Source organism: Myotis myotis, unplaced genomic scaffold, assembly GCF_014108235.1.
Source record: "Myotis myotis isolate mMyoMyo1 unplaced genomic scaffold, mMyoMyo1.p scaffold_m19_p_18, whole genome shotgun sequence".
Classification (NCBI taxonomy): domain Eukaryota; kingdom Metazoa; phylum Chordata; class Mammalia; order Chiroptera; family Vespertilionidae; genus Myotis; species Myotis myotis.
In genome coordinates, this window is record NW_023416322.1 from 9,726,238 (window position 1) to 9,867,884 (window position 141,647).

The 141,647-nt window shown below is 48.7% G+C and overlaps 3 protein-coding genes across 21 annotated transcripts; 2 read left to right on the top strand and 1 right to left on the bottom strand.

Annotated features, from left to right (window-relative positions):
* Nucleotides 1-431: 431 nt before the first annotated feature.
* EIF2D (eukaryotic translation initiation factor 2D) lies at nt 432-39,207 on the bottom strand. 11 transcript variants are annotated; one of them, XM_036342613.1, is made up of 17 exons: nt 39,103-39,195; nt 38,737-38,834; nt 36,746-36,909; nt 17,867-18,057; nt 16,524-16,607; nt 15,927-16,017; nt 13,179-13,286; nt 11,302-11,558; nt 10,729-10,846; nt 8,535-8,580; nt 8,010-8,113; nt 7,739-7,888; nt 7,289-7,378; nt 6,132-6,227; nt 4,815-4,935; nt 2,596-2,770; nt 1,089-1,269 (listed from the first exon to the last, which is right to left on the bottom strand). In XM_036342613.1, exons 3-17 carry the CDS (start codon nt 36,799-36,801, stop codon nt 1,199-1,201), a joined length of 1,758 nt encoding a protein of 585 aa, XP_036198506.1. In that variant the 5' UTR covers nt 36,802-36,909; nt 38,737-38,834; nt 39,103-39,195; the 3' UTR covers nt 1,089-1,198. The 11 variants fall into 11 exon arrangements, with proteins under 11 accessions (XP_036198505.1, XP_036198506.1, XP_036198507.1 ...); XM_036342614.1 differs by lacking the exon at nt 39,103-39,195 and adding an exon at nt 38,921-39,075; XM_036342612.1 differs by lacking the exons at nt 36,746-36,909; nt 38,737-38,834; nt 39,103-39,195 and adding exons at nt 432-1,036; nt 19,213-19,436 and having other exon boundaries at nt 1,160-1,269.
* Nucleotides 39,208-39,333: 126 nt separating this feature from the next.
* Nucleotides 39,334-49,060, top strand: DYRK3 (dual specificity tyrosine phosphorylation regulated kinase 3). Of its 9 annotated transcripts, none has more exons than XM_036342602.1 (4): nt 39,428-39,562; nt 40,653-40,813; nt 41,570-41,681; nt 47,250-49,060. In XM_036342602.1, the coding sequence occupies exons 2-4, from the start codon at nt 40,803-40,805 to the stop codon at nt 48,819-48,821; spliced, it is 1,695 nt and encodes a 564-aa protein (XP_036198495.1). In that variant the 5' UTR covers nt 39,428-39,562; nt 40,653-40,802; the 3' UTR covers nt 48,822-49,060. The 9 variants fall into 9 exon arrangements, with proteins under 9 accessions (XP_036198494.1, XP_036198495.1, XP_036198497.1 ...); XM_036342603.1 differs by lacking the exon at nt 39,428-39,562 and adding an exon at nt 39,863-40,043; XM_036342601.1 differs by lacking the exon at nt 40,653-40,813 and having other exon boundaries at nt 39,334-39,562.
* A 35,282-nt stretch (nt 49,061-84,342) lies between these two features.
* MAPKAPK2 (MAPK activated protein kinase 2) lies at nt 84,343-127,450 on the top strand. Its single transcript, XM_036342540.1, has 10 exons — nt 84,343-84,943; nt 122,304-122,443; nt 122,568-122,632; nt 122,843-122,922; nt 123,369-123,495; nt 124,093-124,168; nt 124,558-124,682; nt 124,868-124,953; nt 125,071-125,151; nt 125,880-127,450. Exons 1-10 carry the CDS (start codon nt 84,668-84,670, stop codon nt 126,021-126,023), a joined length of 1,200 nt encoding a protein of 399 aa, XP_036198433.1. The 5' UTR covers nt 84,343-84,667; the 3' UTR covers nt 126,024-127,450.
* The last annotated feature ends 14,197 nt before the right edge of the window (nt 127,451-141,647 follow it).

A 141,647-nucleotide genomic window follows, 5' to 3' on the forward strand; every position in this document is an offset into this window, starting at 1 on the left:
GTTTGCCCTTTTTTAACTATTTTTATTGATTTCAGAGAAGGGAAAAGGAGAGAGAAACATCAAGGATGAGAGAGAATCATTGATCAGCTGCCTCCAGCACGTCCCACACTTTGAATCAAGCCTGCAGCCCAGGCATGTGCCCTGACCGAATCAAACCATGGCCTCCTGGTTCATAGGTCGACACTTAACCACTGAGGAACACCAGCTGGGCATCTGTTTCTTTTAAAAAGTGAGATGAGAAAGAAAAAAAGAAGTTGAAGTATAACTTTTTTGATGATACCACCTAAAGAACCCTAAAGGGATTCAGCTCAGCCCTTTCTCCCTCCAATTTTACAGGAGAGTTTTGGCCACAGACGTGACTTCCGTGAACTGAGCAGGGACCAAAGCAATGGTTCTGGACCTCCTCGCAGCATTAAGTGTTCCACTGGGAATGCGACAAACGCCTGGTAACCTCTCTTGGGAGAATGATCAAACAAAACCTGGTGCACTGTTTCAGGGAGCTCATGGCCCCTCTGAAAACCAGCTACATTAGCAGGAGCCCCAGTTAGGAAGTTCAGAAAGCATTTGCCTGATAAGCCTTCACGGGAAGGAAGCTACCTCAGTTTACCACTGCTAGTGGCAGTGCACTAACGAACGCTGGGAAGAATCACTAGACAGAAACCCACGTCCTGATGTGCTTTTATCGTTTCCTGTTTATTGAGTTTAAATTTTGCTGTAATTCAGGGCCAGTCCTTGCCTTTTTTGTCATCAACCCAGGCAAAACAGCTGGGTTCTGCTTTCTGTATGAGTAACCCTTAGAGATGGGAAGGATTATTTTGGCCTGGGAGGCTAATTAGATAGTAGGAATAGATGAGCAAGAGGCTGTGGGTTATCTGTCAGAGGGACTTCAAACTAACAGGAGGGCCTCACCTGCCTGCACTCTGGTGGGCCGCCTGGGCTTGAGAACCAGGGAGGAACCCAAACCTGAACGGAAAGGCACGCCAGCCTCTTCTGTTGGGTAAAACGGCTCCTGGCTTGAAAATTTAGTATATTTTAGCTGAGTGGAGGAAACAAGAGGGAAATCAGATTTAGATTAGAATAAAAATTTATTCTGGTAAAGAATTATATATATTTTATTTGCAAAAGCTGAAAACGCTCCTATGAGTGAGCAGCCCAGAACCTGGATTCCACGGGATCGACCACATGAAGCAAGAGTCTGTCACTTCTTCTTGCCAGGCTTGGGGGCCTTTTCGAGGCCTTGGATGTGTTTCCGAGGAAGCTGATATTCTTCTATAATCCAAAACACAGGAACTCGTCAGTGGGGCACAACTCCCCCTCCCACAGCCCCTACTCTGTCTCACAAGGTCCCTCCTTGGCCCCAACCCGCACAGCCCTCTCGTCACTTGGGTGCTCATTCTGTTGACAAGCCTCTGTTCAAACCATTTCCACCATGGATCTGCTCTTCTAGACTGCTGAGGCTCAGCTCCTACAGAAGCCTTCTGGGATGAAGTGTTTTTCCTAGATGTGGAGGTACGTGTGAATTTCAGTAATTTTCACATTGATAGCTACTTGCTAGTTGTACTTCAGGCATTTAGAACCGTCTCATGAGAGAATGTGTCTGTTTTCCTCTGTATTTGTCTCAGCAAATCATACAGGGTTCTTCACTTGAAAAGGCTCAATTATAAAAGTTAACTGCTGATTACTGCCTTATCATAAAATAAATTTGCTTATTGAGCATTTACTATGTGCCAGGCCCTGAGCATGATTAAAGGATGAAAAGGGCAAGGTCTCTGACTTAAGATGCTCAGCAGGAAGTTCAGACATTAGAAAAAATTAGCCAAGTTGCAGACACTAACCAGTACTATAAATACAGTTGAAAGTGCTACATTAGCAATTTTTCAAACTCTAATTTTAGGAAACAGAAAAAAATGGGACACGCTCTGAGACAGGCTTCTCGTGACCCCTAAGCTGGCCACTGAGCCTTTAGGGTCAGGCGGAGTTGGCTGTGGGAGGCACACCAGGAGGCCAGCGGCTGAGGCCTGGGAGGGCCTTGTTTCTGAGCACACTAAAGAGGCAAAAATAACTTTAGAGGAGAGTGATGTAAGCACATTTGTTTTAGAAAGCTGACTCAGGCAGAAATGCAGAAGACGGCTTGAATTGAGGCCAGACTGGAGGCTATGTGACCCAGAGTTGGTCGACAGAACTTGGCTCTACAGCAAGCATGTCAAACTCGCGTGAGTTTGACATGCTTGCTCTACAGTCGGACAAAGCAAAGTTCAGAGCCCAGCTACAGCAGCCAATAGCTGACTATCTCAGGGCAAGGCACTGAGCCGCTCAGAACCTGTTTCCTCATCTGCAAAACAGAACCAGTTCTGCAGCTTCATTCCGATCAAGAGAGGTCATACCTGCAAAAAGCCCCGCTAGTGCCTAGCAGTTGGGGTGCCCAACAATGCTTATAAAAAGGGAAGGAACATTGAATTTGGGGCCAAAGAGTCTAGTTCAAACATTAGCTCCACCTCTTGCTGGCTGGTAAAAACCCTATGGCCATCTACAGAGGATGGGAAGATTTTCGCCAAGAGAGATCAGTGTCTCTGCTTCTTCAGAGGAGATGCTCACCAAGCAACAGCCGGCCGAGGTGGTGGACCTGGTTTCCCTGGATCTGAACCTGTAGGCTGTCCTTGGCCCCAGGGGCAGGAGCGACAGTGGTGCTAGCCTGGCATCGCTGCTGCAGGGTGGCAGCCACTGTGCATGGGTCCAGACCGTAGGCCTCCAAATTCCGGACCACAGTCACCTAGGGAGAGGACAAAGACTGATGATGTGTTCAGACATGTGCCCTTCCTCCAGAGGGCCTGCTAGCAGCCTCATGGCCCACTGTGTTCACCATCCCTGCAACCATGGTGTCTTTTCATCCAAATATTTTATTTTTGTACTTCTAAGTTGAGTCTTTCTAGCTCATCTAATATATGTGTTATATATTTAGTGGGATAAATATTTTCTACCCCACATACACTGAGTGGCCAGATTATTATGACCACCCCATCAGTACTTTGTTGGGCCACCTTTTGCCTTCAATACTGCGGCGATTCTTCTTGACATTGACTCCACGAGATGTTGAAAGGTGATGCGAGGAATCTGACACCATGCCTGATGAATAGCACTGTCCAGTTCTGTGAGATTTGATGGTTGTGGAACCAGCTGCCTGATGGCTCTTTTAACTTCGTCCCACAAATGCTCAATTGGATTGAGATCTGGGATTGTGGGGGCCACCTAAGCAAGGTAAAATCTCCCTCATGTTCCTGAAACCACTCCTGCACAATCTGAGCACCATGGCATGGCGCATTGTCTTGTTGGAAGAAGCCATCTCCATTGGGATACGCCATCAACATGATAGGATGAACGTGATCAGCAACGATACGTAGGTATGTTGTGCTATTCAGACGTTTATAATGGTCTGGCCCTCTAGCAACTTCAGCCTGAAATTATAGCTAATTTGCCTACAAACGTCAGATGGTCATAATAATCTGGCCACTCAGTGTATATAATATAGTATACTTTTTTAAAAAGTGTCTTTATTATGGAGAATTTTAAGCAGAAAGAAAAGCAGAACAGTATGATGAGCTCCCACATACCCATCACCAGTTTCAATAGTTATCAAATCATAACCAACCTGATTCATGTCCCCATCCACTCCCCACTCTTTTATTGCTTTAAAGCAGCGGTTCTCAACCTGTGGGTCGCGACCCCTTTGGTGGTCGAACAACCCTTTCACAGGGGTCGCCTAAGACCATCCTGCATATCAGATATTTACATGACGATTCATAACAGTAGCAACATTACAGTTATGAAGTAGCAATGAAAATAATTTTATGGTTGGGTCACAACATGAGGAACTGTATTTAAAGGGCCAGAAGGTTGAGAACCACTGCTCTAAAGCAAACCCTCCCAGATATCAGATCACTTCATACACAAACATTTCAGTGTGTACCTCCAAAACATAAGGGCTTTTTTTTTAAATCGTAAAAAAAACAAATCAAGGGAGAGACCATACACACACTGCTCAGTACAAAGTCTGGCACATAAATTGTATGCTCAAGAAACTGGCTAATGCCTAATTATTAAGGCTATTATTATTGGTTCTCAGTTACTGAATGCTTATAGGCCAAGTACTATTCTAAGTGCTTCCCCCGTGTATATTCCTTCGCTGATCCTCATGGTGCCTGCTCAGGTAGGTATTATTCCCATCTTTTTACATAAGGAAACTTAGGCAAAAAGACATTAAATAACTTGTTCAAGGTCAAGCAACGGCCACGTTTGAACCCAGGTCTCTAATCCTGAAGCCCACGCTCATAACCCTGCACAACTAGAAGGTTATTTATTTTGAACCCAAGTCTGTCTTCTTGGGACTCCCGCCCAGCCATCCTGCTGTCTTCTCGAGGCACACAGAACGTGCACACCTTTTCCCCAGGACAGCTTCCCAAGGCTCTGTGTGGCCAAACTAAACACAGTCTGTTCCTTAGCAATTCTTTACAAGTTACCTTCACTGAGCAAGGCCCACGAGATAACGGAATGAATAAGACCTGAAAGCCTTTAAGACAAAAAAATCTTATTTACCTTTGGAACCAGGCTCTGGCCAGTTTCCTGGCACAAATCCTAGAGGGCAGTGAGTGAGGGGTCAGCTCTGCCCGTGTTCTATGCGGCCCAGCCCAGTCCCACACATGGGTGTCTCATCAATCACCTCTGAGGTGTTTGAGGCCAATCTCATTAGATAGAGAGGCCAGAGCTTAGCTGGAACATTAAATCACCGTTTTCAAATACTGTGTCTTTTTAAAAATTACCTTTTTATTGGAAGCTCTCTGTGCTAGGGTGATGTCAATGGGGCAGATTTTGCCTTTCTTCACAATGGGCTCTTGTCCGGGAAAGGTCACTTGATAGGCAGGCTGCAGCTTTTCCAAACACCTGAAACGGGCGGCAGTGAGCTGTGGGCTGACAGAGCCAACAGGAACCGTCCCTCGCTCCCCACCACCAGCCGGCAGCGGTTTGCCCTTGGCTGCACGTGAGAATCACTCCAATCACCTCGGGAGCTGCTCCCCGACCACTGAAATCAGAAACTAACCAAGTGTATCTGTATTTTAAAACTCCCCAGGTGCGACCGAAGTTGAGACCCACTGCATACTCGGGGAAGGGAACTTCAGCGACGTGAGCCCCGCCCACTGGCCTGGCCTTCAGAGAGTCTGCCCAGGCTTCTTTATGGATTTCTACCTGTCTGAACACTCTACCTTACCCCGGCTGGTGAAGTGTCACATCTCTGACATGTTGCAATAATGCACATGTTACAGAATGCCTTTACCACAAGGAATTTCTCCTTTAAGCCAGATTTTCTCTTTGCTATGACATACATGGGTTTTGACAAACTTCTATCAAGGGTCAGACAGTACATATTTGAGGCTTTAAGGGCCATGTGGTCGCTGTTGCAACCACTCAACTCTGCCACTGTGGCACTACAGCAGCCCTCGGACAACACATAAATCGGTGGGTGTGGCTGAGCGCCAATAAAGCCTTGTTTGCAGAACCAGGCAGCAGGCCAGATCTGCCCACAGCCGTGAGTCTGCAAACTCCTGACATAAGTTATTTTCAGTTTTGATTCTGTGAAAAGAAAGAGTATTAAGACAGTTCCTTCTTCACCTTCTTTTGCTTCTAAATCTTTCTGGAGTGCTTATTTTTAAAGTGTTGTTTTTCTTTCTCCCTCTCAAGTTCTCCTCTATTGTGCTGGCTCATGTCGTCCCAAAGACCATTCTCATGAGAATTACCCAAGCCTGTGTTTATTTAGACTGACGGGGTATGAATTATGGAAAGAAAGTCAGAAACGAAGACAGTGACAATTCTAAAGTTCAATGTGCTAGGTCCGTGGTTGGCAAACTGCGGCTCGCGAGCCACATGCGGCTCTTTGGCCCCTTGAGTGTGGCTCTTCCTAAGCCTTAGGAATACCCTAATTAAGTTAATAAACTATATAGGTAGGTACATCGTTAAGTTTAAAAAATTTGGCTCTCAAAAGAAATTTCTATCGTTGTACTGTTGATATTTGGCTCTGTTGATTAATGAGTTTGCCGACCACTGTGCTAGGTACTAGGGAGAGGGGTGGTCTTCCCCATTACCTGGTCAGGAGACTGTCCCATGGAAGCTTCATGACTGTGTGCTGTTCACTTTTCTCTAAGATGCAGTCACACAGGATGGGATCCAAGTGCACAAGACTAAAGGGAAAGAAGAGGCTATTAATAGAGAAGTCCTAGCCTCGCCCCTTCTCAGGGGCCCAGCTCAGAATTCACCTCTTATCATAACACCCGTTTTAGCCAGGATTACTAGAATCAAAATGGGACCACACTCCATGAAACAATGCACCCCGCAAGTATGCGTTCCCAGAACAAGGGAGAAGCGGGCTGTGGGGGGAAAGTGGGATGGGGAAAACTGAAGACCAGGAGTCTTGGCTCAGTTCTGCTACTAGCTAGCTATGAGTAGGCCGGTACAACCTTTTGATCATATGGATGTCTTTTAAAAGTAAAAATAAGCCCGGCTGGTGTGGCTCAGGGGTTGAGTATTGACCTATGAAACAGGAGGTCACGGTTCGATTCCTCGTCAGGACACAAGCCTGGGGTCTGGGGAGTGCAGGAGGCAGCTGATCACTGATGTTTCTCTCCCTCTCCCTTCCGCTCAAATCAATAAAAATTAAAAATAAATATTATGGAATGCTTTTCACTTAGTAGTTTTTCTGTATCCACTTACCACGAAAACAGAAGCCCTAACTGGTTTGGCTCAGTAAATAGAGCATCAACCTGTGGACTGAAGGGTCCCGGGTTCGATTCCAGTCAAGGGCACATACCTGGGTTGTAGGCTCGATCCCAGGTGGGGGGCATGCGGAAGGCAGCCGATCAATGATACTCCCATCACTGATGTTTTTCTCTCTCTCTCTCCCTTCCTCTCTGAAATCAATAAAAATATATTTTTAAAAAAGACCAAAAAGCTATGATAATTCTTTAAAGTTTACATTTTATCACTCACAGTAAGCACCTGCATTTGAAAATCAGTAGTAGGTAGGTATGAGATCATACTTCCCAGTCTACAGCCAATGTTGACATCAAATATGGAACCCAACACCCTAGGCCTAGACAATAACCAGGTGTCCACAGCCCATGGTTGAGAACCCTGGTCTTGATTATTTCTATATGGCCCTCCATCCCGACATCCTCCACAAATTGTCTGAGTCCGCTAAAGACGAACACTAACAACACAGACAGCCTCCTCCCGATCCACTCACTTTTTGTTGTCCGCATCAACCAGGTCGTTTTTCTTGGCGTAGTTAATGATGATCATCCGGACCTCACCGCCCTCGAGAATGCTCCCCTTCCTGGGTAAGAAGTGGGGGGTTAATTCATGGTGTGCCAGGAGACAGCCTGCAAACACCAGGACTCACTCCCTGCTCAGCAGCGTGCTTTCCCAGCTTTTCAACCTCTTTTCTTCCCTCGTCCTGACCGAGGTAGTAAGTAGGGCCATGTAAGGAGTGATTACAGGTAGAAAAGGGAGAGACCTACTCTCATTCATTTAGTCCAGAGACACTTTCTGGGAAGGAAGCTTGAGCTGGACCTGGGGGAAAGGGAGGACAGGGCAGGGGAGGTGTTGCCAGTCACAGAAGATTACTACTCAGGCGGAGAGGACTTCAGGCCAGAACACCAAGCAGGCAGAGAAGGGCTGCTCTCCAAAAACTCACTTGTGGCCAGACTCCTGGAAGAGCAGGCTCATGCTGGCTGGGACACAGTAGAGGGGTTTTATATCTGGAGGGTGATAGGGCTGTTCCCTGCTACCCTCCTGGATAGTCTGGGAGGTCGGGGAGGGCTCAGGTATGACGAAAGATGTGATCCTAAAACCCAGCAGAAGGAAAGAAAAAACACATTTTATACTAGTGTGTCTCCAAGTCCCAGTCCATGGCCCCGGTGCCCCAGGGCCAGCTGAGCTACGGTGAGCAGGCCCCCTGCACTCACCTGGGGTGTTTCCAGTCCACAGCCACAATGCTCTCCACCCCTTTGCTCAGCTCCTTGACCTGTATAATCTGCTCCTGCTGCATTTGCTGCAGGAACTTAGAGAGCTAAGGGAGAGAGGGCCAGTGGGAGGGGACTTTGTCACTTCTGCACACACTGAGCACCTAGGATGTGCCAGACACCGAGCTAGGCAGGTCCTGGGGAAGAACACGGGACAGTCCCTGCTCTCATCAAATTAGGAACTGGGAGGCCCCCACCCAGAGGCTCAGGGGGTGAGAAGCTGCTACAGACTAAATGGTGAAGCCTTTCCGAACTCTGACCAGATATCCAAGGGTGAGGAGGAGAGAAGGGAGTAGGTCCACCCACTGCCTCAGCCCAGGGAGTTTTCTCCCCGCCCCCACCTTATATCTGGAATTAAAAATTTAATTCCAGCCTCAGCCCTGGACAACGGGCTTCCCCTGCCCACCCAGCTCATGCCATGTGTGCCCCAACACAACTCTGTGGGTGTGCAGAGAAGGGCCTGCTTACTTTTTTGTAGCTCGACTTCTTTATGTCCAGTTGCCGTCCTTCAGGGCTGATGGCAGATGGAAAAGGCAAGTTAAGCTAACAGAGCCAGAGCGGTGGGACCTGCCTGCGCTGAGGGAGGCCTTTTCCTGAGCCCTCCCCCCCATGTTCAGGAAGAGGCTGCAGTGCCAGAGCTCTGCCCGGTGGCCTCGCAGTGGGACACGCTCCAGGCTACTCTAGATCTTTACTGTCCGACAGACCCCTCCCTGAAGATGGAATGTTCACTATTATTCTACAAGTGTGGCGATTAAGCACTTGAAATGTGACTAATGCAGCCATGGGCAAACTACGGCGGCACGTTTGAAATGAATAAAACTAAAAAAAAAAAAAAGACCGTACCCTTTTATGGAATGATGTTTACTTTGAATTTATATTAGTTCACACAAACACTCCATCTATGCTTTTGTTCCGGCCCTCCGGTCCAGTTTAAGAACCCATTGTGGCCCTCGAGTCAAAAAGTTTGCCCACCCCTGGACTAATGTGTCTGAAGAACTAAATTTTAAACTCTTCATTTTAATTAATTTAAACTTTAATAGCCACTGTACTGGATAGAGCTTTAGATTCCTCTGAAACTAGACAACTTTCTGAGGCCTCAGAAGTTCCACCTCAAGGTGAGCCTTTCCAACACTGAGCTTGTGGTGGTAAGTGGGCCTAGAGCAGGACTCCGCAAACTAGATCCTGCAGGCCACGCCCACCCATCTGCTGGCTCCACGGCCTTGGCCTTTGTGCCACAGCCCAGAGTGGAATGGTTGCAACAGAGACTGCACGGCCTGAAAGCCTGGAATGTTTATCTGTTTCTACAGAAATGTTTGCCGATTCCTGCCCTAGGGCTACTAGTTCACAGGGGCGGCCCCTAATGAACACTCCCCCAGAGCTTCCATCTTCTCTTCACATGCGCCACACACCAGCACTGCGATCCCAGGGAGCCCTTCCAGAAACCACCAGGTTAGGAAGCTCTATCTGGAGCACATTCCAGGGTCCCTCAGTTACCTGCCACCAGCAAAGTCAGGGCCAATGACCAAATGCCTGCCACACACTCCAGACCCCACTCTTGTCTAGGAAAGCCTTTACAAAAAAGAGGTCAGTCTCAGGGTCAAACTCAATAAGCAAACCTGCTGACATGTTGTTTGTTAAGTGCTTACTAAATGTCAGGCTATTTCATCTTTTTTTTTAAGATTTTATTTTTACTAATTTTTATTTATTTATTTATTTTTTTTATATTTTATTGATTTTTTACAGGGAGGAAGGGAGAGAGATAGAAACATCGATGAGAGAGAAACATCGATCAGCTGCCTTCTGCACATCTCCCACTGGGGATGTGCCCGCAACCCAGGTACATGCCCTTGACCGGAATCGAACCTGGGACCCTTCAGTCCCCAGGCTGACTGACGCTCTATCCACTGAGCCAAACCGGTTTCGGCTTTACTAATTTTTAGAGAGAGAGAAAGGGAGAGAGAGAAGCATCGATGTGAGAGGGGAACATCCATCAGTTGCCTCCAGCACACCCCCTACTAGGGATCAAGCCCACAAACTGGGCATGCCCTAACTGAGAATCGAACCAGCAACCTTTCGGTGCACAGGATGATGTCCAACCAACTGAGCCACACCAGTCAGGGCAGGCTGTGCTCGAAACGAGGGCTCAGAGAAGCCCAGAGCCGAGTTCAAGCTCTCCTGCTCCCACTCCCTGTGGAGCTGCCATTTGAGCTCAGATGGCTCTGTCTTCAAAGCTCAGGTCCTGTCCCCAAGTGATACTCCCTCTCCAGGTGGCTGGTGGTTGGAGGAGGGGTGGGGATCACACTGATTCTTCCTCCCGATACAACCTAACCCAGCCCACCCGCTTCTCAGGAGGGTGAGGGGTTCCAGAAGAAGCCTCCTGACAGAGGCCGCTCGGGACTCCTCCTGGACAGGACGTGCTGCCAGGAGCAGCACAGAGCGCAGTGCCCTGACATCCTTGTTCATTTCCTCAGCATCCTTTCGCTGGCTAAAATTTAAGTTTTAAAACTTAGGACCTACTTTATTTACCAGATCAACCCTGTACTCCACTCTTCCCATCATGTGTCCTTCAACCAATGCCCCATCAGCCCTGTCCTGTCCCACCACCAAGGAATCAGGCAGAGACTGTGCCTGGCCACCGCCCACCCACACATGCCTTCCGTACCAGCAGGAGAACACGTGGCTCCCGAGGAAAGTGCTAGTGAGTAGAGGGAGGTCGGTCTTTTTGATTCGGCACTTCAAAGCATGCAGGAAGCATTGCTGTAGCAGTTCATCCATTTGCTCTGCAAGGAGAAGACAGAACCTTATCCTTCCTGGGGGATCCAGACGCCTGGCACTCCCCGCCCAGCTCCACAGTACCCCACTTTACCCACGGAATCCATCCCCAGGTTCCGAAGCTCCCAGACTCGCTGGAGCACAGAGCCTTTGAAGAGGGCTGAGCCCAGAGAAGGGGTTAAGCACAAAGTCCACCCAGCCAGGAGCCAACGCTTCTGACGGACAGAAACCTTACAGGGCTCTGAGGCCGGCAACAGTCCAAATGCCAGGGCAGACTGGCCCCAGGGAAGCCTGACTTGTGCGGGGAAGACTCCAGGCGAGATGTCAAAAAGCTGTTGCGCCGCCTCAACAGCAATAAGGACGTGCCCTCCCCTCCCAGAGGTCCAGTGTCCCTCTAGTCAGGGGAGTGGAGCGCTTCAGGCTCCTAAACTGAGAGGATGGCCTCCCACTCCCAGCGTTATACCTTGAAGGGTCTTGCTGTCTGCGGGGTTTGGGTTCAGGCCCCTGACGCCAGGGTCTTCTGAGGCTTCTGGTAGGGTCTTCTCTCCACACATCTGCTGATCTTCCCCATTCTCCTCCTCCTTCCCCTCCAGGGTAAGGCGCTTCATGTCATCCTGCAGGGCGGGGCCTGCCTGGACAGACCCCTTCTCTTCACTGACATCTGGGGGATCCAGGGTCAGTGGGGCAATGAAAGGTGGAGAGGACTTGTCTCCAGATCGCCTGGAAAAAACTCATGTCAGAAACACCAAGCCCAGCACTTTCCAACCTGGGTCAGGGGTCAGCCAGAGAGAGTAAGAGCTACAGGCTGGGGTGGGGTGTCCAGGAGAGGACAGAGAACCTGGAGTCTCTTATCAAATCTATTTCCAGTTCTGTGATCAGAAATGTCACATGCCTCAGTTTCCTCATCTCTGAAATGGGGAGAATAATTCTTGACTCCTCTCTATCTCAAAGGAATAATAATATTATTAACAGACATCTGGGGACAGAAAAAAACTAAAGAAAAAATAATTAAAGAGAACCCCCAAAAGTATTCTATTCATATGAGTTAAAAATAAAACTATTTTGAATTAAAGAACAAAATTAAGATTGCAATGCATCTGTAGGACTGGTTTGGTGAAATACAAAGACCCAAGGCTCCCAGGATATAACAAAGTACAAACACCTGCAACGCTCAAGGACTGCAAAGCCACCTGCTCTGTGTTAAAGCAGAATGCAATCGAGCTTGCAGAGCAGAGATTAAAAAGGGGCTATGCCACTAAGCCTTCCCCTCCCAGAGGTCCAATGTCGCTCTAGTCAGGGGAGAGGAGCCTTAGGAAAAGAGAAAAATGAGTGATGCCAAACAGCAGAGCACAGAAAAGTAGAAGCGCCAAGCTTGTTCTTACCCAAAATTATGTAAATCAAACTACGTTTTAACTAACAGCTGCAGCAAGGCTTATTGGTGACTAGTAAGGCCAGAGTGTATGGTTAGGATTCTCTGATCAGGTCGATATCAGAAGTATTTTTAAAAGGGGGGAGGGAGCGGGGGCTGAGGAGCTGCTGATAAAACAACTTAGCATGACACTGACTGCAAGGTGCAGCCAGAACACCAGTGAGCAGCTCGCAAATGTCTGCGAAACGGCTGATGAGGCTGTACCCCAGCAAAGCAGGGCTCAGTGAATATTCGTAAAATGAGCAACTCTAAGGGAGGGGCAAGAAAGCAAAGATGAATCTATACCAGCAGGCCACAACACTTGGCCAAAAGACCAGGCATAATGCTTTTGAGAAAAGCACTATTTACTGTTTTGGTAAAGTGACAAAAAAAATAACCAGAAAATAGACTCGTACATGTCTCCACAAAGCAACTGTTACAATGAGAAAGCGTAACTTCCATCCTGGAGATTGGAATGTGGAACCTGAACAACATCATCATCATCATCACCTGGTGCCTAAAGATCTGCTCTGCTTAGATTTGGATTCAGAAGTGAGAATTTCTGAGCACTTGTCATAGGGCCAAAAGATGCCTAAATGTGCATGGCAGACAAGGCCAGATGGACCAGAGCTATAAAAATAAAGATTATAACTGCATTGAGGGGAGGAGCAGACAATCCCTAAGGCCTTATTCAAAGCCTAGGATTCTATAATCCACCTAGAAAATAGTCAGAGTCTAATTTCTTCTCCATACAGGCAAAAAAATATAAGTATACATATATTTCTCCACATTTAACGAAGAAATTAATATCTGGGGTCAGCAACTTGCCTAAGGATACGGCAGGGACCAAAACCCTCACTTCTGAATCCAGGCCCCATGCTCTCTCCACCCATGTAGCTACCTGTAAAACAGAAAAAAAACAGCAGACCCACCATAAGTGGTCCTCGTAGGTGTGGAGCACAGAGAAGCCCCTTCCCTTCAGGCCTGAAGTCAGCATCTCAGATGTGGACATGGCAGCCACTCCGATGGCCACAGGGGCCCTGAGAAGAAGAAGGCCAGAGACAAGGATCAGGGAGTGTCTTCCAGGAGAGCACAGCAGGACCCCTTCCCACACACGTGCTAAAAGCACCACAGTTGCAAATCTAAAGCACCCACTAGGATCACAGAAATCTCAATTTTCTTCAGATCGCCTAGAAATATGACTTTCAAAAATCCCTTGACCAAATAGTCCCCTTCTTTTAAGCAATTCCTCTGCTGATGTTGACACTTTTTGTTTTATTTCCATTATGAATTAAACCCAGGCAGGCCATTAAGCCCATGAGAGGATATTTAAAGTTCCCTTTCTTTAATTTCAAAAATATAAATTACTTCCCTACCTTAAAGAAAGCATAGCCATCCTATACCGAAGTCAGAAAAGAGGCCATTCATAAGCCATGGTTAGGTTGAAGGATATCATAAGGAAGGGAGAAGAGATAAATAGTGGCACCAACTAAAGAGGTTCCTTCTGAGTTGACTCTTTATAACGGGATTTGCTCTGTGTAACTATCTATCTAAGAACTGGGCGTGTCCAGAATGTCAAAAACCACCACATTTATAGCAACTACAAAAACTCCCAAGGCCCAAATGGGAAATCTCCGTCATCCCAGTGTTACGCACGCACTGCTCACACACGGCTTGTAAGGATCAGTGACCAGCTGGGGAGCTGTGGGGTAAGGTCACCTGGGCCCAAGCAAGAAGATTCAAGAGCGGGGTTCCCAACACCTGAACTTGAAGAAATGTTTGCTAACTTAGCAGCTCTACTTCCTGGGCCCACAGGTCAGTTATTGCTTCAGACACTTTGAATCTGGCTTCTTTCCCAGCTCCTAAAAGAGGGGTCTTTCCAGCCCCTGGGTCAGTAACTCAGGAACTTCAGTCTCAAACGTAACTTGTAGTTTTAACTTCTTTGTACCTTTAATCTGCCACAAACGACCCCCAAGCTTCATCCCATATGCATTCTAAAGGCCAAGCTGAGTAGGCCAAATCCTTATTTATGGAGTTTCCCCCTTTCTTCTATAGAATACCAGAGGGGAAAAACAATGACACTGCCCCTCTTTTCAACTGCAAGTTTTGCTACAGGTAAACAGGGAAGGAAGCATTTCTAGGTGCGTGGCTACAAAAGGTTCAAGGCAAATTGGAGAATATCAGTAGCAAAAACAAGACTTTGAAACACTGACCTGGTCCTTGTCAGAGAAGTGAGGAGTAAAATAATGAGATGTCATTTTTCACTCAAGATGACACAAAAGAAAGTGACCCGTCATATCCAGAGCTGGTGAGAATGTAGGGAAATCACACCCCTAGGTGGGAGTGAAAACTGATACAGCTTTTTTGGAGGGCGATGGTAGCTACTTTAGAAAAATACTGGCACTGGTATTCCTAGAGGCATCAGCAAGATACTGTTTTTGATAGAGACAAACTGGAGACACCAGAATGTCCATTAGGAGAGGACCTCTCCCATCATCACAGAGTAGGTAAGGGGAGTCAGCATATCTGGGCTTGCTTACACGGGAAATGCCCACACTATCTTAAGTGAAAACAATATAAATAAAGTACAATTCTGTCTGTTTGTATTTTTAAACATCATACCCTAAATCATACATTTTTATATGCACATGTATATATGCATTGAAGAAGGTTGGCAAAGATATGCATCAACATGATGATGGTTACTCCTAGGAGAAAAGGATTATGAGATACAGGGATTTTTGATTTTTTAGAATTGTTCTTATCATTACTTGCTATATTATTTTTAAAAAGAAGCAGGGTTGTGATGGCTGAACAATGCTGTAAGTATATTAAAGAGCACTGAATTGTACATTTGAAACAGGTTAATTTATAATATGTAAACTACATTTCAACAAAGCTATTGAAATAATTAAAAGATGATGATGATGGGGAAAAAGTATGGACTTCATGAAAGATAAGGAAAGACCAAGAAAATGTCACAGACAGGAAGCTAAGAAGACATGACAACGAAATGCACTGTGCTATTCTGATTGAATCCTTGAAGAGAAAAAAAGACATCAGTGGGAAAACTGGAATAAAGTTTGTAATTGTGTTAATGGTATTGTACCAATGTTAATTCCTTAGTTTTGATAACTATACTGTGGTTATATAAAATGTTATCGTTACAGGAAGCTGGGTATAGCAGAACCCTGTACTATCTTTGCAACTCTTCTGTAAATCTAAAATTATTTAGGAGTCCTAGCTGGTTTGGTTCAGTGGATAGTGTTGGCCTTGGAACTAAAGGGTCCAGGTTCGATTCCAGCCAAGGGCACATGCCCTAGTTGTGGGCTCGATCCCCCCAGTAGGGAGTATGCAGGAGGAAGCCAATCAATAATTCTCTCTCATCACTGATTTTTCTATCTCTCTCCCGTCCTCTCTGAAATAAAAAATATGTATTAAAATGTTTTAAAAATAAAATAAAATTATTTAGGAAAAAAAACAGAAGCATCAGTGGCAAATACACTGGCCCCAGATGTGTGGGTATCTCACATATCTCATTACCATTCACTGTCTTCTAGAAGAACCTGTTTTTTTTCTCTTAATCCTTTATCCATATGCTTTGAAAGTTGTCATTCCCCAACCCCCTCCCAAATTTTACCTAATTTTTTCCCCAAAGGCACAGCTGGCTGGCACAATACCTGTTTCCCACCAAGACAATGGCACAGAGGTCACCCTTCTGTACCTGAGGCAGACCAGCAGGGGGCACCACTATTCCCGGCAGCATCAAATCTGCAGCAAACAAAAGCATCACAATCTATGTTTTGCCTCCATCTAATTCCACGTTTTAACGTCATCATTTATTTATTCACTCAACAAACATTAATGTAATTATTAACTACATTATTCATAATGAAAATTAAAAATGGCAACCTGAATAGCAGACCTGTTCCCTTTGGGGGCCAGGGGCTAGTGGTCTTATCGAAGCACCAAGCTGAGGTTCCAGCTCCAGAGTCTATCTTATCCTAGTCTCCTAAGTTCAGCCTATTGACTTACAGTATAGCATATGGCAGTTCCAAAGGTACCTTCACATCACTTATCTTATTTAAACTTTACAAAAGGGTCAGAGGCCCAAAGGGCTCATGGAAGCAGCCAAGCGAGAGCCAAAATACACATGGTGGATAAAATCCATGTTTCAAACATATGCACGAATATAGGAAACAGGTACATTTCTTAAAATAGTTGCCCTTCCTAAGTAGGTTTCAGCCAAGAGCCAGAACATAGGAAAATCCTCTTACCTGCTCCCCCCACCAGTTTTTCGAGCACCAGAGGCCATGTTGTGAATGCTGGTAGAAGATCAGGATATGACCACAGGGTGTACACTGTCCAAAAACAGACCCAGAAAACACTGAACTGCCAAAGTCAATCCCCTGGGGAACTGGCAAAGTCAAACATTAAGGTTGGTTTAGTTAGGATACAGATAAAGCAAAAGCTATAGAGAAAGTTGCCAAAGAGATTTCATTCCTGAAGGAGGCAGAGACTTAAGAAACTGGATGTCACTTGAGATTTGGAGGCACCTATTGTTCCACCTGGACTGCAGCAGCAGCAAATGACCACAGTAGATAAAAGTGGGGACACAGACCCAACAGGATTCCATTTATTACCTCAGAAGCAAGTAATGTAAGAACAGGGCACCAGCTGAAGAAATGCTGAACTTCCCCATGTTTATTATTTTTATTCTGTTTCCATAGCGATTAGCCATTAAACCCTAGATCAGAAAGGGCCTGCAGTTGTACAGCAGCAAAGTGGGGTCGGGTAGGCGTGGCCTAAGGAGACTGCATTGCACTGTCTCAGCCAAGCTCCGAGGAAGAAAGCCTCAAGTGCCAAAGTAGGTGTCCGTAGCTATGGAGAACAAAAAAGGCCCTAGCTGGTTTGGCTTGTGGACTGATGGTCTCGGGTTTGATTCCAGTCAAGGGCACATGTCTGGGCTGTGGGCTCAATCCCCAGTAGGGGGCATGCAGGAGGCAGCCGATCAATGATTCTCACCATTGATGTTTCTCTCTCTCTCTCTCTCCCTCTCCCGTCCTCTCTGAAATCAATAAAAATATATTTAAAAAAAAAAAAAAAGAACAGAGTCTGAGAACTGTGACAACGAGAGAAGCACAGAATCCTGAGCCAGGCAGAGCCTAAGAAAGACTCCCAGTGAGGTATCTTCACGACTGATCACCAAGCCAGCCAGCATGCAGTTTGAATTAACCTAGCTTCTTTCCTACAATAGTATCTCTTCGGTACTTTACGAAAGTCCTGCTAGAGGTAGCTTTAAGAAACATTCATGCTCTGAGATTCACCTGTTTTCAAGACCTCTGCTCCATCCCTAAGTAACCTACTATACACTTTATCTCAGAATTTCCCTTGGCAACTACTCTTTTTCTGTGTTAACTCTTTTTTTTTTTCTCCCTCATATAGAAGTTTCTGCTCTTGAAAGACCCAATTCTAGGGATATTAGGTCCAAAAAAATCTTTAGGGATGGTACTGGGAGGTTTTCAACTTGTTTAAGAAAGACAGGTTACTGGAAGACATAAGGAGAAACAGATACTAGGCAAGGGCTATAATGATGGCCATCCCCATCCGACTGCCATACCTGTCGGGTACAGATTTTTCTCCAGCTCAAATAGGACGGGGTTACCACCACTCACGTACACAGTCACGGCATCCCCTCTGTGAGCATACAGCTTCACGATGCTGAGCTCTTCCTTCCCAGGCACCAACTCGGAGGCCTGGTCGGTCCCCAGGGCGGGGAAAGCAGCTGTCACATCAGCTCGAAGCTTTCTCCTGCAGAAAGCACACCAATGCTTGGGATGAACGCTGTCTGGGTGGACTTTAATAAATACTGAGGACGTACTATAAAATCACGAGGGCCGCCCTAACCGGTTTGGCTCAGTGGATAGCGCGTCGGCCTGCAGACTGAAGGGTCCCGGGTTCGATTCCAGTCAAGGGCATGTACCTTGGCTGCGGGCACATCCCCAGTGGGGGGTGTGCAGGAGGCAGCCAATTGATGTTTCTCTCTCATCGATGTTCCTAACTCTCTATCCCTCTCCCTTCCTCTCTGTAAAAAATCAATAAAATATATTTTTTAAAAAAAAATCACGAGGGCCAAGGAAAGACTGTAATTTATAATGCTGTATTCTCGCACACGCTTCCAAAACATCCTGGTCTGTTTCACACCAATGTCTCATCTATTTCCACATGTTCCTGGGCAAATCTTTCCGTTTTACAAAGAAAGAAAACAAAAAACAAAACAAGACCCAGTGAGCACCCCAAGTAAGCCTGAACTTGGACACTCAGCCCTGCCTCCTGACGCCCTGCCCAGCTCGGGGACCCACTCCCTGCTCGTATGCGCTGGGCGAACCTGCCAGCGTAGGATGAATCACTACACCAGGGCACCAAGAATAGCAACCACACAGCACTGGCTCCGGAAGCGCCAGCGTGCCATCTGCATCTGCGACACTGGACAGATCTGGTTCTTCCCATCCGCGCCGGGCGATCCTCCCCCTTCCCCTGCATCCGCCGCTCCGGCCAGAAGCACCGCCGCTCCGGCCAGAAGCACCGGGCACTTCTGCTTGTGCACCTGCAGCTCTCTGCGCCCGGGTCTCTAGCTCTTCGGAGGACAGGGACTCCGCACTCCTTCAGTTTTGCATCCTCCACACCATAGGCTGCATTTTATAAGCACTGACTGAATTATGTTTTCTTTTAAACTCACTAGAATATCCAAAAAGACAGCCTAGGTCCTAGGAGATATATGAGGCCCCCATCTTCACCGTCAAAATGTGTCTAACCCACACTTTGTCCCTGGAGTCCCTTTCCCGGGTGTACCCCGCGGCCTGAACCCGGGCCGGCTGACCCAACCCAAAGAGGGCTCTGGACCAAACCGGGCTGAGAAGTACTTGGGTGCCCTCATGGGCGGAGCGGGCCCCTTCTCCCCCTCACCTGTCCGATCCCTTGATGGCCGTGTTGGACCTGACCCGAAAGGCCTTGGCAAACATGTTTGCTGGAGTGGCCTGAGAAGTCGAGCACGGAAGCCAGAGGCTGTCAGGAAAACGAGAGCGCGGCGGCGTCTCCCCACCCCGCAGCCCTGGGCGCAGCCATGATGGAGCCTGGCCGGGAAAGGAGCCCAGCTGGGATATGGGCCCGGCTGGAAACCGCAGCCGCGCAGCTTCGCGGCCGCCCCTAGTGGCAGGGCCTGGGCGGGGCGGCGGGAAAGGCGGGGCGGACCCTGCACGCCCCTCCCCTCGCCACGCCCCTCCCCTCGCCACGCCCCTCCCCTCGGCCACGCCCCTCTGTGATTCTGCGCCTGCGCACACTCATACCGCATACCCGCCCCAACAGAGATTGCTATTCATCTCTTCATCGGCCTCGAAGTGTGCTGAGTAGGAGTCCTGCCAGCTCCCATTCCATTCAATTTAGTTCAATTCCACAAAATTAATTGAACTCTGGTATTTTATTAAACTTGCACGCCTCTTGAATGCTTTTCTTACGGGCTTTTGTTTACTGAATCTTTTCATTTTATTGCACACTAAAGGCCTCAGCTAGGATTTTCTCCAAGATTTTCTACTATGTTATGAGAAAATTTCTGTAAGTTATTATTATGGGGTGATAATAACAATAACAGGGAATCCACTCTTGTCCCAGACTTGCCCTTCATGTTACGAGAAAAAAAAAAACAACTACAAATGATTTTCAAATGTATTATTTTAAAGTATTTTGGGCTATTTGTAGTTTAACTTTTGGGTTCAGGCATTATTTGGGGAGTTTTGTTTCCAAAAAGTAATTATGTTACTTATGAGTTTTTAACTCATATTGCTTATTTTTAAAAATCTGTGAGACAGATTAGGATCAAATGATGGTTTGGCCCTTGCAGTTGTGATCATGGACCAATGGCTTATTCTTTCTGAAACTCTTGACTTCTCTGACATGTGGATGCCATAGCCACCTAGAACTTCCATGAGAAACAACTGAGTTAACATGTAAGATGTTGCACAGGGCTTTGCAAGTTAACAATAAATAGTTAATATTAGTTGAAAAAATCAGTCTCAGACAGAGGTGAGGGTTTGGGTTTCCCTGAGGGACAGCTGGGGGAGGGGGGGGGGGAGGCGGGGGGAGGTGTCTCTGGAGTCAAGGATTTAAACACCTGGGGTCTTGGCCCTACTAAATTAAATTTTTTATGTGAAAACTTCAGCACAGAATGTCCATCCACCAAGAAAAAAAAATCCTAATTGCTTTATTAGCTGACATAGTTGCACAAAGGAGAATTCCACATTGACTGCCCAAAGATTAGGCCCTGCACAGTGTCTGCCCACCACCATTCTTGGAAGGGCCCCTAATACAGCAGAGGGGCCAGACCCAGCTCAGGCTCCCCCTGCACTCTCACCCACCAGGCTCTTATTCTGAAGCACTGCAGCCAAAAGACAAAGTCAGAGGAGTCCAGAGGAGGGTAGCACTACAGAGCCCTGCCCCTTGTACCCTCACCTGGCCACACCGGTGGTGGGGGGTGGCGGGGAGAAGGCTCCCTCCAGCTCTGAGTAAGCTGCCTGACCCCACAAAAGCTTTCAAGTCTTCCAGCTAAGGCCCCAGCTATCAGGTGCCGGGAGCCGGTCCATCCTTGCTGTTTCAAGGGACCTGGCATATATGGCATACTGTTCTTAATATGTTTGCTCACCTTCTTGGTACTATGTGTTTTAACCAAGGTCACCTCTCTGAGAAAGGTTGTTTCCCCATGTAGGGATTTTCCCCTGAAGTTAGGGAGGGAATAAAACCCCTTAACTAAGTGCCAGGTGGGTAATCAATCACTTTAACTACGAACTATCATGCTTAAGCTACATAATCTTTACTCCCTAGAATGGAGATAAGAAACGCCCTAACCTTTGGAATAGAGATTGATAAGATTGGAATCAACTGGTATAAATACAGATGTAACAAGACAACAGGACACAGAACCTAGACAGAACCTAGAGACAGAACCTAGAGACAGAACATGGCGAAAGATCCTGGACAGAAACTGGCTACTGAACCTGGCTGGAGAACCTGGACAGAACCTGGCTGGAGAACCTAGCAAGAGAACATGGACACAGAACCTGGCTGGAGATCCTAACCAGAACTTCGCTGGAGATCCTGACCAGAACTTGGCTAGAGATCCTGGCTAGGCTGCTGATCAACTGAACGCTGTCTCCGTGTCATTCCTTCTTCGTAGACTCCGTCCACACCTTTGGGGACCCCTGGACCTGCTGGGGTTGGACCCCAGCAATCAGGGAACAGACACTAGCCATTTCACTATGCCTTGTCTGAGTACCTGATCCATAGAAACCATAAGATAGTAAGTAATTATTGTTGTTTTAAGCTGTGGAGCTTGGGGATGGTTTGTTATGCAGCAATGGAAACTAATAAAGAAACCCAAGCATTTCTCTGTCTCAGTGCATCCTGAAATAGCCAATTTGTTCATGTCACTGTGATGGAATCATAGCTATATGCAGTCCAACTCTTCTCCCAGAAAATTATCCACCACTAGCTATTTTGCTTACCATGCAAAAATTGGAATTTTGTTTAAACCTTTTATTATTTTTCAATTACAGTTGACATTCAATATTATATTAGTTTCAGGTGTAGAGCATAATGATTAGATGTTTATATAACTTATGAAGTGATCCCCTAATTAGTCTACTACGCACCTGGCACCATACACAGGTATTACACTATTATCCTATCCTATCTAATAAAAGAGAAACATGGTAATTGGCATATGACCGCTACCCTTCCCATTGGCTAATCAGCAAGATATGCAAATTAACTGCCAGCCAAGATGGCGGCCGGCAGCCAGGCAGCTTGAAACTAACATGAGGCTTGCTTGCTTGCTTCAGTGACGGAGGACTCCAACATTCCCCTCCTGCCGCTGCAGGCCTTTGAGCTGCAACTCTAAGCAACTATGTAACAAATATAGAAGCTAAGCAAAACCCCAGAAACCTGCTTTAGTCCACCGGGCTTCAGCCAGCAGGATCGCAACATTGTAAGCAAAGGCCAGAAACCTACTTTCAGCAGCGGAGACCTAAGAGCTGGAGCCAAGCCTCAAAGCTAAAGCTGGCCCAGAATAAAAAAAAAGAAAAAAGAAAAAAAGGAGCGGTTGGGAGCTTCAGTCACCTCCAGCCTGAAAACAGCCCTCAGCACCTCACCCAGACTGGCCAGGCACCCCAGTGGGGACTCCCACCCTGAAGGGTGTGTGACCAGCTGCAAACAGCCATCATCCCCTCACCCAGGCTGGCCAGGCACCCCAGTGGGGACCCCCACCCTGATCCAGGACACCCTTCAGGGCAAACCAGCCAGCACCCACCCATACACCAGGCTGGCGGGGGCTGGGGCCAAGGCAAGAGGTGGGATCGCTTCGCCCACCAAAAAGAGACACTGGGGCCCACTCCGTGTGTGATCGGCCGGCCGGCAGGCGGGGGCTGAGGACAAGGCAAGCGGTAGGGTAGCGATCGCTTCGCCTGCCTACCAGAGACACGGGGCCCATTCCTGTGTGCGACCCGGGGGTGGGCGGGGGATGGGCGGCGGCATTGCTTGCCTTAGCATGAGCCCCGCCCGCCCACTGGGAGCCATCCAGCCCAGGGCCAGGAAGGCAGGAGGCGACCCTGGAGCTCTGGAGCCACCTGGCTCTCCCAGCTGTCCGCGCTTCATGAATCCCTGCGAGAGGGCACAAGCCGGGCTGAGGGAGCCCCCCCCACACCAGTGCACGAATTCTGTGCACTGGGCCTCTAGTTGACTATACTACCTATTCTGTATTTTACATCCAACAAAAATTAAAAATTGAAAAGCCTAAGATGTTTGACTATTGCAAAGTTGGAGAGGTCTAGGGAAGGGAAGAGCTATAATCAGAAAAACCCTGTGCCAGGAAATCTGTGACTCTTTTATAAATGGGGAGATGCTACTGAACCCATAATATAAAAGGGGGACACATTAGGTAAAGGTCTTGCTCTTGCAAAACCAAACCTCAAGGCTGACTCTCAGAAGAAGGCAGAGTGTCACCATGTCCAACTCAGCACTGCCTGGTCTTCCTGGCTGGGGTGGGGCCAGCAAAGACCAGGGCACCCCATGTAAGAACAGAGGCACCCACGTCCTAGCCTTCCTGCCACACACCCAGGGAGATCCGAGCTACACACTGTTGAGGAGGGTGAAGACTTTCTTTGTGAGTAAGATGTTCTCTTGTCCTTTCTCTCTTCTTAGGACTGGCCAAACTAAATATTCTTCTAGGTTTTTTAATCTCCTTTCTTCTTCACAGCCTCCCCAACTCACACTTCCAAAAGCTAATAAATCTGGAGGATCCCAGATGAGGCCAGTAGGAGCCCTCAGACACTAGCAATTAGGCAGAAAAAGATCACATAGCTGCTCAGAAGTAAAACCTCCACATCTCAGAAAGTTATAGTTATTCTGGAAGGACTGATTTGAGGTAAAGATGTTCTCCACAGCCTGTGGCAGAAACCTGTCACTGGTGACTCTCAGAACCTAACGGACTCTGGGAAAACTCCACGAGTGACGGGATCCTTCACTTTTATAATACATTTATAATACATAAATGTATACATTTATAAACCTTCATAATGCATTTTCTTTAAGCAGCTATAATGGTTTTTTATTTCATTTTGTTTTTTAGCCATACCTGAGGATATGTTTCCATTGATGAGAGAGAGAGAGAAAGACATTGATCGATTGTCTCCCATACACACCCTGACCATGGATCAAACCTGCAACCTTTTGTTGTACGGGGATGACACTCCAACCAACTGAGCCACCGGGCCAGGGCTGTTGTGTGTGTGTTTCTTGATACTTGCAATACTTGTATAGTAGGTGATAGAGAACTGATTTCCTTGGCCCAGGTGCCATGAATAGAATAGGCTAGGTGGGTTTCCAAGGTCCAGTAGGACTTGGTCTCCGAGGTCTACTCTAGTGAATTCCAGACCTGGTGGGTGAAGAACAGCCACAACAGAAATATCAGTGGAGCCCCTAGAGAACCAAAATGGTGGTGTAGGTAAAAGCCTATACAGGCCATTTCCGACAATCACATCAAAATTACAACTAAAATGCAGAACCACCATCATTCAGAACCACCTGAAAGTTGGCTGAATGGAAGTCCTACAACTAGAGAAGTAAAGAAGAAAGCACATTGAGACTGGTAGGAGGGGCAGAGGTGCAGAACTGGATGGTCCATCACCCACGTGTGCCATTTCTTTTTAATTGAGAGGGAGATTGTCTCTGCAGAGGCTGCCTGTGAGGAGCAAGGGGGTCTCAGCACCACACCAGCCCCCCAGCCCAGGCTTTCAGAGCTGGGAAGAGAAGTCCCTGCAACTACGGGCTATAAAAACCAGCCTAGGAGATTAAAAATGGCAGCAGAGTAACTGGATGCTCCCAGGAACAAACTGGAATTACAACTAAAATACAGAAAAGCTTCCTAAATAATCAACAGAAGACTCGAAGTAGAGAACCCTGATTCCCAAGGACCAAAAGTGGAGACTGCACAGAGACTAGTAGGAGGGGTGGGGGCTGCCGGGTGCCCACAGATAGCAACTGAAGTTCCAGAGAGATATCTCAGCTGTGGTGGGATGGGGGGGGGGGGAAGTTTCCACTGAGAACTCTGGGATTGAATCCCCAAGCTGCCTGCGCCCCCCCCCACCCCCGCACCCCCAGCAGAAAACACCAGAACTGAGAAGGGTACCACATAACATCTGGCTGTGAAAAGCAGGGGTTGCTGTCTGCCAGGGAGTGATGGCTGAAAACTCAGGCACCCTCTTAAAGGGCCAATGCACAAAATTCCCTGTGGAACCACCCAATTTATACTCCAGCAGAGGGAGGGCGGAGTGCACTGGAGCTTTGTGAGCAGAAGCCAGGATTGGGGACTCAGGGGTTAGAGCTCAGAAGGCAGACACCCCCAGTTTCCTGTGCTGAGTCATTCCCTCACACAGTGGAGGACATCTTTTCCACACAGACATTTGCCTTGCGTGGGGGGAAGACAGTTGACACACCGTATTGGAAAACACCTTGCCCTGAAGCCACTTGAGAGATTAAAAATAACAATTAGCCTCCAGGCAGAAGCAACTGCCCCGCCCTGTTGAAAAAAACCTCTGCCACATCTTTGAATGACTGCCTGGGGCAATTCAAGTCAGAATCCTATCAGTCTGTAGGCAGAGGCTTCTCTGGAGGCTTTGAGTCTTTGCCTGACCTAACTATTCAGAAAACAGTGTTTGACACTGTCCTGCACTAGATTGAGAGGTGTAGAGGATCTACCTAACACATAGTCACAAACCCAGACAGCCAAAATGAGGAGACAAAGAAACAAACCCTAAATGAAAGAAAAAAGAGAATTCTCCAGAAGAAGAGATAAGTGAAGCAAAGATAAGAAATTTATCTGAAAGAGTTCAGAGTAATGATGGTAAAGATGCTCAACAGCATGAAAAAAGATATAGTAACTATGAAAAAAGAACAGGCTGAGATAAAGAATGACATAACACAAATAGAGAACACAATGGAAGGAATACACAGCAGATCAGGAGAAGCTGAGGAACGAATCAGTGAATTAGAAGACAGAGTTAAAAATATCAATCAGAGAACCAAAAATAAAAACCAATTAAAAACAGGAGGACAGCTTATGGGAGCTGTGGGACAATATGAAACATACCAATATTAGAATAGCAGGTGTGCCAAAAGAGGCAGAAAGGGAAAAATGGATAGAGACGGTGTTTGAAGAAATAATGGCAGAAAACTTCCCTAACCTGGTAAAGGGAAAAGTCATACAAGTTCAGGAGGCAAAGAGAACCCCAAGCAAGAAGAATCCAAACAGTCCCATGCCCAGACACATCATAATTAAAATGCCAAAAATTATATGTAATACTCTTTGTAATACTTTAAGCAATAAATAATTTTAAAAAATAAATAAATAAATAAAATGCCAAAAATTAAAGACAAAGAGAGAATCTTAAATGCAGCAAGATAAAAGCAAACTGTTACCTACAAAGGAGTTCCCATAAGGTTGATACCTGATTTCTCATCAGAAACTCTACAGGCCAGAAGGGAATGGCATGAAGTAATGAAGGTAATGGAAAGCAAGGATCTAAGACCAAGATCACTATATCCAGCAAGGCTATCATTCAAAATAGATGGTCAAATAAAGAGCTTCCCAGACAAAAAAAGGATAAAGGGGTACATCACAATCAAGCCAGCATTAGAAGAAATGTTAAAAGGGATTGCTGTAATGAGAGGAAGAAACAGAGAGAAACCTAGGCACACAGAATTAAAATGGCAATAAATAAGGCCCTATCAATAATAACCCTAAATGTAAATGGATTAAATGCTCCAATCAAAAGGCATAGGGTAGCTAAATGGATACAAAAATGACCCAACTATATACTGTCTACAAGAGACCCACATCAAAACAAAAGACACACACAGGAAGAGAATGAAGGGATGGAAAATAATTTTCCATACAAATAGGAAAAAATAGCTGGAGTAGCAATACACATATCCAACAAAATAAACTTTAAAATGAAGACCATCACAAGACAACAAAGGTCACCACATAAGGGATCGATCCAACACAAGGCTATAACCCCAGTAAACATATATGCACCCAATATAGGAACATCTAAATATATATATAAAAAAAACCTCTAGAGCAGTGGTTCTCAACCTTCCTAATGCCGCGACCCTTTAATACAGTTCCTCATGTTGTGGTGACCCCCAACCATAAAATTATTTTCGTTGCTACTTCATAACTGTAATTTTGCTACTGTTATGAATCATAATGTAAATATCTGATATGCAGGATGTATTTTCATTGTTACAAATTGAACATAATTAAAGCATAGTGCTTAATCACAAAAACAATATGCAATTATATATGTGTTTTCCGATGGTCTTAGGCGACCCCTGTGAAAGGGTCGTTCGATCCCCAAAGGGGTCACGACCCACAGTTTGAGAACCGCTGCTCTAGAGGACTTTAACGGAGAGATGGACAACAATACAGCCATAGTAGGGGATAACACCCCACTGACTTCACTGGATAGATCTTCCAGACAAAAACTTAACAAGGAAACAGTGACTCTAAAGGACACAGTGGATCAGATGGATTTAATTGACATTAATAGAACATTTCACCCCAAAAGCAACAGAACATACATTCTTCTCAAGTGCACATGGATCATTTACAAAGATAGACCACATGTTAGGACACAAAACAAGTCTCTACAAGTTCAAGAAGATTGAAATCATATCAAGCATCTTCTCAGATCTCAGTGGAATGAAACTAGAAATCAACTACAATAAAAACACCCCAAAACATACAAACACATGGAGGCTAAATAGCATGTTATTAAACAATGAATGGGTTACCAATGAGATCAAGAAAGAAATAAAAAACTTCCTGGAAATAAATGAAAATGAACACACAACCCAACATCTCTAGGGACACATCAAAAGCATCCTGAGGGGGAAGTTCATAGCACTCCAGGCATGCCTCAAAATAACAAGAAAAATCAGCATTAAACTTTCTAACTCTAAAAATTAAAGAACTAGAAAGAGAACAATAAGAAAAGCCCAGAGTAAGTAGAAGGAAGGAAATAATAAAGATTAGAGCAGAAATAAATAGAGACTAAAAAAAAAAAACAAAAAAAAAACAAAAAAAAAAACACACACACAAAAAAATCAATGAAACCAAGAGCTGGTTCTTTGAAAGGATAAACAGAATTGATAAACCATTACCCAGACTCATCAAGAAAAAAAGAGATGACCCAAATAAATCAAATCAGAAACAAAAGTGGAGAAGTAACCACTGATATCACAGAAATACAAAGGATTGTAAGAAAATACTATGAACAACTATATGCCAACAAGCTGGACAATGTGGATGAAATGGGCAAATTCCTAGAAAAATAAAATCTCACAAGACTGAATCAGGAGGAATCAGAAAACCTGAATAGGCCAATAACAACTGATGAAATAGAAGCAGTAGTCAAGAAACTCCCGGCACACAAAAGCCCAAGTCCGGACGGCTTCACTGAGGAGTTTTACCAAACATTCAAAGGACTAACACCTATACTCCTCAAACTATTTCAGAAAATCCAAGAGGAAGTAACACTTCCAAACTCTTTTTATGAGGCCAGCATTATCCTAATTCCAAAACCAGATAAAGACACTACAAAGAAAGAGAATTGTAGGCCAATATCCCTGATGAACACAGATGCTAAAATCCTCAACAAAATATTAGCAAATCGCATCCAGCAGTATATTAAAAAGGTCATACACCATGACTAAGTGGGATTTATTCCAGGGATACAAGACTGGTACAATATTCACAAATCAATAAATGTGATGCATCACATAAACAAATGGAAAAACAAAAATCACTCATATCAAGCCCTTGTCGGTTTGGCCCAGTGGATGGAGCGTCGGCCTGCGAACTGAGGGGTCCCGGGTTCAATTCCGGTCAAGGGCATGTACCTTGGCTGTGGGCACATCCCCAGTTGGGGGTGTGCAGGAGGCAGCTGATCGATGTTTGTCTCTCATCAATGTTTCTAACTCTATCTCTCTCTCTTCCTCTCTGTAAAAAAATCAATAAAATATGTTTTAAAAAAAAATCACTCATATCAATAGATGCAGAAAAAGCATTAGACAAACTCCAACATCCATTTTTGATAAAAACCCTCAGCAAAGTGGGAATAGAGGGAGCATATCTCAACATGATAAAGGCCATATATGACAAACGTACAGCCAACATCATACTCAATGGGCAAAAATTAAACCATTTCTCCTAAGAACAGGAACAAGACAAGGATGTCCGCTTTCACCACTCTTATTCAACATAGTATTGGAAATCCTAGCCACAGCGATCAGACAAGAAGAAATAAAAGGCATCCAAATTGGAAAGGAGGAAGTAAAGCTCTCATTATTCACAGATGGCATGATATTATACATAGAAAACCTTAAAGACTCCACCAAAAAACTCCTAGATTTAATAAAGGAATTTGGCAATATAACAGGATACAAAATGAATACCTAGAAATTGATGGCATTTTTATTCACCAACTAGGGGCCCAGTGCACGAATTTGTGCACCTTGAAAGGAACTGTGGGCCGTGAGGCTGTGATGGGCACAGGGGCAGGTCTCAGCCCATCCTCCATACCCTGCCCAGCCCCTCCCACCGCAACCCGTGGTCCCCTGTCTGCCAGCAGCCCAGCTCCCGCCACCACCACTCCGACTTGCTGATAGCATAGAGAGATTGGGGCCAGTGCCAGCAGCGGGTGTGAGCAGGGCCGGTGCTGTCAGTGGGTGTGAGCAGAGGCTACTGCCCCGATTGCCCCTCAGGAGCAGGGGGAGGTCTAGAAGCCCTCAGGGGTGACTGGGACTGGCAGCCACTGCTCATACCTGCTGACAGCACCGAGCAATCGGGACCAGTGCCGGGCACTGGCAGCAGGTGCAAGAGGCGGCTCCAGCGCTGGCAATGGGTGCGAGTGGCGGCTCCACTGCCGGCAGCAGGTGAGAGCGGGGCCAGCACCAGCAGCAGGTGTGAGAGGCGCTGCCAGACCTGATCACCCCTCAGGAGCAGGGGAAGGTGGAGAAGCCCTGAGAGGCAATTGGGGCCAGCAGCTGCCGCTCACACCCCCTGATGGCACCAAGCGATCAGGGCTGGCGCTGGCAGCAGGTGCAAGCACTGGGGCAGGACCACAGTGTGTGGGAGCAAAGAATTTTCAGTAACCACCAGAGGCTCGCCCTGATGACATTGACCGGTGCCCCATCTTGATCTGGCGCCGCAGCTCACCTGCTCCACCATCCCGCCACGGCCAATGCCGGCCATGTTTCATGCTCTACTGCCTGCAGCTGACGCCCGCCATGTTCTGCATGTGCCCCCTGCTGGTCAGCGCACGTCATAGCGACTGGTTGTTTGGTTGTTCCACCATTTGGTCTATTTGCATATTAGGGTTTTATATAGAGAGATAATAAATTCTCAGAAAGAGAAACTAAAACAATCCCATTTATCATTGCAACAAAAAAATTAAGATACTTAGGAATAAACTTAACCAAGGAGGCAAAAGACCTGTACATGGAAAACTACAGGGGACTGAAAAAAGAGATAGAAGAAGATATAAACATGTGGAAGAATATACTGTGTTCATGGATTGGTAGAATCAGCATCATTAAAATGTCCCTACTACCCAAGGCAACCTACAAATTCAATGCAATCCCTATTAAAATACCAACGACATATTTCACAGAGCTAGAACAAACACTCCAAAAATTTATATGGAATCAAAAAAGACCCCAAATAGCTGCAGCAATTTTGAGAAAGAAAAACAAAGTTGGAAGGGAAATCAAGATGGCAGCATAGGTAAACACCGGAAATTGCTGCCTCTCACAACCACTTCAAAAATACAACTAAAAGACAAAACAGACATCATCCAGAACCACAGGAAGGCTGGCTGAGTGGAAAGTCTACAACTAAAAGGAAGGAGAAAAGCACACTGAGATTCAGAGGAGGTGCGGAAGTAAAGCGCAGAGGTACGGAGGCACACACAGAAAGGGCTGGCAACTGAGGACGTGGCGCATGTGGAAAGGAGTGGCAACTGAGGACACGGCGCACGTGGAAAGGGCTGGCAACTGAGGACACGGTTGTCTTTTTCAATCAGGAGGGCGTCTCAAGCTACCAACTGCTCTGAACTCCAGTTCCGGGTGAGTCTCTGGGGACCCAGACTCATACACTCATACGGGGAGAAACTGGACTGTCTGGCATCGGTCGGAACTCGAGGGCAGCTTTCTCTCAGAGGTACTTGCAGTGATTACCGGGACCCTGAGATGCGAGTCCTCTTAGGGTAGGACTGAGGAGCAGCCATAGCTGCTTGCTCCACCCTGTTCATCTCCAGAGACCCTGCCCCACCCAAGCTGTGCGCAGAGGCTTTTGCATATGAAAGGCCTGGCTCTTTGCAATCTGAAAAATTACCTAACAAACTGCAGCTGGGTCAGAGAGACCTAGAGCTTCCAAAAGAAGGCCCAAAGCCCCACAGCAGCTTGCACTGCTTCACAGCTGGGCCTCATCTGGGCACCTCCAAACTCCAAACAAAGAAGAGTAATCTGCAGATCTCTCCATAGCTCCTGCTGGGTGGCCTCAGGCAGAGGCTAAATTAGCACCTCCTTAGAGATCGAAGAGCCAGTGTACCCAGTGGTCAGAGTGGGACCACCCAGATTACAACTCCTCAGATCCATAAGGGACACACTCAGGGGGCAGACTCAATGAGCACCAAAGCCCCACTGAAGCAAGTCTTGCCCCAGAAGGGTGTCTCCAGCACAGAAGTTCTCCCACCGTAGACACAGCTGATTCTCACAGCCAATTGGCCTGGAGGTCAATTCCTCCCAGTGATACCTACAACAATCAAGGATTAACTACAACAAGACTGTGCACAAAGCCCACAAAGGGGTGCACCAAGAGTGTCCACCTCAGGTAATTGGGGAGGCTGAGCCACTGGGCCCTATAGGACACCTAGTACAGAAAGCCACTCTATCAACACAGGGAAGCATAAAAAATGCGGAGACAAAGAAACAGGTCACAAATGACAGAAATGGAGGAAAGCAAACTACTGGATATAGAGTTCAAAACCACACTTTTAAGGTTTTTCAAGAATTTTCCAGAAACCGTTGATAAATTTAGTGAGACCCTCGAGGTTATAAAAAAGGACCAACTGAAAATTAAGCATACACTGACTGAAATAAAGAATATTATACAGAGTTCCAAGAACAGACTAGAGGATTGCAAGAATCAAGTCAAAGATTTGAAATACGAAGAAGCAAAAAACACCCACCAGAAAAACAAAAAGAAAAAAGAATCCAAAAATATGAAGATAGTATAAGGAGCCTCTGGGACAACTTCAAGCGTACCAACATCTGAATTATAGGGGTGCCAGAAGAAGAGAGAGAGCAAGATATTGAAAACCTATTTGAAGAAATAATGACAGAAAACTTCCCCTACCTGGTGAAAGAAATATACTTACAAGTCCAGGAAGCGCAGAGAACCCCAAACAAAAGGAATCCAAAGAGGACCACACCAAGACACATCATAATAAAATGCCAAGAGCAAAAGACAAAGAGAGAGCCTTAAAAGCAGCAAGAGAAAAACAGTCAGTTACCTATAAGGGAGTACCCATACGACTGTCAGCTGATTTCTCAACAGAAACTATGCAGGCCAGAAGGGAGTGGCAAGAAATATTCAAAGTGATGAATAGCAAGAACCTACAACCAAGATTACTTTATCCAACAAAGCTATCGTTCAGAATTGAAGGTCAGATAAAGAGCTTCACAGATAAGAAAAAGCTAAAGGAGTTCACCACCACCAAACCAGTATTATATGAAATGCTGAAAGGTATCCTTTAAGAAGAGGAAGAAGAAGAAGAAGAAAAAGGTAAAGATAAAAATTATGAACAACAAATACACATCTATCAACAAGTGAATCTAAAAATCAAGTGAATAAATAATCTGATGAACAGAATAAACTGGTGAATATAATAGAATCAGGGGCATAGAAAGGGAGTGGACTGACTATTCTTGGGGGGGAAAGGGGTGCGGGGGGTGCGGGAAGATACTGGACAAAAATTGTACACCTATAGATGAGGACAGTGGCGGGGGCGGGTAAGGGCAGAGGGTGGGGTGGGAACCGGGTGGAGGGGAGCTATGGGGGGAAAAAAGAGGAACAACTATAATAAACTAAACAATAAAGATTTAATTAAAAAAAGAAAACAAAGCTGGAGAAATCACAATACCAGTTTTCAAGTTATACTACAAAGCCACCATAATCACAACAACCTAGTACTGGCACAAGAACAAGCATATAGATCAATGGAACAGAACAGAGAACCCAGAAATCGACCCAAGCCATTACACTTAATTAATATTTGACAAAAGAGGCAAGATCATACCATAGAGTCAAGAGAGTCTCTTCAATAAATGGTGTTGGGAAAATTGGACATGCAAAAAAATAAAACTAGACCACCAAATTACACCATACACAAGAATAAACTCAAAATGGATAAAAGACTTAAATTTAAGTCGTGAAACCATAAAAATCCTAGAAGAAACCATAGGCAGTAAAACCTCAGACATCTCTTATAGCAATATGTTTACCAATACATCTCTTATGGCAAAGGAAAACTAAGGGGAAAATAAATAAATGGGGCTACATCAAAATAAAAAGCTCTGCACAGCAAAAGAAACCATCAATAAAACAAAGAGAGCTCCCACTGTTTGGGAGAACATATTTGGAAAGGATACATCTGATAAAGGGTTAATATCGAAATATGTTAAGGAACTCAAACAACTTAACAAAAGGAGGGCAAACAATCCAATTAAAAATGGGCAAAGGATGTTAAATAGATACTTCTCCAAAGAGGACACACAGATGTCCAAGAGACATATGAAAAAATGCTCAAAGTCACTGATCATCAGTGCAAATTAAAATGGCAATCTCACACCTGTCAGAATGGCTACCATCAACAAATCAACAAATGACAAGTGCTGGCAAGAATGTGAAAAAAAGGGATCCCTAGTACATTGCTGGTGGAAATGCAGACTGGTGCAACCATTATGGAAAACAGCATGGAGTTTCCTCAAAAAATTAAATATGGAACTGCCATTTGACTCAGTGATCCCACTTCTAGGAATATATCCTAAGAAACCCAAAGCACCAATCAGAAAGAATGTATGCACCCCTATGTTCATAGCAGCACAATTCACAATAGCTATGATCTGGGAAGAGCCCAAGTGTCCATCAGTAGATAAATGGGTAAAAAAAGCTGTGGTACATTTATACCATGGAATACTATGCAGCAGTAAAAAGAAGAATCTCTTACCCTTTGAACAGCAAGGAGGGACCTGGAGAGTATCATGCTAAGTGAAATAAGTCAGTCAGAGAAAGACAAATATCACATGATCGCATTCATATGTGGAATCTAAGTAACAAAATAAACTGATGAAAGGAGTGTATCCAGAGACATGGAAGCATGGAACAGAGTGCAGAATCTCAGAGGAAAGGTGGGGGAGGGTGGTGAGTAGGTGGGAGGTAATCAACCAAAAACTTTGTATGCATATATAAATAAATCATGGACACAGACAATAGGGTGCTGAAAGCCTGGGGCGGGGGGGCGGGGGGGCTGGAGGGGGGAAGAAGGGGACATATGTAATACTTTCAACAATAAAGAATTATTTAAACAAAACAAAAAACCAGGCTGGATTGTGGCTGAGTGACAAGGAGGCTGCTGAAATCCCAGTGTTCCTCTTAAGGAGCCCACACACAAACTTACACATCCTGCTTCTTCTGAGCTCCAGTGCCAGGGGACCCAGACACACACGGGGAGGAACTGGCTTGTCTGGCATCAGGGCAGGAACTCAGGGATGGCTTTCTCCCAGATGGGGGTGCTCACAGGGGTCATTGTTCCAGTGCTGGGACCTCCCCTCTCACAGGGCTGACTGGCAGCATCTCTGAGTCTCTATCAGCCTGGAGCACACTGTTCTGCCCTGGGTATTCCCTGAGACTCACTCCATCCAATTTACAGGCCCACCCAAGCTGTTTGCAGCAGCTTTTCCATATGAATGGCCTGTCCTGTCTCAGGCTTCAGCCTTTGCGAAAGTCTCTTAAACAAGTTTCAGGTGGTGACAGCATGCCCCAAGACCTGGCACTAGCACCAGCCTGCCTTGCTTCATAGCTGGGCCTCACCTGGGCACCTCCAAGCCCAATACAAATAGCAAATAGCAGCCCTCTGCTGACCCCTCTGTGGCTCCTGCCAAGTGGCCCCAGGCAATGGCTGACTTTGCACCTCCCTGGAGGCCCTAGATCCAGTACACCTGGTGGACAGCTTCAGACCATAACAGATTACAACTCTACACATCCATAAGCGACACACTCAAGGGGCAGACTTAGTGAGCACCAAAGCCCCACTGAAGCAAGTCCTGTTCCATAGGAGTGTATCCTGCACAGCTGCTCACCCACTGTAGTCGCAGCTGGTCCTCACAGCCAATTGGCCTGGAGGTCAACGCCTCCTGGTGATGCCAACAACAATCAAGGCTTAACCACAAGACTGTGCACACAGCCCACACAGGGGTGCTCCTAGAGTGCCCAGCTCAGGTTACTGGGGAGGCTCGGCCACTGGGCCCTACAGGACACCTACTACACAAAGCCACTCTATCAATTCCAGGAGACATAGCGCTCTACCTAATACATAGAAACAAACACAGGGAAGCAACCAAAATGCAGAGACAAAGAAGCATGCCATAAATGAAAGAAATGGAAGCAAGCAAACTACTAGATACAGAGTTCAAAACCATGGTTATAAAGTTACTCAATGAACTTTCAAGGATCTTAGTGAGAATGTCAAAGACATGAAAAAGGACCAGTCAAAAATTAACATACACTAACTGAAATAAAGAATAATTTATACTCAACAATACAGTAGATGGAAAAAAATAACGACAGAAAACTTCCCCTACCTGGTGAAAGAAATAGACTTGCAAGTCCAGGAAGCACAGAGAGTCCTACACAAGAGGAACCCAAAGAGGCCCACACTAAGACACATCATAATTAAAATCCAAGGGTTAAAGACAAAGAGAGAATCTTAACAGCAACAAGAGAAAAGCAGTTAGTTACCTACAAGAGAGTGCCCGTATGACCATCAGCTGATTTCTCAACAGAAACTTTGCAGGCCAGAAGGGGGTGACAAGAAATACTCAAAGTGATGAATAGCAATGACCTACAACCAAGATTACTCTATCCAGCAAAGCTCTCATTTAGAATTGAGGGTCAGATAAAGAGCTTCACAAACAAGAAAAAGTTAAAGGAGTTCAACACCAACCAAACCAGTATTACATGTAATGTTGAAGGGTATTCTTTAAGAAGAGGAGGAGGAAAAAGAAGAGGAGGAGGAAGAAAAGAAGAAGAGAAGGAAGGAGGAGGAGGAGGAGGAGGAGAAGGAATAAAATATATGAACACTAAAATGTCAACAAATACATACCAATAATCGAATCTAAAAATCAAAATAAATGAACAAGAAATCTAATGAACAAAATAAACTGGTGAATAAAATAGAATCAAAGGCAAAAAGCATGGTACAGACTAACAAATCTCAGAGGGAAGGGGGGAGGGGGCAGGAAGAGATTAACCAAAGATCTTACCTATAGACACAGACAATAGGGTGGTGAAGGCCTGGGGTGGGGTGGGGTGGGAACCAGGTAGAGGGATGCAATGGGGGGGGGAAGGGGGATATCTGTAATACTCTCAACAATAAAGATTTAAAAATATATATCACTGGAGCCCCTTATCAAGAAATTCTTCATCATTAGATTAGATCTGGAGGGATTCGAGGGTAGGTCAGAATGGATATTTTTCAAAAGTACCGGTATTTATTTATTGCAGCACCCCAAAATTTAGTGGCTTAAAATAATCATTTTATTTGCTCACAGTTCTCGAGGGTCTGCTGACTTGGTTCTTCTGCTGGCTTTGCTTGGGATCCTCATGTGAATGCTGTCATCTGGCAACACAACTCTGCTGGATGGCCTCTCTCACCCGTCTGGCTGAGGATTCTCCACCAATCTAGTTCAGATTTGTCCACATGGTGGCAGCATCTAAGAGCATAAGAGAGAACCTGTAAGGTCTTGAGGCTTAGACTCCTAATCACACAATTCTGTCAGTTTCTATTGGTCAAAGCAACTCATATGGCTGGCCAGACTCAAGAACTGGGAAAATAGCCCGGCAGGAGTGGCTCAGTAGTTGAGCGTCGACCTATGAACCAGGAGGTCACAGCTCAATTCCAGTCAGGGCACATGCCCACGTTTTGGGCTCGATCCCCAGTAGGGGACATGCAGGAGGCAGCCAACTGATGATTCTCTCTCATCATTGATGTTTCTCTCTCTCCTCCTTCCTCTAAAATCAATAAAAAACATTTTTAAAAAAGAACTGGTAAAATAGTCTTCATTACTTTAGGGGAGCAGCTGCAAAGAACGTGTGAGGCTTTGGAGGGGAAGAAAGGGTGTGAATGGTGAGGAGCTGCTTCAGTGGGGGGACTTTAACCCAGCCAACTGTTAAATCAGGGCCTCTTGGAAGAAATCCTGCAAAGTACTTGGGTCACTAAAGTTAGAGATTTATGAGGCTCTAGCCACCTCAAGGAATCCTCCCCACCCCTTGACCATGGGAACAATAGCGGCAAGATAAAGGACTGGTGTTTTCTGTCTCAGGGGAGGATGGGAGCAGGGATGCTTCAGGTTGGCTCACAGAGGTACGCCTGGAACACAGACGGAGACCCAATCCTCTCAAAGCAGTGATTCAGAATGAGGTAATAACAAAACTTGTGGGGCAAGTCCCATGCCAAGCGGTCTGAGGTGTCCACACATCGGTACCAAGGACAGTGATTATTAATAATAGGATTTTGCCATCTTAGAGCCGAAAGGGGCCTCAGCAACAATCTAGCTCAAACCTTTGTTGCCATGGGATTTTGTTTAAACAAAGGTTTCCACTGGAGCCCAAATACAAACCTATAAGAAAACAGGATTGCTCTGGGGGTGGGAAGCAAAAAAAACTTCTTTATAAAATTGGAAACATTTCTTAAAGCATCATGGAAGACAACATTTTCAATTATATGTACATCAGAGGCTAAAGCAACATTGATCACAAAGAATAAAATTCCCCCAAACGAATACATTCTTAATTTAATAAGTGAAGAGCCTTTGGATTTTAAGGGCATGTTTACTTGGAAACATGAAAGCCAGAAATATGACTTTTAGTCACACGCAAATGAGCCTTGGATGGACCTTTTTTTCAACTTACGGACTAGCCGCAGTTCTCAACCTGCGGGTCGCGAACAATGAAAATACATCCTGCATATCAGATATTTACATTACGATTCATAACAGTAGCAAAATTACAGTTACGAAGTAGCAACGAAAATAATTTTATGGTTGGGGGTCACCACAACATGAGGAACTGTATTAAAGGGTCGCGGCATTAGGAAGGTTGAGAACCACTGGTTGGGTCAACGAGTCCCCCAAACCCCACCAGGTGGCGCCCATGTTCGGCATTTGCTGAACACAGCAGCGTTCTGCTCTTTGCATGAGGGTCAGGTGGCCTCGCGCGGGGCAGGTTTGGAAAATCCGATTAGATGCTCAAGAAAACACCCACTTGTGCTCTTCTATTTTAACGTCTTTTCCTCTCACTTTCGTCTCAACTACCAAAAATCCGTCTGACACTGACTCCACACACACATTCCAAAGAAAAGGACAGGAAAAGCCTGTTTCCAAGGGGCAGCGGGAGGAAGGCTGGGGAACTCGCACACTTAGCTAGTTCAGGTTTTGCCAATTAGACTCTAATCAATAAAAAATTATTATTAGAAGATCCTGGGGCGCACGGCTCCTCCGGCCTCCGTCTCCTCGACCCCAGAAGGGCTCTTGGAGACCTACCATCCGTAGCGTCCCACTGCAGGGCACTCAGTCCTCGGTTTACGTTCTGGGAAAGAGCGCCGAAAGCTGTCCAAGGGGGCTGTCCTCTGGTCTGGTTACTGAGATGAAAGAAAAACAATATAACGTTCGAAAGCACCGGCAGCGTCACGAACTGGGCTTATTATCGCTCTCCTACGTAACTTACTGGCCCGTGTGGGGGGAGGGGTGGCCGCTCCGTAGGGAAGTCTACAAAAATTACACATTTTTTAAAAATTCACGTTCCAGAGAAGGTTTTGGAACTCCAGGCTGCAACATGTTAAGGGCCAGCAGACTTCTGAGTCAGAAGTGGAACCCAGAGGTACTTGCACAACCCTCCACCTTCCTCACCTCCGGGCCGCCGCCCTCCGCTCGCCGCCAGCAGAACCTGTCCGCCCGGCGGCCCCGCGCGGCGAACCTCCCCCGGACGGCGCCTGCGCGGTGGGCAGAGGCCTCGGGCCCCGCCCCCGCGCGTCACGCGTCTTTGCGCAGAGGCGTGTCCCGGGGCGTGCCCGGTTGCTAGGCGACCACACTGCTGCCCCGCCCGCCTGCCTCTCCTCTCCTCCCTCCCCTGCCCGGCCAGTCGCGAGCCAAGGCGCGTGGAGCTGCAGTGTCTGCACGAGAGTCCCCGGGGAGGCATCGTGGCCCGGGAGGCGGCTGTCCCAGCGCAGGTGGACGCCGCCCGTCGGGCCCTCCAACCGCCGCCCCTCCCCCCGGGGGTCCCGAGCTAGCCGATGGGAGGCTCGGCTCGCGGGCCCGGGCGGAAGGATGCGGGGCCGCCTGGAGCCGGACTCCCGCCCCAGCAGCGGAGGTAACGGCGCCGCTGGGTAACGGGCTGGGGGCGCCCGATCGAGCGGCTGGCGCTGGCTGGCGAGGCCGGGGGGCGGGGAAGGCCTGGACCCCAGCGGGAGGGACGAAGGAAGGGATCTGACCCACCCCCAGGAGCCGGCCCACCCTCTTCCTCTTCTGCTCCCATCCCCCCAGCCCCCCCGAGAGCCGGGGAGGGAGCTGGAGCGGATTTAGGGCAAGAGGAATTCCCACCCTCGGGATTATCTCTGAAGCCCTCGGGGGCTATATGGTAAGGAACTCTGAGAAGCCCGGACTTTTTAGCCAACTGGGGGAGACAGGGAGCATTCGCTTTCAGAGAAGCCCTGTTGCTCAGAGCAGATCACCAAGGGCTGAACTCTTGGGGCTTTGAGGGGAGGGGTGCGGTTGGCTTTGGATCTGCAGGTGAGGGGCTCTGCTGCCTGGACTTCAGGGATCCTATTTTGAGAGATACTCCACCTTGCATGGTATGTTACACCTAAACGGGCAGAGGGCCCCCTGGTCGCTTCATTTGCATGGAGACTTCCTTTGGGTAATTTCCTCTGGGGATTTATGAGAAATCTGCAGATCTTCTGTATCTTTTTTCTTTTTTAAACGTGGACGTCTGTCCCGTTTTGTTGGTTTTATGCATTCTGTTGGCAGACGGAGTCACATCCAGAATTTTTGGTTTTTGTCGGTGAAGCAGTTTTCGTTAAAGATACAAGTGCTTCTGTCAGAAGGCGAGCATGTTTTAAAAAGAACATTTCAAAAATATTTGTAGTGTTTTCTGTTTTATTTTTTTTTACTGTGTATATTCTTACAACATCAATTAAGAAAACCCTAGAATGAATTTTTACAAAACAGTTTTTAAAGGCAACGGAAATATTCTGGCATATTTTAAAGATTTAAAAAAAAAAAAAGCCTTTTCCCTGCATCCCGGTCATCATCATTGTAAAGCATATAAAAATGAAATGCTGGGAAATCCATGAAACTGGGAAATCCATGTTCTTGGTGGCAGATGAAATACATTAATCAGGGCCATCTTGTGGATTAAATAAATCCCTTTTCATCTTTTGTGTTTCCTTACGGTGGTGTAGGCGCAGTGTTAAAGAAGAGACGATCCTTAATCATTTAGCATTTAGCGTCCACCATCCACCAGAAAATGGAGTGGATAAAAAGAAGTGAAATTTTAGTACATTTTGTGATTTAGAGGATTTTTTTGCTGTATTTTTCTACAAGTTAAGTAGATGCTACATAGGTACGTTAAAAAAAAAAACAGCCCTAAGAAGGCCTTTTATTTCTTACCTGTAAGACCCGGACGGTGTAGACTAGAATTATTCTTCCCATTGAGGCATGTGGAAAACTGGCTCAGGAGGGATGCAGTGCAGCCAGTGGTAGAGCTGAGATTAGAATCCAAGTCTTGGAAATTCAGTAACTTTTGTCTTTTATTTTATTTTATTTTTTTATGTTCTGGTTAGTTTTTAGGCTCAGAATGTAATTAAGTAGTAAGTTACATAAAATCTTTTTTTAAAAATATATTTTATTGACTTTTTACAGAGAGGAAGGGAGAGGGATAGAGAGTCAGAAACATCAATGAGAGAGAAACATCGATCAGCCGCCCCCTGCACACCTCCCAGTGGGGATGTGCCGGCAACCAAGGTACATGCCCCTGACCGGAATCGAACCCGGCACCCTTCAGTCCGCAGGCCGACGCTCTATCCACTGAGCCAAACCGGTTAGGGCTATGAAATCTTTTTGATAGTCCCTCTTTTTAACAGCATTCAGAAAGTAAGACTTGTTTTAACAATTTCAAAATACAAACCTAGAAATGCTCTACTTGTAAAATGTAGGTTTTCTTTCTTCCTCTGCCAAACACCCCAGTGCAATGTAGACAGTTATGTGTATTCATTATTCTTGTGGCAGATGTGAAGCAGTTAAGACACAGGATGTTTTGGAAATAAAAATTTGCGTACTTCAGTTACTAACAGATCTTATCTGCAATCCTTTCAACTAGATTGGGGGATGGTGTCTATGATACCTTCATGATGATAGATGAAACCAAATGCCCACCCTGTTCAAATGTTCTCTGCAATCCTTCTGAGCCACCTCTACCCAGAAGACTAAATGTAAGTCAATGAGGTCATTCTTTGTGCTGTAATTAATTGTCTTGGAAAGGAGGAAGTGCTACTTAATGCCCAAGGTACAGTTACATCTCACTGGCAACCCAGACTTTGTTTCCTTTTGGCTTTCTCTTGACTTTGGAATAATAACTTCTGTTATTCACCCATTCCTTTCAATCACTGGGATACAGACATGGTCTTAGGAAGAAAATTATATGCTGCTTTTATCTAGGGAATGTTTGTTTTGTTATGACATGATATACGCTGTATTCAAAGGCTCCATTTAACAAAAACAAGGAATAGAAAATATCCCTGAATTCAAAGATCTACAGGTTTTCCCTCTACGCTGTAGAAATGTGGTTTTAGCTTATTAGTATGCTAAAGAGAACCATATAAATTTATATAACTTACAAAGTAATAAAAGTCCAGTATCCACCTGGCACCATGCATAGTTATGATATTGACTATGTTCCCTTTTCATCGCATGACTTGTTTTATAATTGGAAGTTTGTGCTTAATTTCCTTCCCCTTTCCTACCCCTCTGGCAGCCATCAGTTTGAAGACACCCATTTTATAGCTCATAAATAAAACATAACAGCACAGTTTGGTTTTTTGAGGCATTTAATTATTTTGGAGACTGCAGAAATTTAGCTTTGGACACTATTTTACTTAAGATAATAAAAAAATTAATTCATATTCCCTCAGTATAGCAAGGAGAGCAGGGTTTGGACAAGTTCCATGATAGGGAGAAGCTATCCTATGACTTTAAAATTTGCTACATCTAATGAACAAATTGAATAATTGAAAAGACTAATTTGTAATATTTCTCCTTCATATTTCTGTGTTGAAGACCTAAAATTGTTTCTATATGAAAAAAATTACTTGTATTTTTCCTAGTCCTTCCCAATTTTTTTTGTCAGCTTTTGCTGATCAACCTTTTCAGTACTTTCAAAGCTAATAATAATACAAAGTATGGGCTAAATATATTTGGAAGGCTGGTCACCCTATTTTTAAACTCTCTCTGGAGTGAAGTAAGGTTCCTTTCCATTCTCTGTAAGTTTATTTCTTTAATATGTAAAAACCTCTGAGAAGCCCAGAACCACATATTCCTTGTGTTGACCCTCCGATTTCTTGATGACTTGCTGCCAATTAGCACCGTTCTATAGGAGGCCGATACATTACCATTTGACTTAAAATTCATTGTAACTTTAATTCAGGGTCCACTAATGCTAATCATCTTCCAGTAGGTCAGTTACATTGTATGTGTCAGGACCAAAATTAACTTCTTACTGTATGGTATTCAGAGTAACAATTTTGGGGAAACACAAGATTTTAGATTCTAACCCAATGTCTTTGCAAATTTTGCAGAAAAATGCTTTTTGGCTTCTTGGTTACACTTATAGTTCATGATGCCATGAATCTGTCTCAACAGCCTATTGCTATTTTCACAAAGTCTTTTAGCATCCTTATTTATCCAAGATGTGCTTGCATCCTCATTGTAAACTGCACATTATCTGCTCATGGGCTTTTATTGGGTTAAGTGTTGGGTTGCAGAGATTTTAGGTCAAGAACTTAGGAAGGGTAGTGTTTTCTATATGGGTGAGAAGGCTAATTTTTTCTGAATTTCTCAACAAGATCTTTAAGACTTGAAATGTCAAGAGACCTCCCCATTAATAGTATATATGAAGCATTCTTAAATAAAACATAATTCATCTGGCATTATCTGTTTCTCTGGATATAATTACATAGTTAAGATAGTCGATATAGGTGATCATGCACATTACTTGTTTATTGTGATTATAAACCCAAGACCAGGGATATACAATGGTTTAAAACTGTTATACTGTAACACGTGTGAAAACTCGAAGAGTCTCCTAGAACAATGGAAGGGAGATTTTATTTATAGCACAGCAGACTTGATACATAATTGATTCAGGCCCGTATTTGAGATATTTACAGGAAAAGAAAGCAAGCTAAGGAGAAAACCCCTCCCTGTATGGAAAAATTCCTTCCTGGAATTCTTCAGATTCACTGGAGATTGGAACCTTGGTAATCCGTAGGGAACTACACCTGAGGGATCATGTTCTGTTCTGGGAGCTACACTTGAAGAGAGACATAAAGTGCAGCCTGTATTGAGAATATGAATAGGATAGTAAGGGAATCTGACACAGCCGTGGGAGGTAGAGAATGTCATGGGGATGACGTTCTAATGTCATAGAAAAAACTGGTGGGGGGCAGGGCAGCCCCTTGTAGGTATCTAAGAGCATTTACATGAAATTTGGATGCTTCTATATAGTTCCAGAGAGCAAAACAAGGCTTAATTTTGAGGGGGGAGAGACTTAGGCTCACTATTAGGGAAAACCACGAGTCAGGACATCAAAATGATCTTTTTAAATCTTATTGTAATAATTCTATGGAAATTAAATTTCTGTTTTATATCTGTTCTTATTCATGTTCTGAACCTGAGACCCTCTCTTTATCGCAAACAGAGACGAAGACCTGCAGAGCCAGCGCAGCCTTACATGTAGGCAGAGTAGGTGAGATGCCCAGGGGTGGGCCCTGGACCACAAATCCCTTTCCCACCAGCTGGTCACTGATGGCTGCAGTTCCTAGAGAGGCATTCCTTTGAGTTAAGGCATTGATCTTCCGTTAAAGTTCAAATATCTCTGGAGAGGTAACACATTCAATTGTATAGCAAGTTGAAAGCAGGTTTTATGTGGGGGAGACAGTGGGTGAGGTGATTCTGTGCATCCTAAGGGAAGGCCTGTTTGGGGGGTTTGATGGAGCAGGAGGCATGTTAGTGCAGACGTCTAGTGGAGGGAGACTGGCAATACGGAAGAAGGTCCCCCAGAGAGAAGAGATAAACTGAAAGGGGGAAGGGAGAGTGTTTAGGGGTTTAAATCTTATATATTGAGCATTATTGTTACCAGTATTTTTTAAATGTTTTCTAGTTTGTGAGAGCCTTTCACGTATGTTATCATCATCATTTGATTCACACAACATCAGGCATTACTGCCCACATTCTACAGATAAACTGAAGCCAAGAAACTGGGCTAAAGGTTAAGCAACCTGCCCGGGGACTTACAGCTTTGAAGCAGTGTAGACAGGACCCCAACCCAAGCCTTCTGACTTCACATTGCTTCAGAATGGGTTCCCCAGGACTAGCGGTCAATATTCAGATGCATTTAAGTTAGAGAGTAAAAATTTTAAAGAAAACTGGCTGAGATGTACGCCAATGTTCATTTTGTTATGTAAATCTACCTAAAGCAAAACATGTATAATTCCCTAGTTCAACGGAAGTCCCTCCTAATAGATTGTCGTTCCTTGAGAACATGTGTTTTTTCGTAGCATTTGTAATAGTGAACAATAAATGTTCATGTGAATGTTGGATGGAGAGATAGGACCCTCTTCTATTTTTCATCCTTAAAAACAGGAATAGTTATTTGACTTAATTACTGATGAGAAAAAACCTTGCACTATATTTTCTATCGTAGCAAGGTATTTAGGTTCTGTCTGCAGGCCTATTTTAGTTGTTTGTTTGTTTGTTTTTTAATATATTTTACTGATTTTTTACAGAGAGGAAGGGAGAGGGATAGAGAGTTAGAAACATCAATGAGAGAGAAACATCGATTAGCTGCCTCCTGCACACTCCCTACTGGGGATGTGCCCGCAACCAAGGTACATGCCCTTGACCGGAATCGAACCTGGGATCCTTGAGTCCGCAGGCTGACGCTCTATCCACTGAGCCAAACCAGTTAGGGCCCTATTTTAGTTTTTTGACCAGTGATAGTTATCTACTTAGGTATAAGGGAGATTTTTTTCTGGTCCATATCTCACCTCCTTACTTCAAAACTAAGTACCAAAGTGTGGCTGTAGTTGTTCAGGCTGCTTTTGTGTAAGATTGTGTAACACCTCATTTCTTAACTGTAGTACTCTGGGAATGTTTCAGTTGATTAAAAAATCTAAAAGGAGGAGGCAAGAATGAATATTTTGCTTTTATAACTTAGATTGGGAGCTGTCTTTAAAAGAGTATGTCAACACTTGAATACTTTCATCCTTTTTTTGTTGTTTATATTTTCATCTTTTGTATTTTATTTATTCAAGGTAATAGGCCAGGTGTTACTTGTTTAGTTTATATTAAAGTTCTGTTTTTTAAAGGCTTGGCCGTTTTATGTCACTACCTTTACATTTCATCATATTTTGGGGGGATTGCGACTATAGTTAAGAGCTCCCCTGAAATTACCTATCCTTGATCATAGAGGCGGTCAGAAATTATCAAACGATTGGGAGTACAGCTCTTCGGGGTTGATTAAGAAAAACAGAAGTCCTTTGAAGTGTCCCATCATTTTTTTAACGACAAAGTTAACTTTTTTTTTTCTTCTTCTAGCACCTTTTTACATTTTTCATATTTTTTTTATTTTGTTTTTTAGTGTTTGAATTTTTTGCTTTTCTTCCATCTAATTTCAAAGAATCTTGTCTCATTTCAGAGGAGTAAGTAGAGCTTTCTTTTGTGGGTTACTGTTTTTTGAAGGCAAAGGTTAAGCAAAATCACGTGAAAAGAGTAGTGATATGTCTTCATCGCCGAGGCTCATGCTGAGGAATAGTGGTGTATGTGTATATGAGCGAGAGAGGCCCTGCATCTCTTCGGGAGGGTGACAAGAAGCACTGGGGCGCTGGTTTCTCACTCCTACTCAGGCGCATGAAGAATTGGCCTGGATGGTCTCAAGAGTTCCCTTTGGCTTAGAACTTTTGTGATTCAGTGAGCTGGGCTAGGAGGCTGCAATAACTTACTTAGGGACCTAGGAGTAGATGAGGAGGCCTTGGCTGGTTCCAGACCATGGTCAGCATCCAGCCCTACTGGGGAGCAGTAGAACAGGCAGTAGGAGAACCTGGTCCCAAGTTATGTTAATGGGAAGGGCACTGCAGATAGTCAGAAGACCTGGGTTCAAATCCTGCCTCTATTCTTTAATAATACGTTGTTATTTACAGAACACTTGCATGTACATTGTTTTGATCCTGCTTATATGCCTTTAACATTTGGGAAGGTACTTGAAACCATTAGTAAAAAATATAAGACAGTTGTGTGTGTGTGTGTGTGTGTGTGTGTGTGTGTGTGTATATATATATATATATATATTTATATATATAAAATCAAGCGCCAGATTTTGTGGTACAGACTGGGAAAGCTGTACGGTTATTTAGTATGGGCTTGGAGTAGTTCTAAGTGGGAGAGAGAGGACTTGAATTGGGCTTGAAAGACTGTAGGATTTGAGTGATTAGGGTGAAAGGACTCTCAGTAGAAAGACATACCTATTAGAAGGAACTAGAATGCTTAGGGTATGGTAAGAAGACCTGTCTTGAACAGAGCAAGGCACATAGAGGCGCTAGGGGTGGCTAGAATCCTCAGGGAGTCTGAAGATTAATGTAACAGTTTCCAGAGACTCCTGCTGTCCTTACCTCACTTCTGGGTTATTTTCTCAGACTGGATATGTTCTGTTGTGTCAGGGAGGATTCTTTCATCCTTCCCCTGTTTCTGTGTGACTCTCACATTATATTCATTTTCCTTCTCCGTAGATCACCACTGAGCAGTTAACAAGAGAGAATACCCAGCACTTTCTGAATGGAGGTGAAATGAAGGTAGAAGAGCTGTTTCAAGAATTTGGCAACCGAAGATCTGACACTTTCCAGTTAGATGGCATTCACGACTCGGAAAAGTGCTCTCCTGTTTCTCAGGGTAAAAGTTCAGACAGCCTGAATACGGTCAAGTCCGGCAGTTCACCCAAAGCTTCCCGAGTGGTGCCCCTGACCCCGGAGCAGGCACTGAAGCAATACAAGCACCTGCTCACCGGTTACGAGAAGCTGGAAATCCTCAATTATCCAGAAATTTACTTTGTGGGTCCAAATGCCAAAAAAAGACATGGAGTCCTTGGTGGTCCCAATAATGGGGGGTATGACGATGCAGAAGGGGCCTATATTCATGTACCTCGAGACCACCTCGCGTATCGATACGAGGTGCTGAAAATTATTGGCAAGGGGAGTTTTGGACAGGTAGCCCGGGTCTATGATCACAAACTTCGACAGTACGTGGCCCTGAAGATGGTGCGCAATGAGAAGCGTTTCCATCGGCAAGCCGCCGAGGAGATCCGGATTCTGGAGCACCTCAGGAAGCAGGACAAAAACGGCAGCATGAATGTTATCCACATGCTGGAGAGCTTCACGTTCCGGAACCATGTCTGCATGGCCTTCGAATTGCTGAGCATAGACCTGTACGAGCTCATTAAAAAAAACAAGTTCCAGGGCTTTAGCGTCCAGCTCGTGCGAAAGTTTGCCCAGTCCATTTTGCAATCCTTGGACGCGCTCCACAAAAATAAGATCATTCACTGTGACCTGAAGCCCGAAAACATTCTCCTGAAACACCACGGGCGCAGCGCGACCAAGGTCATTGACTTCGGGTCCAGCTGTTTCGAGTACCAGAAGCTTTACACGTATATCCAGTCCCGCTTCTACAGAGCCCCAGAGATCATCCTAGGAGGCCGCTACAGCACTCCTATCGACATGTGGAGCTTTGGCTGCATCCTTGCAGAGCTTCTCACAGGACAGCCCCTCTTCCCCGGGGAGGACGAAGGGGACCAGCTGGCTTGTATGATGGAGCTGCTAGGGATGCCGCCCCCCAAACTTCTGGAGCAGTCCAAACGGGCCAAGTACTTTATCAACTCCAAGGGCCTCCCTCGCTACTGCTCTGTGACGACGCAGGCAGATGGGAGGGTGGTGCTTGGGGCGGGTCGCTCACGCAGGGGTAAAAAGCGGGGTCCTCCAGGCAGCAAAGACTGGGTGACAGCACTGAAAGGGTGTGATGACTACTTGTTTATAGAGTTTTTGAAAAGGTGTCTTCAGTGGGACCCCACTGCCCGCCTGACCCCCGCTCAAGCGTTAAGACACCCTTGGATTAGCAAGTCTGTACCCAAACCTCTCACCGTGGAGAAGGTGTCAGGGAAACGGGTAGTAAATTCTGCAAATGCTTTCCAGGGCCTGGGTTCCAAGCTGCCTCCGGTGGTTGGCATAGCCAATAAGCTTAAAGCTAACTTGATGTCAGAAACCAATGGTGGTATACCTCTGTGCAGTGTGTTGCCAAAACTGATTAGCTAATGGACAGTGATATGCTCAGAGATGCACATGTATGTATTTTTAACTATCTTGCAAACCTAAAAAAAATGGGAAAAAAATACAAGCCATTGGTGGATATGTTTTTCTTAGACTAGATTTCTTTTTTTTTAACAAGGCAAAGCATTTTTATATAACTAAAAAGAACTCTTCAAGGGCTAATTACCTAACCAGCTTGTATTGGCCATCCTGGAATATACATTAAATGACTTTTTATAGGTCAATGCGTCTCTGTTATTATTGTCAGATGTACATCAACCTGTGTGTTGTATTGGTTTAAATCTTTTCTCTCTAGATAGAAGGTATCCCAAAAAATCTATTCTGACTATTCCTCTTTTAGTCTCCCTCCACATCTGTTCCGGAAGGGTAACCTGGGACATGGCCGCAGTTATGGATGGGAGCCAAAGCTAGACCTCTTGCCCCAGCAGGCCCTTCTGGGGCCATTCTAGGTGAAAGGACTCACAGCAGAGTACAGGATCAAGGAAGCTCCCGGTAGCTGTTGGTTACCTGGGGAACTGGTGTTTCTGCTTCTCAATGACTCATTTCGATTTTGTGATGTGCAGCTTATTTATCCTCCTCATTCGAGGCTATTCTTCCATTGATTTTTTTTTTTTTTTTTTTTTTTTTTTTTTTTTTTAGAGAGGAAGAGGGGCAGAAAGACAGAGAGAGAAACGTCGATGTGTGAGAGACACATTAGTAGTTGCCTCCCTCACACACCCCTGTGGGGCCTGGGAATCGAACCTGCAACTCAGGTACATGTCCTTGACTGGGGATTGAACCCGCATCTTTTCGGGTCATGGTCCGGTGCTCTAACCACAGCCGTACCGACCAGAGCTTTATTTTATGTGTTATTATTACTTACTTTTTTTCTTCTTTTTGCCTCTGATTTGTTTCCTGGGCACTCGAAGCATTTTGCAGACAGCTTACCCTTTACCGAGTACTGGTGTTAGGACGAGTCCGATGCCTCCTGCCCCTGGTCTCTAAGGAAGATGATGCAGCTGCTTTGCCCCAGGTGACCCCGATGCTAAGGTGGAGTCGGCGTGCAATCTGCAGTTCCCTCATTGTTAGAGCCCCAGGACCAGCCTCCTTGCTGCATTTTCATGGACTCTCCCTTATAAAAGTGATCCCTTTCAGGTAAACCTAACTTTGGTTTCGTTGCTTTCTTCCTCTTTTCCCAGCTACGTGCTATAGTCATTCCACTTGCCATTTACACCGCAGACTAGTCCCTAGATTCTGAATGAACTTCGGTTATAAGAAGAAAATCAGGAACGTCATAACCCAGTTCCTTTCTCTTCAACATCCTTCCTTTTCCCTAAGATTTGAACAGTGAGGACTAGTAATGAACTAATTGCTAACGAAATGTCTTACTAAGAAGGATGGAGAGAGTCAGTGACCAGGTAACACTGCTGCTTTCCTCCCTGCCCTTCCTCTGCTTCCACTTCCTCCGAAACAAGCGTGTGCCTTGGAGGACACCGCTGCTTCCTACAGCTTCGCTCTCAGGAGGAGCCAATTCCCTTTTTATTCTAGGATTCAGTCTGCAAACTCCCTAAGAGCAGGAGGCTCCTTTCGTTGGACAACTCAGTATACAAAGGAGGAAAATGTCAGCCTGGCCAGGCAGCTCCACTGGTTAGAACATTGTCCTGATACACCAGGTTCATTTCCTGGTCAGGGCACATGCAAGAAGCAACCAATGAATGCATAAGTAAGTGGAACAACAAATCAATGTTTCTCCCTAAGAATCAATCAAATATATATGGAAAGAGAGAGAGGGAGGAAAGGAGGAAGGAAGGAAGGAAGGAAGGAAGGAAGGAAGGAAGGAAGGAAGGAAGGAAGGAAGATTATTGAAGAACTTTTGCCTTATCCAAAAAGTGTCCCTGATTGCCACAGCACAGGCTATGAAAACAATGAGCAAATGACCAGAGAGGGGCCTTAGCCCCATGGCAGGGAAGAGTTCAGACTGAGGCTCAGCCCCTAAAAGAGGATGTCCTGGTACTTTTGGTGACTGCAACTGGACTTACAACCTTCACAACTTCCTTTGCTCCTGGTTTACAAAAGGCAATGGGATATAGACCTCCCCTCGGTCCCTCTAACTCAGTGGTTCTCAACCTTCTGGCCCTTTAAATACAGTTCCTCATGTGGTGACCCAACCATAAAATTATTTTCGTTGCTACTTCATCACTGTAATGTTGCTACTGTTATGAATCGTCATGTAAATATCTGATATGCAGGACGGTCTTAGGCGACCCCTGTGTGAAAGGGTCGTTCGACCGCCAAAGGGGTCGCGACCCACAGGTTGAGAACCGCTGCTCTAACTCCTGCTGAGTTCTCCAACGTAAGGAGAAGCTGGGTGAAATCTCCCGTGTTATCTGGGCAGAGCATATGTGGAGGTGGTTTTGCCGGTTGTTATCGGTGTGGTAGACTTGCTCTTTTAAGAAACCTGTTTCAAGAACTCTGCCGTAAACACCTGAGGGGCCCTGGAGGGCTCGCGATCCCCATGATGGTGTTTTTAGTGAGCGGTCTCCTTGGTCAGTCAAGCACTGTGTGCGCCGGGGGAGAGAAGCGAGCCTGTGGCTGAGGTTGGCACGTGGTCTGGATCTGCGTGTGGAATGGACTGTGAGGTTATTGAAATTGGGTCGAGTGACAGGATAGAGACAACCCGTGACACGAGACAAATTCTAGAAAGCCCCAAGCATTTTGAAAACACGCAGTATCTGACTCTTCCGTCGGGGGCACTGACCTCTCTTCCCTTAGGTTGTCAAGTACAAAGGCGCATGGTGTGTTTGCCTGCATTTGGCAAGCTGGGGAGTGACGCAGGGCAGAGTCACCCCAGTTGGCAAGTCTCTGTGGGCTGGTTCGAGTTTGGGGGGAGTGGGCTGCTTTCATGCGTGGCGGTGGTTGTGGAGATGGATTTGGGGAGGTTTGTGAGTGGGTTTCAAGTCTAGGGACAAGTTGTGGTTTTTGGAGGCTGTCACCCTGTGCCCCCTTTTCTCGGCTGCTTAAATTTTTGCTTGGATCTCTTCCCAGCCAAAGCAGTGAGCGACCGAATCAGACCAAGAGTTAGGCAGAGGTTCAAACTGTGTCATACAGTTATTATTAGGTTCTTTAGCCATTTTTGTTCTCCAGGTCATTTCAATAAACTGACTTCTTTTACTCATTTTGAAATTGACAAAAATCAGCTGAGTTTCCAAAGTCCCATGGACACGAATTTGGAGAGAAATTTTTGTTTTACTTCATTCCCCAAACTATTTTTGCCTCTTAACGTGGGGAATTGGCTGATGTCCCTAATACCTGCTCATCTTATTGACTCTGTCCTACCTTCTGCCCTCCCAATGACTGAGCTGTTTGTTTGTCGTGTGCAATCACGATTCCTCCTTCTATGAGAATGTAAGCTTCAGCCCTCACCGGTTTGCCTCAGTGGATAGAGCGTCGACCTGCACACTGAAGGGTCCCAGGTTCGATTCCAGTCAAGGGCACATGCCCGGGTTGCGGGCTTGATCCCCCAATAGGGGGTGTGCAGGAGGCAGCCGATCAATGATTCTTTCTCCTCATTGCTGTTCCTATCTCTCTCTCCCTCTCCCTTTCTCTCTGAAATCAATAAAAATATATTTTAAAAAAACAAATGTAAACTTCAGATAGGCAGGCCCATGACTTCATGATGCTCCAAGTCAGCGATTCCCAACCTGTGTGCCGTGGCAGGCACACTGGTGTGCCCCAAGGATTCTGAGAACATGTGATACCTGGCTATTTAGTCAGGGGCACTCACTTCTTTTCCCTTAGATTGTCAAGTTAAAAAATGACAACAGCCAACACAACAATAGCTGTCCGGTGTGAATGAATCAAAATTATACCTTTTTTTTTTTTGTCAAATCAGCAAAAAAAACATGTTTTGATGCACCACAGAATTTTGGTGATTTATGTGCCGTGAGATGAAAAAAGTTGAAAATGGCGGCTCTGAGTGAACCGGTCGTGGTGCTTCTGGTCATGGGCAGGTGATGGAGGTTCTGCCTCCCATGCACCAGGAGTGTGCTCACCTCTTGTCTTCTTTTTTTTTTTTTTAGATATTTTATTGAACTTTTACAGAGAGGAAGGGAGAGAGATAGAGAGTTAGAAACATCGATGAGAGAGAAACATCGATCAGCTGCCTCCTGCACATCCCCCACTGGGGATGTGCCTGCAACCCAGGCACATGCCCCTGATCGGAACCGAACCCGGGACCCCCCAGTCCACAGGCTGACGCTCTATCCACTGAGCCAAACCGGTTTCAGCAGCTCTTGTCTTCTTTTAAAGTGACCCACACAGTTACTCTCCGATCTCTTTTGGAGAAAAGATAATTGGATGAAGGTGCTATGAGACCACCTTCTTCCGGTCCAGTGTTTGACACCTTGATAATAAGGAAAAGAAAAATGCAACCGGAACCTCACTGACAAAGGTCTGCTGCTGGCCCGGAGGGGCTCCGTGAAAGAGGCGAGAGACCAGCCGGATGCTCTTCCCACAGGAAACGACATGACTAGAGTAGGAGGATTTTAAGGGGGTTTGGGACAGACAGGTGAGCTGGCCAGTGTCGTTATATTTTACTGTTTATAACATTTAATCTATAAAGAATGGGGCTTATTGTATGATCATAAACATAAAACAGAACAAAAGATTAAATAAAATTTTCGACTGTGAAGCAGTTGGGATCTGGAGCAGCTGGTCGTGTTGAAACTTTCTTCTTTTGCTTAATTCCGAACGAGGCATAATGAAGTCAGATGCTAAACTTCAGGTAGCAGCTAATAAACGGTGCTGAGCTTTTCTGACTAACAGAACACTCCTGCCACTTTAGTGAATCATGGAAAACTCTCATGTATTTTTAATTATTTCTCTGGCATCTGTCACTTGATGTCATCAGCACGGAAGTTGGAAAGGTGACAATGATTGTTCCAGACTGTGCCGGGATGTCTGGTCTCCCCTGCGAACTGCGGATAAGCACTTGTCCTTCGAACCAGGTGGACCTGCCAGAACATGTTTTCCGCGTCGATTCAGGCTGGCCAGAGGGGCCCCTCTCGTGTGCTAGAACTTACTCTCCACAGAGCAGCTGCAGACACCCATCAGATGTACAGGGAGTGGCAGATCAAGGAAGGACTGTCCTGTGCCAGGGATCAGCCCCCCAGTTTTTAACATTTTAATTTTGTATATTTTTAATCCTCACCCAACAATGTGTTTTTATTGATTTTAGAGAAATAGGAAGGGAGAGAGATAAACATCGATGTGAGGGAGACATTGATCGGTTGCCTACCCTAGGCACCCCTACCAGGGATCGAACCCACCAGGGCACCAGGTATGTGCCGCAACCGGAGAGTCGAACCCACAACATTTTGGTGTATGGGACGCTGCTCCAGCCAACCAAGCCACCCAGCCAGGGCAGCCTCTCCGTTTTAAATAACGTTTTTAATATCCTCTTTCCAACATGTACCACTTTCATCTTCAACCTATACTTCCGAAAGCCCAAGATTTTAAAGAGAATTTCCTTCCAAACCTGGCCTTCAACCAAATCTAGGGGTGATCCTCTCCCAGTGTCTGTCAAAGGAACGCCTGCTAATTTCAGGGGGACGGTTTTCAGAGTCGCGGCGAACCCATCCATGTAAGGGCTGAAAGCTCTCCGGTCCCTGAATCCATAACCCCTGAGATAAGCCAGAGCTACAAATACACTGTCTAGACTTTGAAGGAGAGGATCTGATTCTTAATATAGCTCACCAAGCACCCATGGAGCCTCGACTCTCTTGATGTCCCAAAACAGGAGAACTGCCTGCCTGTGGACTAGAAAGTCTCACCTTCCGCCACCACAAATAACTAAAAGGAAAGCGCCCGCCCCAAAGCCGGCCAGATGGTGCCCCGTGGCTATTTCAGCTCAGGATGTCAGCCTCGAAGCATGAGGGGGGGGTCATGTTGGTGCCGTGGGATTCTCTCTCCGTTCGTGTGAACCTGCTGACTCGCTTCCCCTGGAAAGCACATGTCGGTGTGGATGACTCAGCGTTGTTGTTTTATTTTGGGGTGTTTGTTTTTTAAAAAGTAAGGGTGACATGCTCTGAGCATTTTTCAGCCTCTCATGCTTGTTTCCAAACCAGAGCTGGGAACTTTCCCCAGCCCGGCCCTGCGTGCTGTGCCTGCAATGTCCCCAGTGTGTGTGTGTGTGTGTGTGTGTGTGTGTGTGTGTGTGTGTGTGTGCAGGGGGGGTGGGGGGGGGAGGGGTGTTGCCACCCACAGGGAGCATGGGCTCCGCTGTGCTGCCGGTACAGCCTCTCAACCATGGGCAGCAATAGAGGAAGAAAAGGCTTGAAAAAGCAAACCCTGGGGCGGAAGAAGGAGCAGGCCGAGAAACTGCCTTACAGAGACTCCCCTGTAACACCCTCTCAGTTCCCAGGGCTTCGGTGTAAGCCCCGCTCTGGTGTGAAGAAGGGAGCTGGGAAACACGAGGTGGGGAGGCGGGGGGTGCTCAGGGGTGGCCCTCCTCCCGGGAGCCTGACTGTCAGCTCCCCTCGGCTGTGCCCACGTTTCCATGGCTGAGTGAGGCCCAAGGTGGGCTCCAGGATGCAGCCTGGCACTCAGCTCATTTGAGAAGTTGCGCTGTGTTTCTTAGGCCCAGGCCTTGGTCCGGGGGATAATATAAAACCAGAGGGAACCAAGCCAAAGAATGAAAGGGAAACATATTCTCAGGGGCCCTTGGGCAACTTCCCTCCTGCCGGCTTCGGGTCTGGCCCGGGGCCCTCAGTGCCTGGCCACTGGAGCTAAGTGGGCACGGACCCAGGGACTGCTTTCTGTCCCTAACAGGCTTTCCATGGCCTGTGGCTGCCGATGGCGGCCTGGCCTACAGCTAGAGAAGGGCCTCCTGGTGTTCATGAAGCAGCTGTGTGTTTGAGACCAGCTGCTAGAGAAGCTGCAGACTAGGGGAACGTACAAGAGCACCCGCCTTCAACAAAGTTATTTACATTTCCCCATGATCTAGTGCACCCTGATCCAGGACACACCAGTGGCTTTAAAAAAAAAAAAAAAATATATATATATATATATATATATATATATATATATTTCTTTTTTTAATTGATTTCAGAAAGGAAGGGAGAGGGAGGGAGAGATAGAAACATCAATGATGAGAGAGAATCATTGATTGACTGCCTCCTGCACGCCCCCACTGGGGATGGAGCCCACAACCCCGGGGCTTGACCGGAATTGAACCTGGGACCCTTCAGTCTGCAGGCCGACACTCTATCCACTGAGCCAAGCCAGCCAGGCATGCCCGTGGTTTTTTATGCATGTAGGGCAAAAACTCCCAGAACTTAGGAAAGGCAGTGAAATGGCGATGAGGGCTAGAGGTGTGCCGTCCATCGCTTGTCCATCTCCAGGAAGGAATTTCTGTCCAGAGGCAGAAAACTGAAGTGACTGCAGCTAGACTGAGCCGGTGCTGAGATGGGACCGCGGCCTTTCTGTTGCATGAAACTGGGCACAGGGTGGCCTTGTTTGCAGAGGCTGCCCGGCCCTGCCTTTGCGTCTGGCTGCTGACCAGCTCCTGACGAAGGAGCAGACCAGGATGTCCAGCCTGAACCGCTGCGGAGAATTCTCGATCGTTCCCAGGGTGGAGCGCTGGCCCGCGGGCTCACCTCTGCCCTCCTGGGGCATGTCCATGCAGGCCTTCCTGGGTGCATTTATTCTTTCAACAGTGACTTATTGAGCAATTGTGGTGTGAAAAGCACTCTGGTGGCACTTGCCAGGGACGGGTGGCAGCGACAGCATTCAGGCCATATGCCCGGAATTTGACAGAAGGCAGGCGGTGGGCCTCTAGACTCTAGAGGAAACGCCAAGTCTGCACTCAGCCTTGGTTTTAAAATGTGTCTCAACCTGCAACTGAATGGGGTGAGAAGGGGAGATCCTTTCAGAAGAGAGTGTGCTGGGTCTCTGAGGCTTGTGTTCTGAGCTAAAAGAGGAGGAGAAAAGAGGGCAGAGAAGGAAGACGTGCTGTGCTGTAGAAAAGTGACTACGAAACTTTCCAGCGGCTCTCAACCTGTGGGTCGCAACCCCTTTGGCAGTCAAACGACCCTTTCACAGGGGTCGCCTAAGACCATCCTGCATATCAGATATTTACATGACGATTCATCACAGTAGCAACATTACAGTGATGAAGTAGCCACGAAAATAATTGTATGGTTGGGTCACACCATGAGGAACTATATTTAAAGGGCCAGAAGGTTGAGAACCACTGCTTTAGACAATTAAAAAAAAAAAATGTTCCTAAAGTAAAAAACAAAACAAAGAAAAAGAAAAATGACTACGATCCTCGCTCTCGCTGCCCTCAGTCGGACCTGGAAGATGAGGTGGGGACCCCCTGGAGTTGCTCTGACTTGATTTCAGGTCAGGGCATTGACTTCTGCGGTCCCTCCTCAAACATCAACCTACCCACATCAGCCACCCAGGCGGAGCGACCTCCGGGAGGAGGCCAGCGGGCACCGGGTCCCCTGCCTCTGCTCTCTCCCTTTCTCCCCTCTACAATAGCTGGCTTGGCTTGCTGTTTCTCTGGTTGCCAAATCAACATCATTTATTTCTGTCCCATCATCAAACCTGGTTGGAGCCCAAGACGCAGGCGATTACACAGGATGGATCCGGGAGCTTCATCCCCCAGATCTTTCCCTACAGTTCCGAGCAGCTGCCCCACCTTGTCCTGGGTCCAGTCCCCTCTCCGGCAGCCGTCTCCATTCAAGAACCCTTCCTCTCCTTTGGAACCCAAAGTCACGATCTACTTCAAAAGGCCAGAGAGACATTTGGGCCAGGCCGAGGAGGCCAGGGGGCCTCAGAGGGGAGCCAAGGGACGGGGGGGGGGGGGGGGGGGGGACCACACAGGTGCTTCCCCCAATTCTGCTGAAAGAACAGGGCCCAAGCTTCCGTGGTCGGCTTCCTGCAGGAACAACTGCTTCCTAACTGCTGTGACACACACTCCACCCCTTCTGCCCCTCCAGCCCCACCTGGCCCCAGGCAGCTGCAGTTCAAAGAGAGAGAGTAATCCCTGGGTTCTTTGTTCCCCCAGGAGAAAGGTGCAGCTTCAGCTGGGAAAGCCGGGGGTGGGGTGGGTGGGGTGGGTGTGGGGGTAGAAGAGGGCTGGAGGAGGAGACCACAGGGTGTTTAGCATCGGGGCAGGGCTGGGAACCACTGCCAGAGCCTCCCCTACTCACCCCCAACTGCGAGTTCTGCAGGCTCCCCCAGGGGGCGGCTGGGCCCGCCCTACCCTGCGGGCCTTCTCTTCCTTCTGTAGCTAAGTGCCCGCATCTCCTGTGCCCCAGGTGCCGTGCCCAGCAATCCCAATGTGAATGTAGTGGGTAAAGAATTGAAATACAATGGCATACGCGGGGCAGGGGTGGTGGGGGGACAGAGCATGGACTACATGCCCTAGGCACAGTGGTCGGCAAACTCATTAGTCAACAGAGCCAAATATCCACAGTACCTCTTCAAAATAGACTGGCCCAGGCCGAAAACCGACTTCTGCGCATGGGCCACGAAGTTCGTGGTATTTTGTGGAAGAGCCACACTCAAGGGGCCAAAAAGCCGCATGTGGCTCTCGAGCCGCAGTTTGCCGACCACGGCCTAGGGGTCCGCAGAAACCAAGGTGAGGGCAGGGGATGGAGGGCCACAAAGGCTGTTTGTGGCGATTGCCCCTGTCCTTCACTGGCATGACCGTTTGCCCCTGACCACCCATTAGGCACCATGCCTCCTGCCTCGGGGCTCCTCCCAACTGAAAAAGCCAGCGGGAGACGGAGGCCCAATGCGGAGACAACAAACACCCTCGTCCCTTTGGTGGGTAGCAGAGCCAAGGTCTGTAGCCAGATTCTCCTCTGCTACCCAAAAAAGTGCCCCATTCAACACCCCCCCGCCCGATGCACGAAAAGGGGGGGCAGTTATTTTTACCTCCAGGGTTGGGAAAGGGGCAAAGGCTGAGGCTGGGGCAATTCAGTGGCGCCAGCTGAAACTTAAATACAATGAGGAAGCCCCACCCCACCAGCTCTGCCCACGGAGAACCGGGCAGGAAATAAATAGCACTGTGTGCCCCGCCTGGAGGGCTGGCTGCGTGTGTCTGCCTGGACCCCTGCCAGTCACATGAGCCCGGCTGGTTAAAAAGAGCTCCGGTAATCGCCCAGCTCCAGTGTCTCATCTGGCACCCAGAGCTGCGTGGGCGAGGGTGCCAGCCCTTCTCTATGGGGCCTCGATGGAAGGGAGGAGCAGTGGGAAGGGGCAACTGGGGCTAGGGAGCGAGCCAGCCAGTCGGACTTTACTCCGGGCAAGACTGTCTGTCCCCGGGTCCTGGCACTGGGCAACGGTGGTAACTCTGGGGAGGGCAGTGTGGGCACAGGCGTTGAAGCGAGAAACAGCTCGGCCAAAGTCCCATGACCAATCTTAATTCAGCCAGAGCTGTTGTTTCCCCGCATACCCCCTGCCCCCTGCGGGTGCAAACTCACTCTCTCTCTCACACACACACACACACACACACACACACACACACACACACACACACCACTCCTATCTTCTCTTTCTCGGAGCTTTGTTCCAAGCCTCCCAGCTCAGAATGCCAGCATATGTCTACCTTTTTAAAAAATATATTTTGGGATAGACAGACAGAAACATTGATGAGAGAGAAACATCATGGATAGGCTGCCTCCTGCCCCCCCTCCCACTGGGGACCGAGCCCACACCCCGGGCATCGAACCAGTGACCTCTTGGTTCCTAGGTTGACACTCAACCACTGAGCCACACCAGCCAGGCGCATCTGCCTGCCTTCTGCAGTGCCCCTGACCCCACTCCCTCCTCCTGCTCAGCCTCTCCTGTGACTCAGGGCAGTGGCTGCTTCTCTCTAGGCCTCAGTTTCCCTTCAGGAGGCATGTTCCAGATCTGACACTCAGGGTCCTCCCTCCGGGCAATCTAGGGCAGCAGACAGAGAGGCGCTCCTGGGAGGAGGGTATATACGCTGAACTAATCTGTCTCCTGAGGTGCCAGCACCGGTGGAATGATTCAGCAGCGGAGGCTCTCGCTCAGGCCTGCGTGTCCTGAGATGTCGGGGAACCTTCAGCTGAGACGCTCATTTTCTTGGATCCTCCCGGTGAGAACATGTCACCTGTATTAGGGGTGGAAGGGTGCAGTGCCAACCCGCTCGCTGCGCTGGGGGGCTGGCGAACAGTTCTGGGGATCACGAGGAATCAGAAACCCTCCTGTCTGTGGGATGGCACGATGCTATGGAGTGTGTGTGTTAGGGAGGGGGAGGGGGGCAGGGGCTGTTGGAGGAACTGGGGAGATGGCCCTGGGTGGGGAGGCAGAGCACGTTCAACAGTCAAGAGCACTGACTAGGTCAGCCTTGGGCAAACTACGGCCTGCGGGCCGGATCCGGCCCGTTTGAAATGAATAAAACAAACAAAAAAAAGACCATACCCTTTTATGTAATGATGTTTACTTTGAATTTATATTAGTTCACACAAACACTCCATCCATGCTTTTGTTCCGGCCCTCCGGTCCAGTTTAAGAACCTGTTGTGGTCCTCGAATCAAAAAGTTTGCCCACCCCTGGACTAGGTGGTTGGTGGTTTAAGGGAGAAATTGGCATCCCCCCCAAAAAAAACATACCTCCCCCCCCACCAAAGAAACACTCCACATTTGCATATCTAAGTGGTCCAAAAAACACTAAATATATAGGGAGGGGGCAGGATTATTTGTGGTTCCAAGAGCTATTATGAACTCCAAACTCCATGGACATTACTCCTAAGGTTGACAAGAAATGCCCATTTTTCTCTGATTGGAAAATGTAAGGAATCACAGGGGACTGGGACACATACAGAACATCTGAGATCCTGAAATGTGATTCTCAAATGTGGAGCAGGCAGCTGAGAACCCCGACAGGCTCCGAGTTGGACTCAAGAGTCACAAGGTTCCTATGGATGCGGTGTCTAACCCTCACTCAGAATGGAGTAATGGGAGAGTCTGATGAGGCGGCCATTTACCAAGCGTGGGCAGTTACAGGAAACCATTAAGGGACAGGGAGGCCCACAGGGATAGGCACTGGGGCCAGGGAAGGGAGTGGTTGCTGCCACCTTTAAGAGCATGGCTGTGGGTGAGCCTGCAGGAGAGGGTCGCCCCCCAGAAGCTGTGGCCTTTGGTAGGCGAAGGCAGGCACTCCACCTCTGGCCAACGGGCGGAACCAAGGGGATAGGTATGCCGCCATCTCCTCTTCCTCCCAGGCCTCCCACGGGCCACACCTATAGCCAAAAGCCAGAAGACAGGAGAGGCTGGCTGGTGCCGTCCCCAAAGGCCAACCTCCTGGGGCACAGAGCACGGTGGAGAAGGGTGGGGAGTGGATCCAGAGTGGGTACAGCACAGACTCTGTGATCTTGTGATCTTAGGCAGGCAATGTTACCAGCATCAATAAACCTTCTTTTGGAGCACAAAGTACACTACACACCAGCATTGTGTTGTCCACCAGGATAAAACTTCGGGAATCGGGGATTCCAGCTGGGGACACTGGAGCAGGAGAGCTCAGGGAGGCCTTCTTGGAGGAAGTGGGAATGTGAGATGGAGCTCAGAGGACAGATGAGAGAAAGGCTGGGCGTACTCTCTTCCCTGGAGCGGAATGCCACTTAGCAACTGGATCTACCACAAGGTCACATTTCAGATCTGTCTCTGAGATTTTACGTAATAGCCATGGCCAGAAACGCCCTTCGGATGCTAGCTGTCTGACTCCACGAAATACTTCTCACCTCACCTGAGAGGAGCAACTTGCCAAACTGCCTGTATCCTCTCTGGAGGTCAGGTTTCTCCCAGCAATTCACCAATAAAAACTCCCCGAACTTCACGCTGGGAATTCGGGCTATACGAATGATTAAATACGCTCCTTGCTCTCAGGGAGTCCACATTTTACACAGGACTGACATGTTTTGCAGGAGGTGTGCTGGAGATAGGATCAAAGTTCCGGGGAAGCACAGTGGAGAGTGACTAATTCCCAGAGGTGTTAGGACGGCTTCAGAGGGTAATGTTTGCAGTGCAAGCCCATGAATGGGTAGGATTTGCCAGGTAGAAGGGAATTCCTGGAGGAGGACTTGAAATGTGTGGAACGGCAAGAGGTGGAAGGGGCGGTGAGCAATGCCAGACTAGGAACTGAACCTGGTGAGAATGGTTTGGGCCACTTTATCTTTTTATTATTATTATTATTATTATTATTATTATTGTCATTTAATATATTTTTATTGATTTCAGAGAGGAAGGGAGAGGGAGAGATATAGAAACATCCGTGATCAGCTGCTGCCTGCATGCCTCCCCACTGGGGATTGAGACCACAACCTGGGGATGTGCCCTGACTGGGAATCGATCCATGATCTCCTGGTTCATACGTTGATGCTCAACCACTGAGCCACACTGCCTGGGCTGGGCCACTTTAAAGGGGCACTGTAGGTCTATTTAAGGGGTTTGTCAGCTGAGCACAGAAACAAGGCACCAAAGGATTTTTTTTTAAACCAGGGCAGTAACATGAGTTTTCTTTTTGAAAAGAAAGTGATTTTCTGGGAGGAAACAATATTTCTTCAAGTGTGAGTAATGGAGGCTGAGATTGGGACCTGCCCCTCTGCGCCACCCCTGCCCCCGACCCCACCCTCCACACCCTGCTGCTCCTGCCACCTTTCTCCAGAGAACAATTCTTATTCCCAGACTGTGGCTGCTCTGACTTTGCAGCAAATAACAAGGCAAAATAAACGAGTTTGTTCCTTCTTCTAGGATGATGTGGACTGAGACCACCCAGGAGGGTATTTCCCTTCCAGTTTACTAGTAAACCCCACCCTCACATTTGACAGAAAGGAATAGAACCTTAAGTGACCAGCCAGCCTATAGGACTTCGGAGCTGCCAATCCTAGAATAGCCACCAATCAGAGCTTTTCAGTCTGGGGTCGGGGGAGGTTCTTTCCACAAGTGGTGACTATGCCTCCAGGTCTTCTCTGAGAAACACCCAAAATAGGCCAGCTCTTTTTAATTTAATTAGCCACTCCTCTGAGGGCAGCAGATGGAATGAAGCAAAGACAGATGCATTGGGGGCAAGAAGGGGTGGGAGCACATTCTAAATGGGGCTGTCTGATGCGCCCACGCTCATCTCCACACGGAGTGTCGCTTAGAGCAAGGGCTCAAGAGGCAGAGGAAGGGCTGCAGCCCTTGGGCTCCCAGGCCAGGGCTCTGCCTGCTGCTCTCAGCATGGTCTGAGGGGGCCAGAAGGACGGAAGCAAGTACCCGGGGCTGCTGGGCAGGAGATGAAACCCCTGCTCCCTCCACAGGGGCTGATGCACAGTTACCAGGGTGGGGTGGGGGTGGGGTATCTGCCCTCACTTGGCTCTCGTCTCTGGGGCTGTGGGCAACCAGCAGCCCAAACTGACAGCCTGTGGCAGCAGCCAAGCGAGGTGCGAGGATCTATTTCTGGAGCCCTTTAAGAGTGGGGAACAGCCAGCTGCCTGGGGCCAGATGATCCCCCAGAGCCTTCCTTATCTACAGTAGAGTGACAGTTGTAAGTACCTGACAGGCGGTGCTTGGGTAGGGGAGAGCTAAAAGGACACGTATGGCCTTAGGGGGTCTCTCACCCTTAGCAAGTACCTGCTCCGCGCTGCAGAAAGACCACCGATGTGGAGCAACGGCCCCCTCTGGTGGTGAGTATCAGGATAAAGTTACACGGGGGCAGCTTCTCCACCCTCTAGAGACCTTACTGGGTCCGTGGCAGTTTCTCCCCCAAAGCTCCAAAAAGGAGATGACTGTGAGTCCAGGCTTCCAGCTTCCCCCTTTTTCTCCCGACTGCAGCTCTGGTCCTTAGCCAGGAGCTCCTTTCAATGATATGGATGGACTCATTACAGTGGAAACAGCACTAGAGCTATGCTCTGAACAGGAGCCTGGTTCCAAGGAGAACATCGCGTGAGTCACTTCTCCTTTTTGCTCTACGGAAGAAAAGCAACGACCTGTTTGAGTATCTTCTTTTTTAAAAAATATATTTTATTGATTTTTTACAGAGAGGAAGGGAGAGGGATAGTGAGTTAGAAACATTCATGAGAGAGAAGCATCGATCAGCTGCCTCCTGCACACCCCCCACTGGGGATGTGCCCTCTACCAAGGTACATGCCCTTGACCGGAATCAAACCCGGGACCCTTCAGTCCCCAGGCCGACGCTCTATCCAGTGAGCCAAACCAGCTAGGGCAGTGTTTGAGTATCTTTATTCAAGTCTAGCCGTTTCCATATATGTAACGTGGAGATGACAGGCACTGCCTGCCTCAGTGCTGTGGGTGGGCAGTCCAGACTTGGAATGGGGAGCATCTGGATGCATGGGGAAGTGCAGGGGGTGGGGAGGACGGGGGAGGACGGGGGGGGGGGGTGCAGCTCCTGGTCCTGGGACCCAGTTAGTCTCATTGCTGGGGCTGTTTTCCCTGTTGAAAGCTGGCATCACTGTCTCTCATGCCTGGGCATGAGAAACCCCACAGGGCTCAGGCGGCTGCCAGGCTCCTTCCAGCTTGGCCAGGGGGGAAGTCACCTTTTCAGCGCCCAGGGAAGATCAGAATGACTGTGGCCCTCAGGCTGGGAAGACATAGTGCTGGGCCTATTTTCTTGTTGCTGTTCTCAATTAACAGTCTTATTTATTGATTGATTTTTATTGATTGATTTGAGAGAGAGAGAGAGAGAGAGAGAGAGAAACATCAATTTGTTGTTCCCCTTGTTTATGCATTATGCATTCATTGGTTGCTTCTTGTGTGTGCCCTGACTGGGGATCAAACCTGAAACCTTGGTGCATCAGGTCAATCAATGCTCTGACCAACTGAGCTACCCAGCCAGGACTTCTTTTATATTTTAATTTCTTTTTAGACACCTTACCGGAAAGTCCTTTTATGTGCACAGTGACTCTATCCAGCACAGGATGCTACCGGCGGGAAGCAAGTCACAAGAACAAATTCTTGTTCTTCGTTAGGGAGACAGTTCAAACATGGCCGTGACTCTTTCCACACATGAGTTAAGGGAGCTTTTCCTTCTCTTCTTCCTTGTCTCCTGCCTTCCTTTCTCTTTTGTGCTGACAGCTCAAAAACAAAATGAACTGAATTGTCTCCATGGCCTGAACAGTTAGTTCTCTGGGTAGGTGTACATTTGGGAGCAGTGTTGTACGGTGTGTTGCAAAATTGTTTTCAAGAGTTCATGCTGCTAAGTGTACCTTTATTTTTTTAATTGTGCTGGAATATATATAATATGGTATTTGCCATGTTAATCATTTTTAAGTGTATAATTCCATGGTGTAAAATACATTCACAATGTTATGCAACCATCACACCAACCATCTCCAGAACTTTTCATCATCCCCAGCAGAAACCCTAGGTTGGGCTCATTTTTAACACAGGACCCTGAGAGAGACTGCTGGAGTCCATTTTGACCCTCAGACTTCCTGCTGGCTTTCCCTCTGCCCTCCCTGGCCTGGGCAACAGGGAGCTGTGGCTGCCTTGGTTTCTTACAGTGGCTAATTCTGTAGCTATAAGGGACCTCTAGGGACCCTTTGAATACCCATCTACAAAACATTAGAATCACAGCTAATCCTGACATATAATAGACATTAATTACGATTTGTTTAATGAGACCTGGCTGGGTAGCTCAGTTGGTTGCAACAGTAACCCGATATGCCATGGTTGTGGGTTCGGTCTCTGCTCAGGGCACATTCAAGAAGCAACTAATGGCCCTGGCTAGTTTTGCTCAGTGGATAGAGCGTCAGCTTGCGGACTGAAGGGCACATGCCCGGGTTGCAGGCGTGATCCCCAATAGGGGGCCTGCAGGAGGCAGCCAATCAATGATTCTCTCTCATCAGTGACGTTTTTCTCTCTCTCTCGCCCTGTCCCTTCCTCTCAGAAATCAATAAAAATATATTTTTTAAAAAGAAAAAAAAGCAACTAATGAATGCATAAATAAGTGGAACAACAGAAGCATATTTCTGTCTGTCTGTCTATCTCCCTTCCTCTTTTTTTCCTCTAAAATCAATCAATAAAAATTGTTTAATGAATGAATGAATCTGGACAGAGAGATCACTATTCCTGGGAAGGGAGGCGTTCTGGCTGGCTGCTCATGGTCATAGGGAGGTGACAAGGATGTGCTTTGGGGTCAGACAGATCTCTGGGTTTAAGTTCTGGCTCTGTTGCTTACTGTATATGTGGCAGGTTTTTCTTTGTTAATACACAGGATGGGAACAATAATCCTTACCTTATGGTGTGAAATTTTGAATGAGGCAACGTACCTGAGGCACTTCACCTTGGAAGTCCACTTATGCGAGGTCTCTCTCCCTTCCACCTGCTACAGAATCTCACAGATGCATCCCTAGAAATTGCTTTCTCCTTTTCAACTCCAGTTCCCTTTCCTATTGCCTTTTTTTTTTTTTTTTGGTCCAGTCCTAAGACAGAGGATCTTTCCCATTGTCTGAGCTCTGACCTTGGCCTTCTGAAGTTGGGATTCTAACACAGAGAAATGTGAAAGGGGAATGCTACTTGGCCTTTATCTGAAACCGAGCCTTCCTATTTCTACTTCTTGAATGTGGTCTTGGGATTGGTTTATTAATGTTATGTGCCCCCTCCCTCCTTTCCTTTCCCACCCAATACAGATGGGCCACACCTCTCATTTTCTAAACTGGTTTGCATGTGTCTTAATATTTCCCAATCCAAGAACTTGGCTGCATTCCCCTGGGCCAGAGGACATCCAGAGGACCTAGGACTTACTGTGTGCATCCAAATTTTAATAGTAACCAGGTTCTATCAATCATTCCCCACAAAGGCCTTTCATCCACCCCTTCATTCCAACTACTTGGTACATTTATTCCCAACTCCAAATTCTAAGGTAAGGCCATGGGGTAAGTAATTTGTGGAAATCTATGGGCTGAGGCCTATGGGCTGTATGACCCTGTCTATCATGTTAAGGAGTTGGAAAAGTTAAAACCCAAAGAAAAATAATACACTTCAATTTCAAACCAATATATATTCATTGAGCATGTGTACATTCAAGGAGTCTGGGGGCAATATGGGCTTACCAAATCTACACACCTGAGGGAGAGATTTAGAAACAGTATTTTAGGCCTCGCCATTGTGGCTCAGTGGTTGAGCGCTGACCTATGAACCAGGAGGTCACGGTTTGATTCCCAGTCAAGGCATATGCCCAGGTTGTGGGCTCGATCCCCATTGGGGGCGGGGTGCAGGAGGCAGCTGATGGGTCATTCTCTGTCATCATCGATGTTTCTGTCTCTCTCTCTCTCCTCTCCTCTCTGAAATCAATAAAAATATATTTAAACATAAAAATAATAAAAACAGGATTTTAGAATAGTCTCTTCACTAATTTCTCTGTCCCCACCCATCCCCTCTTCTATCTAACCTACACAACACTTACAGATTAAACTTTTAAAGGCAGTGCTCATGACTTTGGGACCAAGATGGTAATGATCCCATGTGCTGTACTAGGGAATTTGGCCCATTTCTCTAGGCTCTGAGGAGCCAAGGTCTAGAGTAATGTGATCAGATTTGCATTTAAAAAAAGCTATTGGGGCAACATTGGGAGAATGGGTTGGGAAAAGGAAGACCAGAAGCCAGGTAAGAGCCTGTGCCATAATTCATATGAAAGATGACGAGTGCCTAAAGCAGGGAAGAAGCATGAGAATGGAGAGGAAGGAAACTGACAGTGGGGAGGTGGGATTAGCAGGAATTGGCCACTGATTGAGCATTGGGGTTTAGAGACAGGGAGGAGTCGAGGGTAACTACCAGCATCGGTCTTTGTCAACCAGACAGATAGTGGTACCTTCTCTGAGCAGCTGAGTGAAGTGGTGTGTGTGTGTGTGTGTGTGTGTGTGTGTGTGTGCGCATGTGTGTCCACGCATGCATGTAATGAAGTCAGTTTTGTAGATGATGACTTTAAGGTGTCTGGGAATACCTAGTAATGGAATCCTCCGTAGGTATGGATCCAAGAGAAATGTTTGGGTTGGACTTGTAGAATTGGGGGTCATAGGTTTAGAGTTAGCTGGCAGTTGAAACCTGGGAAGTAGTAGAGAAGACTGTCAAAAGACAGTCAAAGGAGGGGCCTTAGAATGCCCTAACATTTTAGGGTCAGGCTGAGAAGAGCCATTGAGGGAAACTGAGAAGTGGGCAGGGATGTGGACATAGAATTCGGGCTGTGATGTCCTGAGAACAAGGTGAGAAGGAGTTCTGAGGAAAAGGGGATGGTGCACCATGTCAAACCCAGTAGAGGGATCTAACTGAGGGAGTGAGCCAAGACAAGAAACAGATGGAGGAGTGGCAGAGACAAAAGCCTGACTTCGGTCAAGTGTAGGAGTTTAGGAGCGATGAGGAGGTGAAGCCCTGGAGGTAGACAATGCAGTCACACAGCCCCTGCAGCGAGCTTGCTAGGGAAGGGAAGAGGAGAAACGGGTAAATGTGGGAAGAGGCAGGATGGAGGGCCAGGGATGCTTAAACATGTTACAAGGTCAGGGGAAGAGTCAGTTGAGTGGGAGTGGGACATGCTGTCACTTACCCACTTGAAAACCATCAGCCTCCTCTTTCCTGTGTGTTAAGTTCCTCCCCGCCTCAGGGGACAAGTCCTGGGAATCCCATTTCCTTCATCCCAGGATTGGTTTTGGATGGGCCTAGGGCAGGGGTGGGCAACCTTTTTGTGAGTGCGTGCCAAAATCAGCAAAATCTCTGACTCAAATTCTTCTGTGTGCCAACCCTAATTTTTGAGAACATGTTACGCCTACTTGATATATCTTAAGGTGTATGTATGTGAAGAACCATGAAGAAATAATAAAATTCATTCGAGTGACAAAAACACAGTATATGATGAAAAATACGTTTATTTTTTAATGTATACATGTACACTGATAGTCCGACAGAAAACTTTATGACTCTGTTTGATATTATCAGTGGGGCTTTTGCTGCTGCATCACTGATGACAGAGATTTTACATCAGGTTTCTATTTCATGACCTTCAGAGATATGCACGAGCTACTACTTTCATCCGTCAGGCTACTCCTATTACGAGACTTAACAAAATTCATCACTGAGAACAAAGATTCACAAGCGTATGTGGATGAAACCAAAACACTGGTCGGATCTAGGAAGGCAGGAAGAGTTAAGGCAGAGGCATAGAAATTGCTCTTCCCCTCTCTCGTCAATCCATGTCTATGGTCTTTAAGATAACTTGTTATGTAAAATTATTTATTTATCTAAGATGCATCTACACTGAATTTATCTGAAAAATAAAAAAGTCAATATTAAGAAAAAAATTGTAAATGGAAGATTATAAGAGAGGGTTTCGTGTGCCAGCAAAAGTTACTGACGTGCCATGTTTGGCACGTGTGCCAGGAGTTGCCCACCCCTGGCCTAGGGCCTCTTGATGGCCAGTGAGACACGAGGGGAAATCTGTGAAGGTTCTCTGGGAAATATGTTTTCTCTTGGTAAATAAGATAGTCATGGGAGAAAATACGTCCTTAGAATGTCAAGTTCTGTTTGGATTCTTTGTTTTACACTTGACTTTTCCTCTGCTCTGTTGAACCATGTTGTTGGGGGAGGTGAAGCTTAGAGCTGCTCCAGTCTCCCTGCCACAGGGAAGGGATGAGCTGAGCTGGAAGGTGAGGTCCAGCCTGCTGTGAGGATGGCAAGACCTGGATCCTCGTTGGGACCTGATGACTTCACTGAGCTGCCGGCCAACCTGAGATCACCTTCCTTCAGTCTCATGATGCAACGGTTAGCTTCTTTCCGGTTTAAGTCACTGCTGGCTCCTGGCGGAACGCATCCTCGCCGAGGTGGGCGGTTGCCATATCCTGGACCCAAGGTAATTGAGTTTGTTCTTCAAATGAGGTCAGAGCATCACAAAGACTTTGAAAACTGTCAAGCTCAAGCATCTCTGCTTGGGGCTTCTTTCCTGAAGCAGCAAGTCAAGGCCATCTCTTTAAAACAAGACCCTGAGCTGCCGGCCACTTTGTGATGGGCACTGACAGTTATGGACGTTGAGTCTCTCCGCCTTTCTGAAGTCGGGCCAAGTAAGCCCACGCCTACAGTGCCAAGCAAGACCCCAGCTCCTCACCGTTACCACCCCTATTGGTTCCTGGGCAGGCAGGTCTTCCTGTCTTTCCACTGGGCCATATTTTGGATGTCATACTTTCCTCTGGAATTTCAATAGAAGAACAGTGTACTCTTTTTTAAAAAAATATGTTTTTATTGACTTCAGAGAAGAAGGGAGAGGGAGAGAGATAGACACATAAATGATGAGAGAGAGTCATTGAGCAGCGGTCTCCTGCATGGCCCACACTGGGGGCGCTCAAGCCCACGACCCTGGCATTTGCCCAGACTGGGAATCAAAGTGTGACCTCCTGGTTCATGGATTGCCCCTCAACCACTGAGCCACCCTGGCTGGGCTATGTGCTCTCTTGATCGAGACTCCCAGAGGCTGGGCCTGAAGGAAAAGGGGAGATGTACAAAGGAGGCATTGCAGATGTACCCACAAGGCCCACACTGCTCTTCTCCGGGCTAGTGAGGAATGCACGGGAGACTGGGAATAGAGCGCCCACCTGGAGGAGCTTACAATCGGGGGAGAGAAAGCCCTGGAACAAGCTAATAAAAGCCTAAGTGTGGCGAGCAGAGCGAAGGACTGATTTGGACACTCTGGGGTTGAAAGCAAGGAACCTGTTAGCCAGTTATTGGAATATTCTAGGTGAGAGAAAACTAGGGCAGTGGCAGGGAGACGCTAAAGAGGGGAGGATACGGGAGGCCGTGCTGAGCTAGAATCAGCAGGATGGCCAGCCAGTCAGATGTGGGCCGTGAGGAGAGGGATGGGTGAAAGGACCGCTCTCTTCTGCCCAAGGAACCCTGCATTTTCATTTTGCACTGGGTCCTGCAAATTATGTAGCCAGGCCTGGGCCCCGCTGCTGCTGGGAAGAGAGGCAGAGGTGAGTGGCTAAACATCTATCCCTCCCATAGGCCCCGGAATGCCAGGACAGGGTTGAAACGAATAGGAATGATAATCTCCTGGTCGCAGCAGCCTGTTTCCCAGGGTTCCTGTGGGCATGAGCTGAGCAAGTATATATGAAGGGTGTTGACCAGGGTCTGGCACATAGGGATTGCTATGTAAGCGTTTGATATTATTCTTATTCCACCCCCTGCACTGACGCAAGACCTGACAGCCCGAGGCTGATTTTTCACAGGATCACAGTTCACTTTTCATTTTCACATTTCTAACCCGTCACTCACCATGCAGGCCCAGGCTTATGATTGCACTTTAGGGGAAAAAAATTCAACAATAATAAATATCACAATGAATGAAGGTGTGAGATCACATCCTCTCATCCTCCATATAGCTAGACAATGCTTCAGGGTGTGTGTGTGTGTGTGTGTGTGTGTGTCTTTGTGCCTGAGAGGAAGGTTTTCTTTTCTGTTAAAAATTTTTTTAAACTCAATTAATTAGGGTCTCTCTGGGGTGGTTTTCTTTTCTTTTCCTGCCTTCTTTGTTCCTGTAGACCTCCCTCCCTCCCCTTCTCCTCAGACCCCCAAGGGCAGGGCAGGATCGACAGGAAGACTGCCACTCTGGACATCAGGATAATGGCTCCCTCCCCCACTTCCCTCCACTCCCTTCTGAGTCCCCAGAGCCTGTGGAGGGCTCACCTTTGTCCCTCGAGTACAGCTGGTCACTGGCGATTAAAAGAATGAAAATACCGGCTTGACACCTCCATTCCGTGAACCCTTGTTCCTGACCAAAGTCTGGAGGTTGGAGGCGGCTCCTCCTACCCCCTCTTAATCTGAGATCCTAATCCCAGCACATTCTCAGAAAGAGCGAACTCTCTCTCATTGTCCTCGGGTTTGCAGTCTGCAGGGACTGCATATTTTTTCCTTAGCAGAAATAGTTGTGGTTTTTCCTAACTACTTTGCAAGTTCCCCCATGCAATTGGAAATTCCCTTCTTGGTTACAACCCTGAAAGGTTGCAGCAGAAGCCTGGCCTGGTTCTACGTTTCCTGTTGACCTGCTGTGGGACTCTAGGAAATTACCCCTAAACCTTCTGGGCCTCGAATCACAAGGACTTCCTTGATTGGGGCAGGTTGGAGGATGGAAAGGTCTTGGGAGGATTTATTTTTGGAGGACCTTGAGGGGTGAGATATGCAAACATCCGTAGGGTGAGCACACCCATTTGGGGGAAACTACCAACCCATTTAGATTCCCCCTCTTGGAAAAAACTATGAGGTTAATAATTTCCATTGTTAATTCCTATCCCCCACCGTCACCTCCATGCCTGTCTCCACCCCCAGCTGTTGACTGATAGAATAGATAAACTGCACTGTCCCCCTCCCACTTTGTGCACTCACACACACTTCTGGGAGGCCCTAGATAAATAGGAGGCAAAGGCAAGGCAGTGGCATTATTATTATCATGATGATGATTACTATGCTTTCAGCATGAGAAACAGGAAGTGAAATGGACTAAAAGGCCCAGTGATAATGCCTGGCCCCAGCCCCTCAGCCAGGCCTAAAGGCGAAGAAGCCAGCCAAAGAAAACTGTGTGTTCACGCGTGTGTGTTCACGTGCGTGCATGCATGTGGCACACATGTGCGTGTGTGTGTGTTTTACAAATGCCCTTAAATAGCTAGTTTCCAGGACCTGTGATCATTCAACCTGACTCTAATGCCATGCTTCCTCCTCCATGTGACAGCCTCCGGGTCCTTCCTTTCTGCTTCCTTCCCCCTTTCCTGAAGAGAGCTTCCTTGGCTGTCAGCAGCCAGTGATGAATGGCTTCCTCTCCACACACCTATCTGCAGGGGCCAGGCCCGGCCTCCACATCTCCTCTGGAGCCCGTTTTGTCCCTGTCCCCTGGACCAGCGGCCTTTCTTCCCTCTCCCTTCAGGGGAGCCGTGTGTTCCCTTCTGGCCCGGCCTCCTGACACTCCGTCCGCTGGGCTGATTATTCACAACCTTTGTCTTTCTCAGGAATTGATGACGGGTAAGTGGTAGTCAGACCACAGGCATCAGGGCCAGAGTAATGATCCCACGTGGGCATTTATTTCCATCCGCAGCACCTCGGGCCTCTGGAAACTCTGAAAGGCAGCGAACCGGCCTGATTGTCCTACGACCTTGCCAGCTCCACGTCCCAGGAAGAAAGGAGCCAAGCGGGTGTTTCCGAAATGCCTCCTCACGGGGACACTGTTCTGAAAGACACAGAGGGGACAGGAGAGGAAAAGGCATCACGGAGGGACAGCAAAGAGAGGTAGCGTGGGAGGTTGGGCTCTTGTCCTGGTCCCCTGCCTTTCTGTGGCTTTCAGGCCAAGATCTTGAGCCAAATTCATAGGTGATTGGAATTTTGGTTTGGGAAAAGCCTAACCTTGTCTGTCTCATTATGATATTTCGGAGCCTAGAATCGGGGTCCAGTGCAGCCCCCCAGGGGTTGGGATGGCGATGAGATCACCACCGGGTGATTGATGGAAGAAGAAAGACTCGAAGACAGAGCTTTATTCCACGCGGCAGCAGCTGACTGCCTTTGGGTGGTCCCTTTCCAGCTGGCCCTGCTCCCTGCTCAGGAGAGCATGGCGCCTGAGAAGACAGGGTTGGGTCCTAGCTTCCTGCATTTATTTATTTTATTTTTAAAAAACATTTTTATTGATTTCAGAGAGGAAGGGAGAGGGAGAGAGAGATGGAAACTTCAATGATGAGAGAGAATCACTGATTGGCTGCCTCCTGCACTCCACCTACTGGGGATCAAGCCCACAATCCGGGTATGTGCCCTTGACCAGAATTGAACCCGGGACCCTTCAGTCCGCAGGCTGTCGCTCTATCCACGGAGCCAAACTGTTCAGGACCCAGCTCCCTGCATTTAAATCCCCACCCCAGTCCTTACTTCAAGTTCCTTAAATTCACACTGTGCCTCAGTTTCCTTGTCTGGACGCCTGGAAATGTGTTAGTAGCACCTACCTTGTAGAGTTGTCATGGGGACTGATTGAGTTAACACATGGGAAGCACTTAGAACCATGTCAGGAACATAATAGATGCTCAATTAGTGGGAGCTGGTATCATGAGTTTTATTTCTCTTTCTCTGGGTGCCATCTGCCATCCTCCAACCCATCTATTCAGCAGAACTATGTCAAAACGATGTGTCATATGCTGTGACAGACATTGGGCAAGTTGCTCGGGCTGGATACAACATTTGCAAAACATAAATCTCCTCAGAGGCTGAATTCACTCCCTGCCCAGGTTTCTCTGATTTCTTAACACTGCGCAGAGCACACAAGAATCCCATTCATTCTGGTCCCTGAGCTATTCCCGGCCTGTTCTCCTCCATATGCTTTTCTGCTACCCTGTCCTTCCTCCTCCCAACTTTCTAGGAAGGCATGTCCCAGGTGTGCTGGGAGTCCCAGCAGGTCCTTCTCCTTCTCCTTCTCCAATTTGTCCTGGCGAGGGAGCCTGGGAGGGGCAGGGTCCCGGAAGCTGCTGGCCTTCCCACTCAGCGCTCCCCCTTCCCAGCGCTGGGCTCCTCCCCATGCTCTCCGGGGAAGCTGGAGGGGGGCCACTAGCTCTGTAATAACCGCACCGCTTCGTAGTAAACAAGAACCAGATTCCTGGGGAGTGACGTGGGTGAGAGCGCTGCGGCCGGCAGCTGTGATTACACCAACACTGAAGAAACTGCTCTGCTCAGCCCTGACCTGTCAGGGGAGGCCGGGAAGGCTGCCTGCACGCCCCCCTGTGCTACCTTTCCGGCATTCTCCGCCTGGGTTACAGGGCCTTTGCAGACACAAGCGAGCTGCCAGCCCGCCCCAGATTCAACCTCCTGGTTCACACTCAGCCAGGGAGCATCTGCCCCCATCTCTCCTTTTTTAGGATTTGTCCCACTCTCTTCCCTACTCCTGCATCCAGCTCCCACCCTTAGCTGTCAGCTCCCACTTTCCATCGCTCCGTGAGGAACTCTATGCTTCCCTCACAGGTGCCAGGGGAAGCAAAAGCCTCACACTCCTGGGATGCAGGACACCTGCATGCCAGGCACCAAGAGCAAAGGATGAACTAGAGGTTGGAGCTGGCCCATGGACTGACATCGTGTGGCATGGCTAGTCCAGGGCCTCTGTCTTCCTCCTCCTCCTCCTCCTCCCCTCTTCCTCCTCCCTCCTCCTCCTCCTCCTCTTCCTCCTCCTCCTCCTCCTCCTCCTCCTCCTCCTCCTCCTCCTCTTCCTCCTCCTCCTCCTCCTTCCCCCCTCTTCCTCCTCTCTCCTCCTCCTCCTCCTCCTCTTCCTCCTCCCTCCTCCTCCTCCTCCTCCTCTTTCTCCTCCCTCCTCCTCCTCCTCCTCCTCCTCCTCCTCCTCCTTCCCCCTCTTCCTCCTCTCTCCTCCTCCTCCTCCTCCTCCCCCCTCTTCCTCCTCTCTCCTCCTCCTCCTCCTCCTCCTCCTCCTCCTCCTCCTCCTCCTCCTCCTCCTCCTCCTCTCTTCTTCTTCTTCTTCTTCTTCTTCTTCTTCTTCTTCTTCTTCTTCTTCTTCTTCTCAATACATTTTTATTGATTTCAGAGAGGAAAGGAGAGGGAGAGAGAGATAGAGCTATCAGCAATGGGAGAGAATCGTTGATCAGCTGCCTCCTGCAAGCCCTCTACTGGGGATTGAGCCCGCAACCCAGGCATATGGCCTGACCCGGAATCAAACCATGACCTCCTGGTTCATAGATCCACGCTCAACCACTGAGCCACGCTGACCAGGCCAGGACTTTCCTCTTGACAGCAGGCCTCCTAAGTTTAGGATCTGATATCCTGGGATTGAGCCCAAACCCAGTCCCTGCTGGTTTGGAGATGAGAGGTTGGGCTGGCTGGGATACCTCTAGAAGTTACATGAGGACTGGGTGGCGGGGGGGTTAGGGCGGGAGGGAGCAGTTTCCTGTATCTCCTTTGGGCTATTGCATTTTGTATCATGTGAATGTGTTAAAGGTTCAAAAAAAAAAAAAAAGAATTCTATGACCTTGTCAATCTCCTACATGTTAACATAGAGAAGAGTCCTTTGTCCCTCTCCTTACGGCAGAAGGGACAGTGAGACATCTGTATTGGGGAGGCCTCGCTGGGGCCTGACTTCAGGCTTAGAAGCGGCTGTCAGAGGCAGGTGGCTGCTCGGGGTTGAGATTTCCCCTGTGTCTCAGTGACTCAGGTTCTTGCACTAGGAGGGCACACACTGGTGAGTGCAATGGTCCAGGAGGGATTAGGATGGCCCTGCTGCCCTGTGGGGTCCCTCTCATCTAATGAACAGCAGGAGCCCCCCTGGCCCCTGAAACACACGCACACACACACTGCAGAGGTCAACGGGAGCAGGCCACCTGTGTTGCTTGGTTGCCTGTGTATTTGGGAGCCAGTAGGAAGGAAGTGAGCCAGGGTCAGCACCCTGGGGACCCAGCACCCTCCCTGGAAGCTGCCAGAAGCTGCCTCCATTGTCCAGGCATTGTGTATTGCTCTGTAGCACCTTTGTTTTTGGAAACACATCTCTCTCTTTTTCATTCTAAAGTCTTACATGTATGCTCTATGTTGAAGTTTGCCAGGCACATTCGCATACATTACCCATGGTTCCCTAATGCCCAAAGGCCGAGGCCTTAGTGGAATTTCTAGTCCTGAAGTCTGCCTCTTGCCTCACATCTTGACACTTTTCCCTACACACCCTACATTCCGCCCATGCTGACTCCCTGCTGCCTCTAAACAGGCCATGCCCTTCCTCAGCTCGCTCCATTCCTCACTCATTGTTACCTCTGTCTCCTCTGCCTGGAGGGTTCCTGCCCATCTTTAGATGTCTGTGCCGAATGTCTGTAGTGGGGCTGGACTTTCTGATGAATCTTCTCTGTTTCTGAGCCCTGGAACACCAGGCTTACACCCTCTCAAGGCTACACCATTAGGATGGCTATTACCAAAACCAACAAACCAAAAAAAAAAAACACCTGGAAATAACAAGTGTTAGCTAAAATGTGGAGAAGGCCCCACCGGCGAGGTTCAGCGGTTGAGTGACGTCCTATGAACCAGGAGGTCATGGTTCAATTCCCTGTTGGGGGCACCCAGGTTGTGGGCTCGATCCCCAGTGTGGGGCATGCAAGAGGCAGCCAGTCAACGATTCTCTCTCATCATTGATGTTTCGATCTCTCTCCCCCTCTCCCCTTCTCTCTGAAATCAATAAAAATATATTTTTTTAAAAAGGACAAATATTGTATGACTCCACATGCATGAGTTTCCTAGAGGAGTCAGATGTATAAAGACAGAAAGTAGAATAGTGGGTGCCAGGGGCTGGGGGGGAGGGGGTGGTGGTGAAGGTGGGCGTGGGGAGTTATGTTTAATGGATACAGAGTATCAGTGTGGGAAGATGGAAAGGTCTGGACATGGCTATGGTGATGATTGTACAACAATGCAAATGTGCTTAATGCCACTGAACTGTACACTTAAAAACGATGAAAAAGACAAAATGGACGTTATGTATATAAGGCACTCAAGCCCAGGGGGCCGCGGGTCTTTCCACACGAGCACAGTACTTGGTGCTAATTGGTGCTCAGTCCATGTTGGTTGATATAAAAGGGGGCACAAGGTGGATGGTGGGGAGGCATGTGCAGGTCTCAGGCTGGCCCCATGCCAACCTCTCTCTTTCAATACATCCAACTCTCCCCTGTACCTACGGCCCTGCTGGAGGGGGCTGCAGACACCTACCCAGCACTGTGGGCTGACCCCTCACCAGCATCACCGAGCGAGCTTTCAGAATGACAGGCGCGTACTTGCCTGCATCCTGTGTTATATGGGTCACACAAAGGAAGAACTTCCTCTGTGCGGTGAGGCCCTGGAAGGTCTGAGAGTCTCAGGTTTTAAGGCCACGCACCTACCAGCTGTACAATGAGGTGGGCGTGGTGTTTGGAGGAAGGAGAGAGAGCAGTGGTTTGCACAGGTCCTTTCCCTCTCTACAAGGTAACAGCGTTCATCACCTGATGAGGAATGTAGGGGGAAATACTGGTTCCTACCCCTGCCGTGGAATGAGCAAAAGCAAAAACGTAACATGTACCACAGATGCCTTCCATGTTTAGGTCCTTTCCTCAAAAGCTTATGCATGCTGGGGTCCCAGCTACGAATGCTAACAGAATCTCAGTCATGGCCTTGAACTCTCTGAGCGAATCTTTGGAAACCGGGTAAGCTGCAGGTCACAGTCTGTTTGCTTCTTTCTCCCCAGCCACGCGCACAGGCTGGGATGGGCTCGTACAAGGGCACTTAAGAACATGAACTCTGACGTGTGGAAAAAACCAGGGTCTGAATTCCAGCTCTTCCCACCCCCGTGTGATGACTCCGGCCAGGCATGCAACCTTTGTGAGGAAAAGTGTTTTCAAGGACCAGAATAGCAGAAATAACGTTACTTATAGCCTTGTGGAGGAGATGGAAGAAGATTGGTTTGAAAGTACCTATTATGTAATAACAGCTCACATTTGCAGAGGCCAATGACTATGTATCGTTAACCGTGCAAACTGTCGCCTGTGCATTGAATCTAGGGAATAGCATCGCCCCTCCATTACAGAAAGGGAAGGCTGCGTTGCAGTGATAAGTGGTGGAGAAGGAATTTGAACTCAGGGGTTGATTTCACCATGCTCTGCTGCCTCAAAATTATATTCTCATAGGAAGCTGTTTATCATTATACCCTTAGGGAATCACTACCCATTCCACACACACACTCTACACATACTACACCTTTTCTCTAGCTTTCCTACCCTCCCATTTACTTAAGTGATGAAGGGGGGAAAAATCCAACGGTCACTAGGTCACCAGGCAAAGACCGAATGACCCTTCCCGTTGTGTTCCTGGAGGCAAGTCCCCCTTCCCCTTTCCCCCTTCCCCAATTCACTCTCCAGGCTGAAGACTCATCTGAGTTGCAATGGCCATGGCAGGTATAGGCTGGACGGGAGGGACAGAGCTTTTAAACAGGGACAGTAACCTTGGGCCAGCTTAGCTATGGCGGAGTACTTCTTTCTTTTCCCTCTGGTTCCCATCCTAAGCCACAGAATTTATGATTAGGCATGTTATAGTCCTAAGAGTCCCATCTTGTAGTCCCTTTGGACCAAGTTATGTCTGTTGATGTGCTGAGGCTAAGTTTCTGTTCCCCTTTGGGTACTTCCTTCTTTCTCTTTCCATTCCCATTCTTCCCCATTGTTCCAGCTGCTCCCCGCTGTGGTATTACATGGTCAAAGGATGGGGTGCAGAAAGGGCATTGAGGCTGGGGTGGGGTGGGGCGGGGGCGGAGCACGGTCCTCTTGGTTGTGCATTGCTGACAGCACCTGCGTTGAGGAGAATTTCTTCCTATGGATCAGACCTTAGCACTTGCAGAGATTTCAGAAATGTTTGTGACCAATGGTCCTTATATAGCTGTCATTCTTGTTTTGGAGAATTTCTCATGTCATGAAAGAATCATTAGTGTATGACATGAAGGCTGCTTCTCTCTCCTCGGCCTAAAGTCATCTTTCTTTCCAAGTGTGAGTTTTCAGTGGACAGAGTTTTCCCGTGACTCATGGTCTCTTCTGCATCGTTTTGTTTGCTGTAGCAGCAGTAGATACAAAGACCGCCCTCTCTGTGTGCAAATGCATATCCAACAGCCTATGGATAACCCTATCTCATCAAGGGTACGCCATCTGAAAACTTCCAGGAAGTTCACCTCAGGAGAGTTCTAGCCTCTGTCATCATTCATAAGGTCTGATCACAGTAAAACAGAACCTTTTCACTGCCTGATGGTGCAAAGCCAGGGTGGGGAAAATTTCGAGAAGAGAGGTTGTCATGGGTTGGTGATTTGTCCTACAATATAACCCAGACATTCAAATCAACATAGGCTTCTACTTGAGGATTAATGGAAATTGGGATGTAGGAGATTTAAAGTTTATCTAAAATGAAAGTATAGCTCATAGCTCTTTAGGCTATTTCTGCCCAGAAACGGCGCATACTATACTTCTGACGTCAAGAAGAATAGGTGGGTATATGTCTGCTCAGGATTCAGAGTGGGGGGCATGAGCATGGACTTTGGGTCAGCAAGAACTGGGTCCTGTCCTTTGCTAGCTGTGTGACCCTAGGAAAACTATTTAATTTCTCCAGGACTTGGTTTTCTCATTAATAAAAGAGATACATGAAGATAACAGTACATACTTCACAAGGTTGTGTACAGTAAGGATAAGGTTTGTCTGTGAATGATGCAAAAAAGTACATCAGTTACTGTAACAAGGAGATTTATTTCTCTTTCTTAAAAGTCTGGGTAAGTGGTTTAGGGCTGATAAGATGAATGCATGCTCCCTAGGACAAGCTCCTTCTATTCTTTTGCTCGACATCCTCAATTTGTGGCCTCCACTTCATGAACCAAGATAGCTGCTCAAGCTCCAGCCATTACATTTTCATTCCAGCCGGCAGGAAAGAGAAGAGAGGAGGTGAAGAAGGCCCTACCTCTCCCCTTCAGCCACTTCCATCTACAAATCATGAGCTTGAACTTAAGCTTATGAGCACAGTTAGCTGCGACGGAGGCTGGGAAATGTCATTTTTATTCCAGTCACATGCTTAGTTAAATATCGGAGCTTCTTTACTATCAAAGAGGAGGAAATGGGGATTGGCGCAAACAACTAGCAATCTGCCACAGTTCTTTTGAGATTTAAATGAGATGATGCAGATGGAGGGCTGAGCACAGTGTTGGTTTCAGAGTAGGCATTCAACGCTCATTGTCATCATCATCATCATCCCCACCATGAGAAGGTGGGGAATACTCTGAAACTTTGACAAGATATTTCCTTATTTGAACTTCATCTTGCTGCTAAAGTCACCCTTATCCAGTTCTCTTTTCAGACACTGTGACTTTCATCTCTCATGAACGTCAGACACCTATGCCTTTAATGTGCCCTTACGAAACAAAACTATGTCAAAGGAAAGCAAGGGGCCTGGCCAGCGTGGCTCAGTGGTTGAGTGTTGACCTATGAACCAAGAGGTCACGGTTTAATTCCTGGTCAGGGCATATGCCCTGGGTTGTGGGCTCGATCCCCAGTGGGGGGCATGCAGGAGGCAGCCAATCAATGATTCTCTCTCATTATTGATGTTTTTTTATCTCCTTCTCTTTAAAATCAATAAAAATATATTTTAAAAAAAGAAAAGAAAATGCAGAAATGCAAACATTAGCAAAATAAAAGGAAAGCAAGAGAATGGTGACTTTAATTTTAGGTAGTGGATTTGCAGATGATTATTGCATTATTAACAATAACTAATAAATAAAAGCAGAGATAGATGGGCCAGTGATCCAATGATGAGAGTGTGTCATGAATCAAGGATTATAATTCACCCAATACTATGTACTTTAGGTCTTTAAGTTGTCTTTATGTGTACAATTTTGCATGACATATGTGTTTGCATGCAAATAACAGACAAAAATAGCATTTTCTATTTTCATAGACTTTTAACTTTTCAAGGGCTTCTGCACATATCCAGAAAAACTGTCCAAGTAGCTCATTACAGATGGTTGAGTTTGATGTTCCAGGACTTTGGACTTCTGTGTCCTGAGGGAAAATATTTCATTTAATCCTTCCGGTAGCTCTGCGAGGTAGGCAGGACAAATGTTATTATCACTGTTTTGCAGATGACAAAGGGGGAACTGAGAGGGCAAGGGGCTTTCGTAAGGTTTCATAGCTAATTAGTCCTGGAATGGAACTTAAGACTCTGCATCTCCTGCCTAGTGCTTCTTTCTTTCGTCCATCTCACTCCCCAGTTATTCATCCATTACACACTTATTCCGTGTCTGTCACATGTCAGTAACATTGCGCTTATGTATTTGTGTTTATACATGTGTGTGTTTTCTGAGCCTGACGTGCAGTTTATGTCATCTCTATACAAGCCCTTAGAGTCCTTGTATGCCCGCAGGCCTGACCAGCCCATGTAACTCCAGGAGAAATCCCCAGCTGGGGTTTCAGCTATCTTGTTATTCCTAAGTCACTGGGCTTCAGCACATTTCCTAGAGCCGCAGCGAGGTAGGCAGGCAGCTTTGGTATCAGGGACAGATCCCCAGGCAGTGGGCACAGAACGGAAGAGCAAGCCAGCAATGCCTCGGTAATGATAATGACTGTTTCATGATACTTTATAGTTTATGAAGGGGTCTTATAAACACCATCTCGTTTCATTCTCACTCAGCCCTAAAACAGATTTTATTATTTTTCTTTCTCTCTTTTTTTTAGGTGCGAAGAAAGAATAAATGACTTGCTCACAGTTACTCAATTTGAGGACAGACTTGAATTTAGGTCATTTGTCTCTACATTCTGTTCTCTTTCCATGGTGCCCGGCCGCCTCTGTAAAAGCAAAAAGAGCTTATTGTCTTTCTAGCCCTGTGAAGAGAAGCAGGTGACAGCTCAGTGGCAAGCAGCAGGAAGCCCCCAGTGACCCTCTGCAGAGGGAAAAGACCAACTCAGAGCCCTGAGCGGCCTCCTATCAGCCGAGAAAGACAACGGCGCAGTTGGAGGTTTCCACCCTCCCCCATCCCTGCGTCCTCCCTTATCTCAGTCCGTGGGCATCTCCCCAGTGTCCTTGGGGAGGTGACAGCAATACACAGCACCAGGCAAAGGTGTCTTCCAATCTCTATGGCCTCTGGCAGTCTCTGTGTCTTTGAAGAGTCAGGGTTTGGGGAACTGTCTAACCGCATCCATCCTCTTGCACAGGAGGAAGCTCCGGTTCCTGCTGCCAGGGGCGAACCCCTCGGCCTGGTCTCCCAGACCTGTGTCTGTGCCCCTCTCCCGATGCTGTCCGCTTCTCCCTGTCTGTCTTCTTCCCCGCAGATTAACGCCCCCCCACCCCCCGCCCCCACCAGGCTGAGCGTGGCACCTTGTCCTCAGTCAATGTGTGCACCACATGAACTCTGCCTGAAAAGAGCAAATATCTGTGTCAGGGGAGCTGTTTCTCTCCTTGGCCCACGGAGGGAGTCCTGTTCAGTCCACCCTTCACTACTTCCTGCCTTGCCTCAGCCTCGAGGGGCCCCTATTTTCCGGATGTCCCCTTTTCTCTTTCTTCCTAAGCAGGGCCTCCCTGGACAAGGGGGCTCCATAGTGTCGGGGGTGGGGGTGGGGGATATGAAAGACCAAGTGTGGTCCTAGGTCATGCTCTGTTCTCTAATTTGGCCTTATCAGTAATTAATATCAGGTTTTTGTCGTCACCCGTCTGGTTCCTTTGTCTTATTTCTCAACTGTTATACCGGTCAGAGGAGGGAGTGGGTCAGTAGGGATGTATTTAATGAGCATCTGCAAACTCCACCAGAAATGTGTACAGAGGCCTTCTGGCCGTTATGGCCTCCCCAGTCCCTTCCCACACACTACAGGCCCAGCTAGATCCTCATTCTCTTCCCCAGAGATATAGGGCTAGCCTGGACTGGAACGCCCCTTCTTCAAAAACACCCTCTTCTCCTCAGGGCTGTAAGGTTCAGGGTCTAAGTTTTCCACATTGGACATTAGAACCCATTCACTGCACCTTCCCATTTGTTACACTTGTCTTCTAATTCTCTCTGCAGCCCTATGACAAGGTGTTGCTATATTGCTCAGTTTCACACAGTCCTGGTAAAGCTCCCTGGATTCAGGCCGTCTGCTTCTCAAGACATCCTCTTCCCACCCTGTCATATATATATTTTTTAATTGATTTCAGAGAGGAAGGGAGAGAGAGAGAGAGATAGAACATTAATGATGAGAGAGAATCATTGATTGGCTGCCTCCCGCACGCCCCCTACAGGGTGGTGGCGGTGGCGGTGGGGGATTGAGCCCTCAACCGGGGCATGTGCCCTTGGCCGGAATCGAACCTGGGACCCTTCTGTCCGCAGGCCGACGCTCTATCCACTGAGCCAAACCGGCTAGGGCTAAAGCGAATTGCCATGAAACAAATGTTCAAAGGAATAATTACTAAATTGTTCAACATTACTTAAATATTTACGGATAAACAATACATGCATGAGGAAAGAAATGCAAAAAATCAGAGGACATAGCAAAACAAGTGCAAAATTCAGAGTGAAGATTTGCTGCACACCTCTTCCTACGAGGAATGGCCTCCAGCCCTGAGGTCGCATCCAGCCCATGTTTCCTAGTCATCCTTCGCCTTCAAAATACACCCCCATCTCCCAACTGGCTGCTGCCAAGAGCCAGACAATGGGAGAAAAGTGGGTTTTCTATCTGGACTGTGCAGCTACTTTCGTACGCCTCCCTCTTCCCTTTGCGTGGCCCAGATTAATGAAGAACCAGGATGTCTCGGTCTCCCACTCCCAGGCTCCGGTCCCCCAGCTCCCAGCTCCCAGCTCCCAGCTCCCAGCTCCCAGCTCCCAGCTCCCAGCTCCCAGCTCCCAGCTCCCAGCTCCCAGCCCCGCCCTCCCCGCTTCGGAGGCCTCCTGTCCTTCCCTTTAAGGCCAGCCCCTCCCCCACCGGCCCCGCCCCTCCGCCCCCAGCCCCGCCCCTCCGACCCTCCCCTTTAAGGACCGGCCCCGGACGTAGACAAGCCTGTGACGCGGCCGCGGGCCCCCGGGCAGGGTAGTCTGTCGCGCGGCCGCTTCCCCCCCGGCTGGGCCCCCGCCGTCCCGCGTTCCACCGAGCGCCAGGCCCCCGGGGGGAGGGTGGGAGCAGGGCCGGTGGGCGCCAGCGGAGCACGGCGGGACCCACGGAGCCCCGCGACCCGCCGAGCCTGGAGCCGGGCCCGGCCGGGGAAGCCGGCTCCAGCCCGGAGCAAACTTTGTCGCCGGGCGGGGGGTGGCGGGGACCCCGTCCGGAGCCGGAGGAGGGGGCGGCCGGGGGCCCTCCCGCCCCTGCGCCCGCGTCTCCCGGCACCATGCTGTCCAACTCGCAGGGCCAGACCCCGCCGGTGCTGTTCCCCACCCCGCCGCCGCCGCCGCCGCCGCCGCAGCCCCCCGCCCCATCCCAGCCGCCGCCGCCGCCGCAGCCCCCGCAGCAGTTTCCCCAGTTCCACGTCAAGTCGAGCCTGCAGATCAAGAAGAACGCCATCATCGACGACTACAAGGTCACCACGCAGGTCCTGGGGCTGGGCATCAACGGGAAAGTTTTGCAGATCTTCAACAAGAGGACGCAGGAGAAATTCGCCCTGAAAGTAGGTTCGGGGGCCGCGGGAGGGGCGGGCCGGCGCGGGGGGAGCTCCCCGGGACCCGCCCCGGGGCCGGGAGCGGCCGCGGCGCAGGATCGCTCAGCGTTGATCGCGCCGACCCTGTCCCGGGCCGGGCGTCCGGGCCTCGCGCCGGGCGGTGGGTCGGGGCGCCGGGGGCGCCGAGGGCGCCGAGCGCGCGGCCAGGGCGCCGGCAGCGGGAAGGTCAGGTCTGATGAGCCGACCGCGCTGCCGGCCCCGCGTTTCCGGTCACTCCGGGTGTGAGCGGCGGGGGGACTCGACGGGACTCCCGGGGACTCTGCCATTTTGGGGTTGGAGCGGGATCCAGCCGGGGCTGAACGGTTGGCGTCGGGACCACTTCTGCTAAATTCTCACCGCGCCTCGAGGAAGTGATTTCCCGGGGTGGCGGTTCCCCATCCTCTCCTCCCTCCTTCCTTTCTTTCCGCGGGCACAAAAGACCCATTACTCATTGAGCCGGTTGGTCGGTTGGTTTGGAGAAGTCGGAGCTCGGAGGTTTGTTTAGCCTCGCTCCTTATTTGGGAGCCGGAATGTGTGATTTCATTTCCCTGGGCCTCGCGAGCGCGGCCGGGAGGTCGTGCGAGGCTGGGGATTCCGCGGGGCCACCTCCCGCCCCCCTGGCCCGCCCCCCCCGCCCTTCGCCCCCCCCCCCCCCCCCGGGGAAGGAGGGATTGTTTTGATCCGAGAGCAGGCGCCCTCCTACCCTACCTTCCGCGCCTGTGAGGCTCCAGATGGGAGGCCAGCAGGCTCGGCGCGGCGTCGGCTGTTTCCATAGCGTCATTGATCTTTGCAGACCGGGTTTGGAAACCACGCTTGGCCCCGTACCGATACCGCACATCGGATCGGAGGTGGCCCCTCGAGTCCTGGACATGGGCCATCGGTGGGCAGTGGGAGGGAGCGTTATCCTTGAACTGGGGAAACCCAACCTCTTTTTTTTTTCTTTTTTGAGGGGGTGTGGTAGGAGGAAAATGGGGATTTCAGAGAGCATACCGACTTCAGAAGTTAACCAGAATGGACTTGGGGGTCTGGGGAGATGGATGAGTCCCCAGTGTCGTCCCAGTGCAGTGGGAGCCAGTGTTCAGAGGCATTTAAAAGGTCTGCTCAGAGGGTTTTCATATCAAACCGCATCTCTAAGGTGACACATCACCCCGACTTCCCCTGGGGGGGTGTTAGTGATTGGAGGAGAAAATTACTTCCTGTGTTATATTTATCTTTTCCTCCTCACCCCCCCCTCCCACACACACTGCTAGCTGCATTTCAGCTATTAATACAAAACTCAGATGTGTATGTGTTAAGGGTGGGACTGTTGGAATATATAATTAGATGTAATAGAATCCTGGTATGTACTTGACGATTGGAGCGGGCAAGAATGTCCAATTTCCAGATTTTAGGCCTCTATAAATTATTTTTTCTTGCTCCTTTCATCCTCCTTTTTGGGGGAGAGCTTTCAACAAGCTCAACACTGTCAAGATTTCTTTGGTTTCTACTTGAAGGTGGTGTTGTGGGCTTCCGAAGGTTGTTTGGAGTTGAACGGTGGGAGAAGGAACATATCAGCACCATGGACACTTGAGTACTTTTTGTGCCTTAGACCACTCTTTCCATTCTCATAACTGGGGCTGGGAGGGGAGGGGTTGTTTGACCATGGCTCTGACCTTGGGGAGTCCAGTTGAGTGAATACTGTTTGACCACATTTAACCTGTACCATTGAGGAAGTGACAGAGGGTTCTTTCCAGCAAAGTTTTGTCTCCTCTGAGATGCCATCTGCCTTCCCCCATCAGCAGTTTGTGGACACTGGCTGCTCATTTTCTTGGAAAGTTGGACTATTGTATGGAGACTTTAGAACAAAAGCTCTCAATTTCTGCTCCTTTTTCTATTTAATGGGCACACACAACCATCCTCTAAAATGCTTTTGGGTGGCAATTAAGATTTCTGTTGTAATTAACAGGAGAGGGATTTGGACATTGACCCTCTTTGAATAGCTCTGAAAGAAAGGGACAATCCAGCAGTTAAATAACACTCGTCGTTTACCTTCTCGGGTTCAGAAGGGGTGAAGATTGAAGTCAGTCTGTTTTGACAGGTAGTCTGCTCCCAGATCTTACAAGTTGACTCAACTGTTAAATTGTAGATTTCCCACACATCTTTGTGAAAAGCTTAATAACAGAGGAAGAAAGCAGGGATGAGGCATTCAGAGACTGACAGCAGTGTCAACAGCACTTCCATATCCAAATATTGGCCAACACATAATTACAGCTGTGGGGGAATTTGGTTCAAAGCATCCTGTGCCAGACATACACCAAAGAGATTTCTAGATCTTGACTCTTGATTAACTCAACCTTAGGTGCTGAGTAGTGAAGTGATTTTCAAAAGCAGGAGTGTTTTGATTATATAGCAAGGGAGGAAGATGGGGGTGGGGCAGGGGCAGGAGGGGTTGCCCCATGGGGATGGTGCCTACAGAAAAAGGGAAAGACCTGTACCCTGCACAGCGTGTCACACCGTTCCTGGGGACTTGGGGCAGAGAGCAGGGCCTCTGATGAAGGTTCTGACGCCTGAGAATTGACGGGAGGGAGGTGGTGGCTGTCCAGATGCCCTATTCCCTGTCTGTGGTCTGTGACCTCTTAGCCTGATTAAGTGAACTCACTGCTTAAAATGTAAGTCTCGACTTGCCCGCCCTGCTGCTTCTCTCTCCACCCGAGGGATCTAACATGTAAAAGCTTTTGGTGGGTGTTATGATCTCACCTCACCCTGTCTCCTGGCTGCTTCTGCTGAGTTCAGAGTCAGAGGGAATTTAGAGGTCATCTCATCTGACCCCCTCATTTTGCAGATGAGAAAAGTAAGGCCCAGAGCAAAGAGGTGCTTGAGGTAAGGTAGCCATGCACCTGGCCAGAGTCAGGGTTAGAACCCAGGACACCTGACTCTGGGTCTCAGGCCTTTTCACACTTTGTAACTGTAGTGCCCTCAGCAGGCCAGTACCTGGGACTGTCTGCTGCCCCATGAGGAGCTACACTGTCACCCAGGACCTGCTGGACTGGGTGAGGGGGTGCTGGGTGGGTATTTCTCAGCAGTCATCCCTGAAGTTGGAGTTTATAAACCAACTCAGCAGCTCCATGAGTTTTGAATCTATGGTAACAAGCACTTTCACCACTCCCTTCCTTTTTTAGGGAGTGTTCGATAAAAATCTTATTATTATTTTTTTTTGTACAAGAATATGGGAATCCTATGAACTGTTTCTTTGATAGGGACACCTGGTCTCAAGCCACCTGAGTAGTAATTGGTTGTATTCCCTGTGCAGTTCCTCAGCTGCTTCCTGCTTCCCTGTGTCATGGTGACTCTTGGTTATTAGCTGAACAAATTTAATTAAAGCTGGCATTGTTGTCCCTCTCTGCTGTGGCTCAGATTAGGTGAAACATGTTATTGCTTAAAAAAATATAGGATGCTGTCGTAACTTATCTCTGTTTACCTTTCCACTGCACGGGTTAAAGAGGTTCTCAACCTGTGGGTCTCGACCCCTTTGGCGGTCGAACGACCCTTTCACAGGGGTCGCCTAAGACCATCCTGCATATCAGATATTTACATTACGATTCATAACAGTAGCAACATTACAGTTATGAAGTAGCAACGAAAATAATTTTACGGTTGGGTCACAACATGAGGAACTGTATTTAAAGGGCCAGAAGGTTGAGAACCACTGGGTTAGAGAAAACAGGGCGCTTGGTGTGTCTTCTTTCCTTTCTCCAGCATCCTTTCACCCCGGATCGCGTAGGGCAGCAACGTGGCTGCCTTTGGTGTTCTGGAGGGGAGCTGAGTGAACCTGTCATGGCTGGTCTGCATACTGTCAGAGGGAAGGCCAGAGCTCCCACATCCCCACCGTACAGGGAGATCTTACCCAGCACACCTCATGCGTACCTGTTGGGGAGCAAGATGGGAGTGTGGCTGGGTGATGGGCAGAGTCCAGACGGGTTTGCTGGATAGGATCAGAAGGTGAGGCAAGTTTCATTGACCAGATCAGCCTCTTACATTCACGATGGTTACAGGTAGTTCATAGTTCACTGAGCATCCTCCTATGTGCTGTATGGAGGACACAGACATATCAAGTGGCCTTAAAATTGGGGGGGAGGGTCGAGAAACTGATTTGGAGAAGGTGAAACTAACAAACGAAGTCTAGGGTATTATTGTCCAATGTGGTAACCAATTGCCAAGCATGGCTATTAAAATTAGAATTAATTAAACTCAATTAAATTAAACAAATTAGTTGCTAGCCACCTTTCCAGTGTTCAGGAGCTACATGTGGCCAGTGGCTACTGAATTGAACGGTTCCGAAGAACATTTTTATCCCCGCAGAAAGTCCCACTGCACTTTGCTGGTCTAGGCGTTAAATCGTGTGCTTGGGAATAGAGGAGCTTTGACACGGGTATCTGTGAGGATCGGGAATCTGAGGATCGGAAGAGCTGAGAACAGCTCATTACTGGGCCCCTGGGGAAGGAGTAGACCTGCAGGAGGTGATGGTGATGTTGGCTCTGGGTAGTGGAGTTGAGGGGAGAGCAGAAGGTCCAGATGGTAGGGAGCAAGTGGGGCTGGTGTCTCAGAATTGAACCTAAGCGCCATCTTGTTATTAAAAGCAGGTTTTAAAGTGTTTGAGGGTCATGAAGTAAGTGAGCAGGATGTTATAAAGAAAGGTTAGGAATTGGCTGAGGTTGGGGCTTGGGGCTTTTTTCGAGGGCAGGTTTCAGAGACCCTGTTCCTCTGCTGGGGCTCTGGCCCCCTGTAGACTGCAGCAGGGCGCTTGGCATCCACTGAGCAGGATCAAAGCTGGTTGACTCATGGTCCTTTTTCACTTGTGAATTCTGGGCTTTGATGGAGCTTGAACATAATCTTCAGCTGAGGTCTGGGATCAGGGGCTTACGGAAGGAGGAGGGTGGAGCAAAGCCCCAGGCCTCGGGACCAGGTGTTGGTGGGTGTCTGGGAAATGTAGGGGCTCCTCTTCAGGAGGGTGGAGGGATTGGTATTCGTGATGACCATGTTTTGACTGCTTGGGATCGGAGGAGTTGGGCCATCATCAGGTGATGGTTTCACTTAAGAAGCAGGTGCTGGGGATTCAGGGTGAGGCCTGGAGGAGCCAAACTTCAGGACTCCTGGAGGCAGACTTAATCCCTGGCCCAATCCTGGGTTGGGGGAGGGGCCAAAGCTCTGCTCATTATGGAGTCTGTGCCAGGAGGAATGTCAGCCACAGAGGGGAGGACAGCATGGGCATCTGATTCTGAGCCCTTGCACGATTCCCAGGTGCCCTCCCCCCACCCCCCGTGGTCTGACCCAGGATTCTCCCCGTGGTTTCATGTCTGTGGCAGAGCCTTCCTTTCCTGCTCCCTCTCCTCTTCATGCCCTTCCAAGGGCCAAGTGAGCTCTCTTTCCCCTCCTCCCTATACCGCGTTTTCCTAGGTGCCCCAGAGTGGGTGGGCGGGCAGGGCAGAGCAGAATTGTTCTTTGTGTTTGAAGGGGCTGCAGCCACTCTTGGTAATGATTTAAGGCCCAGTGCTGAAGGGACCCATACCTTGAAGCACCTTAGAGCTGACTGCCCTGTCATCTTTCTTGACTCGTTCCATCTCATGGAGGAAGAGGCTGGACCAGTCCACAAGGATTGAGTGGTATGTCCAAGGTCTTACCTGGTGTCAGGGTAAGAGCCAGGTCTTGGGACCTCTGCTTGACCAGCTAAAGGCAGTATTGCTGGGGTTGTAGACCTGACAGTGCAAAACCGAGCTCCACTGACAGTCACTGGGATCTTTCAACGCAGGTCACCTTATAAATGGGGACACTGGTAAAGAGAAGGGACCACAGCTGTGGCAGCTTGATGCACACCAAATCAGATCTCCTGGTTTTTAGGGGAATACTGATATTTTATATTTTAAGGTATGGATGGATGGAAATATCCAGAGATGAGCCCATTGTGATGGGTTATGTGCTAGCTTAGGAAGGGGGGAAAAATAGACCTTGTCATTGTGTCCTGCTAGCTAGTTATGTGACCTTGAGCAGGTCAGTTAAACTTTCCAGGCCTCAGTGCACATGTCAGCGTATCAGGCAGGCTGTCAGTGGCTCCTTGAGCACTTGGCATTGTGGGACAGTGGACGGCTGCCCTGGAAGAAGAGGCTGAGGGCGGGCAGGATAGCTTGCTGACATGCCGGGCCGTCAGCAGTATGTGGGCCAGCATGGATGCCTTTTTGATAGGACAGCCTGTGTCCAGTTAGTTACCCTCACTGAGCAGCTGGTAAAGGGACCCATACCTGGCCGTGTGAACACTCAGAAGTGTTTCAGTAAGAGAGGATGGGCTGTGTAAGTCCCTGGGGTGTGAATCTACTTCCTTGACATCAGAAGGATCGTTGTGCGCTGGTGGAGAAGGGAATTTTTTTCTTCCTGTCTGAAACCCTTTTCCCATTTGAAGTCATGGGGCCAAACATGGCTCTGTGATGGGTGGTGCAGGGGCACCTGCTGAGGGAGGGAGTGAGGCTGTAATCTAGCACAGTGTCCTGTCAGGCTTTGCCTCCGGGTGGCTGCATCCATCCATATGTGTGTCTTCTGTTTCACTCAGAGATACAGCAGGGACTAGGCCTGTTCTGAGGTGAGAGTTGAAGACTGATTCCCAGAGCTGATGGGAAGTTGGGATTTACATTCAGATGCCACTCCTTCCCGAAGGACTGGGTAAGAGTGAGATCAGGAGTCTGAAGAAGGAAGAGGAGAGGCGGGTGCCTGGTGAGTTGTGTTCAAGGCTAAGCAGTAGTTTCAGGCCTGGAGCTCTGGACTGTTGGGTCCTGTGTGCGGGGCCATCAGATTTGGTGGGAGGAAGAAGAGACACAGTGGAAAGGCGAGGTTGTGCTCAGCCGGGCAGTACAGAATTCTTGAGATCTTCATGACCCAGGAAACACCTTTGTGTGCCACTGCGCCATCCAGCAGGTAGGAGAGGCTGGGACATGGCCTCAAGGTCAGTCCCTGTCTGTAACTGATCTTCCCTCCCAGACCAGCCGGGCTGTGTGTTTGTTCCACTAGGAACCCGAGCTTCCCAAAGAGCTAGAAGGAAGGGTATCTTACTTTTAAGGGGTGTTTCCAGGCGTCTCTGGTGCCCTCCAGGGCGTGTCTGAGGTGCAGAGTGGTGACCAAAGGCTCAGCTTCATGGCCACCCTTGGAAGCTTTATTTGCCTCCGAAAAGATGAAGGGAACCAAGGGAACTGCTCTGGCCAGGCCTTCTCTCTGTTTAGCTTTTCTCTATGAAGATGCTTCTTTTGAACCGGAAGCAGAGGTGAACTCTTTCTAGTCTCAGATGGGGGAGGGGAGGTCTCCTGCTGGCAATACACCTGCCAGCTCTTCCAGCTTTGTGTTCCTGGGGGCTCCTTCTGCACCCCTCCACTTCCTCAGGCAGGTGACTGAGTTGGTCACTTGGCTGCCATTATGATTATCCATATTGTTCCAAGGCAACCAGGACTCTGGCCCTGGATTCAGCCCCTCTGTCCCAGCAGCTAAAAATAAACCTGCCACTGCTGCAGTCTACCCTCATGCCAGGCCCTGGTGTCTGTCCCAGGTCTTCCTGCCACGCTGAACTTCTCTCTTGTCACTCTCGTCCTCCCCATTTGCCGCTTGGCTCCCAGCCTGAGCTGGGTAGGAAGTTTGGGAGCAGACCGTGGTCTGAATGCTGGGAGTGAGCCGTGGCTGGTGCTTGTCCAGGTAGCGAACTGTATGCATGTGCACAAGGGCTCTGGGGAGCCGCCTTGCTTGCTCCCCACTAGGGGAAGGGTGAGACACGGAGGCGGGTGGACGAGTTCATCAGAGTTCATCAGACTTTCCGCTGTTTGCCTATAGCTCTGGCTCCCTCCAAGCTCCACCTGCAAACAGCTCCCTGCCAGCAGGTGTGTGGGGATGAGGCGGAGAGGCCTGCCTGTGGCTGTCCCCGGCCCTCACTGCTGCCCTGGACTGAGCCTGCTACCTGCCCTAGGACTCCTGACCGTTGCTAAGCGATACTCTCCACCTCTGCAGCGCTGGGGCTTCCAGTTACCACATTCACAAGTGTGACCTCATCTCCTTAGCTTCCAAGAATAGAGGCCCTGGCTGGGCCTCCTTCCTGCGTCAGGCCATGACCTCCTGGCTCTCCCAGCTCAGCCACCTGCAGGGGTTCCAGAGAGCATGGGTCTCATCTTCCTCCTGACGGTGGTAATGGGGATTGGTGATCTGTTCCATTGAGGTCTATCAAGGTGACCTCTTCCCTTGGCACCCATGGGTCCTAGGGACCTAGAGCAGGAGGTGAGGAAAGGGGCTCAGGTGGCTGGGACACCTGTTCAACGGGTAGGTGGATACTGGGCAGAATGTTTGCCTTGGGAATTCTCTTCTTTCTGATTTTTCTAATCCTTGGACAGGTGTTGGTGCTAACCATAGCACAGGAGGGGGAGGGTCTGTGTCTGTGTTCTGAGATGAGGGTTTATTTGGGAGAAGGGTGAGTGGGGAGAGAGACAGAAGCCAAGGTAGGACTTTTGCCTTCAGCTAGAGTTACATGGCCAGACCATGTCTCCATGTCTGCCTCCTCCTGTCTGTCCACCTTTCCTCCGCAGGGAGAGATCTGTTTGCCAAGGCCCATTGGCCTCTGTAGAGGAGGAGTTGGGTGTAAATTGCTAAGAGTTTATTTTTAACTCTGACAGACGGAGCCCCTGTCCTTGGGTAGCTGTGCTGTTCCTCTCCTCTCTCCTCCCTACCCCAGGCCTGGGCCTCCTTTCCTGGCGGCTGTAATTCTTAGAGGAAGGCTGGTAGGTTCTGAAGGCCGGCCTCCAGGAACCTGGGAGGGAATCCCCTCTAAGTGAGGAATCTCCAGAGCTCTAGGGCCATGGGGCTGGTCAGGGAGAGGGTAGCCCTGTGCCTTTGAGGCCACATGTGGAACTTAGAGCATTCCAGGAATGCAGGTGACGGGGAAGAGACTGTGTGTCTTAGAGCTGGGAGCTCTGTGCTCTGTTGTGCTGGTGAGGGCAGCAAGGGGTCATCTTGTACCTTCCGCCCTCTCTCCTTACAGCACCTCTCTCCTTACAGCACCTATATCGGAAGGCCACAGGGACTCACTGAGCATGTGTAGTAGCCTGCTTTGTAAAGGCTTAGGTTTATACTATTCCCTCTGGCTGCCAGGCTCACAAGCATCGCATTCTTTTCACAGGACCTGTGGGATTCTCAGGGACTTCATGCTCTGCGTGTCCCCTACCCCGGGCTGTGCTCTTAGGGAGGAAGAAGAGGGGCATGGGTGCTCCTTGCATGTGCCCCCTGATTTCATACAGTTATTTTGGTTACTTTGCCTTCGTTGCTTTCAAAAGAGCACAAAACTGGGTTTGAAATGTAATTGGAGAAAGACGGAATAGAGAATAGTGGGGTGGGGGTGGGGACCCTCAGCCATGGAAGGAAGGTTTTGGCCCTCAATTCCTTGGGGTACATGGAGGATTAGTTTGCCAAAAGCCCAGCTCTGATCATGTAGCTTCCCAGCTTAAACCCTTCAGTGGGTTCCCTTTGCCTGAAGAATACAGGAAATTTCCAAATCCTTCCCTGATCTGACCTCGATTTAAAGAAAAAAAAAAAAAATTAAGGGGCTTACCTATGCTGTTTCCTTAATAGGATTCTCTTCCCTAGCCCCTCCCCTTTGCCATAGTGTGTATCCCATCTGTCCATCTGTAGCTCATTTGCCTCTGCGCCCCAGCCCCATCTGTATCTCCCTATTCTCTCCCTATCTTCGTGATGCTGCTGCTTTCCCGAAGCCTTTCACTCCGGAAGCGGGTCCCCCACCCCTCCCTGCCAAACTGACCAGGACACTGGAAACCTTCATTGCACGTGTTCAGTGTCTTTCTCCATGTGCAAGGGGCTCCGCTAGACATGGGATTCTGCATTCCTTGAAGACCTCCCTCTTCATTACATTTGTATCCTCTTATTTCCATGTCGTGACTGAATGCCATTATTAAATTCATAGAGGACTTTGGCTCTGAGCATTATACCTGCTGCCTCATAAAGGCGTGATAACTGACTAGCAGTGGATGCTCCCTACACAAATATAAGGTACTAGCCCCGATCCTCAGGGTGAAGAGGAGGTTCTGGGAAAAGGACAATATTAGGCCGGACTCTGTGCGACTGACTCTGGTGTATATTAAGGTCCCCGGGAGTGTCTGTCCCTGTTATTCCTCCTGTCCACTAAAAAGCCACTCTCAGAAGAGACTTCTGGGCATTTCTTCCCTCCACCCACTCGGATCTGCTGACTCAAGCTGGCACCTTCTGCTTCTGCTAACAGAGTTCTCGTTCTTGTAAGGGCCCTGACCCCATTTCCCATTGATGCCTCTTCTCCTCTCCTCCTTGTTCCAGAGCCCCTCCTTTTCCTGTTCTACTGTGGAGATGAACCCTTCTGCCTCTCAGGAAATTTAGACCAAGGGAGGAACAGCTGTGGAGCTTGCCAGCTTTCCCTCAGCTCTTGGCATCTCTCTTAGCTAGCTTCAGACACAGCAGAGACACACAGATGCAGTCCACAGTGATCTGTCTGCTGGCCTTTCCGTGTGTTGCAAGAGGACCAGCGTTGCACACCAAGTTGCCGGGACTGAGATTAGAGGTTTGAACCTCGTGGGGCCACCTCAACTCCATGCCCCAGATTTCCAGGGGAAACAGAACTGAGAGATCTGGCGGCGTGGTCCTCAGGAAGTCCTAGAACCTGTCTGGGCCCACTCCGTTTCCTCATTTGTAAATGAAAGGACAGACTTGATCCGGATGGACCCCAAATTGAAGAGCTTTCTTCAGTTATTGTTGCAACCCCACTACTGGGAAGACAACCAGATGCTGTGAAAGAGGTGATCAGCCAGGTTCCAGGGAGCCTGGGGCCTGGGAGCCCTCCTCTCTGTGCTGCTGTCTGCAGGCCACTGTTCTTTCACCCTCCTCCTGGCTGTAGTAGTTTTATTCATTCAGCCATTCAAGCAGTGTTTACAAACGTGTTCTCCTCCTTGCCTGCCTCCTGTCTTCCCTGCTGACTGGCCATCAGGAGGCTCAGATGGCAGGATTGGCCTAGCATGGGCTCCCTTAATTCTTCTGCTATTTGAGATGAGAGGAATTTTTTGAATAATGGGGGTTGATTTCTAGCAGCTTAGACTAGACCTCCCACTATTCTAAGCAGGATTTGCCTTATGTGTCTTTTAGCCCTCTGAGAGCCAAAGCAACTTATACTCAAGAAAATCAGTTAGCAGAGCCAAGACTGACTTTTACAGCCTCCCTCCCTAAGGATAGATCAGAACAGCAGGTTGACTTGGATACATATAACAGCCTTCTGTCTTCTGCCTCATTAGATCACTATTGAAAGTTTAGCAACACTGTAAAAGGCTTCCCAGATGAACAACAAGGCTTTATTGAGCAGATACCACGTATCAGGCATTGTGGTAGGTGTTTTACTTACACTCTGTTGCTCATCCTTAAAAATAATACTACAAAGTAAAAGTCTTGAGGAAACATTCAGAATAATTCACTCATTAGCAATTATTTATTGAGCACCTACTAAGAATTATTTTAGGCTCTGGGCATATATCACTGTACCAAACAGGCCAGAAAAACAAAACAGAATACAAATCCTACCTGCATGGAGCTTATCCTCTAGCAGAGAGAGACATACAAACCAGTCAGTTCAGTGACACAGCTTATTGGGTGGTGATAGGTATAAAGGAGAAGATAAAGCAGAGGAGGAGGCCCTGGAATGCTGGGAGTGTGTGTGTGTGTGTGTCACGTGCTGACATTTTAAATAGGGGCTCAGGCCGGGCTTCACTACAAAGGTGACATTTGAGTGAGCCTTGGAAATATTTGGAGGGGGAGGGTCTGCAGGCAGACACAACAGCCAGTCCAGAGCCCTGAGGCTGCTACTGATGGAAGTATCTAACTCTAAAAGGGGCTCCTTACAGCTTGTAGAGCTGCCTCTAATAGTTCCTCCGTGGCTGCGTTATAATTCAGTACTTAGTTGACCTAGCAATTTATGTTTTACCATCAAATATTTATGGATGCTTATTTTGTGCACATTGCTACAGTGATAAATGTAGGCCCTGCCTTTGGGAAGTTAGAGTTTAGAGGAGGAGAGAACACCTATGTGTGTGTATAAGGAACGAGAGGAGTGAAGAAGACTGCCTCCTAAATCGGGGCTGTGCCCTTCACACAGGCTCCCACTTGACACGCTGACAGGGGTACAGCAGGTCCTCGAATAATCATGTCGTTCCATCATGACATTGATAAGATGCTGCTGTGGAACTGAACTCTTGTTTATATATCAGCCTACGCTAAAATTGGTTTCATTATCCATTGTTTCACTTAAAGTCGCCGAACCTACCACCGACAGCGTTGAGGACTGACTTTACCTCTGGTAGGTAGGCCAGGTGGTCAGTTCCAGGTTTTACATACGAAGAAAGAAGTTCAGGGAGGTGGTGTTGGGAAGTGATGAAGCAGGCAACAGATTGGCCACGAAGGATACAGAGTCTTGGGATGGCTCCCTGAGGCTGGAGGGGTGAGAGGTGGGATCACTTTAGCCTGGCACTGACAGGGACACTTCGTGGACTCACCCGTGACACCCAGGAGATCGTGCGGACAAAAGTTAGGCCAACAGAGGCACAGAGGCACGCCACTGGGAGCTCTCACCTTGTGGCCAAGGAGGAAAGAGGCTTGTCTCCCCATGGGTCTTCTGCTGATAGGACATGCTGGGATGGGGTGTTGCCTGCCATTGCTCAGAGCCAGGGTGGGAGGGGGCAATGACAGGAAATGGCCAGGCTGACCCAGTGGCAGGGTAAAGTTTTACTCCCCTTTGGGCCCTCACAGGGCTTCTCTCTTGCTCTGAAGAGTCACATCCTTTGTGTGTTTACCTCCCGGGTGGAGGAGTGGCAGGAGGCAGGCAGGTGCCAGAAGGCTCTCCGCTCCTGTCTCTCAGGAGCTGGGCGAGCAGAAGTGGGGGCTCAGGATGGGGCGATTGACCGTTAGTGCAGATGGGAAAGTGAAGCAATGGGTCGGGCCTGTTTTTTCCTGAGCATGTGCGGTGACAAAGGAAGTTGCAACATGTTGTTTTTTCTTCTTCTTTCTTTCTTTCTTTTTATAGAGCAAGAAAGAGGGGAAAACTTCCAGTAAACTTCAGCAAAAGTACCTAGTCTTTGATGGATGGTTATGGCCCTCCCCCACAGTGCTTTCTGTCCCTCGCCTTTCTTCCAGCCCTCCTCCCGCTGCGTGCTTTCCCGTGTCCCTCTCCTCTGAGGATGGTCTCTGCAGCAGGCCAGCTGCCTCCCCAAAGAGAAAGCGTCCATGGCCTGGGCCCAGGGAGCCTTGAGACGCATCTTGTCTGCTGTCCTCCAGGTGAGACAGGCTGCGTCTCCTGGACAGTGACAGCCGTTTAACTATGACGCCCACCCGGCCGCACTTGCTGCTGCGTGGGTCTGTGCTCATTTGGCATCGCAGAAGGTTGAGGCAGTCCTTGTCTCTCGGCTCAGAGAACCTCCCTCTTTGGTAGACACTTCAGAGCACGTGTCTTGGCAGATGCTGGGGAAAGGGGCCTGAGAAGTGGGAGGCAGGAGTCCAGGCTGGAGACCACACATGTGAATCTGGAGTCCTCGGTCAGGTTTGAATCTGGCCTTTGTGCTGTACCTGGGCAGGGAGCCAGTTGTGTTTGGAAGTGTTCAGAAGATATAGTTCCCTGATGAAAACTTTTGAGGTCTGGAACTTTCTCTGGTGAGATTCCTTTCCTCTCTCTTGGATTTCTATGCCCCAGTACAGCCAAAAAGCGTCAGTGCAAACCTGCTTTGAGACCCCAGCTTTTGTGCCCTGGGGGACGAGGCGGTCCCTGAGGATGAGGTCTGGTCTGCTTGCTGCAAGGAAGCTGTGGTGATGGCTGCGGGGGCTCCTGGTGTTACTGCTTCATTGGCAGAGCAGGACCAAGCCCCCGGGGCTGAGCTTCTGTTCAGGCTCTTTGTTCTCTTACCTGCTTCCTCTGGCACAGCCGACACAGAGCTCCCCCTTCCTGCTATTCTCTTTGCATTGCATCTCCCTGTCAGGTGGTCTCCTCAGGCTGAGATGAGCTCCAGGCCGGGTGGTGGAGGGAATGGAGTCAGGATGTGCGCATTTGCCTGGACCCCACAGTGAATGTGGACGGGCGTTCACAGAAGCTGCACTGGCCAATATGATAACTATAGCCACATGTGGCTATTTAAAGTGAAATAAAATGAAATTAGTACCTCTGTGGCACTAGGCACCTTTCAGGTGCTCAGTCGTCACCGTTTTGGGCAGCACAGGCAGAGAACATTCCATCATCTTAGAAGGCTCTTAGTGCTGACTCTGAAGGAGATCGTTCTGCATCTGGGAAAGGCTTCCCTGAGCTGGAGTAGGATTTGTAGAAGAGCCTGAGGGAGATTTTGAGATTCAGGCCAGAGGATCAAGAGAAAGGGACCTTAAATAGTATTTAGTTTGTCTCCTTTATGGCCGATGGCCATCTAGCCCAGTGACTCCCAAACCAGGACGATTGTCAGCATCTCCTTGGCAAACATTTGAAAATACAGATTCTGGGCTCCACTCTTTGTATGTTAATTGAGTTCAAGACTCTACAGGGTGGTATTCAGGAAGGCGTATTTTTACCTGACAATGATCAGGGTTTGGCCACCTCTGATCTATGGAACCTGTGCTTAAATCCCTTCAGTGATGGGGAGCTTCCTTCTTTTTAGAAACTTACCATCACAAAAATTCCTCTTGTTAAAGATCCATGTTTATTAAGTTCCAGATTTAGTTTCCAGCTCTTGTAATATCACTCATCGCTCACTGTTGTTCCCGAGCCTCACAGATGCTTGGGCACAGCCGTGTGCGCTCCCTGCCACCCGGTGTCACGGCACATTTTCAGAGCGCACAGCCTGCCACGGGCTCTCAAGAGATGCAGAGATGGGACCCCGCCCCCAGGCTCCTCCTGACGGTCAGGCCTGGCCGAGAGATGGGAAAGGTGCACCTCTCGTCGACCCTGACAGGGAGCCCCAGGGAGTGTCCGTCTGCTGGGGAGCACATGTGCCTGCCACCTCTCTGAGCTGGCCCTGATTCTCTTCCCCGCACTTGCTTTTCAAGGGCACTGGTCTGGTTTTCTTCAGAGACTCCACCATCCTTCCCAGTCAGATAGGACCATAAACTCCACTTCTGTTTAGAGACCTTCGTAGCCTCCCCTCCCCTCCAGCGAAGGGCTCCGACTTCTAAACATGGTATTCAAGTAAGCTGGTGTTGGCCTTCCTTTCCACCTATACCTCATCGCGCACCAACGCTCGCCCTGCCAGGAGATGCCTGCTGCCCCCTCTGCAGTGTGTTCTAGGCTCCCATCACCTCCTGGGCCTTGCATTTGTGCATCCTTTTATGTCCTGGTAGCACTGAGCTGTCCTTCAAGGCTTAGGTTTCACCCTCCACTCTAGGCAGGATACCTAACAACCTTTCTTACCTAGTGGTGTTGATACTCGCTGTACGACTGCCATGCATGTGACTTCAGTCACTCTCATGTCCTCTCCTGCTGGACTCTGAGCTCCTGAGGCCAAGGCCTGGCTTGCTGGGATCTCCCGGTGCCAGTGCAGGCCTGGGTGTTCAGCTGGGGTGCAGCGCCTGTCCACAGGAGTGGGTCAGGGTCCTTCCTGTTTGCTGCTTTGGCACTCTGCTGAGACTGCCACCGGGCCCCTTTCCAGCACCAGCATTGTATCCCCAGTGGCCTCCGCCTCATCAGCTCTGATGAGAAAGTGACGAGAAAAGTGCTGTTTAGCAGCTGATAATTAACAAGCAGGCATGGGGCCTTGGCTGCCTCAGAGGCAAACTGGTGTTTAAACAATAAAGTTTTTAAAATCAAGAATTAAAGTGTCAGCTGCAGAAGCAGCTACGTCCAAACGCAACCTGCCCTTCCCCCAGTTAGAGGAGGCGAGTGGGATAATGAGTGAAAGCAAAGGATTCTCTGGCCCTGAGACGTCCAGGGTAAGAGGCTGGGTGGTGGGAGCCGCGGCCGGGAAAGAGACTTGTGCTTCTGTCTCTGGGGTGGGGCCTGGGGCTGCGTGGGGACTGGGGAGGGGCTTGTCTGGACAGGACAGGACTGTCCATGTTCCCTTTCACTTCCGGTTCCTATAGGGTGACTAATTTTTGCCAGGTGGACAAGAAGAGAAATTCAGTAGGAATCAACGTGGCTGTTTCCCAAGGTGGTAAAGCACACAGTTTGTGTGCAGCGATGAATAGAGGTAGTTGGGTGCTGCCTGGTGGAATGCCATCTTGTTTTCTTCCGATGCTGCTGGGTGGGAGGAGAGCTGATATCAGGCCTCCTCCCCTCCTAGGTCAGAACCAGAGCAGGAGGAATTCCCCGGCCTCTTGGTGGTGTCCGGACGCTAACCACAGCCTCCCTCTCTGCTGAAGGTGTTCTAAGAAATCTCACTGTGTGCCAGGAACAGGCTGTGGCTGCAGAGCAAGGGCAGCTGCGCGAGAGGCAGAGACTTCCTGTGGGGGCCCTGCCTCTCACTGCAGAGGTCAGCGGGGGACACCCTTCCAGAGTCTCCTTCTTTCCCAAAGACTAGGGAGCCCGTGGTAGGAAAACAGGCTGCCGAAGGGTCTTCCCCAAGTACACTCCGGCACACGCCTATTTCCAACCCAAAGGAAAGTCAGTCTGAGAAACAACTTTTTTGGAGGTGGGGGCCTACCATCAGATCTAAGAGATGCCTGAGAGATGTAGCTTGAATATGCAAAGCCTGGACCCTGGGAAATGTTGACCATCGATGCCAGTGGTTCTCAACCTTCTGGCCCTTTAAATACAGTCCCTCATGGTGTGACCCAACCATAAAATTATTTTTGTTGCTACTTCATCACTGTAATGTTGCTACTGTGATGAATCGTAATGTAAATATCTGATAGGCAGGATGGTCTTAGGCGACCCTTGTGAAAGGGTCGTTCCACCGCCAAAGGAGTCGCGACCCACAGGTTGAGAACCCCTGATCGATGCCGTATCTGAGTGTCATTGTTACCTGCCCACTGGTGTCTGGCCCTGATGGGAGGAGGGTTGAGTGAGAATCTTCGCTGGTCAAGCTTGGTCAGCCTGTACTCCTTCTAGGTTTCTCTGTTGGAATTAGTGGTACTGGTGCCTGAGCTCACTCAGACCTTGTGTGACATTTATGGCGGTGACCTCTCCCCGACCACAGGTGTGTACATCGACTGCGGTCACCCAGTTACCCTTCTGGCCAAATGCAAAACAGTGGGGAAGTCTAGGGGGAGACTTGGTGAGGGAATGAACCAGCTGGCTCCTCTGGGACAGAACCCTTGTCCTTGGTGACATAGCACAGGCGATTCACAGTCGAGGTTGTCTGGAGTGTGTGCAGAGGTTGAGTATCTTGTATGAAGTTCCGATGGTCCTGGCAGAAACTTCACTCCGGTTGATTTGAGTGGTGAGGATACCACCAATGTGTGTGCGCTCATGAACCTGTTCATTCATCTGTTCCCTGGAAGCTTACTGAGGGGAAAAGTATTTCTTATTTGCTCCACATGGTAGAAGAGCAATGTACCGAGAGTTGGTGAACATGGAGGAAAGACACTGCAGTCTTGGACTGTGTTGGTGGAATGCCAATTCTGAGGTGCTCTGTGATCAGGTAAATCTGGAAAACATTCTGCAATGCACTTTAACATTTTAAAGGCTCTGAGAAGTCCTGTAGTAAAAGAATCTATTTGACTTTGTATAACCTAGTGCTTGTGGCATATACAGGACCCCCCTTTTTGGCTTATCAGTTGTTAACATCCTACAGAAAAGGTCTGAGAAATGGCAGTACAATCCCCCTGCTCTAGAATAACTGTCCAGTGGTTCAGAGAATTCACCTGACTGCAGGTCAACACAGGTTTGAGAGGCTTAAAAGAGGGTGTGTGTGTGTGTGTGTGTGTGTGTGTGTGTGTGTGAATGCTGGGGGGTGTGGCAGAGAAGGGCCCCTGGCAGGTGGCTTCTATTGAAGTTGGCCTTGGCTGCATCCCTGCTGGCTTTGTGCTTCTGCAGGAGGCTTTTGTCCTGACTTGAACACACTGAATAATACTGAATAGCAGCTACATCTGTCATGCCTGGGAAGTGGCAGTTTGCAGCGTGGGGGGTGAACAAGCAGTAAGCGGCACCCCTGCTTGAAGCCCAGGCTACTGAGAGCTCCCCCGTGTCAGAAGGGAGGGGCTGGTGATCCCAAGGGCAGCTGCTCGCTAATCCTGGCCGTGGAGGGGAGCAAGATTTAGCTCCCTTATCTCTGCATTCCCCTGTCCAGTGGGGGAGATTGTGTTGAACCTGGACATGGCAGCCAGGGAGAAACGGGGGCTGGGTGTTTTCTCCCTTCTTCCCCAGCCAAAGGGTCTCTGGAGGAAGGTGAGCCAGGGTGGAAGGGCACTTGGCTCTCCATCACTCAGGGAATGGGGATGAAGGTATTTGGGTTTAAGTTTAAGAGTTCAAGTTTTGATGTGGGTTTACTAAAGTTTGTGGAGTTTTAAAATTTGAGAGTCCTGGGTAGAATTGTTGTCAGGACATTGGAGACGGGAGGTGGGTATGGACGATTGGTCCCCCAGATGGCCAGCCCCCTGAGAAAGGCCTGGGAGGGCCCACTGGGTCCTTCACTTGGAGCAAGCTCAGGCCCAGGGAATCCCCGAGCCTGTTGCAGGCCTCAGGCCCGCCCGGCACAGCTGTGCCAGGACGTCACGGTGATTTCTAAGGAAATTGGCCACTGGGGAACACGTGAGAATGTGGGTGGGAATCAGCCACTCTCGCTGGGGAGCACACGCTTCCAGTGTGAGCAGACATCAGTGTCATGAAAACACGCCCAGGATTTCCTATCTTTGTACGTGTGCATGTATGTATGTTTTGTTACGCCGCCTTTTCTCTTTTGACCTTCCCAAAGGGAGGGGTATTAGTCTGTCCTCAGGAACTAGGGTGAGCTGTCTGTCACCTCTCAGCTCCTCTGGCTTCTCTCTGCCTTTCCTCAGCCACAGCCACAGCCTCAGCCACGGCCTCAGCCACTACAGCCGGTGACACTCAGAAGGGAGGGGAGCACACCCAACCCCTCCGATCGTTGCCTGGGTCAGTAGAAAGGGCAGATCCGGCCTTCAGTCCTCCAGTCCCCCTTGAGCAGGAAGTCTGGGTGGACCAGGGTTTGGTTTGGGACGCAGGAGTATTATTAGCTGCTGCTGCCAACTGGAGCTGTGTTTGCAGACTCCCAGGCTCCAGCAGCTCTGACCCCTGAGGACTTGCTGTGGCCCCCAGGCCAGGGAGTCCTTGCCAGGAAGCTCTGAGCTCACTGAGGTGGGTGTTGGGTAAGGGTGGAGGGGGACCTGGAGTCGGGGAGGAGCAGGGATGACTCCCTCCTTCCCCATCAGTCAGGGATGCATCACCACTGCCGGGAGTGCATTCTGGGCACTTGTACACAAGTCAGCCATTCTGGGAATTCTTTCTTACCCAAAGGTGGGGCCCTCCCCCCATCCCCCCCTCCCCCCTCCCAGAGAATGCTGGGAAGGAAGTTCTGCCAGAAGTTACTTTTGGCTTGTGAGGTAATGGTCTTTGGTTTGAGAAACACACATATTCCTCTCCCCTTTAAGATCTGAGGACAGGAGCCCTAGACTCTTGAATGGGTGAGGCAGAGAAAGAGGGGATGGTTACAGGTACTGAAATATAGGAGGGGCTCCCTACGGCTCCCAGGGTCCCCAGGACTTTTCCAAGGAATCTGCGTGGTCTACTTAGGGGCCTGGGTTTTGGCCCTCACGGTGCCGCTGACCAGCTGTGGACCCTTGGCAAGCATCCTACACTTCCTGAACCTTGGTTCCCATGCGCCTAAAATGAGGGTCATGTTGGACCCATCTAGATTGCAAGTTTAAAGGTGATCTTATACACAGAAGGGCTATCTATAATAATAAAAGTGTAATATGCTAATTAGACCAGATGTCCTTTCAGATAAGCCAGGGCTGTGAGGGAAGCCCGGTCCCAGGTGCCAGGGGAAGCTGGTGCCGCCCAGGGGAAGAAAGGCTGACTCTTGCACGAATTTTGTGCATTGGGCCTCTAGTAGAATATATAAAAGCTAAACAAATTTTAAAATTAAATTTATTGAAGTAACATTGGTTAATAACATTATACATTTCAGGGATACAGCATTATAATTCCATATAACAATTCCTTATTGGGTAAAGGGATTTACCCTCCCTTCACCCCTTCTTCTCTGGTAACTGCCATTCTGTTGTCTGTATCTATAAGTTTGTTTTTTGAAAACTAGACAAATTTCATGGTTATATTACTTACCCAGGGAGAGAGAATGATGTCAAAGAATTTAGAGTTGGAAGAAACCTTAGACCTCAGGTGGGCTAGGCATATGTTAGATTTTCCAGAGGAGGGGGCAGCGCAAGTGGCTTGTCTGCAGGTGCTCGGCAAGTTAATTGCAGAATGGGCATTAGAACTGGTTGGCTCACTTTCTGGCATAGCCTTCTATCACTTGGTATACTCTAGGATGCATGTCCCTTGGGGTAGAGAACTACAGAGTAGATAGATGAGAGCACAGAAAGACCAACAGGATGCATGCAATTCAGTTTAAATTATCCATGCCATTGGGGGTGGGGGAGGGAGAGATAGTGGAGTAGATAATATAAAAATTATTGAAATTGGATTTTTCAAAATATCAGTGCATTTTTATCTCCTTAATTTTCTTGGGCTTCCATAATGTTCTGTGTCCCAGAAACCTGCTGTATGTTAGGGGGAGGGTACTTCTGCTCATTGATTCAGTGTTTGCTGCTCTATAGTTGGATAATCCACATGCGGATACTTGAGAGCTGGCTGTACCCAGTCCCTTTCTTTGAAGACATACTGACATAACAGCAAGCTCCGTGCCGTTGTGTGTAGGACACTGGCTAGAGCTCGCTGAAGCTGTAACTGCATCTCTGCATCCTTTGGCTCTTGTCTGGAAATGTGGTTTGCACAGATGCAGTGAGCGTAGACTGTCAGAGCTGGAAAGCTCTTTAAGGATCCTCTAAACTGGTCCCTTCAGTCCAGGGGAAGGTACCAAGGCCAGAGAGGGGCGGAGTCTTGTCCTGGGCACAGAGTAGGATAGTGATGGAGCAGGTCCCATGGGAACAAGAACTACAACCACAAAGGTCTGAGCACCAACCTCACATGTGCTCCATCCTGGCTAAAATCGCCTGTTGCCAGGTCAGCCAGGCCTCTTGCAGCTTGCAGTTCTGCCCTGGAACAGGCTGCTGTATTGGCTGAGATGGTCCCCCTTCTTCCCCTTGCCCTCCTCCCGTGACCTCCCAGCCACCTCCTCTTCTCCTTGTGCTCCCTACTGGCTGTTACTCCTCTCGTACTTCCCCCTCTTTATTATAAAACACGTCAGATATGCAGCAAACTTGAAAGCCTTGTGTGGTGAACACTCATATACCAACCACCAGATTCTGCCATGAACACTTTACTCACCTTGCTTTGTCATATCTTGCTCCATCTTCCCATCTCCCTATTCGGCTATCAGCATATCTTATTTTTGGGGTGTAAGTTGCAGACATCAGTACACTTCACCCTAAACATTTCATTGTGCATAGCTTTTAATTAGAATTCAATATTTGTTCATGCATTTTTGTGTGTGCGCTAAGATTTATATAAAGTGAAATGCTCATGTTTTAAGTGTATCAGTTATGAGTTCTGATAAATGCTTCCATCTGTGCAACCCAAACCTCTGCCAAGATATAGAATAGACATTTGTATTACCCTCGTAAGCTCCGCCATGCTCCTTCCCAGGCAATCACAGTTCTGGTGTTCTTGCACATTAGTTTGACCTGTTCTGGAATGTCATATAAATGGATCAATTAGTATTAACTCTTCTGTGTAAGGGCCATCCACATGGTTCCCTGTATAGGTCGTTTGCTTCTTTTTATACCGAGTAGTATTCTGTTGTTGGATGTGATATAATTTGCTTGTCCGTTTTCCTGTTGGTGGACAGTTGGAGTATTTCCAGCTTTCGGCTATGACGAATAAAGCTCTTATGAACATTCTTGCACAAGTTTTTGTGGACTTACTGTTTTTATTTCTCTTGGGTCAGTACCTAGAAGTGGGATTGGTGGGTCAAAGGAGACTGTTACTTCTTGTTCCTGACTCTCTGCCCTGCTACCCTCTCAAATTCTGGACCCAAGATGGTGTTAGAAAGTGCCTACTGCTCACCTCGACTATTCTCTTACTCAGTGTAGGACTTCCTGGTGAGCCCACCTGACAGCCTCTGCTGGAATGTTCCCAGGAGTAGAGAGCTCTCCCTTCCAGGCCCCTGCTCTTGGGTTCAGCTCCTTGTAATCTGTACCATGGGGAACCAGTAGGACAAGTCTAAGTTAGCTCTCTTCTCTCTGACCGTCCCGTAGAATTTCAGAACTGTTATTACATCTCGGTCTGGAATTACTCCTTCAGGGTTTCTCTTCTTCAAGCTAATTGTCCCAGTTTATCAAACCCTTCCTCGTGTGACATGATTCTCAGACCTCCTGCATCCTGGTCATGATCCTTTGGAATTTTTCAGACGTGTTGCCCGGAAGTGAGCACTGGATTCTAGATGTGGTCTGAGAGCGTGGTTGGGTCTGGACTCCTATCTTGATCCAGGTACTTGGTCTGTCAGGGAGTTGAAGGTGATGCGAACTTTTTGGCAGCCATATCCTGGCATTAATGAGTTAATGTTTGTAAAAAAAAAAATACCACAAGTCTGAGGTGGTATTAAGATACTTATTCAGCTTGAAGTCATCTAGACCCTCTAATATTAATGGCATTTATTGCATTAATTAATAAATAATAGCAATATTACTTACTGATACTTGCCATGACCTCACTTAATCATTGCCATCACCTTATGAGGAAGGTACTGTTAAAAATAGCTTAATGTAAGCTGTTTGGGTTAAAATAGGGTTTGTCAGCTTCAGCATGTTGCATTTTGGACCAGATAATTCTTTGTTGTGGCGGATCGTCTTGTGCTTTTTAGGAATTAGCAGCATCCCTGGCCTCTGCCCAGCAGACCCTAGTTACAACCCTCTCCAGGCCCCCAAGTTGCAACGATCAAAAATGTCTCCAGACTGTGGGGGAAAGTCATCTCAGGCTGAGAACCATTCCTAAGATGTAAACCTTAGCCCGGCCGGCGTGGCTCAGTGGTTGAGCAACCACCTATGAACCAGGAGGTCACGGTTCGGTTCCCGGTCAGGTCATATGCCCGGGTTGTGGGCTTGTTCCCCAGTGGGGAGCGTGCAGGAGGCAGCCGATCAATGATTCTCTTTCATCATGGATTTTCTCTCTTTCTCTGAAGTCAATAAAAATACGTTAAAAAATAAAAGATGTAAACCTTAGTGAAAAGAATTTAAGTAATATAGCTCTTCCCACTGTTATTCTTTAGTGGATGTACTTGTGTATTATGTCCTTTGTACAGACAGTCCTTGGTTTTTGTGGTTCCAATATGCATGAATTTCAGTCGTCACAGTTTAGTTACATAGCACCAGTCCCTCAACATCATGGCTTAAAGTCCAGTTGCCGTGGTGTATTATCCCACTGATTGCTTGGAGCACAAACTTTTGCTGCTGGCTCTTCAGTCCACAAATCACCATGAATATACGATGTTTGGGATGACCAGCGACCATTCATGTTCCTTCTTTCAGAGTCTGCCGGTTGGCCACTCCCCATGTGTTGTTGACTTCACATATAGACAGGAAAGTGTGCAGTTGTGCTGCCTCCTTGTCTCCCAGTGGTAAACTCATGTGACATTTTATAAAATTAGATAATCAGAAGAGGGAGTTGGCCAAAAAGATGAAATGTCAGCCAAGAAATGGAAAGTGGTAATGCTGGAAGTGAAATTTGAACTGAGCATAAATGGAATTATAGAATAAATAACTGATTGTAGGAATGTTGACATTGCCACCGTTCAAGACTATATATGCAGCCCTGGCCGGTGTGGCTCCGTTGGTTAAGCATCTTCTATGTACTGAAAGGTCACTGGTTTGATTTCTGGTCAGGGCACATACTCAGGTTTCGGACTTGATCCCCAGTCGGGGTATGTGCAGGAGGCAGCTGATGTCTGTCTGTCTGTCTTTCCCCCTTTCCCCTCTCTCCCTCCTCCTCTCTCTAAAATCAATAATAAAAAAAATATTAAAAAAAGAGAAAGACTGCGTATGCAGCCAGAGGAACTCAGTGAAGGCAAACTCATTGACTTGAGTGGTTGTGACGGGAAAGATGAAGTAATCCCAGAGGAAGTGACACTGGGAAAAAACTTCATGTTGAGGACACTCTTGGAGGTTATTTTGCAACATTAAAAGTGCAAAGGAGGAAAGGTTGGAAACTGATCCAAACTGAGAAAGGAGTGTGACAGTCTGCAGACACAGAAATGATGCTCCATCTGCATCGCAGGTGGCAAGGCAAGCGCTCTTCACACTGGATAACGTTTTTACAAAGAAATAAAACTCATTCTCAGTGTCTCTAATATTTTTTTATCACAGTGTACTAGATAAATATTAGTTTTACTGTTTTTTCATTCCCTTCATTATAACTGACAGTAAGAGAGTTTTTAATGTTTTGGCAATAATTTTTCAAGGTCATGGAAGAGTGTTATTTTTCCTTATTGACGATTAGATCGCCAGGGCAACAAAAACATTTAAAAAAAAAAGAATATAGTTTTTTGGAGAAATTTTGATCTCAGTATATATAGATCTACCTCATTCTTTTTTATAATTGCATATTATTTTATGCACCATTATGGATATACCATAATTTACTTAACCCTTTTCTAGTAATGGATATTTAGTTTATCTCCACTTTTTCCCCCATTTGAAAGACTGCTGTAGTAAATCTCTGACAGATACTATCATTAGCTCCATTTAATGTATGAAGACAGTGACGAAAAAGTGAAATACCTGCCTAAGGTCAGGCAGTTACTAAGCTCAGAGCTGGCACTTGAACTTGAGACGGTCTAATTCCAGGCCCTTGCTTTTAACCACAATGATTTACAGCTCATCTTTTCTTAGAAGTATCTTTCAACAACAAAACAACAGCAGCGAAAAATAGTAGTAGAGTTTATTGAGCTAGGCACAATTCTAATGGCAAATCCATTATTATTATTATTATTATTAGTAGTAGTAGTAGTAGTAGTAGTATTAGCTAAACAGCAACCCTGTGAAGTACGTACTGTTATCTCTGTGTTATCTTCGAGTAAACAGGAGGTCTAAGAAGGTTAGGGCACTTCAGGTTCCCACCGTGAGCTCATTGGAGGAACTGGGACTCAACAGGCGGCTGGCTGCAGGACCTTTGCTCTCACTCACCCTCTGTGTGACCTGGATCTGACTTGAGAAAGGTCTTTCATCACAAGCTGTTGTAGATTATCTTTTTGAACCTAACATATGACCTTGTTTTGGGGTTAGTTATAGCCCACATTTTTACTCACTGGAGGTTTTTTTTTTTTTTTTTTTTTTTTGTCACTTGCAAGTTTGATTAGCTTGCTGTCTACTCTGCCTTCAGCCAACTTGTTGGTTAACTATTAGGCAAAGCCAAGGATAGCATTTCTTGGTTTGTCACTGGAGGTTTTCTCTGGGTTTAGCCAACAAGCAAATATTGAGTATGTCCCGATGCCATGTTCGGGCCTGAGATTGGGAATCAAAAAGTGAATAAGACAGTTCCAGCCTCCCAGGGGCACAGTCTGTCCAGCAGGGGAGGAACAGTCTTGTAAATATACTCGTGAGTGCCAGAGTAGGAGTTTTACAAGAGTCCTGTGCGAGGCGAGAGGACAGAGGGGCTGACTGCTTGGAAGTCATTGTCAGGGAGGCTTCACAGAGGAGGTGACAGTGCCTTGGTTCTTGAAAGATGCAAAGACTTGGCTTGTTTGAGGACCCTGAAGTCCAGTGTAGCTTAAGTAGAGGGGGGGTGTGTTGGGAGGTGAAGGCACAGATATTATGGCTGGGAGCTGAGGAAGACCACATGAAGGAGTTTGGGTTTTATCCTGTTAGCCAATGGACATGTTTAAGGAAGAAAATGTCCTACTCAGATTTTCCTTTCGGTAGTTGACCCAGGATGTGTTGTAACAGATACGTACCATCTAGAAACCAGTTAGAAAACGCGCAAGAGCAAAGGGAACCAAGCAAGTGGCAGAAAAAGGGGAGATGGGAGTGGGAGATCTTTCCAAGATTGCTTCAGCGGGTGTGGGAGTGAGAGAGGCTGAGGATGACTGATTCAAGATTTATATCTGACAGCCTGGCTAGATGGTGATGTCATTGTCATTGACCGAGACTGGGGAGCAAGTGAGGGGAGCAGTGAGTTCACTTTGGTGCATGTTCAGCCTGTCCTAGATCCATTAAATAACATTGTTATTGGTCATTTATAACAATTGCAAGTATTTTCAAAATGCTTTGTCATCACACCCCCTTTTTCTTTGTCATCCCAAAGGTCTGGCAGGAGTTATTTACTTTTATAGACGTCAAAGCCCCAATGGATCCGACCCTTGGCCTACAACTTAGTAACCCTGCTAAAGATGGTAGTCAGACTAGTGTGCATGGCTTCACAGGGAACCCAGGCTAGGTCATGATGGTCCAGTTGGTGATGGTCCAATTCATGATCTGTTCCAGAGCTTCGCCGGAGGCAGATGTGAAGTTGAGCAGTCCTTCTTATCAGCAATTCTTTTTGCATATTGTTCCTGTTTCCTTGACTAAGCCGTGACCTCCTGGAATGCCCAAGTGTTTAGTCTGGTGCCTGGAGCACAGTGAATGCTGAGGAATCACATGCTGCCCCAAAGCAGGGCATTGCCCATCTCAGAACCAACCGTGGTTCTGGAACCTCCTGCAGATTCTTTCTGTGATTCTTCTAAGATTGGCCTCTTTTAACTCAGTCATCCTCAGGTGATTATAAGTTGGTCTCGCTTGGATTTGAGATTTCCCTTGAATGTGTGTGTACATGTGGAGCCTGTTCCAGTCTGAAGAGCCTTCTCCTTCATTGTTAAAAAGAATGGAACATACTGGAGGTGAACATTCCCCCAAATCTGTCTCTGTGAGGGGCCCGCTTCCTCCTTGGTTCTTTCAGCTTTGCATATAGGTTTGAGGTACTCTTCCTGTGGTTCTTGCATGTTTACGAGCTCTGCTCATTCTGTGTCATGAGCCACAGAATGAGTCTGGGTCTGTCCTGGGTACAGGCAGTTTGCTCATGTCTTTGGATGCATCCTTTAATCTCAGAGCTCATCAGAGCTGCCTGTGCTGTGGCCTTGCCGTCTGGGGTGTCTGCTTCTGGTTTCTTTTCTTTCTTTCTTTTTCTGCTTCTGGTTTCTTTTTCGGGATTATGTGCTTTAGATGGTCACAATCCACGTGTTAAAGATCAGGGCATATTTTTCAAAATGCAGTCCCTTTTGGGATTTCCCTGTTCATCTGTTCCTTTGTGTCAACATCTGGAAGTCTAGGCTAACCAATTGTTTTTGTCCCCAGGTTTTTTCTTCTCTCCTTCTAACTCTAATATGACAAGGTTACTTCCTATTGTGGTATTCTTATTATTGTTTTTGTGAGCTAAAGTTATTTTATTTTTGTGGGTTTTTTGTTGTTGTTGGTGGTGGGTTTTTGTTTGTTTGTTTGTTTTTTACACAGTTGACTAGACTTTACTCCCTGGTCAGAATTGGGTTTAGTGTTGTAGTTCCCTTCCTTGCAACCTTGGCTGTGTGAGAGGTAAACTCTTAGTAAAGCAAGACAAGAATTTATCCGGTGTCCTGCTCTTAGCGGGAAAAGACTTAGCAGGACATCTCTTTCTCAGATGTCCTTGTGTCCACGCTGGGCAGCTCTGTCTTGTGTCTGGGCCTTTTTGCTAACTTTGTAGGAAAGATTGGTGTATGTCTTTTGCTTGACCATGTATTATTCTCCCATATGTTACCACTTACGGTTCTTTTTCCTTCTGTCCTCACTCGGCTATCCTTCACTCTCAGGTGAGTAGAACTGTGGAATTATTTTCAGGGGTGGTGGGTATGCATATATGAGTGTGTGTCTGTGTGTGCGTGTGTATACCGCCCTCTTGATTTATACGACCCTTCTCTTCTTCCACTTTCTCACCTCCCATTATTAGGTATACCAGTACTTGTCAGGAATCTTATTCCTTAAGTTGGGGTGATGAAGGTGAGATGGCATTTGTCATTCCCAATTAAAAATTTAAATTTGCTTTTATCGGTTGTATGGGGTCAAATTGATGGAGGCTGCGTAGGCCAGAAGCAATGTTCCTGACCCCCTTCCGACTTAATTTCTCTTGGTAGTTTCTCCATCTCTGGATTTTCAAAAGTCATACCTAGATACTACAGAGAATGTGGCATTTTTCTTCCTGCCACTCAGGTTTTAGTGTAAAACCAACTGGAGAGTTCAGAGTGTTTCCTTCTTCCTCCATCTTCCCTGTGTCCTAGCTCCGATGCCTCGGATGCTGTTGCAGGCCTCACCCGTAACTTTGTTCTGAGGTGCAGTCTGCCCTTTTCGTCTTCTGCACCGAGCTCTGTGCTGGGCTGACAGATTCACAGGTAACTGGGGAGAGGCCAGTGGACACAGCAGGCAGGGAAGACATTTAGGAGCATGGGACAGGGCAACAGTAAATGATGTTAGCAGCTCAGGGTTTGGCAAAGCCTCCTTTGTAGTGAAAACAAAAGAAAAGGACTGGGAGGTTAGAGCAGGGGTGGGCAAACTTTTTTGACTGGAGGGCCACAATGGGTTCTTAAACGGACCGGAGGGCCGGAACAAAAGCATGGATGGAGTGTTTGTGTGAACTAATATAAATTCAAAGTAAACATCATTACATAAAAGGGTACGGTCTTTTTTTTCAATAGTTTTATTCATTTCAAACGGGCCAGATCCGGCCCTTGGGCCGTAGTTTGCCCACGGCTGGGTTAGAGGCTGAACTGGGTGTGAGTCTGGCCTCTCACTTTCCAGCAGGGGGCCTTGGACAGGTAACTTCACTGGGCTTGGTGGTCACACCTGTATGTGGAGCCAGCAGTCGACTGTTTCAGAGTCCTTAGGAGGCTGGCATATCGCTTACTTTCTATATATAAAGTGCACCTGACACATGCGGTGCAGAATACATGGAAATTCCTCTTTCTCTTTCGAAGTCATAATCATCTGCGAGAAGAAGCAGAACTATCTGTGCGCTCCAGTCTTTCAGTTTCCCACCCCAGACTCGGGAGAGCCCGTGCCCGCTGTGTTCGGTGCTCATGGCCGTGTAAGTCAGGAGTGGTGGTTTGGACCTTCGGCCAGCTTTTCATCATATTTTGGTTGAATTCTCCAGGAAGATGGCCAGGCCTTTACATCAACTGAGTTACCCTCATACTTAGAGTTCACCAGGCCCTTCTTCCGGTGGCCAGTGTGGGATTCCCCGTCCCTGCTCACCTCCTTCTCTACAGGAAGGTTGGCTTGCATTGGGGCACATGTAACTGTGTCACTGCCAGGTCAGGGGTCAAGTTAAGGCCTGAGGCAAACTGCATGTTAGAATGTAAACCCTTGACTTAATTAAAAATGCATGCAGATGGTAAATATTTAAACAATAGAAAGATATAAAATGGAAAGAAAAAGGGAAAAAAGATAGTCTTCTCTCTAGTATCTACTGTACCCTAGTGGTTAACACTGTTAACATATTTTTTGGGGGTAAATTCCTCTGGAAAAATTTTAAGCATCCACAAGTCCATATATCTTTCCTCCCTCTGCCTTAAAAAACGAGCAAAACAACGATGACAACGAAACACCCAAATGGGATTGTATTTTATATTTTGTTTCGTATTTTATTTTTGGAAATTAAAAGAAAACACCAAAGATGAAATTGTCAGCTATCTTACCACCATTTATAATTAATCACTTATTAACCTTTTGGTGTCTTTCTGATTATACCTTAAAAGTCAATTACATAATGTGTATGCAGTTCCACTAAAAAAATTAGAACATTGGCGTGAAGCTAACGTGTGTCCTGTTCTCTCTCTGCTTGCCCTTCGTTAATACCCCTTCTCCCCAGGCTGGGTGGTCTCCCTCCCACAGGCCTGCAGCCCGAGGCGCATGCATCTCCACCATCCATCCCACTGGCTCCTTAGGGGAAGGTGGGTTGTTACCAGTTCCCCTTTTGCCATTAAAATCACTTAGGAACACATCTGTAGGGTGATTTCCTAGCTGGGTAGGTGCTGGGTCCAAGGTTTGAACATTTACAGTTTTGATACATATGACCAAACGCCTCTAAAAATCCACTAGTTTATTTCCCTATTGATAATATGAGAGAGTGCCTTTTCCTTCCCAAATCTTTGCATAAATTCGGGAATTTTATTTTGTTATGTTTTTGGTCAAACATTTTGAAATCTTGCCATTCTGGTGAAATTGTGATCATTGTCTTTATAAACATTCTCTTGTAATGAGTTGCATGGAGTATCTTCCGTTTGGCCATCTGTGTTTCTTTGTCTTTGAAATAAGAATTCTTTGCTCACTTTTATTTTGGAACCTTAATCTTTTACAGTTGATTTGCCGGAGTTAAGTTAGCCTCTTACCCATCATGTGTTGCAAACATTTAAAAAGTATTGTCATTGACAGTGTGAGTTTTAAGGCGCTAGCCTGTTCGTTGAACCTCCGTCCTGTGTGGCCGCCCCGGGAAGTCCTGGAGATTGCGGGCGGGGACCCCAGGAAAGGTTTGCTCATCTTCTGGGCAGAGTGGCGTGGCTGTTTAAGGCTTTTGGAACTGGATTTCCCGTTGTGAGTTTTAGCTTTGTTTTGGGTGGGGATTCTCCCTCCCCCATCACATGAATGAAAGTCAGTAGCAAGCAGAGGCTTTTACCTTCCAATCAAGTGTTTGGGGATATGTGCAATATGAGGGACCCCAATGATGTACTTCTGTGTATCTTCTATTATGGTGACCTTCTGAGGTTAAACAAATCTGCGAGATGTATGTTTAGACCAGTTTCTAGGGGAGGACCATCCATTGCTCCTCACTGAGCTTTGCAAGGTTCTGGAATGGGGCGCACTCCCACCCCCAGTAGGTGTGGAGGGAAATGGTCATTTCAACCAAGACGTAGCTGTTTGTCATCTCCTGTGTGCCTGAGCTGGGCTGGATGAAGAGGGACCTGCGACACTCTCCCAGCCTTCGGGCAGCTCTGTAATTTGGGGAATGAGACTCCCCACCACCAGTGCTGACTTGGTGGCAGCTCCCTATTTTCTTTGCAGCACAAAGCACGATGTGCAATTTAAAAACGACACACAAAACACACCCACTGGTTTATTGTGTACCTCACGCACTAAAGTGTAAGTCCCAGGAAGGCACAGGCCTTCCTGTCATGCTCTCCGTTACATCCCAGCACCTCCCACACCAGCGTGTGGCACATCCTGCATGCCCCAGGTTTTGCTGAGGAACGGCATTCTGGGAAGGTGAGATCGAGTACTGCGTGTGCTGTGTCTCCTCCCCATGTCCCTCCCTGGCTTCAGGTCCAGGGATGGAGGCAGAGGTGATAAGCGATGTAAGGACATTGTGTCCTGGTCCTGCGGCCTCGTGAGCTCACACCTCTCTTTCCACTAGTACAGGGCTGTGGGGGACCCAGCTTCCCAGGGTGTAGGCGGAAAGATCTTTGAGATTGAACAGCTGCACTCTATTCTCCTTACCACCTCTCCAGGTCCGGAGCTGCTTTCTTGCTCAGGACTCCGAGATTCTAGGTCCATAGACTTGGTGAGGCCGAGTAGTGTGGCAGAGCTGCCTGGAAGCCCCGAGCTGCTCCCTGGCCATATAGGGGTGTGGATGACAGCCTCTGATTAAAATTTGGAGAGCTAAGCTTCTTTGCCTCTTTAAAAAGTACATGTACTAATTATAATCACCATTAAATAAAGATATAATTACCATCAATATGTTACAGAGTATGAATGCTCTTCCTGTTATAGATATACACACACTATGTATATCTATGTGCATATATATGCTCAGATATAAATAAATATACATAGAGGACTGTACTGTACATAAGGCTTTGTAACTTGCTCTTCCACTTACTATCAGATACTTTTTGATAAATAAATTTAAGGAAATTATAGATTGGAACTTGTGCTGCAAAAGAAAAAAATAGACAATGACAACGATGGTGACTGAGAAGCTAATAGAGACTTAGGAATCCATTTCTAGTACATATTATTCTGAAGCCTCATCTGAAAGATTATAGATTGATAGATAAATCTCTTGCTATTGCTGGGCACTCAACTTGTTAGCCATTTCTAGGTGAGGTAAACAACTATTGGGATACACACGCGCACACACACACACACACACACACACACACATCCTTAAAGCTCCATTAGCACCTGAGGATAAAATTCTAACAGTAATTTCAAGCTCCAGGGTTTGCACTTTAAGGCATATGTCCATTTCAGCCCCCACTTTCCATTTCAGCTGTTGTACCACAGCCCTGGACAGATCTGTGCCCTTTGCCTTGCCATGGGTGGTGGGCAGGAGGCTCTGGGAGCAGTGAGAATGGAGCTCATATTCCAGCCCTGCCACGGGCTACTGGCTGAAAGGCCTTGAACTAATCGCTTAGTGCCTCCGAGCCTGAGTTTTGCTATTTATAAAATAGGATGCTTCCTCTTGGGGTGGGTGTGAAGATGGCTGTGAGGGTTCCCCATTCCAACTACTGACACCCCAGTAACAGAGCTCTCCCGGGAGCAGGCCCCCTGCTCCTCTGGCTCTGAGGCTGCCAATGTCCGGCTGCTCTGTGCTGAGGTTGCGCCATCGCCCGTGCAGCAAGCCTCCTTCTCAAGTCCTCCTTTCTCCTACCTGGAGAAGCATCCAGGTCAGCCTCAGCCCTTCCATGTGGGGCAGGTTGGGGGATGCGCCTGCTAACCTGCTGGGCGTGCAGAGGCTGGCTTATACAAGGAGCACTGCACACTTACAACACAGCTCCTGATGGACTTTTGTATCACTCTTGGCACCGGGTCAGTCTTGGGAAGGGATGGCTTCCTCCCTCATTACAGTGCAGTCCGCCCCAGCTGTCCAGTTCAGGTGGTGTAGAGAGGGAGCAGGACAGCTCAGGGCTAGGATGCCAAAGCCTGCTTCCCTCCCGGTGTTCTGGGTCCCCCGCTCTGCCCAGTGCTAACACCCTAAATGAGGTGGGCAGGAGTGGGATTCCAGTCGCCCACCCCAATGGGACTCTAATAGTGGGGGAGGTGGGGCGGGGGGGAGGGGGCAGAATAACCATCGCAAACCCTAGTGCAGTGCTTACCATGTGCCAGGAACCATTCTTGGTCACTCACATAACACGTGTGTGTTCATTGGTTGAATGTGGACAGGTACTGTTACTCTCCTGTTTAACAGATAGGAAACTGAGGCACAAAGGGATGAAGTGGTGGTGGAGCTTGTGCAGGGGATGCTCCCTTAGGGCTGGCTTCTTCCTTCCGTCCTCATGTCTGCCTCGCTGGTGAGCAGGCCTCAGGCCCGGCCTGTTGCTTCTCTTTGCCCTGGCTCTGCTCGGCTTGGGATGCTGACCACGCTCCAGTCTTCCCGTGTGGACGCTTGTGGGGAAATTGGTGGGGAGATAAGTGGGACCGTCCTGCCTCCCTCCAGGTTCTGGCAAAGACAGAAAGGCAGGGAACCATATTTTGGGAGAGGTCCCATATCTCCGTTATTGCCACCCTCACCCTAGAGGTTCCCCCCAGGTAATGGACTCTGTGGCCTGCTCCCTGGCCCTGCCACACTGGTAGGCGGGCTTGCAGCCGGGCCCATGCAGCACAAGGCAGCAGTCTCGCCTGCAGTGCAAGAGAATCTCAGACGCAAATGTGGAGGGAGGAGGGAAGTCACGGTATCTGTTCCAGGTTTAGCATGCGCTTAAAATACTTCACAGGCTTCCAGGCATTCCTTGCCTAAGAGCCTGTATGGCTTTTTACTGGGAAGACACTTTCTCCCTTCAGACTCAGGCCCGCAGGGCTGTAGGGGCCGCCTGTGTCCTTTTTCACACCCAGGGGCGGAACCTTCCCTGGTCCCCTCTTGGCTTCTGGTTGAACCTGCCACCACATCTCTGCTGGTTGCCCTGTTAGCACCTCAGGAATCCTGTTTTCTCTCCTTGTCCCTTCTCTCTGGCTGAGCTCAGGCGCCTCCCCGCTGTTCTTTACTTAGCCCTGTACTCCAGATTAGCACATTCTTGATTTCCTCTCTCCAGGCGCTCTGCACGCCACAGCTGTCCACCAAGCCTCTTTGGCTCTTCCCGGCTCTGCCCTGACGTCAGCCAGCCTGCCCTCCTGACTGATCTGAAGGTCTTGCTTTCATTGCTTGCGTTGGTTTTCATAGCCATTCAGGGACTTCCGATAAGCATGCGCCTGGATGTCAGTTACCAGTCTTCATGGGAAAATTTGATTATATTTCTCTTAGAATTGAAAAGTGCTACCCTTTCCACCATGTACTTATTTTGTTAAATTGAATCCAGTTTGACAGATGAGGACACCCTTTTCAGAAATGTAGGTTGGTTTCCCTGACACAAGCTGGGACGTGCAGACCTGGGACACCCATTGTGTGTGATTCCAAGGCCAGGTGTGTTATATACTAGGTCCATCAGCTCCCCTGTAGCTGGAGAAATGTGTGTGAGCCTGGAGATGGAATGTGCCTGGTGCCACATACACTAATGTTTCTAAGGCAGAAGGAAAGGAACTTGGCGTGTGTGCTCCCATTTCAGGAGGGGCTGAGGGGCGTGCTCTTGGGTTTGGCCTTGTTGCTTCTTCACTTAGCATAGCTCTGATTGGTTAGAGCTTGGAGCTGGTTCCCAGGGGGTGGTCACCAGGCTACAGACAGAAACCCAGCCTACAGTCCTGCTGATGACTTGTGCTGGTAACCCACGTGCTCCAGCCTCAGCACAGATGTGATGGAGAGGCCCCTGTGCGGTGGCAGCTGTGCTGTGGGCTCAGGGACGAGTGCGCGGTAACAAAACACTCTCAGAGGCAGTATTGCATTAGTTGCTTACGATGGCTCTAGGAGGCAGGGGGCCAGGTGGGGATTAGCCTCCCTACCTTACAGCTGCGAAACAGACATAGAAAGGTAAGGACCTCTGCAAGGCTATGATGCAACCAGAAATTGATCCATGACCTCATATTGCCTCTGAGTAATTTGACAACTTGGTTTCTTCTTCTTTGAGCCTTAACTCCTATTTGCCTGTAGGGGGCGATAGAGGTCTTTCCCGGTTGGCTGCTCTGAAAACTATTGCTCCTGAATCCTTTGAACTTTTCAGCCTTACAGCACATTATCTCAGTGGGTTTTAAGTATTTTCTGTCCACCTTCCTAGTGCGTCCCCCACCCCCAGCCCGAGTTCTTTCAGATCAGGAGCCTTCTATTTGGTCTTGACATCAGCACAATGTGCGGCCCATAGTAGGAGCTCACTGAGCGCTTGTGGAATTGCTACATGCACATAAAGGCAGCCAGTGCCGCCTCCGACTCCGCATAGAGCTCGGGAAAGGAAAATACACTCTTTTCCTGGTCCATCCAAATGAATGAAGTTGAGGGTGGCAGAACCCAGGGCCTGTGCAGTGTCCTCATATGGCCACTAGGTGACAGTGTGACCCCATGGGGACCTTGCCTCTTGCCTGCTCAAGACTGAACTAACTGCACCCGTTGCCTCTGCAGTCCGTCTGCGGTTGGCGGTCTGAGACTGACAAGTCTCGGCCTCCATCCCTTCTCTGAAAGTCGTGTAGTGTATTACCGCACAAAAGGCGTGGGCTTTGCAATCCACCCGCCCTGGGTTCCAACCCTGGCTCTGCCTTCCCCCGAATCTGAGCCTGGGACCCACTGTTTCTCCGAGCCTCGGCTCCCCACCCTGTAACATGGCGATTACTGTAAAATTGGAAAAGGCCGAGCATATCACGGGCCACAGCATAGAGGAGTGCTAGTTTATTGTTGGAAATGCCCGCGTTTGCCTTTCAGCGCCCCCTCTCATCCGCTCCATCTTGGCCATCTGATCCTACTCACCAAGCCTCACCCGCTCTCCAGCAGCAGGTGCCTTAGCTCGCCCCCCAGCCCAGCCCGCTCCCCCTTGGTCAGCCCTGATTCCCGCTGTTTTCCTCTGCTGTCAGCCTCCCCTTCTGCCTGTCCAGTTCCTGCTTAGCCCGGCTGCCTCCTCCCACCCCAGCCCTCTAACTGCCCAAAGAAGTTGGGTGTGTACTGTAGCGCTAGTCTTGACTTCCCACGGTTGGTCAGTCTGCGAGGGTCCTTATCTTAATTATTTTGGCATCTGCACTGTGCACTTGGCAGACATTCTGTAATGAGAATGACGACTGCTGTTACTGAGCACTGCTAGGCACTCTGCGAGGCATTGTGCAGGATTTTTCATTTAATCCTCATAACAGATTTATTCCCATTTATAAAGGGATGTGTCAGGATGCCTCTTACCACAAAGAAGCCACGAGGGACGTGTGGTGGGATCAGCAAGGATCCAGGCAGGTGCCGCCTCTCCTGGTTGTCTTCCTCAGTGTGTTGGCTCATCCTCTTAGGCTGTTCCCTATGGCACCAAGTGACTGCCTCGGTCCCAGGTGCCATATGTGAGAGAGGTGATGTATGATTCCTGCGCTCCCTTTAAGAGGCCTCTCAGCAGATCTCCTACAAAGTTCTTGGCCAACATTGGTCTTAGGCTTATTCCCAAGCCAGTCACTAGTGAAGGGCCTGGACATAAGGAGACTGGCTTGGACTACTCAAGGTTCAGCCCCTGAGACTCATGAGACGCATGTGGGATCCAGGCTCCTTTAATGCCTCTGGCCACCTGGTCCATGAAAGAAGGGGGGATGTGAATGGGGCTTGGTGCAGTAAATGACTTGCTCAAGGTCGCAGACCTCATAGGAACCTGGATTCTAAATACATTGCACTGACCCGGAGGCCACCTGTGGGTTGAATGAAGTATCACAGGTAGAAAGGACTTGCTCAGGATTTGGTGTGCTGGGTTTGAGGGGCCGTGGAGGTACCTTTGCTTATAAATTCTTGAGTTTCTCCATGTTGGATTGGGTTTCCTCAGTCTGTCTTGCTCCCAGACCTTCTTTATCCCCGTCTTTCAGTGCCTTGCTGCTGCCTGCCTCCTACAATAGACTCTGTGCCTTTAGTTGGGTAGACTGTCAAGGCCCCAAGGGGTCATTTGGGGTTTCTTTTAGAGCAGACAGGGGAGCTAAAAAGCTCCAAGTCGGCATTTAGAAGAAGGAGCTGCCAGGGAAAATGCCAAGGAGACTGGCTTGGTAGGGGGTCAGTGGTAGTGGGGAGTTTATGGCGCATTGGTGGGATGCCAGCCGGCATGTGGCAGGGCCTTGGAAGAGACCCATGTGGAGCAGCAGCCGGCTGCCCCCTCCTGGGACAGCGCAGTTATTCGGGCGGCTGTTTGCCTTGCAGATGCTGCAGGACTGCCCCAAGGCCCGGCGCGAGGTGGAGCTGCACTGGCGGGCCTCCCAGTGCCCACACATCGTGCGCATCGTGGACGTCTATGAGAACCTGTACGCGGGGAGGAAGTGCCTGCTCATCGTCATGGAGTGGTAAGCAGCCTTCAGATCTGTTTCTGGCCCTGCCTCCCACTCCCTGCCCAGGCCCCTCAGGGATTTTTCGGGGGAGAGTGGTGGGGTGTACAGTTCTCGAGATCTGACCATGGCTTTATTTCAGCTTGGATGGTGGAGAACTCTTCAGCCGAATCCAGGACCGAGGAGACCAGGCGTTCACAGAAAGAGGTAGAAAGGGTCTGTTGGGGGACAGGCCTCGGGCAGGCAGGGCAGCGGGTGACTGAGGGGACCTTCCTCAGTGCCTGCCCTCGGTGAGGCCTGCTGAGGCTCCCGCCTCCTCCCGCTCGCTGCCAGGGCTGCCGTCCTCCTCTGAGCTCAGGTGGCTGAGTTTGCAACCCTAATGACACACTGTGTGACTTTCTTTCCTCTCCTCCACAGAAGCTTCAGAAATCATGAAGAGCATCGGTGAGGCCATTCAGTATTTGCACTCAATCAACATTGCTCATCGGGATGTCAAGGTACCAGCGGTGCATCACCCCGCCCCCTCCCAACTCAGGTGCTGTTGAGGGCCCACAGAAGGGGTGCCAGAGTCGTCCTGCCCGCCCCCTTGCTGCCTGGTTCCTGGCGGCAGGCTGGGGTAGGGTGGGACAGGGTGCTATTCTCTGCTCCACAGAGCCTGCCCTCTCTGGGCAAACCCCCAAACCCAGTTGGAAGCCCTGTGGTCCTCAGGCGGCACCGCACAGCCACACCTGTGGTTTCTCTGCCCTGTGAATTCAGTGCTGGTCTGTCATTAGCCTCTTATCTCCAAGCTCCGGGAAGGCAGGGAGCTAGTCATGGCTGATGGTGTGCAGATCACTGGGGCCCGACAGATGGCTGTGGGCGAGGAGGGAGGGAAGTCATCTTTACCCTTTTGATCTCTGATAGCCCTCATGCAGGAGTGCTGTTTTTCTGCCTCTCTCTGTAGCCCGAGAACCTCTTATACACCTCCAAAAGGCCCAATGCCATCCTGAAACTCACCGATTTTGGCTTTGCCAAGGAAACCACCAGCCACAACTCGTTGACCACTCCTTGTTATACGCCTTACTATGTGGGTAAGTCCAGGGAAGGCCAGGCTCGTCCTCCCCCTGAACTTCTGCCAAACCCTCCTCTTCCGGCCTTGGAGCCATAGGCCCCAGGAGAGGCGTGTCCTCTGGTCCTTTGTGGCGCTGGTTCCATGTGACCTGAATGGAGTAGGGCTTGTCAGAGATGGGCTGGGGTTGGGGTGTCCTAGGACACTACCTGAGGTCGCGGCAGGGTTTTGTGCACATGGGCACTTTCCTGAGAGGAGCTGTCACCTCCATCAGATGCCCAGTGATCTGGCACCCAGATTTGGCTCTGGCGCCCAGCTCACTGGCACAGGATAAATTCTCAAATGTGTTTGTCAAAGTAAATGGACATCGTGCGTCTGAAAGGCTCTTGCCAAGAATTACCTTATCTTAAGATTCTAGTCCTAAGTTCCACTGGGAGGAGGGTCTTTGCTCTCCTCCTTCAGCTCCAGGGCTGGGTTATGGCTGTTCCCCTCACTCCCGCAGCTATAGTCCCGTCATGACGGGCTGATGGTCTGGGCTGGGAGCATCATTTACAGAGAAACTGGGGTAGATCCGCATGTTCAAGGGCCAGGCCCATCCACACTGACCTTTGGTTTGCAGCTCCAGAAGTGCTGGGCCCAGAGAAGTACGACAAGTCCTGTGATATGTGGTCCTTGGGTGTCATCATGTACATCCTGTGAGTGTGCCGGGAGGGACCCCAGGTCGGGGCTGGGCCGAGGTGGGAGGAAGCCTGCTCCTCTCTGATCGAGAGGAAGAGGTGAGGGTTAGCATTCCCCTTCTGGATGGGGATTCCCTGGGAATCTCCTGCACGCCCCCCTCCCTCAGTGCTAGTGGATCTGAGAGCTCAGTGATGGTTGGAAACTAGCTGGTGGGCGGGGAAATGTGTGGTTTGGGTACTTGGTATGTAGGAATCAGGGCCCTGTCCTGAATTTCTGTACCGTGCCTGAATCAACGAGTCCTCATTTGCCCGTGACCTTTACAAGAAGTCTGCTTCTCATCCTGTTCCTGGTGCAGGGCCCCTAAATAACACCAGCTCTGCCCCTCTCTCTGCTTCCCTCGGCTCAGGCTGTGTGGGTACCCGCCCTTCTATTCCAACCATGGCCTTGCCATCTCTCCGGGCATGAAGACTCGCATCCGAATGGGCCAGTATGAGTTTCCCAACCCAGAGTGGTCAGAAGTATCAGAGGAAGGTAAAGAGCCATATGTGCGAGTGTGTGCATGTGTGTGTGCGTGTGCGCGAGTGTGTGCACGTGTGTATGTGTGTGCCAGTGTGTACATGTGTGTGCGCGCGCGCGAGTGTGTGCGTGTGTGTGTGGGAAGGAGCAGGAGAGGGAGTGGGGCCCTGACTCTCTGTGTCCCTGTGTCCCCCCCACAGTGAAGATGCTCATCCGGAACCTGCTGAAAACAGAGCCCACTCAGAGAATGACCATCACGGAGTTCATGAACCACCCCTGGATCATGGTGAGCCCGGCCGGCGGCCAGAGAGACCTGGGGCTCTGGGGACTGTCCCTGGGGGCAGGGCTTAGCCAGGACTCTGCCCAGCCCAGGTTTCACTTGGACCCTGTTCTCTCCCCTCAGCAATCAACAAAGGTCCCTCAAACCCCACTGCACACCAGCCGGGTCCTGAAGGAGGACAAGGAGCGGTGGGAGGATGTCAAGGTGAGGAACCACGGGCCGAGAGGGCGCAGGGTGCCTGGCGGTGCTGGCCGGGGAGGATTGGTTCTGCATTCTCTCACCCAGAGGTTTCTGTTACAACAAGAACAGCGAGTCCGAGCCACTTCCCTGACCAGGTTGGGGCAGAGGAGTCTGTGTTCCGGCCTAAACTCGGGGGCTGTTCCCTACAAGCTCTCTCTTCCCTGGGTCTCTAAAAGGGCCTCAGAGGTACTATCTTCTCATTTTGCAGATGAGGAAACAGGCCCAGAGAGGGGAGTGACCTGTTCAAGGTCACACAGCTAATGACTGGCCGGGGCAGACTCTTCCTGCGGGGCCCCTGGAGGGCTCTCGGAGAGCGGCAGCAGCGGAGGCGACTCAGTTGACCCAGCCCAGGGCTGAGGCCGCTTTTGGTCCTGGACCTACTGACCAGCCTGCCGCTTCTCTCTGCTCTGGTTGCCCTCATCCTGCCTTTATTTGTATTTTTAAATATATTTTTATTGATTTCAGAGAGGAAGGTAGAGGGAGAGAAATAGAAACATCAATGATGAGAGAATCATCGATCAGCTGCCTCCTGCACGCCCCCCACTGGGGATCGAGCCTCAGCACCTGCCCGGGATTTGAACCGTGACCTCCTGGTTCGTAGGTTGATGCCCAACCACTGAGCCACCCCTGCCAGGCTCACTCTGCCTTTACTTATGTCTCTCACATCTCTGTTGGTGGAACCCTTTCCCCAGGAGGAGATGACCAGTGCCTTGGCCACAATGCGTGTCGACTACGAGCAGATCAAGATAAAAAAGATAGAAGATGCCTCCAACCCTCTGCTTCTGAAGAGGCGGAAGAAGGCTCGGGCCCTGGAGGCTGCGGCCCTCGCTCACTGACCGCTCAGCCCGTCCTTCTCCGCTGGAGGACAAGCAATAACTCTCGACCTGAATCTGTTTTTTAAATGAAGACACAGGCTGCCCACTGCTGCCTCCCTTCTCCTCAGCTCGCGGAGCAGGGGCCTCGTGAGAGGCTGACTCCTGCCTTCAGCTCTGGCCGCCGGAGGGAGGGCCGGTGTCTGGAGGGCGTGCAGAGGAGGGAGCAGATGCTCTTGAACCTGTGCTCAGTCTGCAGTTTTATCATGATTTGACTTAGGATTTTTATGAAACTTCTTTTATTGTCCTTTCCTCATCCCCCCTCCCCCCAAACCCCTTCCTCTTGTTAAAGGGTATTTGTGGAAACTGTTGTAGGGAGTGTCCCTGTGTCGTCCCATCTGCCCCATTTCCCCACTACAGCCTCAGCTCCCTGCTGGCCGAGGCACCTGGCGCTCAAGGCCATGGAGGTCTGGGGCCAGGATGCCACCACCTCCTACTGGATCCCTCGACATCACCAGTGTGCCAGACGGATAGGAGTGAGTGACTGTGTGTGTGTGTGTGTGTGTGTGTACACGCGCCCGTGCATGTGTGCCTAGGACTGCGCATTTGTGGGGCCAGGGACAGGCCGGGCTGCATAAGGAGGGCCCTGCTGTGGCTCAGGAACCTTCTCCCTCCTTGGCCTGTCCCGCCCCGCCTGTGGTGAGCCTGCCACGGTGCCTGGAAGCCTGTCCAGACTCGGAGCCTGGCCTGCGTGCCTGTCTCTGTTAACTGGTCCGGGAGGTGGAGAGGAGTGACTTAGCACTGGCCCAAATCAGGAAGACTGGACCCCCCTCCCCACCCCCCACTCCCCACTTAGTGCTGGTCCTAGTCCTCTGAGGCGCTCATCTACCGAGTAACCTCTGCTTCCCCTTCCTGCCTTTGTTCGCCCATTTCTTATTTTTCTTACATTTTTAGCCATTTCTCCGCAGGCCTCCTCTCAGCTCACTGGGGTGAACCTGGGCACTTTATACGGGACACAGCTTCTGCGCTTTGCCCTGGGCCCTGGTGTTGGGCAAAGGCACCACCCTTGTGGCCTCCCACACATTTCCATTGTGTGGCCTAGTGGGTGGGGGGTCTTCACACCAAAGATGCCCCGACTCTGCCCCGACCCATTAGCCACTCCCCCACCCCAAACAGCTTGGCTTCATGTGTCCAGGCCAGTGAGGAGCGAGGAGCAGCGTGGGGAGAGGTCCTCCGTGCCATGGTCCCTTGGGGTGGGGTGGGGTGGCTGTAATACTTCAGTTTTCATCTCCCTCAGGGCAGGGGGGGCACTCAGGTCTTCTCTGCCCTGGGGAGGGCTCCAGTGCCTGCAGCGCCTCCGTGTCTGATGGTGTGTCCAGCACTTAGATTGTTGTAAATTGTTGTTTTGTATGAGCGAAACTGTCTTTACTAAACAGATTTAATAGTTGAAAGGTTTTCTTTCTCTTTTTTCATGGGCCTTAGGCCTTGACCCCCCACCTCTCCTCTTCCCACATGTGGAGAGTGGTTCTATGGGCTGGGAGTCCTGGGAGAGGAGGGGAGGGGAAGGAAGAGGAAGGGAGGGGAGAAGACTGAATAGAGGGGACACGAGGGGATGAGGAGAGGAGGGCCTTCTGGGCGAGCAGTAGCCAGCGCCTGCCCTGTCGACGCCTGGCCAGGTGGGTCTGGTGCAGGGGTATAATGCTGCCCTCCTTTGGAGCAGGGTGGAGGTGCCAATAAGGGCTGGGGAGCCCATGCCCTTTTGCCAAATACCGAATCAGGAGTCAAGTTGCTTCTTGGCACACGATTCTTTCACCTCTTTAGCCACAGCCAGACATTGGCACCCTCAGCCTAGCCAGGCCGACTGGCGTGGGGGTCTAGGGAGAAGAGGGTGAGTGATAGTAATTTGGTTCAAATCCTCAGAAACAGACCAGGGGAGCAGGTGGGTGTAGTTCCTGAAGGTTCCAGCAGGGGGAGGTAGGGGTCAGGCAGAAACAGGTCAGAGCTGGAAGGGGCCTCAGGGTGCATGTGACCCATTCCTCCCAGTTCACAGATAAAAAGCTGAGGCTCAGAGTGGGACTTGAGATCACATGATGACTTGGGGTGTGGCAGGGCCACACTGCTCCCTCCCAGGCGGACAGTGAGAGTGCATCCTGGACAGTGTCACGTGTTCTCATGATCCTCGGAGCTGGGGGTAGGGAAGGGGAGTGGGGAAAGGTGAGGCCGGTGGCTATCCCTGCTTTGTGAGTGAGTGAATGATGGAGAGGGTGAAGGGACCTGCTGGAGGTCGGGCTGACGGGCTTGGACTGGAACTTAGGATCCCAAGGCCTGGAGAGCCTCTAGCCGCAGACCATGTCTCCTGCCCAGAGGGGAGGCCTCCTTACCCTTGGTCATGGGTGGATCACGTCTCCTCCATTCAGACCCACGGGCACAGGCGGTGGTCCCTGCACGACTCCTGGAAGGACAGCCGGGGTTGGGTCCCATCTTGAAACTACTCATCCCTCTGGAAACCACTGCTCACATGAACCAGCGTCAGCTTTAGCTTCCAGAGAAATTGAGCTTGTGAAGGTGTCAGCAGTGACAGGAACCGGGGTAGGGGGAGCAGGGTGGCAGAAGGGACTTGGGGGGAGAGGGGGAAGGGCGTTGTCAGCCGGTGCTGTCTGGGAGGCTGCATTAGTGTTCTGTTGCTGTCATCATACATTTCAGGATTTAAAACCGCACACAGGTGCTATCTACAGCTCTGTGGGTCGGAGGTCTGATAGGATCTCACTGGCTAAGATCCAGTCTCGGCAGAGCTGCATTCCTTCGGAGGCTGCAGGAGATTCTGTAGCCTTATCTTTTCCAGCTTCCAGAGGCTTCCTCATTCCCTGGCCCATGGCCGCCTCCTCCACCCTCGAAGCCAGCACAGCACATCTCTGACCCTCTGTTACTGCTCTTCTCTGACCTAACCAGGGAGGAGTCTCCACTCCCAAGGACCCGAGTGATGGGATTGGGCCTCCCCAGACAGTCCAGGAGGCCCTCACCCTGAATCCTACCTGCAGAGCACTCTGTCCATGGAAGGCGACTCAGGTCCAAGGATTGGGATGTGGGCGCCCAGGGGCCACTGCTCCACCACGCCCGTCTCAGCCCTCTCACCTCTTGCCCCACACGCTCACACTGAGTTTTGCTTCCTCCTCTGGGTGAGCCCAGCTCAGGACACTTTTGTCCCAGTGAGGATGGGCCTGAAGTTGGCATTCGGGGGAGATGGCTGGGTGAGCAGGTCTTGCCTTTCCACTCTCCCCCATGCACGCTGGCCTGGCCCCCTGATGCCCTCCCTGTCTCTAGGGGAAACTTAACCTCTTTCTGCTAAACCCCCAGATGGGATGAGCGTGGAATGTTTGTGGCCTGATGGGTGCAGGGGTACAGGGCGTGGTTCTTGAACACCCTTAAGTGGTGTGAGATGCAAGAGGGCCTAGGGACACCCGTAGGCACCTACTGAGCACCAGTTCAGGTTGCCCAGTACCCTGATCTTCGCAGTCATGAAAGCTCTCTGAGGTAGTCTAGCAACCTCAGAGCAAACAACCTCAGAGAAGAAAACGGCTCTGCCAAGCCTCACAGCTAAGCAGAGGGGAATCAAATTGGAAAAAATATCTGACATCCTCTTGCTAAGGATGGGGTGGGGGAAGGGCAGACACAGACTGGATTCCTCTCCACTGAGTAGAGTTTCCTCTTCAATGAAACCGGGGTGACATTCCTATGCCCTGTGACCATTGTGAGAAATTCAAGGAGATAATTTAAATTCTTTGTAAGGTGCTAGGTGTCAGGTGGCCTTTATCACAGTTAGGGTCCCACCCTCAGGTGGGCTGCCGTGCCCAGAGGGCACAGGGAACCCCAGGTTTGGACAGGGCCAGTGGTCTAGGCGGGCTCTCTGCTCCTGCCTTTATGCTGAGGGCCTGTCTCTGAGTCTTGGGTGAGACTGTTGGGTTGGCAAACAATAACAGTAAATTTGGGGTTTTCCTTTGACTGGGTTAGAGGCAGGAAATGCGGAGGGCTGTGGATGACGAGTGGGTAGGTCTGTCTGCTCAAGGTGTGAAGGAAATTCAGTTATTCAAGGGTGGCAGTCCCATCTACTGGCGGATGTAAACAAACCTGCTGGGCACCCCCCTTCCCCTCCCCTAGTGGCTGGAGTTGGCATGTAGGAGCACTGGGGGCAGCCTCTGTGCCCTCAGCCCTGGAATCCAGCCCCTCCCCCCCCCCCCCCCCCCCGCTCTTTCTCTTGAAGCCCAAGTTTGGGGGCCTCAGCCATCAAAAGGGGAGTCTGGCCGAGTGTGGGAGTAGCCAGTCACTTGGAAGGGACACTGGGCTCCAGCTCTGGGGGGTCCTTGTGGTGAATTCATCGACCTCTCCTCTCCCTGCATCCAATCCATCAGGCTGGTGTAAAGAGGCCTACCCACTAACTCACTACACACCCAGGCACTTATGTATGCACTATGCATACGTGTGAGGCCTGGTTCCTGCTTGGTTCCTAGTCAGCAAGACACAAAACGCGTGTGCAGCAGCGAGAGGCCTGGTCCTTTCTCTGCGTCCATGGCATGGGCACACTTTGTGGTCTGAATCGACCCGTTTGAAACTGCTCCACACCGTGAGGGGTGCCCAATCCAAGCCCAGGGGGCCCAGGGCAGCCTCCTAGGGCTCTAGAGCAGCGGTTCTCAACCTGTGGGTCACGACCCCTTTAACGGTCGAACGACCCTTTCACAGGGGTCGCCTAAGACCCATCCTGCATATCATATTTACATTACGATTCATAACAGTAGCAACATTACAGTTATGAAGTAGCAATGAAAATAATTTTATGGTTGGATCACAACATGAGGAACTGTATTTAAAGGGCCAGAAGGTTGAGAACCACTGCTCTAGAGGCTTTGAAATAGGAGGGATGAGTGAGGTCAGAAGGAGTGGGCCCGGTGTCCTCATTTTACAGATGAAGCCCTCATGTCCATGCCTTGTTGGGGATAATATCTGTCCTCCTCGCACCCAAGCACCTGCGGATAAACAGCCACCTGGGACTTGAGGAGGCGGGAAGCACTATGGATGCGTGACAATGCCAGGGCTGTGCCCTGAGCCCTTTGAGGCCACGCTTCTAGCAGGGTCAGCGCTTTGGCCTCGGCCCGAGCTGCTCTTTGAGAAGACTTCCCCCACTCCAAGAGTAAAGATGCCAGCGTCTCATTCAGCTCATCTTGAGCACCTACTATGTGCAACACCCAGCTTCCAGGACATTGGGGTGACATGGATGAGTGCGAAGTGGGTCTGACCCTTAGGCTCCGTCCAGAGAGAAGGCAGGGAGAACCAGCCTCAGAACAGCAGGTGTGTGGTGCCGAAGGAGGAGCTATTCAGGCGGAGAGCCAGGCGCGATGGTTTTGATGGTAGAAAATGAGGGAAGTAGGGCCGTTGTCTTCCTCCTCCAGGTCTCTGTTCACCCCATCTGTCTTCTGGTTGGAACTGCTGTCTGCTTGTCTCTCCAGCCTGACCTTTCACCCATCAGCTCTGTCAGTGGGAAATCTGACTTACCCCCTGGGGGTGTTCTCGGCGTTTTCTGCCCATTTTCTCTTTCCCGCCTCTCTAACCTGGATTCCCCTCGTTCAGCAGGCTTGCTTCCCCAAAACCAAACCTTGGGAACACAGGGATTCCCCCCCCCCCCGCCCCCCGCTCTTCAGTTCATTAAGTTTTCAAGAAGCCTTACAAAATGACACCTTAGATCACATTTAGTGATACATTCTACAAATCATTGTAGAAAAGGACATCACATGAAATTGGAGGGGGGTCCTTCGGAAAATCGGGATGAATGGTTGTCAAGGGCTTCTTTGCTCCTGTCCCCTCTGAGTATCACCCCAGTTCACGGTCCTTATACCACTCAGTGTCTTAAACACAGGCCCTTGGGAGCTTCCCGGTTACAAATACACATTGTACTGTACCCCAGCTTCCACACTTTTTTATTTTCTGCACACCAGCGTTTCCAACCTGGGGTTACCTTGGAACACCCACCCATCCACTGGAGAGAATAGTTCTTGCTCCGAAGGGAAGCTCCTGCCCAAAGCCTCTGGCCTGTAGGATTCCAGATGGGGCTGCAGGGGGCGCGGTGCTGCTGGGTGCCCCTGGAGCTTGTGGTACAGAACTGCCATGCAAATGCCCTTGTTTGCATAATTTTCTTGCTCTAAGGGACAATGAACTTTCCTACCCCATCCAATACCCCTGCCAGGATTTGCAAGTGAAATGCTGGGACTGGCTTTCCCCCTTTGCCATGTCTCTCCCCTCCCCAGTCCTCTTCTCCCTCAGGCTCTGTCCCTCAGGCGCTGTGTGACAGCTGGTGCTCTGATCCTAGGGGAGCAGTGCTCCTGAGGCCCCGTGATGCCAAGTATCAGCAGATGTTATGCAAATAGACCCGTAGGTGGGGGGCCCTGGCCAGACTGAGCCCAGGCCGGTCGCTAGCTCAGGCCACGGCTGTTTGAGACCATGTGAAACGTGACCGTGGTCCTTCCTCAATCCCTACAGCTGTGGGACTCTGGTTCATCAAATAGTTAGAGCTTCCTCCCTCGGGGTAGGAGGCCTCTAGTTTCAAAATGAACTGAATTCTCCCAGCCCTTCTTCTCTGATTTGGAGACCTGTGGTTCTGAACTCACCAGTTGGAGGTTTGCTTTTCAAAGAAACCACGACTTCATCTGAGTCTGACCCAGACCTTGGTTAGCTGTGACTGGAGGCTGTTGAGTCTGTCCCAGATCTTGGTTAGCTGTGACTGGAGCCTGCGGTACATGGCGAGCTGGTGTTCATAGTAAGACCTGGAGGGGACATGGGTTTCTGGTACTCAGCTGTCTCCTTTTCTGGTCAGAAACCTGTTCTAAGGAAAAGGCCCTCATAGTGAGACTCTAGCCTTACCTCTCACCCACTCACCCACTCACAGGGGGACCAGAGCAGGCCATTCTCTGAGCTGGTCTGCAAGAAAGAGAAAGAATAGAGAGAGATCCAGACTGGTCTCATCTGATTTCACGTTCTAAAAATGACAGCTGGTGCTCAGTATCTGTTGGACGGTGAATGCATCTAAAGAACCATTAACACAAGCAATTTCATGAACTCAAACATCAAAGTGATTATATATACACAATTATATATGCACAGAGTGTGAAATGTGGAAGTTCTTCATAACCACACCCAACTATGTCAACTCCCAAAATAACTCCGTTAGCAGTTTGATTTTATCCAACTTTACAAAAATTTTCTATTAATTTATCTACATACATATATGTTAGGGTTTGGCCCATGATGTGGGCTCTCAAAGAATTCACAACTAAAAGAAGAGATTAGAGGCAGTTTATTTTTACTTTCCAAGGGAGAAAAGGGCTGGTGTCTTGCTAATCAATACAGGGCAAGTAACAAAGGGTGGCTTTCCCTTTTAAAGAGTAATGGCTGCTGTTGCTAGGTGACCAGGAAGGGAGGAGGATTTGGGGCTGAAGTTGAGCAGACATCAGGGGGGTTGTCTTGAAAAGTTATAGCTTGTTTCCTTTCCAAGAGATAGTCCAGCAGATGTCCTAGGGAGGTGTCTTATCAGTATTTTCCCCAAGCCTATGGAACATGCTTAGAGCAAAAGTTATGAAGAGTTCAAAAGAGGCTTGTTTGAAGGGGAAGGGGGAGGGAACTTTCTACTAACTAGAGCAGTGATGGCGAACTTTCTACTAACTAGAGGTGACACGCGAACTCATTTTTTTGGTTGCTTTTTCTTTGTTAAATGGCATTTAAATATATAAAATAAATATCAAAAATATAAATCTTTGTTTTACTCTGGTTGCAAATATCAAAAAATTTCTATATGTGACACGGCACCAGAGTTAAGTTAGGGTTTTTCAAAATGCTGACACGCTGAGCTCAAAAGTTTCGCCATCACTGATAGAGACTCCTTGGTGTGAATTATCCCTAAGTTCTCAAAACAGCAGGGAGGAGGGGGATGCAAGAATGTAGCCTTGAGAGTAGCATGTCTTGTCTTGCAGTTTGAACTTAGGAGCTGTTTGAACCAGAAGATCTAACAATCATGGGGTTTAACTACCAGGTGCTTCTCATAAATTGTGGAAGGCCACAAAGAAAAAGAATCCTGAAGGCCTGTCCATAAAATATATGCTTGTAAACACAGATGAGAAATTTCTTATAACAAGTATAAATGGAATCATTAGGCCTATTATTCTGCAACTTTTAAAAAAAGTTGTAGTGAAATAGACTTAAAATTTACCATCTTAATTATTTTAAGTGTACCCTTCAGCAATGTTAAGTATATTCACATTGTTTTGCAATCAGTCTCTAGAAATTTTTCATACCAGTTAACATGCTACTTGCTTTTTTAACTTATCTTATCTTAGTGAGTGTTCATGACAGGATGCAGAACCATCCCATCTCTTTTAATAACAGGTGCAGAGTATTCCACAGTATGGATGCACTATAATTTATTTAACTATCTGCTAAGAATATGTTTCATTTATTTACATTGTTTTACTATAAGAATTAATGTTGTAAACATCTTGTACAATATCTTTGTGCACATGTGTAAGAATTTCTGTATGATAGATCCCAAGAAAAAGATAGTTAGATCAAAGGGTATATACAATTTAGGTTTTGGCAGGTACTGCCAAAAAGACAGTATCAATTTATTAATGAATGCACTTTGCATGTTGCTTTCTGGATGAGAGTCCATGAAAGAATTTGCTGTCAGCAGTGGGGCAATCTGGGGCTAAGAGGACATTTGAAGCACTTCCCCAAACTGACAAGTGCATACCCTTGGTAGCATTGTGGGCGACTGGAAAAATCAGATCTGGAGGGGGCAAGGGGATTCCTTCAGCCTCTCCCCATGTCAGCTGCTCTGCTCACCAAATTATGGTTATTTGCATATATTTTGAATGTGTAGGCAGAATGGCTCGGAGACAAATCTGAGATTCAGTCTTGTTCAGCCTCCTTCTGGTTTCTGATCTTCAGCAGGTTATCTGACCCACTTCTCAGACGGGGAAGTGAGTGCCCCTGGTGGGAGCACCAAGGAGATGACAGTGTGCAAATGACTTGGACATGAGGCAGACTGGTGGGTGCTGTAGGAGAGGCCCAGAGTGAGTGTGTGGGGGGGGGGTTCCTGGGGAGGGGTCCCCTCTCATTAGGGAGATCAAGGAAAGAAAGGCACATGGCAGAGGAGGGGTGCTGACTCAGGGACATAGGTGTTATGGGGGACACAGGAGACATACAAGGATATTTTTCCTACTAGACAGGAGCTCAACCACATTCCCCTCCAAAACCCTTTATGGGATGCTGATGGTGTGCCAACCCTCTGCTGGCTACTGAGTCTGAGGAATAGGGTGCGTGGTCAGTAGCTCAGACGCACCCTGCACAGGAGAAAGCCTTGGAGTTGTATTGAACTTGGGTCAAAACTATGGGCAGGCGACTTGACCTCTCTGAACCTGAGCTTATCAACCAGTGCAATTGGGATAATAATCATGGAACCCCACAATTATTAATTATAATTCAGTTATTTATTATAGTATCTATGCATTAGTTATATTAGAATTTGTCTTATATGATTCGTTATACATCAATAATTATTAATACTATTTATGATGCTAATTAATTATTGGTTATGAGAAGGTGTCTCCAATTCCAGCATAATCACCCAGGGCCCCAGCTGCTGGGCCCCGAAGCCCATTGCTGCATCTGCACTGAGGCCATGTTTCTTGCCTGCTCTCCACCAGCGATAGCACAGCAGGGACGCCAAAGCACATCGTTTCTGGGGAAACCAGTACCCTAGTGATGGCTGGCTTTGGCTGGAGGATTCCCTGGCAATTCTGCGAACCTTCCAGAGATTGCTCAGTAGTCCAGCAAACTTACACTCCTGTCCTCGTTCCTCTCAGTGGGGGCTGGGCATGGTCTGGTGGCTCCCCTATCCCCTCCCCCTTCCTCCCAGCTCAGCCTGGCTCCCCTCCTATTTTCTCTCATAAAGACATTTCTCCTAACAAGACCTTTGCCTGTCATTTTGGCATCTGTTTCTCAGAGGACCCAGACTAACATAACATCTGCCTCAGGTTGTGGTGAAGATCAAATGAAAAGTATCAAAGCTTGAGCACAATGCCGGGAACAGACCCCTCGCCAGCACACACCAGAGTAATTGGTGCCATTACTGTACCGGCACATGCAGGTGGATTTAACTAAAAAGGAGAGTTTGGGTTTTGGAATTAGAAATGTGTCTTTCTGCCCCTTCCCTGCTTCATTTCCCCCTGCGTTCTCTACTCCCCCCACCACTCAGTCCCCGACACGTGTCCTTTTATAACAGTGGCAGCTGTGGTGGCCTGGGTGGGCAACCAGGTGGTTACCATTATGTGGCTTTGCCTGAGAAAGGGGGCCACTAATGTTCTGCTGCAGGAATATTTAGACCCACTTGTGGTGGCTCATTAGCCCAGCAGAGAGGACCCCACCCATGCTGGGACCCCACCCATACTGGCACGTGGACTTGCTGGGAGGAAGTGTGAGTAGCTGGGTGGGTCACTAGATGGGTGTTAGCAGCCAGGCAGAGTTGGGGGCCAAGGGAGGATGGTGGGAAGCCAGTGTGCCTTCTAGTAAAACAGGGGTCATGAGAAGGGAGGGTGAGTCACAGGGTTTCTCTCAAAACCCTGGTGCCCCTGATATTTAGAATGAGCTGAGAGAGGAGCCCGCCAGCCCCACTTCTAAGAATGTGTCCCCCTTCCTCCCCTCCCACAGCTGCCAAAATTAATCAGGCTCCTGACTTTGGGGGTATTGCTCTCTTCTCTGAGAATAATTTTTCTTTTTCTCAAAGAAAACCGCTGGGTTATATCCTAGCAAAGGAGGCCGCAGAGATTAGGGCTGATTAGAAGGAAATGTGAGAGCAGTTGTGTCTAGTTTGGGTTTTAGCTAATCAGTGTCAACTCTCAGGCCAGTTCCAGGACATGTGAATGAAAGCCCAGTGAAGGAACCGCCCAGCCCGATTCAGAAGCCCCTGGTCCCCTTTGAGACAGTCTCTTCTATTTTGGATTTGGACCTCCAAAAACCCTATGAGGGAGAGGTGTTACTACTCCATTTTACAGATTTGTACACTGAGGCTCAGCTTGATAAGTATCTATTAAACAAGCCGTTGCAGGATCCTGATGTTCAACAGAAGTGTACAGCCCATTGGAACACCTCCCAAAGGCACGGAGGAGGCAGCCAAAGCCTCAGGCACAGAGAAGCTGTTTAGGGAACTACAGCAGTCATGGACCTGAAGGGCTGGAAGGGCTCAGCATTGGCCATTTTGTGCCCCTCCCCCAAGATGGAACGTTACTCCTTGAGATAAATGCACAACTCATTTCCCTTAGGTTTTGTTCATGGGCCACTTTTTCTATGATGCCTACCCTATTGCTCTATTTAAAACTGCAATCTTCCCTCCCATCCCTGCCTCCCCGTTCTGGGCACTCTGTTACCCTCCATGGCTTTATTTTTAAAAATTGCTTGTTTTTATTGAAATATAATGTCCATAAAAAAGTTACCCTACGCCCTAGCCGGTTTGGCTCAGTGGATAGAGCATCAGCCTGGAAACTGAAGGGTCCCAGGTTCGATTCCGATCAAGGGCACGTGCCCGGGTTGTGGGCTCGGTTCCCAGTGGGGGACTTGCAGGAGGCAGCCGATCCATGATTCTCTCTCATCATGGATGTTTCTATCTCTCCCTCCCTCTTCCTTCCTCTCTGAAATCAATAAAAATATATTTTTAAAAAAGTTACCCTACTTAATTCCCCCACTCCCACTCTCCCATAGAACTGATCACCTTCTAATAATCTATATAATTTACTTATTTATAATGACTGGAATGGATGGGCAACAGGGCAGGAATTCGTGTCTGCTTTATTTACTGCTATATTCCCCAGCGTCTGGCACATAGTAGGCCCTCAAATATTGGCTGAACGTTGGCGGAAACCTTGTAGTGTCAGGTACTCTTTGTAGAGAAGGCACTTAACAGTTTCGTCAAGAGCAACACCAGGTGATGTCTGAGTAAGTGTCAAAGGGTGTGGTGGAGACAGCCACAGGCCTGGCGGGAGCAGGCCCCACAGCTCTGTGACACACCCAGGAAGGCCTCCTGCACGAGGTTAGCTGGCACCCTGGTACTTTGAGCTCTCCTGTCACCGGAGATAGCACCTCCTTCCCTCTGTCAGCCCCAGTACCTCCACTACTGTTTCAGCCCATTTCCTCTTGTTCTGCCCTTAGTGGTCCTGTGGCAGTGACCGCACAAACCATTCCCACACATTTCATTCCTCAGCCCCATGGCCCAGCAGGAGAGCTGAGGTGGCCAAAGACAAATTGCCCACAGGCTTGTGCAGCCTGGGAGGGGCGGGGGGAGAGGGGCAAGCTGAAAACTCTCGCTCTCAGAGTCGGTGGACTTGTGGAGTCAATCTCCTGACACCCTGTCGGCTGAGTGGATGGGTGAAGCTGAGGATTAACAAATGCTCTGAGAAGTCCTAATTACCTAGCTTTTATCTAGACTGAATTTTGATTGTTATTTCACTTTCCTATTTATTTGCTTTAGTATTTGATTTTTATGCCACGTTTTCCCAAAGTGACAGTTCAAAACTTGTATTCAATGTGGTACAATTTAGCTGGGTACAAAAAAAAAAAAGAAATCAAGGGGGAGCGGGGAATGGAACAATACGGAGAGGAGTGTGCCCTGAAAGCTCTAACTAAGAAGCTGAGACCCAGACATGTAAACCCTGCTGGTGTCAGGCACTTGTCTGACTGTGTCTGCAATGAGCCACTCTGAGGGCAGCGCTGGGCCACAGACCTGCCCTGGGTGTAGGGGCATGTCCCTTATTCGTGGGTCTACAGAGAAAGTGGATGTCACAGTTCTCATGGGGCCCAGCTCCTCATTGGCTTATATCATCACATGCCCTGCCAGGTGCACTCAAGAGCCGGTGAGTGCTGCACATGCCGGGGGTCCCCCTGAATCCAGAATCTCGGGGCCAGAGGCCTGCGAAGGGACACTGATGTTTCTCAAACTTTCCAGAATCATAAGACACCCAGCAACATTTCATATGCTTCGCTCCTATACACCTTTTACTTAAAGAGCATCCCTGCCCCAAACCACTGAATAGCTACATATAGAGCAAAACCCAAGGAGATGTAATTTCCTTAGGAATTGTGGTCCAAGAGTAGCATTTGATCTGTTTTTACCAACAGAAAATAATAAAACAATATTCTTTTTTCCCAACAGCACATTTGCCATTGTTTTTATAGGATCTAGAGTTCCATGAACTCTTACGGCTGAATTCACCAATCCCAGAGTTTACCCCCTCCCAGGAAGGAGTTCTGTAGCCTGGTTGGAACCCGCACCCTTTTCCTCTTGGTTTGTCCCTGGTGATTCCGAAAAGTGGCGCTTGGTGGCCTCTGGGGGGTCACCCTGGGCTGACTAATGACCTTTCAGCTGCAGAGCCCTGGCATGTACGGACCCTTTTCTAATTTGGAATCTACAACTTCCTATTTTTTCTCAAAGACAGCCTCCACGGTATTCAAGCCTCACTCACTAGATCCGAGGTTTCTTTCCACGGTGGCAGGAAAGGCCGGCTGTTTGCTAAAGATCCCGCTCCCCCTGGCCTTGTTGCTGGGCAGGTGCCGCTCAGTGACTTGGTTCTAATCATGGAAGGCGGGCCAAGTTTCAGCCCACCATTCCCGGGCCTGGCTTGTTAAAACCTCCCCGTCCCTTTCCCTTCTTGCCTGATCTGCAGGCTGGGTATTGACATCCAGGCCAACCACGGAGGCCGTTTGTCTATGACAACAACGTGTAATTAAGAGTTTGCTTTCTGGCAGTGAACGTGGAGTTACATCTGGTCCTTCTCCTACTCTACAAACGTCAGCTTCTGACATATGTTATTCCTGGTATTTGTGCATCTCTCCTTTCTCACTCTCACCCTCACTCCCAGTTTCTATGTGAAAGGCTGCCCACTGCTTCTCTCTACCTCAGAGCGGGGTGGAATGACAGCTTGTGACTCCAATGGTGTGCGAGCAAGTTCAGGAGAAGGCAACAGTCACGAGAATCCAGCAAACCTTCACTGGTCAGGTCCCACCTTTAAGCTGCAAAAGCCACTTGTCAGGACTGTGGTTCAGGAGATATAGGCGTCAGGAAGAGTCTGTGGGTATGGGTGCTGAGTCGGATTTTAGAGGACATTCAGGGTCATGCCTGGGAGACCAAGTACTTCAGATCTGAAGGCTGATCCAAGAACAGAACAAGCAGCAGAGTCAGGGAGATTACCTGGGGTAGAGAAATTCAGGTTCACTCAGAAAAATGAAATGATGCTTTTGCATCTTGAGGGGAGAGGGCAGATTCAAGGTCACTCTGGTGTGACCTTTTGGACTTCCAGTAGACTTGGTTTATCTGGATTGCATCAAGGCATCCGAGAAAGTCTTATATCATCAATCTGTGGATAAGATATAGCTGCCTATTATTTGTAGCTGGGAGAAGGACCTTGATGGCTATCTGATGTGCTATGGCCTTGACTCACCATACTTAGTATTCTGTCAATCTAGGCAAAAGTATAGAAGCCAGGTTTATCGAAAGTTAGATCAATAGCCTTAAATATTTAAGAACAAAGCAAAGGTGGATGAGCATCCCATAAGTCATACATTTAGTTTAAAAAACTTCAGTGAACAACACAGACAGAATGAGGTAACTTAGTCATAGTTCAAATACAAAAGACTTGGGATTTTCGTTGATCTCAGGGTATCAGGTTCCTAGGGCTACTGTGAAATGTGAAAAACTACCACAAAGTAGATGCCTTGAGGCAGTAGAAATGTATTCTCTCCCAAGTCTGGAGTCTAGAAGTCCAAAATCAAGGTGTCAGCAGGGCCATGCTTACCCTGAAAGTCTAGGTGAGAACACTCCTGCCTCTTCTGGTTTTTGGTGGTTGCCAGCAATCTTTGATATTCCGTGGTTTGTGGCAGCATAGCTTTAATTCTGCCTCCATCTTCACACGGCCTTCTTCCCTGTGTGTCTGTGTCTCTGTAGCCACGCTTTCCTTTTGTTATAAGGACACCAGTCATTGGATTCGGGCCCACCCTAACGACCTCATCTTAACTTGATTACACGTGCAAAGGCGACTTCCAAATAAGGTCACATTCACAGGTACTAGGGGGTTAGGACTGGAGCACATCTTCTTTTCTTTTCCTTTTCCTTTTTTTGCTCTTGTTTATTTTCATTTTTGTTATCATGAAACCATATCCGTATGTGAAACCTATCTGTATGGTTTAGAAGCAATACTAAAGCCAATGCCTGTGAACTCATAACCCAGGTTAGGAGGTGTTTGTGATCATTTGTGGCGGCAGCCATGGGGGACTCACACAGGCTCCAAAGCTTTGAACAAACCTTTTGGGGAGAGACAAGTCAACTCTCCGCACCCAGGATGGCCAGCAATGTGGTGTGGCTGCTGCTCAAGGTTCTGTGGGACAGTGGTGAGGCCATCTCCTGACAGGTGATCCTGCGGAAGGAGGGAGAGAGTCGGAACCTGCCTGGCCAGGCACATGCAGTGGACTTCCGCAGTCCTGGGCTCCTCCCGCTCCCCTTGGTTTCCATGATCGCACTCCACTTTCCCTCTGGCCTTTGCTTCTCCTTGGTCTCTGCTGCTGATA

What these genes read in the sequence shown, in the direction of transcription:
- EIF2D (XM_036342612.1), bottom strand. Translation starts at nt 19,268, where the DNA reads ATGTTTGCCAAGGCCTTTCGGGTCAGGTCCAACACGGCCATCAAGGGA. An exon ending in GTGGACTGGAAACACCCCAG is followed by an intron (nt 7,889 to 8,009) that starts GTGAGTGCAGGG and finishes GCTGGGTTTTAG; the next exon opens with GATCACATCTTTCGTCATAC. An exon ending in GTTGATGCGGACAACAAAAA is followed by an intron (nt 6,228 to 7,288) that starts GTGAGTGGATCG and finishes CTTTCCCTTTAG; the next exon opens with TCTTGTGCACTTGGATCCCA.
- DYRK3 (XM_036342601.1), top strand. Translation starts at nt 39,486, where the DNA reads ATGGGAGGCTCGGCTCGCGGGCCCGGGCGGAAGGATGCGGGGCCGCCT. An exon ending in CTCCCGCCCCAGCAGCGGAG is followed by an intron (nt 39,563 to 41,569) that starts GTAACGGCGCCG and finishes CCTTTCAACTAG; the next exon opens with ATTGGGGGATGGTGTCTATG. An exon ending in CTCTACCCAGAAGACTAAAT is followed by an intron (nt 41,682 to 47,249) that starts GTAAGTCAATGA and finishes CCTTCTCCGTAG; the next exon opens with ATCACCACTGAGCAGTTAAC.
- MAPKAPK2 (XM_036342540.1), top strand. Translation starts at nt 84,668, where the DNA reads ATGCTGTCCAACTCGCAGGGCCAGACCCCGCCGGTGCTGTTCCCCACC. An exon ending in CCAGGCGTTCACAGAAAGAG is followed by an intron (nt 122,633 to 122,842) that starts GTAGAAAGGGTC and finishes TCTCCTCCACAG; the next exon opens with AAGCTTCAGAAATCATGAAG. An exon ending in GGTGTCATCATGTACATCCT is followed by an intron (nt 124,169 to 124,557) that starts GTGAGTGTGCCG and finishes CCCTCGGCTCAG; the next exon opens with GCTGTGTGGGTACCCGCCCT.